This window comes from Haliotis asinina, chromosome 12 (assembly GCF_037392515.1).
Source record: "Haliotis asinina isolate JCU_RB_2024 chromosome 12, JCU_Hal_asi_v2, whole genome shotgun sequence".
NCBI lineage: Eukaryota > Metazoa > Mollusca > Gastropoda > Lepetellida > Haliotidae > Haliotis > Haliotis asinina.
In genome coordinates, this window is record NC_090291.1 from 6383047 (window position 1) to 6527225 (window position 144179).

At 39.7% G+C, this 144179-nt stretch overlaps 6 protein-coding genes across 6 annotated transcripts; 2 read left to right on the plus strand and 4 right to left on the minus strand.

Annotated features, from left to right (window-relative positions):
- Positions 1-848: 848 nt before the first annotated feature.
- Positions 849-10038, minus strand: LOC137257377 (adhesion G-protein coupled receptor V1-like). Its single transcript, XM_067794712.1, has 6 exons — positions 9688-10038; positions 7660-7739; positions 6505-6734; positions 3390-3495; positions 1755-1943; positions 849-1159 (listed from the first exon to the last, which is right to left on the minus strand). Exons 2-6 carry the CDS (start codon positions 7733-7735, stop codon positions 1152-1154), a joined length of 609 nt encoding a protein of 202 aa, XP_067650813.1. The 5' UTR covers positions 7736-7739; positions 9688-10038; the 3' UTR covers positions 849-1151.
- Positions 10039-11163: 1125 nt separating this feature from the next.
- Positions 11164-29230, minus strand: LOC137258700 (uncharacterized). The gene is made up of 8 exons (XM_067796392.1): positions 29149-29230; positions 28192-28403; positions 27318-27395; positions 26427-26585; positions 25768-25877; positions 25093-25174; positions 23913-23975; positions 11164-11277 (listed from the first exon to the last, which is right to left on the minus strand). Exons 1-8 carry the CDS (start codon positions 29228-29230, stop codon positions 11164-11166), a joined length of 900 nt encoding a protein of 299 aa, XP_067652493.1.
- A 2543-nt stretch (positions 29231-31773) lies between these two features.
- On the minus strand, positions 31774-36813 carry LOC137258550 (low-density lipoprotein receptor-related protein 12-like). The gene is made up of 5 exons (XM_067796258.1): positions 36545-36813; positions 34525-34770; positions 33946-34080; positions 32977-33215; positions 31774-32025 (listed from the first exon to the last, which is right to left on the minus strand). Exons 1-5 carry the CDS (start codon positions 36606-36608, stop codon positions 31873-31875), a joined length of 837 nt encoding a protein of 278 aa, XP_067652359.1. The 5' UTR covers positions 36609-36813; the 3' UTR covers positions 31774-31872.
- A 4224-nt stretch (positions 36814-41037) lies between these two features.
- LOC137258702 (b(0,+)-type amino acid transporter 1-like) lies at positions 41038-49017 on the plus strand. Its single transcript, XM_067796393.1, has 13 exons — positions 41038-41053; positions 41684-41812; positions 42737-42838; positions 43335-43574; positions 44232-44357; positions 44787-44886; positions 45359-45403; positions 45890-46013; positions 46387-46490; positions 46810-46906; positions 47597-47746; positions 48084-48252; positions 48611-49017. Exons 1-13 carry the CDS (start codon positions 41038-41040, stop codon positions 48673-48675), a joined length of 1467 nt encoding a protein of 488 aa, XP_067652494.1. The 3' UTR covers positions 48676-49017.
- A 4179-nt stretch (positions 49018-53196) lies between these two features.
- On the plus strand, positions 53197-65077 carry LOC137258462 (uncharacterized). The gene is made up of 6 exons (XM_067796148.1): positions 53197-53285; positions 58429-58674; positions 59102-59233; positions 59855-60075; positions 63776-63793; positions 64400-65077. Exons 1-6 carry the CDS (start codon positions 53207-53209, stop codon positions 65075-65077), a joined length of 1374 nt encoding a protein of 457 aa, XP_067652249.1. The 5' UTR covers positions 53197-53206.
- Positions 65078-69960: 4883 nt separating this feature from the next.
- Positions 69961-106184, minus strand: LOC137258703 (uncharacterized). Its single transcript, XM_067796394.1, has 4 exons — positions 106148-106184; positions 91954-92643; positions 87204-88034; positions 69961-70244 (listed from the first exon to the last, which is right to left on the minus strand). The coding sequence occupies exons 1-4, from the start codon at positions 106182-106184 to the stop codon at positions 69961-69963; spliced, it is 1842 nt and encodes a 613-aa protein (XP_067652495.1).
- Positions 106185-144179: the final 37995 nt, after the last annotated feature.

The window sequence follows — 144179 nt, forward strand, 5'->3', positions numbered from 1 at the left end:
TCTTGGGACGCCTTAAAGAAAACGAAAAACTGTCTTGAAGCTGACACTGTTCATGAACTATATTACATACACATGTTCGTCGAGAAAGGAATGAGAGGTGGGATCTCCATGACCACCAAGTGCTATACGAAGACCATCAACAAGTACGTCAAAAGAGCAAACCCACCATCACATTCTCTACGGTAGTTTACCTCGATGTCAACAATCACTACTGCTGGGCCATGAGTCAGTCTCTACCCACAGGGGGCTACATCCTCGAAGTGGACTATCCCAATGAATTACACGTGGGGCATAACAGTTATCCACACGCTCCCAAATGGTTGACGGTGAAGTCGGACAAGATGTCTGACTATCAGCTACATTTGTTTGGAAAAAAAGAAGCTGGACATGATGGTGAATGCATGCGGTGTGAACTCTTCACTGGTGATACGTGCGGTGTGAACCCCTTACTGTCTGGTGAATACGTGTGGCGTGAACCCCCCACTGTCTTTTGAATACATGCGATGTGAACCCCTCACTGTCTGCTGAATACTTGTGGCGTGAACCCCTGACTGTTCATATACGCAACCATGGTATTGCTGTACCTGTGGAGGAGGCCATGATGAATCACGCAGGTTGCCGTTATGACACGTGGTCGGTTTGACCAGGGTAGGTCACATGTTGACCCCCTCCGTCTGCTAATGGTGCTAGTACCTAGCGCGGTGGTATTAGGGAAAACGTAACATCGCCCAGGTTCCATCCATGCAGTCGGTGGACGATGTTGCCAAGTTGAGATACTATCACATCGTGGTATGTTTCCATGTTTTCACATATTGTACAGTGGAAATGACAGACAAATGAACGCCATCGTCTTCGTAGCATTTAATTTCATGCTTCACGTTAATTTCCAGAATGGTGTGTTTGTCCGCCACGCTCCCATGCGGTTGCGTATTCGCGTTTCCCCTACTTTTTCGGTATTTTCTGGCCATACCATGTTCTACTTACTCAAATCATTTCCGATGCATACAGACATTAGAGTATTTCTAAATGTTGGCCTTTCTCTTATTCAGAGCTTACATTGGATATATACTGGCATCGACATTGTAAACCTGTGTTAACAGTTGGTTGAAAGATGTTTGGATGACTCACCGCACCGTTGCTATGCAGCTTGATTAACAACCTGGAACAACCACAAGAAATGCATTATACAAAGGGCTTCCAGCTCAATTGATATAGCTATGCAATGATTCTTTATCGTGTTCATAATAATAAAATGATTGCTTCGGATACAGGCAGACATGTAGGTATCATGAAAAAGATTCTAATGATTGAATTTTGGAATTGATCAGATTTCAAGTCAGTAGTGCTGATCTACACGTATGGTTTGTTTGGTACGCCTCTCATGTTTTGTTTTGTTTTTGTTTGTTGTTTAAGGCGCAATCACAATATTCCAGCTATCTCGTGGCGATTTGTAAATAACCACATCGGAACCAGACAATCCAGTGATCAACGACATAGAATATACGCATTTGGGATACGATGAGCAGGTGTTAACAAAGTCAGCCAACCTGACCACTCGTTGGTCGCGAAGCATGAGTTGCTATAGACCATTTCCAACCCCCTTCGAGTCATTCGATGTGAGGTGATACGTCTAGTGTTCTGCAGGCGAAGAATATACTGTTACTTAGAACTGTAAGATCGACGCGATCATGTTACCACCAGCATCGTCATTGGAGTGGTCATGATCAAGGTCAGTAGTATTGAAATAATGCTACCTGGTGCCTTGGTTGTAGTAGGAACGCAAGTTATCGGACATGCCACCGTTCGGGTATCAGATGTGATGCAGTTTGTTCGGAAGGGATCACTGAAGTTGTTACATGTTCTTGTCCGTGTGTCTGTTCGGAAACGTCCGTCACAGGGCCCGCCGCACACACCTTCTACCCAGCCATTCCAGTCACCAGGAACTTCAACATGAAAATAAACATACACTGACAGCAAAAGAAACACTGCTTTCGAAAGGAATGAAATCTCGTGAAATTTAGCGTTCATGTTTATGTCTTCTGTTTACATACTTGACTAAAAGACGTTTCTTTTGTTGTCCAGTACAGTAATACAGTGTTCACGTAATTTAATGGTCGGAGTACAGTCATCCCTCGCCATAACGCGGGTCTTGGGGTCCACGGAGAACCACCCCGCATTATTAGATATCCGCGTTATAGTACCTATTACATAATGTGGAACAACGGCCAAGTAAAATCGTATTTTCCAAGGACATAACAAAACTGCTATTTCGTGTATTGTGCCCAGTCAAAACTATATCGTATCGTTGAAGGTGGAAATAAACAAACTTTGAAAATGAAAACATAGATATATGTACGTGAAACTTCATAAGTCAAAAATCACTAGACATGATGATATAATTGTTTTTTCTTGTTATGCTGCCTGTTATTCAACAGATGTTTTGGTCCATTGTACCGGTGATTCAGGTAAAAACGATCGGATAATGCATCAAAGAATTTCTAATCTATTATCAGAATATTTTACATATTAAGCAGTTATTGTAACAGATATATCATATATTGCTATAGAGTTATTATATCATGCTTATTTTCTGCAAACACAATTAACATAACAATGGCCGTTACCTGTCTGGATGCATTTTACGCAGTAGACAGTTTGACAAGCCACCGCTGACTTCCTGCGGTACTTGCAACTTTGATTTTAGAAAACAAAATGTTGGCCATTTAATTGCTAAATATGACTCCAATGAGTCAATAACACAGGTCTCGGAATCCATGGACTACGAGGTTATAACCTGTTCGTGTATATTCACTTTATTCTAGTATTGGATTGTTTGTCAAAGCTGGAGATGGGATGAAGGTGGGACGTTGCCCAGCATTATGTAATTATTATATCTTTATGCCACCGTGTTTGAGGGGGCATTGAAGTTTTCAGGGTCCCGATCCACAAAGCGATCTGTGGCATTTGTGAGCCATTCGTAAACGACAGAATTATGACAGGTCGTAACGGTAAGCACTTTGCGGATCGGTACCAAGAATTGTGGACAGTCATCATCGAGGACAATCTGTACAAGAATAGGAACTAGTGAGGACGATGCATGTGTATTTTGTCCTACAATCCTACACATATATAACTGACCTTTTTGTAACAGTTAAACGAGGTTTTATGATGATTAAGATTCTTAAGAATAAAGAAATACAAATACGTGTAGAGTTACAAAACACGATTCTCCAGTGAGGTCTGGGGCCTATGACGTTGCCATTCTTTGAGTAGAGTGGTAGCCTTTGGGTTTGTCAGAAACCTGTGATACTGAGTTCGAATCCCATTGGCACTGAAGATATTTCTAGGTGTGTCCATCTAAATCTGTCCTCAGGTAATGTTTCACTTACTTTGATCATCGTCTCTGGCGCTGTAGGTGAGAGAAGAGGTCGTGCCAATACTTCCTGAGGAAGCGTTCACAAGAGTAACGACGAATGGTTGGCTTGTCTCCGGGATCTGCAAGTCAGTGGATACAATTTGGTTTTTATGGATCATTGCACGTCATTGAAACATGCCGACTGTAATTACTCCACACTGTCAGTATTTTGATAATTTTTATCAGTAAAATGTCGCTAAAGGAGGAGCTCTGGAAGGAATACCTTGTCCGCTGTAATAGCACAGGATGAGAGTCGTATGTGGGTTACTTCGTACTATCTCCTAGGTGATATCCCCTGACAGTGCTATGACGCCATGAACGTGATGACGTCACAATGCTATGACATCGTTGCACTCCAAATCTAATACCTGTGTTGTGTTCAAAGGTGTGCATTTTTCATTGAAAACTAATGAAGAATGATTTTGAATGATACATAGAATCTCACCATCGTGTCTACTGATATCGATTATATCAACACTTTTTGATAAAGGTGAAAATATCCTCGGCAAGCCTCGGATATTTACTTATTTATCGCCTCGTGTTGATATATTTGATATCAGTAGACACTTGGGTGAGATTCTCTATGTATTTTGGTGGGGGCGGTGGGGTAGCCTAGTGGTTAAAACGTTTGCTCGTCACGCCGAAGACCCGGGTTCGATTCCCCACATGGGTACAATGTGTGAGGCCCATTTTCCGGTGTCCCCCGCCGTGATATGGCTGGAATATTGCTAAAAGCGGCGTGAAACCAAACTCACTCACTCACTCTATGTATTTGACAGCAGGAGCACATACTTTGGCTTCTTGACTTCTATCCGTTGCTCGTACTCTTCAAAGGGCCTAATTCAGTTAAAGCGCTCATATCTTGGACTTGGCCCTACGAACTTTATTTACACACTTTCTGTACGTTAATGCTAGTTATCATATATATACTACCGACAAGAAATAAGGGAACTAATGAAATAATAGCGAATTTGAAACTGATTTAAATATCCACTAAATCAATTTTAGGCGTCAAGTTCAATTTCTGGTGTGTCCACCATGTTGGGTAACACATTCATGGCACCCTGATGGCATGCTGTTAATCAATTTTCGGATGGTTGCCCGTGGTATTGCCCGCCATTCCTCTTGGAGAGCTGCACCAAGCTGGGCCAGGTTGGCGGGTCCTGGGTCCCTGGCGTAGACCCTTCGACCAAGAACGTCCCAGAGATGTTCAATTGGGGACAGGTCTGGGGACTTACAGGGCCAGTCCAATGTCTGGATACCTTCTTGTCGGAGATAAGCAGAGACAATTCGGGCCCGATGTGGTCTGACATTATCATCTTGGAATACAAAATTTCGGCCGATAACTCTAGCCAATGGAGCCACAACAGGACGCAATATTTGGTCAACGTATCGCTGACCAGCCATGGCTCCGTTAATGATGACCAAATCTGATCGTCTGTCATGTGTAATCCCACCCCACACCATGACACTACTACCTCCATATCGATCATGGTCAAGAATTGCTGTTCTGGCATATCGCTCCCCGCTCCGACGCCAACAACATTTTCTGCCATCTGTGAATCGTAGGCAAACCTTGACTCATCAGAGAACATGGTGTAACGCCAGTGGCGCATAGCCCGTCCCTGATGCTGCCTAGCCCATGCCAATCTTTGGCGCTCATGGTGAGCTGAAAGGGTGACATCCTTAAAAGGCCGTCTTGCTTTCAGACGAGCTTGATAGAGTCGGTTGTTAACGGTTGAGGTTGAAATAGGTCTTCCAGTGAGTGTGCGGAATTCTCTATTGATGGAAGGGTCTGATTTAAACCTATCGCGTAGAGCAATTAACGTAATGAGACGATCCTGTCGTGGTGTCGTTGATTTTGGTCTACCACGCCCAGGTCTCGTTGCAACCCCACCCGTTTGACGGTACTTATCCCACAGGCGTGAAATTACACTTTTTGATTTACCCATCTGCCGGGCAACTTCACATAACTTCCCATCTCTATCATCCCCACAATTCTCCATTTTGTTGCTTCACCGAGATACTGCCTCGGAGGCATTTCTGTCAGTAAGTGTCAATCTCTATTGCATTAGTGATTGCGGCTTCTCCAGTACATTTACAGGAATTAACTTCTGTATGCACGTGTAGCACGTGCTGGGCATGCATTATGCGAAATTCCATTGTCATTGGATGTTGCGTTTGGGAGATACGCCACGATAACGGACCCTGTCACAGTCAAAGTCATCTACATTCAATTTCTTGGTTCCCTTATAATCTGTCGGTAGTATATGTACTGTATTGTTTGAATACCACGTTGTGGCCGATACGGAGATAATATCCAATTTTCAATATTCTTATCATCATATTTTCAGAAATATATGATTCATTGCCTACTTGTTTCAAATGTATCTTAATGTCTAATTGCATGACTGTGATATAGGTGAAATTTAAATGACCTTTTTATGTTGTTTCTGGAAAGAGTACAACATGTTTCAGTATTTCATATGTTGTATCTGTGGACATATAAATATGTGTCTTATGTTCTTATACTTGTACTTAAACCTCATATATTTTTACATAATTACGTGCTAATCAGCACCACGATTTTCCTCGTGATAGTGAAGTCTTATCTTATATTATATTTTATACGTACGAAAAACAAAAACCAAAACAAAAAAATACGCAACTGATTACAATGTTTACAATGATTACAGTGACAACTACAAGAAAAATAAAGGTAAAGGCATTATTTAACTGTGTTTAAATTCCTTTCGTTTACTACCCGTGAAGGTCCCGGGGTAGAATAGGCCTTCAGGAACCCATGCTTGCCATAAAAGGCGACAATGCTTATCATAGAAGGCGAGTAACGGGATCGGGCGGTCAGCCTCGCTGACTTGGTTGACACATGTCATCGGTTCCCAATTGTGATGATCGATGCTCATGTTGTTGATCACTGGATAATCTGGTCCAGACTTGATTAGGTACAGACCGCCGCCATATAACTGGACTATTGCTGAGTGCAGCGTAAACCTAAACTCACTCACTCCTTTCATTTTCTAATGTATTCACATTGTCCTAAATCCTCACTTGTTCACACTCATTCTTACCGCATCGTCGACAAGTTGCACCGGGATGACGGCTTGAGTTTGATCTTGCTCAAACATTAAAGTAAGCGTGTCATTGTCCACGACAGGGCTGACGGCAGGCTCGCTTGTTACTGTATATGTTACAGTTGATGGTTCGGTGCCCCCTCCTCTGGTAACGTTGACATTTAAGACCATCTGACCCTCTAGGATTATTGTAGATGTGAAGTCCGGCACCAGGTTAAATACAGAGACTGCAACATGTGTGACATTGTAAGTTGTTCACTGGTCGCGATTGGGTCATGGGCTGATGTACCCTCGAGGTTTGTTTATGTTCCCCGAGCCCGTATTTATCATACCGAGAACCTGAATTTTAATTTTGAACTGTTTGAAGCACTTCTGGTGAATGCGAGGCGAATCTCCATTTTGCACACGTCATCCACCTGACGAAGGGGCAAGAATTAGCCTTGAAACGTCGTGTTAAAAGAATTAAAGAATTTGTCATCCATAATAGTGTCTTGTACTCCCTTCCATCGATTTTCAATCGCAAAACATCGGTAATATCCGTGCTTGACGCGTGATTCAATGTTATTCGAGATAAAAAAAACAAAACAAGTGCTACCATGAAGCACCAGAAGAGTTCGAAATTCCCAACGGTGTACATTGAAAATAATACATCGCATGTAAGCGGGGTACATTGAAAATAATAGAATAGCGCTTAGTCAATCAGAAAGCGACATTCATGGGTGAAGTAAGATAAAATCTGATACACCCTCTTTTATAAATGGATGGATGCTTTAAATTTAATGCAAAGCTGCAAGAGAATAACTAGTTTGGGGAAGGAAAGAAATGTTGCTGCAAGTGACGTTGGTTTTGCGTTAAGAAATAAAACCGAAGTTGTGTCATGTTTGACATTCATTTGAGGCTATTGGCAGGGCGCCTGATTCAGAATTAGAATAATCACACCAGAAATATAAATGCGCTACATGGCTACTGGCATAGACAGCTGGATCCATCGTCAAATTCCACATGAACCACATGAATGCCATATCGAGGAATGCGGCGTAAAACTGAATTCAGTCACTCAATTAAAGGCGAATTTGACCTGTAACACTACTGAGTCAAAGTGTTGATGAGGATCGTCATTCAAAAAAAAATAATAATGTTGATGATACGTACCTTGACTGTGGGCGGTTTGGCACTGTAGTATCACTACAAGAACGACCAGTAGATTCCAAGCTCCTGGTTTTACCATAATTCTGTAAGCAAATACAACCACCGGTTTAACAGATGTAAAAGGCAGTTACCTGTCTTAGAATGAGAGGTGTCACCGATTGAAGAGTACTTGTAAAGTCCACATATTGCCGCACATTTCGTGTACTTTCCTGACATAGTAAGAAGATGTAAATCATTGTCTACAAGAGAAAACAACAACAGTTCTTGCAGTTGTGGCGTTATTGAAACAACAGTAAAGTACACATAAAAACCATCTGGACACATCAACACAAATTAATAAGTGAAGTATTCATTTTGTTCGAGATGGTCGCTGTTTTTCAAATTGACAACAAAACAGAAGAATATTTGACAAAGTTAGGTGAAGTTGTGATTTCTTTTTGTTGAATGAATCAAAAGTAAAAAAATCAAAGAATCAAAATCAGCGAAATTTTCTGAATAGAGCTCCTAAAACGTTTACCTTGTTGGTCAGAGCTTTGATACAAACATACTGGAGACCTTTCTAGGGAAACAGTTTGCTGCAGATTTCAGATAGGTTACCTGTTGACGTCTAATTAGTGGGACATAAGTACGTCGTTTACATTTACTGATATGATGATCCTCGAGTCAGTCCACATGCCATGTTTAATCTGATGCCTTATTTAGATGTATTGGAATATGAAGGGGTTTATTGACAAGTGGGATCAAGGTCGAAATTTTGTCAAAGGTCTGTAATTTATTGGCCGTGTTCATATCATGCAGACTCAACAGCTGCAGCTTGAATGAATCACTATAATGCATTACGTGCGTATCTTATGATGCTTCGCAAAGATATCAGAGGCGGCGGTAAAATGCCCTTTTCACATTATGGTCACAACGCCATTCTAGTCTGCCCCATCGTAATAGCACGTACCATTCGTCAGCGACGTCACGATGTATGACGACATTTTAATGCATTACATACGTATCTAAGATGTTCTGCAAAGAGATCAAAGGCGCCGATAAAGTGTTGTTCTTTTTTACATTACGTCTCGATGTATCAACGTCACAACGCCATTCTAGTCTCCCCCTCGTAATAAAACGTACCCTTCGTATCCGACGTCACGATGGATGTCAGTTGTCATCGACTCGTAAAGTCTCCTATAGTAAACTATTCCGTAGCATCCAGTTTCTTGTGTTCAGTTGCTTCTCTTAGCTAACATCACTGGTTGAGTTATTACGTTTAACTTTTAACACCGACCAGACCATGTTCGCCAACTAGCACATAAAAAAATAAAAAAGAGGGGAGGGGGGATTGTTGGGTGAGGGTATCAATCAATTACAGTTTTCCACGACCACAAAATAATTTGACGCTGTTGTGCCACGAATTGCATTTTGGGTTTTGTGTGAACCATATGTTATCGATTTTGTTCGTTTGATTAGTTTGTCACCGACACCTGTGGTGAGACTTTGATTGCGTTTTCGCAAACATCTGTTTCCATGGCTATTTCACAGCGGTGTTTATCCACAGTCATCTAGAATATCTACAAGAAACATCTGTGATGAGATGGGGTTCTGTCACAGGTAATCTAGTTACACATAGTTTTCATATTTGGCCTTTAACGCTAGCATAATTACTTTGTCATTATATTTATATGCCCTTTTAAACCTCATGGTGAAGTGCAAAATTTGTTTTAGTGAATTTATTAAATGACTTTAATTTCTAGATATGTTGTTGAGTACCTAAAATATAAATGATTCATAACTCACACACATTTGTCCTAAGTGTGACTTAGTTCATGTGGTCTGTCTCGATTAGAAGAACTTCATAGCGAAACAGCTTGAAGGGTTATGATTTGTTTGAATGCTACATCAAACCCCCCCACCAAAAAAAACCCAAAAAAAACAAACAACAAAAACAAAAAAAACAAAAAAACAAAAAAAACAAAACAAAACAAAAACAAAACACAATACAGATAACAAAGTAATGTTAGAACAAAACGTTTAGAATATTACCTTGTTCGATGAATGTAGCCACCAATAGCCGCATAAGGAGACGATACGCCATTTAATTTGCTGATGACACAAAACCTGTACCATGTCACGTAAGTTTTAAAAAATTATTTTCACATTGGTGTATGTTCTCATTGGACTCCTTAGATTACACACCTGGTTGACATTTATGTAATGTCCACGTTTTTGAGCGAAAAGGTGAACGCAATGTTGGTTAATCCTTCAGGAAAGATCGTTGTGTTTACGTTTCAGGGAATGTCTGAAAACAGGGATTTCACGTAATCCATAAACTTTCAAAGGCTTTCGTGAAATTACTGAAACAGTAGTTTCATGAAATCCCTGGCAACCTTTACTGAAATATAGGACACCAAATATATAATGCAAGTACAGAGTATATGCAGATAAAATTCATTGGTTGGGACACGATATGACTCCGACTGTTACATTTCAGTAGCGCTTTGAAACATTTGCAACACATGCTTATTTACATTGGTTAGAACCGCTGATCACCACATTTCTTATCGGAAAGTCCAGAGAAACAGTTGTTTGTTCATTGTCAAATCCTTGGTAGAGAGAATACGCGATGACGAATATGAAATTACCCTTTCCTTTCCAAAGTTATGCGTTTTATTTTTTAGATTTAAGTTGTCAAATCACAATAGAAACAGGAAGCTGGTACAACATCGCAGAGAAAACCGACTTTGTAAACTTGGTGATTCCCTGCCTGTTAGGGACGAGTTCCATTACTGTTTTAAATCTGAAAATCTTCTCCATTGATGCCTGGCGGATGATGTATATTCCATGTTATTTCTATGAGTGGCCTAGACTGCAATAAAGAAAACTAAACATTTAAAAACCTTACCAAAACTTTTTAAATGCCTCGTGAAATGTGCTGAAACTGTGAACTAATTTTGCTATTATAATAACAGGTCATTTAAGTATTCTGGTATTTGCATCTTGATTGTACATTTCTGTTGAATTATACATTCCGCTTATATCTTCATACCACATAAAAGATTATACTTGGTTATAGGTAAACCTAAAACCCTGCTAGCTGAACGTGCTACAGCTTTAACCATGAGACCCTATTCCCTAAGTATAACTGTCAACAACTTCTAAGTGCATATGGCCACAAAGCAATAAGCCAACATTGTTTTACTAAAAGCCCAGCTATCAATACACGTAAGCAACACGTTAAGACCATTCCCACACGAAACCTGTTAAATCAGTATCATCTGTATATGTTAATATACGAACATTGCTACCATTGATATCAACACCCACCAACAAATTATTTAGTGTAACAATAACATGCACAAGCAGGTGTGATGCTGCGATAGAGCATTGGGTTTCTCGGGTCGTCAGCTCCAAACTTAGGGATAAGGCTAATGATCCCTGGACTCATCTGACGTATACACGGCCATGCTGCGATAGGGCATTGGGTCTCTCGGGTCGTCAGCTCCAAACTTAGGGATAAGGCTAATGATCCCTGGACTCATCTGACGTATACACGGCCATGCTGCGATAGGGCATTGGGTCTCTCGGGTCGTCAGCTCCAAACTTAGGGATAGGGCTAATGATCCCTGGACTCAGCTGAAGTATACACGGCAGTCTCATAACACGTAGAGTTACTGAGGATCAGCTATACAGATGTCATTTGTCAAAACATCAACTGGAATATTGTCGAAACTTGATAATATCTTTCTCTTAGCTTGACTTCGTTCCATCAGTAAAGAGAGAAAGTTTTCAACTGCTAAGACCTGAGGGATGAAATCACACTCAACGGCAAAGTTCTAATTTATAAAGTACAAACATAAATTGCACACATTCACTGATATCAGGGAATGTGTGTAATGGAACACCATGAAAATCAGCATTTTCTTGAAATCCCTTGACTTTTTAGGATTTAAATGAAATTCCCGGAGGTCACAGTGATTTCACAAAATTACTGACACTTTTAGGGATAATGTGACATCCCTGGTTTTACACATTCGCTGCACACGACAGAATGTGGGTGTATTCAGTATACGCTAGTAACTCGACAAACACAAGCCCTTCCTTGGGACAGTTTCTGTCATCTTCAATGTGTAAACTGGACCCATGGCTCATATTACTTTTCTGAAATAAACCAACATAGTCAACCTACCTTTCGAATATCTGTTATCAAAGATAAAAGTAATAAATCAGTTTATCAGTTTATATGTTTCCATCTGTGTTTGTTTTTTGTTTCTTAGCTAAGTTGATAATTCGTTTTGCTGCACTTCCACGAATGTATTACAAATCATGAAATGTACCTGACTTTTATCTGAATATTTAGTGCATCTTAGTGATGTTACTACTATTATACCTGTACTGTTATCAGTTCATCAATTCGATCATCAAGTGAATGATGACAAATACTAGTATAACACCTACTTCTTAATAAACACTACATGTGTAAGTAAATCACTGGCCGCAATTGTCTACTCAATGTGAAGGCGCCGTGAACCGTTAGCTGGCTTTTATCAATGTTTTGTTTGATAGGTGTGTGGGTGTGCATGTATACACGTCAGTATATTTTAACATTTAATTATATTACCTGTTGTATTCGATAATATGCTCATGTTCTATCCAGCAATGACTGCAGTATGAACGAACGTATGTATGTATGTATGTATGTATGTATGTATGTATGTATGTATGTATGTATGTATGTATGTATGTATGTTTGTATGTATACTGAACCGCAAAAGAAACGCAAGTTCATTTTATTACAAATATTCAGTTCAATACCTTTCTCACAATAAAGCATATTAAACTATTATCAAACAACGGTCCCCACGATGACTTTAAAGTTGTTTCCGTTTTTTCTTGGTGAAATTGCCCAAACGCGACCTTAGTGATGCAGTTTTGCTTTTTGCATGAAATTTTCGTGATGGTCACAAAACATGTGTGCTTTTCGTGCTGGATGGGCCCTTTATAAGGTACGCCATTCAGAAAAATCGCACATTACCAAATGCAACAGGAGATCGCTGAGAAAAGATGCCACGTCTAACTCAACAGCAAAGAGGGATCGCCATTGGGATGTTGCAGGCCGGATCCACAGCAACTGCCGTCGCCAGGCACTTCCAGTGTCACATTGCGACAATCACAAGGCTCTCGGCAAGGCATCAACAAACGGGAAATGTTCAGGACCGACCAAGATCTGGACGGCCGAGAGTAACAACGCCAGCTCAAGATCGCCACATCTGGGTTACTCACCTTCGTAACCGACAACAAAGAGCGACGCAGACGGCTTCAACTATCCAAGGACCACGTCACCACATCTCTGCAGACACCGTTCGTCGTCGACTGAGGGCAGCAGGGATCAGATGTCGACGTCCTTACGTCGGGCCGATTTTAACGCAACGTCACCGCCAACAACGCTTGCAGTGGGCCAGACAACATTAACGATGGCGACGTCAACAATGGCAGCAAGATATTCTGACGAATCCAGGTTCAACATGTCTCACGCCGACGGTCGAGTACGTGTATGGAGACGACGTAATGAACGTTACGTCAAGTGCTGCGTTGTGGAGGTTGACCGCTTGGGAGGAGGAAGTCTGATGGTCTGGGGAGGCTTCAGCTACCACCACAGAACACTTCTGCATGTGTTGTACCCCTTTTCCAAGCACAGCGTCCGCTCCAAATCCTCCAGCAAGACAATGCTCGTCCTCACACTTCACGGGTCTCCATGGACTTTCTGAGAGCAAACAACATTCCTTTGCTGCCCTGGCCCTCTCTATCCCCCGATATGGCACCGATCGAACACGGGACGAAATTGGAAGAAGAATGCACGCAGCTGGTCCACCTCAAAACCTGAGAGATTTGGACGCACGATTGACAAGGGAATGGAATCAACTTCCACAAGCCTTCTTCCGGAGACATGTTGACTCGATGTGACGTCGCTGTACTGCCTGTGTCGAAAGCAATGGCGGTCACACACGTTACTGATTACGAGACTCTGTTTTGTCATTTTTACTGTTTATGGGTGCTGTGCTCACACTTGAATTTTTTGTTAACAGAGATGAATTTTCCTTCAGAGATCATGAACCATTTTATCAACAATCATATGTCTGTTGTTTTTTCAATTAATTAAGTTTATGAGTACCCAAGATGACAGCGTATGGCTATTTGAAAACCGACTTGCGTTTCTTTTGCGGTTCAGTATATGTATGTATGTATGTATGTATATATGTATGCACGCACGCACGCACGTACGTACCTACCTGTGTGTGTGTTTTTGTGTGCATGTTGTCACGAGAGTATATTTTCTGTAAATTGTATTATTGAATCAGTGATAGTTAATGTGTGTCACATTTTGTGTCATAAGTGTTCAGTGCTATTATTATTTTAGCGGCAGGCCTATAAGGTAGTTCCCTAGAATTATGTCCCTTTGTGTGTTTTGATTGGTGACCTCCGGGAGACTACGAGATGTTAATGGCGATTGTTGTAACATGCTCGAATATTCAAGAATCAGTGACTGTGTGTGTATATAAGGCTGGTTCTCGTGTTAATGACACGGATACACATGGATAACTGCAGTACACCATTACCAATTGGATGACAACTGGCAGTTTAAGGATTCGCAAGTGTCATAAACACGGATATTTTTTGTAGCTACAAAATTGTTTTTGCTTATCGTTTTAGTCAATACTGGGCATTGGTTTGGTTAGACAATAAAGCTGAAACAATGTAACCAAATCTGATGGCGATCTGATTTCGGTTAGGAACTTGTTACATTAAAATACAATGTAGTAATATGTTTGCCTTCGATCTTGGATATTCTTAAATTTGTCACACATTTTATGATGTTGTCAAGTTTCAAAAACACAATCTGAAGGGCTACTGTGCAGTACACTATCTGTTAATAGCGCAAAATATTTGAAAAGTAATATTTTTTATTCAAAGGAACAGTGTAAGCAGATGTTTGACACGCAATATCCAAAATATGGACCCGTGAAGGTCCCGGGGTAGAACAGGCCTTCAGCAACCCATGCTTGCCATAAAAGGCGACTATGCTTGTCGTAAGAGGCGACTAACGGGATCGGGTGGTCAGACTCGCTGACTTGGTTGACACATGTCATCGGTTCCCAGTTGCGCAGATCGATGCTCATGTTGTTGATCACTGGATTGTCTGGTCCAGACTCGATTATTTACAGACCGCCGCCATATAGCTGGAATATTGCTAAGTGCGACGTAAAACTAAACTCACTCACTCACTCCAAAATATGAAAAGCATTTCAAATGAGTGTCTATAAAACCATGCCTTAAATATTTCGGAATTTCCATAAAGAGATGTGGATCGAGACGAAAATTATGCGAGAAGAATAGTCTAGTGACTTTCTGGAATATTGGAGGGAATTAAACCAAATTGTATTTCTTAACTAAGAGAATATTATTTGTTTCTAATTTTTGTTACAATATATTTTTTTTCATGTAGGATTGGTACATTGGTACACTTTGGGAATAATACAGTCAGTAAAACTGTCATTTTAATTACTTCAATGGAAATGATAGCAAGATATCTTTTAAGAATCTTGCATCCTTTAGTAAACGTAGAAAGGTAATAAAGTAAATAGTAAATTTATAGTCAATTATAAGTATACCTAACTGAGTGACATATTCAATTCATGTGGTTTGAAAGCAGAATCAGGGGTACTTAGACAAGACTACAGACATGTCATGGCAGCGCAATAACTTGGCACTAGTTTCTTGGCTCCTTAGTAACTTAGTGTCTGCTTTAAGATGTTTTTTAAAAAATAATATATTTGCTAATAAGATTAGTCTGAAAGTGATTCCTCGCATCGTCACTCATATAAAAGTTACTTCAGCATCCAGAGAGTTTGAAAAAAGAGGCAACAACAAATGCTACGTTTAGGCCACACCCTGGTCAGGCATTATTCAGTCTTGTAACAGAGTAACTTACAAAATCACAGTTGACTATTCATGTATATTGAAACACACATTTAACACAGATTTGATGTGATCCTTCTTAGAAATCACCAGCTTTTGAGGAGGTTACCAATGCTTCATGATGAGCAAAAATGGTGTTTATCAAGATGAACAAATTGTTCAAGGTGTGTTGATGAATGGTTATTTGGAAAATTAGCTTCATTTTAAATTGCACACTGGTTTGCAGGATGTGAATGCTTTCGGGCGTTTCCTAAAGTTTTGTTATGACTTTTTGCACTTTTTCAAACAACTTTCATATGTTTTGTTGACATTACTAAGTATTCCAGAAAAGGAAATTGATCAGATTTCGTGTTATTTCCTCTAGGCATATGGTCTCAGATGTAATAAAACAAACATTACTAGCGTCATTGTTTAAGAAGCAATGATGTACATATGTAACTTCATTATTATTATTTATTTTCATGTACATATGTAATTTCATTTGACAAAATGCATTGAATTTTGGAGATATCCTTTGCACCTTATGCCCATTAGTAATTATCTCTGAAGAAACCTAGTTAACTGTTTTGGTAAATGTGGATCCTCTGTTCAGAGATTTTATTGTTTCTGAAAGATGGGTCAGTGTACAGGTGCAGAGTGTATCTTGGATCTTCAGTGTTATGGGGTGTTATGTAGCTGAACATAAACGCTAGCAGTTCATTGAGTCCAGTATTGTGAAAGTTTGTAAATTAGGATTCCACAACAAAGTACACACAGAAAAATAAATTGAATAGGATGATTAAATAAATATATTTCCATATATTTAGTGCCATTTTAGGATGGTGTACAGATTTGAAGAGGGAAATTTTATTGAGATTTACTGAAGATTAGCTGCTGAATATTTGCTTATGAGTATGTTTACTACTAGTATGGAAATATTTTTCTGGTTTGCTACTCAAAGGTATAAACCCATGATTTCACATAAGTGATTGAACTAAATTTGAACATCGGATAAAAGATCGAACTGAAGGCTCCTCGCGCAGTATTGGGAATCTGTTTATAGATACCGCAACGATCTGCAACTTGAGCACGTGGTTGTGATCCCGGCTATTATAGAATTACGATGGGAGTCTAGAGGTGAAAAAACAAATAACATACTTCAATGTCACTTCCCTGCTAGTATCTTAGACGGACGTGAACTGCCAGACAGATTAATTATTTCGACAAAAAATACGCTTCCAACACGCAGCCGCTGGCCGAGACGGTTTTTCATCGGTCATATAACTCATTTTCACTCGCTAATTACTGTCTGTCAAATAAGATATATTAAAAATAAAATACGTAAAACTTTTCCCCTTTAAATATCATTCACAAACGACGGATACCAAAGTACCACAAAGAGAATTCATCAACACAGTTCTCAAAATTACGTACGTTTCACCGGAGGTAACGCCATTGCCAGAGGTTGTCCCCCCATCGTGAAAAAACGACATGTAACAACGCATGGAACACACCACGATCTATGCTCTAGGCGACAAGACCAAATAGTTCGATGTCTATTAACACAACTACACAGGATATTAACAGTGCCCATTATCCAAATGACTACTCTGTATTGCACACCGAGTGACTACCTGTCACTAGATCTAGAAATTGCTTTGGGAAAACATCAACGGAAGAATGTTGGTAGTGAGTGTGAGTAGCAACAGTTTCAACAGCTGCGAGTGTTCCACACGTAATGATATTGCTCCAACTACTGCCATACCTTGGACCTTGATTTGCAGAGACAGCACTGGTTTGCATGGACAATCTGTTCTCACGGTGATTTCTTACCCGGCACATTTAGCCTATCGTCACTGCTGTGTTCATGGCACAAGCTGTCTTCACTGTTGGCCTTGTTTTCATCACACATGTGTACGAAGCTGTTACTGTTCAAGTTCCATGATAAGTGTTTTCATATGGATGTTTTACCCTGCCGCATGTGATGCAAGAAGCGTTAGAGGTGAGTGTGTTATGCCAGGGTGTGCGTCGTTCTCGAAATCGACGTTCTAAAGTTCAAAAAGAAAACATCCACGAGGGATTGTCATTGAGCGAAATATTAATCCAGTTCTTAAATACTATGTTGATATATTTCGAGAACAAACCCGCATAATTATCTATCCTCTATTAAGAAAATTGTACCATGATTTATAAGTCGTGGCATTTTATTTCAAATTTCTCCGGATGCATTAACGCTATTACCTGTGATTAAACTGATGTGAATAAAGTTTGGTCGTGAAATGTGCTTGTTTCTAGGTTCAGCATTGGTCGAGCCATATTACAACGTGCTGTTGTAATGGAGTAGGGGTCAGGCAAATTGCGTTAGTTGACAAATGCGTTGGTTGGAAATTTGACTCGCAATTGTCTAACGTGACCACAAGATCCAAGGTCCCGACTAAAGGATGGGTGGTATAATCCTGTCTACTATATATCGATCCATGTCCACACGTATGCATATTACATCTTCACGCACGCACGCTCGCACGCATCCGCACACACGTATGTACGTACCTGCCTGCCTGCCTGCACCGACGCATGCAAGCACATACATACATACATACATACATACATACATACATACATACATACATACATACATACATACATACATACATACTGCAGTCATTGCTGGATACAACATGAGCATATTATCGAATACAACAGGTAATATAGTAAATGTTAAAATATGAATGATTCTGCGAATCGTTTTGTTAATTCATCGTTTGTCCTCACTTACACAGCGTTATTGCAGCTATATGGCGGCGCTACCTGTAAATACTCGAGTCTGGATCAGACAGTGATCAGTGATCAACAGCATGAGCATCCGATAACATGTGTCAGCCAAATCAGCGAGCTTGCTCACCCGATACGGAAAGTCGCCTTTTCGCATAAGTTGCCGAAGAACTATCCTACCCCGATCTTCACTGTTCACTGGAATAATATTAATAACAAAATTATACATACACTATTTTGTATGTTGCCTCTAAGCTCGACGCACAGCGTCCCGCTTCATAGAAGAGTGAGCAAAAAAGTATAAACGGATTGGAGTCGTTTTTGTACATTTAAATGCACATCCATCAAACTAAAACTAATATTTTTCAACATTGTAATCAAAACGATATGAACTCTTCACACAGTGACCAAGGTAGTTAGTATTTCACCAGGACATGTCAATCTTATTCTAGTTGAACAATCAAACATAGACGGTTGGGGCTTTTTTTGTAATGCTAGAAGACCAGTTCAACATCACGCCGTTGCATTCGGAGCAAGACAATGCTCGACGTCACGTTGACAGGACTTCCTCCAGCAAAACTGTCGTCATGTGTTACCTTGGCCATGTTAATCGCACGATTTGTCCCCCAGTGAACATATATGGGATACTCTTGATCGCCGCTTCCGCAAGCGTAATCCGCCACCTCAGACATTACAAGAACTGCACACGGCGCTTCAGCAAACATTTGTCAAGACTGCATTCGGTACCTCCTTTGCTCTATGGGTCACCGCTACTGACATTGTATACTGACCTAGTGGCTTTGATAACCTTCTGTGGTTTTACCAATTTCTTTCTGGATAATCACGTTTTGGAAATTTGTGAAGTGATGATTGTACTGTAATTTAACAATGATGTCATGTTTTAATCAGTTATATGCACTCAGAAAGTAGACTCCAAAACAGCATGTCAAGTTTCATTTTTTCAGAATATTTTTTTAAAATGGAAACTTTTCGTTATATACATATATCCATACCTATATGCATAAAAAGTTTTTTCTTCAAAAGGTGACCATTTGTCCTACAAAAGCTTGAAGACCATTGGCATTGCTCATCTGCGTCAAAGAGCTCTCTAGAATCTCCCAAGTATGTGGTGGGAAGATTCGAATTCTGAAGCGTACAGGATGCAGACCTGAAACGAATCGTAATTTCATTTTATGTGATACCTTTGAATTCCATATACATAATCGAGGCAAATCCACACAAAATATGATATACTTCATTTGTCTTTATAAAGTATAGGAAACCAACGTAACAAAGTGCGTAAAGGGATTATTAAGAGGAACAATAGTGTGATTATAATGTGACCTACCTCAAGAAGGTTTCGAACCTGGCAATACTGCATGTCGAAAATCTGAACAGGTTGCCAAACAAAGTGTCGGGAATTTGGTTCGGCATCACAACAAACGCCGACATCACAAAGAAGTCGTTATCGTGACAGCCGATCTCGCCGTCGTGGCTACACCCCATGCTGAAAACGTTGAAACATATATCTGAGTGAGTGAGTGGTTTTACGCCGTTGTTATCAATATTCCAGAGCACACCAGACATGGACTCCATACGGTGTACCCATGCCAGGAATCGAACCCGGGTCTTCGGCCTTACGGGGGAACGCCTTAACTGCTGGGGCTATCTCATTGCCTGTAGATATTTGCTGGGGCAAAAGTCAGATTTAATTTTGAAAATGCTAAAAGGAAACTCATTGGATCGCAAAGTTTGTAACATTAATGAAACCTTCATGTATATAAATTTAGGGCTATGAAACATGAACTGATTTAACTGTAAAACCCGACTGTTTCTCTGGGACAAGCGTTTGTTATGGTCTGCGCATGCACTGGGTGGAGTTCCTGAAGGTAGTCATTGATGACCTGTGATACTCCTCATACAAAGCTGTTGCAAGAGATAGATCCCGATCCATTTGTGACACATCACGATACCCGGTGTCAAGGTCATTAGGTCAATGTAGCACCCGGACGTTACAACACCGCAAACGATACAACTACCCATAATTCCCTCTTGCATTCAAAAGTCGATAGCAGGTGAAAAGAAATCGTGATGCGGTCCTATTCTTTGACCACGTTGTTCTCAATAATGTTTCATTGAATGCTTCAAATATGGGAGTTGATCATTTTCCCGTTATTCGATCCTATATAAGTTCTTGTATACCCAGATGTCCCAGATGCAAATGTATGTCAACACGATGTTGCATAGAACATGTTTCAGTGTCAGTCGTGGCATTGTGTGCATTACGGAACGAACTATTTGGCAGTGCAGCAAACGCGAAGAAGATATTTGATGTCAACATTACATACCTGTGGCCAAGTTCGTGTGCCGCAATTTTCCATTCCCAACTCTTGAACTGATTCTCAATAAGGGAAACATCAAACGATCCACACACTGTACCAATAAAGGCAATACCTGTAAGTTAAAGAACAGGTTTCAGTCTGCATGTCTTCATTGTGTTTGTTTCATTTCCAAATTAAGTTTTTCTGAAGAAATTGTATCAAGAAAATAATGATTGCTAAAAACACTTGTGTCCATGACTTTGTGGCACCAATGACCTTGCGTGTGGTTGATTTTTATGACGATTATGGAAATGTTTATTTGTTGCTTGTAGCCATAAGTAGTAATTTAGGAAGTGGTCAAATGTAATTCGTGTTATATTTGGGATTACACTTCATCAATAACAAAGTTGCTGGATCCAGATTAGATGCTAGATTACCAGACGATAATTCTATTTTCACAGCAGAAGGAAATGCCATATTAATAGCACTTAAATATATTAAATATTATCCTAAATATCATCAATATATCATACTTTCAGACTCTCTTTCTTGCCTTCAGGCTATACAAACAATGTCTTGCAATACATTATTATAATTCAACTATGTAACGAACTTGCTACTGGCCAGTACGACAACGTCCTCTGTTGGTTAACCAGTCACGTTGGAAGTTCTGGGAATGCAATGGCCGCTTCGCTGCTAAGACAGCACTCAACAAATCCGTGACACCAATTTTTATTCCACACTCTGATTACCAATTATATCCGTGATCTGATGCAGAAGAAGTTTGACACCCAGTTAGGTATTAATATATTACATGAAATAAAAGCCTATATTGGTTACGCCAAGTTGGGTTGACAGTCCAGATCTGAAGAGGTCATCATACGATGTCGTATGAGCCACACAAGATACACTCATGAATACCTATTAAAAGGTGAATATCCTCCGTTTTACACCCCTTAACTAGCTTGTGACGAAAGAATCACGGTCAAGCGTGTCTTGCTTGACTGTGTTGAGTATTCAGTCACATTGGATAAATAGTTTCAGTCACGAACTGGGAAGGGTCTTTTTTAATAATATCAGTAACCATTTAATTGCTGTATTTTAAAAAGAATCAGATTTGTTAAATCATTTTAATATATAAATATGTCATGTTTGGAAGTTCGAATAAGTAACTAGGATTGTTAGTGGCTGTCTCCCTAAGTGCATTTAAAGTATTGCCAAATTATTGTCCTCCTGAAAGGGTATTAATGAATCAAAAAACATTCGTTTCTTTAATTGCAGAATGTGTCTCCTTTTAATGTAAGGCTAACTGTGTCTAAACTGCTAACAGCTGAAAGGATGGTGTGAATCAAACTGGGGCCCATGCAGAAAGCGAATGTACCCTATGGTCCCTAGCATGGTGATCTACTTTCAGTTGTTGGCAATCTATAGTCTGGTTTTACATTGTCATGTTATTTCTTGTTAAAATGTTTAGGATTGTGACTTAATTTCAATCGGACATATGTGATACGCTGGTAGCTTTACTGCTCTTCGTCAACAGTGTTTTAATTTCTAATTATCATTATCATTCATCATTCTATTTGAATGCCCAAATATTTTGTTTCTAGTCAAAACCTTACCTAGAACGGATCCGGCAGATGAAGGTGTCCACATGTCGTACCTGCAAGTATAAGCCATACAACATATCGAGACGAAGCATTCTGTGAAAGGCATCTATCGTATTTTAATGTTGGATTAGTTCCATGAGGTTTACGGGGTAAATAACAAGGTTAAATCTGACACTTTCCAGATCTCTGAAGTCGATCAGCATAAATACTGACTTCGATAGAATAAAGAGGGAGACTTGCAAGTAATCACAATTACGTCGAGTTGTTTGGAAACCAAAACCCGGTGTCATGGCACAGGCTCAACGTTCACTTCCACAAACAGCCGGGTCATGTATAAAATTGGTTTCATGACAAGATATATGAATGACATTGTAGTTGGATGGTTTGCTATTTGAAGCCGCCCCAGCATGTATGTGAGTGATCTGCAAATATTCAAGTCTGGACCAGACAGTCCAGTGATCAACAGCATGGGCATCAATCTAAGCAATGGTGATACTATGACATGTGTCAACCAAGTCTGCAATCCTGACCACCTGATCCTGTTAACCGCCTTAGACGGCAAGCATGTGTTGTGGAAGATCAATTCTAACTCGGATCTCCACGGGTCTGAATGAATTGTAACAGAAGTGTCATTCTGTGACCAGCACTGGGGTCATTATTTATACTAATTCACATAGTGTTACACGAGATGAATGGATGTGCGTGTATAGTAAGATCCCAGTTTGTGTCTCACCCAGTGAAAGCCATGGCATGGTCGCCCCGTGGTACAAATAGCTTGTCAACTAGCATTCGACGGTGATTTCTGAAGTCATGAATGGCTGCCTGTGCGTCGATGGATCCATCATCCCGGATATTGTCTCTGGACCACTGGGAGTCACCTGCAGACTATGAGTGAGTAAGCATTCTAAAAGACCTCCAGGTTTTCATGAATGACATACATGGCAGCTAGCTTCTAAAGGAGAGGGGTGGCACATGTGTTAGACGCCTACCACGGGCCGACAAACAATTCAAACCCGAGATCACGCAATTGGTGCGGACCATTATGCCGCCATGGAAACTGTGAAATATTGAGTATTGATACTGACGTATTCATTAAGTGCGCAAACAATTTACAAATACTGATGACACTTCGCACTTTTGCCGTTTCTACATTTTTGATATGTTTTTAATGCTTTAAGCTGTCAACGTTTTTCTATGACGATTGACACCAATAATTATGAGGGGGAAGGGATGTAATTTGGCAGCAGGTATGGACGATATTATAATGTTGGTTACAGCAAAATCAACTCTCGGCAGTTTTCAGTTTTCTCGGCATGGACAAGCAGCAGAATTCAGACTTGTAAGCAAAGGATGTCTTGATCCATACATTTCTTTTAATGACGCTTCACTGAATTGCACTGAGGCCCCTCTCGCGGTCAATACACATCTGAAGATATTGAGCGTAGTATTGTGTCAGCATATGTAATATCTAGTCATGGTAACACTGGCATACTGTAGCAATTTATTTGTTCAAAGGGCACATACACCACTCTCACTTACTCACTCACTCACTCACTCACTCCTCAATCAAACATGAAATAAAGACCCGGCATACCGTTGCTATGACAAGACTTACAGCCTTGACAACGATGTTTATGTTTGGATTATCCCCAACAACTGTCTCGTATGTCAACGTCATCTGTAAGATATAAACACAAAGAGTCACGGTCATTGCTTTCTGTAGTTACAGATCGACAAAACCATGTCTGTGAAATGACTACATTCCGTCATAAAGATAACCGGAAACTTCAATAGCAAACTGTGTACTCAGCGACATGCATGTTTTACAGGAGATAACAAAATAGTCGTTTATAAAATTTATGCTGAAAGCCTCAATGAATTAACATGTACTATTTCGCTTTTCTCTTGTAACCATTCTGTGAATGTGTTACTATTTACCAGCTGGGGTGCTGGTTTCCTTGTGATAACACTGCGTAATTCCTAACTGCGTTTGCCATGGGACTGTGTCTTGTTAAAACACGAATTATGTACCCATGAAACAAGTGATTGATATTGTGATACACTTTACCAAGCCATCGAAGCTGACATCAGATGAGTCGCAATTCAACAACCATGAGTTACTTCGGACCTATCACCTCGAATCCCAGAGAAAGGAATCTTGATGCCTCAGATACTGATTCGATTTCTGAAGTATTACGATGGAGGTACATGTTGTCACGTAGACGGCATCCGACTGACGTTTATCAGTTGATCATCTACTATACATTAAATTTTGTATTCGACAACATTTATACAAGTGAAGACCTGGCAAGTGATTCGGTTTTCATATGTCCACTTTGTTTCATCTTGACAGGTGACAGAAATCTGCTGCTAACTGTATCGTAGCTTGAACGCATCATCAGGCCTATAAAACTCAAAACAAAGCCACATAGATAGCTACAAGAAGTGACTATAGAAGTATAGTCACATTAACGTATTTTGAAAAAAAGAAAATTTGTAATAGAAATCTGTGTGTACCGACCCGAACAGTCAAAGCTGGATTTTACGGGCGCACCAAGTATCTGGAAAATCGTTAAACCAGAACATTCCTTTTTCGTTGTTGAATGTTTAACTGTGAGTTTGAGTCTGAACGATTTTCACTTGATGAATACATGTATGTGGTGTGCTATAGTTGCTATATAGTTGAACACACACACGTACGAATGCGCGAACGCACCCGCGCTTGTCTTGCCTACTATTCGTTCATTTTCTAAACATTATTATGTACTCATATATGTTTTAGGAATATGTCTTACAAGTTCTGCGACCATCGCATACCAAAGAGCCATTGCAGATATTGTGTCTGATGTTGACGTAAAATTAAATCGCTGATGGAAGCTGAAACAGAAGGTAAAGTGAGTTGTTGTAAAGCTCAAACGTTAAAATATAGCCTTATATAAGTCATTCTTTACATCACCTGAGACCGTAAGCTCAGGAGAAAGAACTGCAGTCGCAGTTATATAGAGAATATCTGATTGGAGATAATGCCGGAAAATGTAAATTTTCGCTCGGGAAATATCAACATTTAGGCACTGATGTCGTAAGCTTAGGGAATTGAGACAATAACCCCAAATCCACTGTCAAACCGCCTACCAGCCGTCGCCGAAAGTAGAACACAATGTCATAGCGTTGCTCTTGACGTCACGTATCCATGACAAATTGATGTTTGCCAAAGAGCATCATATGAAATACATAAACCTCAATACTTTCATGATCACCGTTCGGTGTGTCGTACATGTAAGTATCTCCTTGTCTCCTAGTATCTCATTTTAATTTCGGCAGATAAAGCAAGCGTCGATATGCACTGTTAAAGGTGAACTCTACTTCATATTTAGTGAAATAAATTACATATTTTCTATTGATCGTGCAAATGAAAAAGGCAGTCAATTTACCCCTGTTTTGTGTTTATACTGTGTCCATATATTACTTACTTGGTGAAGTCTTTGTAATCTGAGTGCAACACAAGTTCCACCGTGTACATTTGTTTGGTCCTATCAGATGGAGGCAATGTAACAGTCTCCTCGTCTGAAACTGACATCACCTAGATAAACGGGCAATATTAATAATACTGAATTTTATGTAGTACCACCGACTTCATCCAAGGAAGCACGTCCGTTACGCTACACAGCTGTCCCAGCCGCGAATATGGGTTTGAAACCCAGTTTGGTTGATAATGTTGCGTCTGTTGTTAAGTCATCCTCGCTGACGTCAAGTACACGCACTCCCCCCACTCCCACCCCACACACAACCACCAACCCCACCCACGCACATAACATACACCCTCCCTCCAACACACACACACACCAATATCGTGTCGCAATGTAACTGGGATACTACTAAAAGTGATGTCGAACCTAACTCACTCACTCGCTCATTCACTCACAGTCACAGGCCCTCGTGTCATTGCGAGGATTAAAGGATTTTGTTAAAAATATAAACATGTTGAAATGACCCCCCGACTTTAAACGCTTCCCAGTACAGTATATCAAGACATGTACTGTCTAAAATGCAACTCAAACTGTTCATTTTCTTTTTAAATGTTTCATCCTCCCAATGACACGAGCTCCTGTGCTCACAGTATATTAAATACGCTTTTACCACTGAGAATGTTTGAAGTATTTCTGATTACGAAATCCGAAGCGCGCACTGCCGGTTCCTCCACAGGCCTGATGACGTGGATGTGGGCTCTACTGAGTGAAACTACGGGCCACACGCTGTATTGGCGCCCATGGAGGAACATAGTCCCCATCTGAAAGAAGCACTTGATATTGGTATGTGGCAGTGTAAGTCACTGTAAAATAGTGTTGTAATTACATCACACTGTTTCTGTTGAAAAGTTCAGCGGGAGAAAGTGGTGCTCCAGTTACTACGTGTCGACCTGGTTTCAAAAGTAATCTCGAGTAATCTCTAAACTAGTAGAACAGGACAGATTAATCCCGGTTAATAATGAAGACAGTGGATGTTCATGTCATATGTATAACGTGACAGGTTCGTTCCTCTGTCAGCACACGTTACATGAAGACAAGCAGTATTGTGAAGATTACATCCATCTTAGGTCTATTTGGAAACTTGACCCATATTGCGAGGTCATCGTCCCCGTGTTTGTCACCAGGAACCTCTGCTTTAGAAAGATTCCTTTAATGTTTGAGGCTTACATAGTACATTCTATTAAGTGCATATTTTTGGGCCCATTTATTGTTGACATTTGGAAAGTAACACGTCACGACAGCGGAAAACATCTCATAAAATCAACGTATCATCATCGACTTTAGCTTCGATTCTAACCTTAGTTAGAAACACGAGTCTAGTCTATCAGGACGTCAGAAAATGTCAGATTTTATCATTCGTCTGAAACTGTTTCAAGTAACAGGTAACGTCAGCATGTAGAGCATTAGTATGAAAACACTTCCTAGTCAAGAATCTATGTGAGGCTTAAGCCGACGCCATTGTACATTCTTTATGCTGCCTTAGAACTACTTACAATATCAAACTGACCATCTGTCCCACGCCTGCATGCAAAAGCACCTGTATGTTTCAAATCCCGATAGAGTCCACAGTTCTGAAATTTAAAGATCAAGTTATATCCTTTTTCATTCAATTGATTCAATACATAACATGAACTAGACATGTGTGAAGATCGCTACAGTGACTATGATTTGTTTAACAAATACAACACCACAGGAATACATCATGTCTTTGGCTGTCTATCTTACACCAGGAGAGATAGCAGTTAATTCAACTTTCACAGTTTGTTTTCTCAGTAACCTTTAAAAACAATTTACTTTTATTTGTTCCTGATTATTCTTAAGCTCTGAACAAAGTCATGTACATTTGCATATGGTCACCTACAATTACTAAGTAGAACATTTCAAAATATTTTTGAAAAGTAGGAGCTGGTCCTTTAAGGTTTCAATACTCCACGTGGCATTAATTTCACTTGTGTCAAACAATTCTGTGGATATATTTGCTATCCTGTTACGTGGTAGACAGGGATTTGGTACTATATGTGCCGGATGCAGCAATGTACCTATTCGTATGCATCTTGATCAAGCTTCAGAATCCACTACAAATAGATGTCCTCAGGCTAAGGAAACGTTACATGTTGATGTGGTTAATGCATGACTTAGACAGATTTCAACCTAAATTACGTTTTTGGTATTTTATATACCATTCATACCCGAGAGGGTCAAATACTGAAGCATTTGCTGGGTCCAAGGATGAAACGATCTGGTCTGACTTGGCTGACCTCGTATATATATTGTGTCCGGGATTTGCAGGGATACACATCAACTGTGTATGGAGATTGATGAAGATGGCGAGATGAATACCTTTGGTCGAGGGTGACACCGGCTCACCTTGTTTCCCGGCTCACTGCGTGTGGAGGTGTAGTTGCCTCCGGTGTTGTGGATGACGTACACGGGCATGTTGACGGTGTTGACGGGGCTGAGAGTCAGCCTCAGCTGCACGGCTCCCTGCAGTGTGTGGAGCGTCAGGAGGAGATCTACGGGCATGTCTGCTGGTGAACTAATTGCACATGATGCGGTGATCGTTTTCAGCCATGCAAATTCTGAAAGTATTGAAATATACTGCAACACTACAGAGATTGTTCACATCAAATTTACCGTACATTAAAGAGTTACTTAACTTCGGTTAAAAAGTAGGATATTAATTGCAACATTGTAAAATACATTTTACAATACAGTTACATTTAAAGAAGGCCTAGGCAACAGAGATCGAATGGCTTAAGATTGACAATGTAGAAATATCTACAATGTGGATATGTCATTTTAGTAAGGTTTGTACTGACAGATTAAATGCAGCCTTTGTTTATGGATGTTTTCTTTAGAAACATACCGTTTATAGTAGCAATTCGGAGTTGGAATAGGGTTGACATATACACTTGAGCCACATGATTGACATATACACTTGAGCCACATGATTGACATATACACGTGAGCCACATGATTGACATATACACGTGAGCCACATGATTGACATATACATGTGAGCCACATGATTGACATATACACGTGAGCCACATGATTGACATATACACTTGAGCCACATGATTGACATATACACGTGAGCCACATGATTGACATATACACTTGAGCCACATGATTGACATATACACGTGAGCCACATGATTGACATATACACTTGAGCCACATGATTGACATATACACGTGAGCCACATGATTGACATATACACGTGAGCCACATGATTGACACATACACTTGAGTCACATGAAGACGTGTTTGTACGAGCAGACACGTGTTAACAAAACGACCACTAGCGATATTCGACCTACCTTTTATTTCATGGATACTGTCCCCAAAGAACGCATGTCCTGCCCCAACAACGTAGAAGAAAACCAGAACAAACCTCCGCATCACAGATAATGAGTGAAAGGAAGACTTGCCGGGCGAGAAATCAGAAATTACAAATCAGATTTGGATTTCACGCGTAAATTGTTTTTTCACCTGGAGCAATACAGATACAATAAATGTTTATCTGAGTTGTGTGAGTCATTTCTTTGTTTGCACTAGTGTAAATCCGTACTAACTGTCTCATGCTTTGTATAAAATTTTACTTTACAGAACATTTAACTACTTGGAACAACACTGGGATATATAGCTTAAATAAATCATACGAGATAAACTATGACAACATCATTAAATATCTGTAAAGTGTATCAATGATTGTTGGAATAAAATAAACGAAAGTTATGTTAATTTCTGTAACGTGATCAGCACGACTTACTGCAATTTGTTCATTCACCTTGACATCATGTGACGGGATGGTTTGCGTGCACATCTGCGTATCGTGTTTCTTCATAATATGTGGAATCGGGGATGGTTTGCGTGCACATCTGCGTATCGTGTTTCTTCATAATATGTGGAATCGGGGATGGTTTGCGTGCACATCTGCGTATCGTGTTTCTTCATAATATGTGGAATCGGGGATGGTTTGCGTGCACATCTGCGTATCGTGTTTCTTCATAATATGTGGAATCGGGGATGGTTTGCGTGCACATCTGCGTATCGTGTTTCTTCATAATATGTGGAATCGGGGATGGTTTGCGTGCACATCTGAGTATCGTGTTTCTTCATAATATGTGGAATCGGGGATGGTTTGCGTGCACATCTGCGTATCGTGTTTCTTCATAATATGTGGAATCGGGAATCCATAACCAAATGAAAGGATGCACGGTGACCAATGACCACGTCATCATTCCCGTGAACCACCGAAGACATGGTTGCCTGAAGTATAGTGCATCTGTTATTTGTTGGGTTAATACAGACTTCCTTCTAGCGGTATGTAGTGAGCATAACACTTCAACGCCTTAGTTTGAATAGTGCCGATTATCTTCCGAAACGCATTCCACTCATAAAGGGCAAAACCGGTGACCAGTGTATGGATGAATACTTGAAATTCGTGACGAGACCTGTTGCCGTGCGGTGGTAAGAAAGAATAACAATATATAGATGAACACCTTCTTTATTGCATTGAGAACGACGTTTCGGTTTAAGTTCGAACATCATCAGAAAGGGATAAGGTCTTTGTCAAATACTTACCTTCAGACAATAATACTTACCTTCAGACAATCTTGAACTTTCGTTGCAAGTTTTGTACAAGAGATATGTTGAAGTTGCCACGGTGTTAAAACATACACCAAAACAACTAAAGGGTCCTACTATTACAAGAGTGTGTTTTCTGTAAATTGTAATATTGATTAAGTGATAAGTTTTATTGGGTCGCAATATTTAGAGTTTTGCTTGAGATACTTTAGAGGTACCTCCCTTTGCATTGTTTGACTTGTCGATGGCGAAACATGGCGAAGGTCCCATGCTTCGCTGGCATATTCAGGAATCGGTGACTAAATATATACATAAGGCTGGTTATTGTGTTTGTACACGGGACGGACACACACAGATCAACTGGAGTACATAAATTTGCCTGCCTCCGTAAACGATTAACCTACATAACCGCTGTCTGACCGCTCGCTGTCTTACAACTGTTTCTCACTATCACACGAAGACTTCGGTGAGTTGACATTATATTTGTGACCCAGTACTTTAGATTTGACTCAGTTGTATTGTACGTGAAACCTCTCTAGGGATTGTTTTGTGTCTTGGCCTTGTTTGCTGAATACAAATTATTTAAATTTCGAATTTCTTAGTGTTATATTTTGCTGGGTCAGGGGGATATCTTACACCTTTTGTTACGGTACGGTAACAATACGTTGCATTTCTTTCTTATTTGACTTATTTCAGAATTATGAAATTAATGACAAGGAACTGTAACCAGAATAATGGTTTAGTTCTAAACTGGCGAGTGAGTGAGTATGCCGCCGGGTATGGCGATGATAAATCAATAACTTCAACAAATCTGGGATTCGAATTCACTGTCAGTAGCTTCTGGGAGGGGACAGGCATAAATCCATATAATGATAGGGCAAGTCTAACACGCATATATATTTACTTCGAGGTATGTTCAAAGCACTACCCTATACAAAGAGTTCAGAAAGTTGGGAAGACATGAGAAAGGCGAGTGTCTCAAACTGCTTGGTCATAGCGAACCATGAACAAGTTGTAGATATCTGAGACCCGCATCGCTCCGAATTTTAACGTTGGGACTTGGTAGCCTAGTGCGTAAAGCTTTCCACGCTGAAGACCCAGGTTTGATTCCCCACATGGGTACAATATGTGAAGCCAGTTTTCCGTGTCCCTCGCCGTGATGTTGCTGGAATAAACCCATACACAGTCACTCGATCACTCCTCGAACATTGATCCTGATATAACTAGAATTGTCTGAGAAGCTGTTGTAAATTCTGTTGACACGCTCAGTCAGAGTCCCCCAGGGGTATACATTAGGTGTACACATTCCTGTCAGGATCCTTTGTATGCTAGTAAAAAACAAAACAACAGCAAACTCAGCAGTTGCAAATACTTTATAACAAGATATATACATAAAAAAATAGTAATCCCACTGGACAGCCGATCATTACTTCCCAGTGTTTTGACATTGTTCATCAAGACGTTCCTGACGATGTGTAAATGTCCCGATATGGCGGTGGTGACGTCAACGTCTGAATATGGGAAGACGATTGTCTGAATGGAGCCCGTGCGGCACGAGACAGATGTGGCGGTGTAGTATAGCCCCTTTGTGAATATCGGGGCTGATTCTGAAAGTGAAACAGACATTTATATCATATAAAGGCCAGAAGCTACAGCACAATTACAGGACAATGTTTGTCCACTTTTGGGGGGGATCAATTAAAACACTAGAGTTTGTTGTCTAAAGGACGCTTTGAAACAAACAGCTTAAAGAGGTTGGACACCGTGGTTTGTGCGCATACCGTATTTATATGACGCAGTTACTTCCCTTTATCTTCCTTCGAATCATACTTTGTGATATTTTTGGCATTTATCCTGAGGTAAGCCTAGGCAAGGGTTATCTCCCCTTATCAAACATTAATGTGTATCCTGTTATAATTGGAAATAATGTTGATACCCTCTGGTACCTTACTTTGTTTAATATTAATCTGATGTGAGCATACAATATAAAAATCAACAACAAAAAACAAACAATCCAAAAAAAAAACCAAAAAAAAAACCCAACCAAAACAACAACAAAAAAACAGCACCCCCAACAAAGAAACAAAAACAAAAAAACAAACAAACAAAAAACAACAAAACACACAAAAAAACCCAAAACCAAAAAAACCCAAACAAACAATTTAAAAAATCCCCAAAAGAACAAAATGACAATCTTGTTAATTATGAATCAATGATTCTTTTTTAGTTCTGTTTTATAGAAGTTGATTAATGTGTCAAATCCTGCATATTGCTTTCAAAAGTTCTTTCCCTACTTTATTTTATATCATTGCTAAAATATCTTTCTAAAGAACACATATTGAATAAGAATAGTAAATAATGTACTTTCAACTTTCACAGGCACATTACTTTTAGCAGACTGTTCCACAAAGGGACGCCGCTTGTGAAACAAATGTCAAGGTGACTTGCTAATTTTATTACATAGTTAGATATAAATGATAACAACTTTAGCAGTTTCTTGACATTTTGACATTTTTTATCCAACCGCCTTAATGATAGAAACATTCACGGTATCCTACCTGTGTGTATCGAACATCATCCAGGCGGTAATTTCTGAAATACCACAGGATCAGGAAAGCCAGGGCAAACGTGATGAGGATGATGACCCCTCCGACCACAAAGCCGACGATCACTGGGGGCGTCAGCGTGACGTCACACTGCCCGGAACCGTCCTCACAGTTATTTCCCTTGGTGCAGTGGAGAGCGTCGGAGACACATCGTCCATTGAGACACAGAGTCTCTTCATCCGAACAGGGGGCTGACAGAAACATGGACGTATTAGTGAGTTTGGTTGCAGGCACAATGATAAGCCAAAGAATATGGTTAATAAAACATTCCCGAATGTTCCCTGTGTAATTCCAACCATATAGTGAGCATGTGTTCATGAATCTCCATTAAAAATGACATTACAAGCTGCTGGCGTTCGTAAGACTACGGCAAACATAACACACACATGCAAAGGCGTGTCAATGTCTAACCACAAGGGATTACATGGTAAATCAGGCGACAGGTAAACAAGGTAAATTGTTTGCTACAAAAGTATTGTTACAATTGTTTCAAGAATGCTCAGACGAAACAGATTAGATTTTTTTAAAAATCAGAATGAGTTCAATTTTAGGGGCGTTAATACAGGAAACTAATGTACAGTAGAAATATGTGTGAACTGATGCTTCCGGGCCAGTCGTTCTGTCGTTCAGAACACATTTTCAGGAGTTAGCAAAGACTTCTCATTGTGGAAAGATTTACATGTTCTTAATTTTGGACTGGTAAGAAAGGTGCAGATGGGTAGGGTTTTTTTTAACTGATCGCATTCTGGTTTGTTCCAACCTTATTGTGGTGATATTACTCCCTCGTTACAGAATTCACTTCAAATATTTCGGAAGTCTAGTTTGACAAAAGTGCTCATCGATGTGCTGCCATCCCGTGACGTGTTAGTATTCAACCATGTGTGCAGGTGTATAGGTGCAAGGTGTACACATGTTCTTCACCTTCATGGAACGTGGTCAGGTACAGCTGGAAACCCCTTCCGTGGAACTTGGCGCTGCTAATGAAGCGGAGGATGACAACGTTGGATGAGGATGTGTAATCTCTAGGTACCTCTACTCCGCAATACCTCCTGCCCTCTGCAACACACACCCATAGATGCATACACATACATACTCACACATATAGACACATGCAGACATAGCCTCACACACACAGCTGGATGCACTGATACATGCTCTTAAAAATTACACACAAACGTACAGATGCACGCGCGCACGCATCCATCCACACATGGCTGTTTCATAGACATTAGAAGGGTAGGTAAATACATACCCACAAACACACACACACACAAACACGCATGCACACACAGACACACACACAGACAGGCACACACACATATACACACACACACACACACATACATACATACATACATATACAGACACATCCAAAAGCACACAAATACGCCTACAAACACATACTCCTGTTTACATACATACATGCTCTGTCGTTACATACAATGCAGATACTTGTCCGTGGCTCCTGGTGTCCTAGGGTATCCAATAAACAGCACTCACCTGAACAATTGTCTCCAGGGGCACATTCGGATATTGTCAAGAAATCTTCAGGGCACGACACAAAGCTGGCGATGTTGAGGGAGATAAATCTGACGATGACACGATGTTGCGTTCGGGCGATCAGTTTTAAGCTACAGTTGAGTTCTGCTTCGTAAGCATCGGACTTTGTCAGGTTGAGATCCAGTCCACTTGCGTAGTTCTTCAGGTGGAGACTCTTGCCACAGAGGGTGTCCATATACAGGTAATCTATAAACAATGACAGAGTAAGAAATCATGCAAACAGTAAAGAAAAACTGAACAAACTTGACACAGAACATGTGCCCTATGCTTCATAAAGAACAAAGATTTCAAGCTTAAACATGCCGCAAATATTCTGGTTGATTGTAGCACAGTCGTAAATTAAACATCGTTGTTATTTGGTGTTCTTTTGTAATGACATGAGACGCCTTCTTTTATAAGTTTCTTCACAAGTATAATCTTTTCATGCATAGGAGGAACTTATATGATTCTGTCCATGGATGTTTTGTCAGTTCTGACTTTGATGTTTTAGGTCATAAGCTGGTAGTTAATACTACATTTCAACGGACTGAGTTGTGTATGTACCCACACAACGTAAATGCCGTATCTCATTGCTATAATGATATGCATGCAGTATGTGTTCCTGTATGGTGTGACTAATGGAAGACTTTCTCCCTGTGACGTTTGTGTATGTGTGTGCATTGTGTGGGCGTATTGTGTATGTCTGAGTAGTGTGTATTTGTGTGAAGTATGTGTTTGTGGTGAGTATGTGTTCATTGTGTGTGGTGTGTATATATGGGTATTGTGTGTTCTTGATGTATGTGTGCGTGGTGTATGTGTGTGTATTGTGTGTGGTGTGCATGTATGAGAATTGTGTGTTCGTGGTGTGCGTACATTGCGTGTGATGTGAATGCATGTGTATGGTGTGTTCGTAGTGTCTGTACACTGTGTGTGGTGTGTATGTATGTGTATTGTGTGAGTGTGGTGTGTATTTAGGCTGAGTCGGTACGTCATCCAGCAGATATATACTACGTTTAATTAGTTTGTCGTGAAGTCGTACGGCCGCCAGCGTCAGTACAATATACTGCCGTTAGGTGGACCTTGATAGACACGCGTGAGTTCCCCCACAGTTAAAGTTTGTGATAAAACACAAACATGTCCTGCGTTTGGAGGCGTACATCTCCAGGCAACACAAGACGCGCCCAGCGAATGAGGCGTTTCATTCGAGTTAGTTTAGCTCGACATACACATCCCGCAGTGGGTATTGTCAGGACAACACTTCACCTCCATAAAGTCACCGTGTGTTGGTAGGGGTGGGAAGCTCGCACATGTACATATCAAACACTGCGCTCGTCACGGTATGCCGCGTATCCATAGGAATGATATGAAAGCAGAGCGAACACTCAAAAGAATATTCATAAACAATCGTGAATTTATACACCGATTTAAGCTTGCGAGGGAGGTAATAAAGCAATGAATAGGGTGTTGTGTTGTCGCAAGGTGCTGAACAAGTCATACGATCTATTTACGTTAGTGCATTTCATAGTTTTCTGTATACAAAGGTAAACCAAATCTGATTTTATGAAACATTTCACAAAAATGATGTTGTTGATATAAATGTAGTTAATGCTGTAGAGTGTCAGGTAGAGTTGAGAGTTGTGATTACCTGCATGACTTACGTCAACAACCCAGTACTGCTATATCGTCAGCCGACATAACGGACGGTTCTAACGAACACTTATGTAATAGCAGCAATACATTAATCTCCTTTTAGGTGTTGAAGCATCTAAGCCAGTACAAACAAACGGACCTATCAGTAACTTGTTATTCAGGAACATCCACAGGTATTTGGACTTTGATTAGGCCCTGGCAATACATATGATAATATTTGTCTGACTAAGGCGTAATGAGCTATAATAATGATGTATGTTTCAATTACAATTACTGCATGACAAGTGGCGTTGGCTGAAAGTATGGCATAAACGGGTTAAACAATACTCACGTGACGCTGAGTACCCGACCCCGATCACCAATAAAGTGCACAGATGATCCAGCACAGATCTCATGGCGTTGGATATTACAAACGTTCTGCTATTCAAGTCCTGACATCAAGTCCAAGCGGTCTTTGAGCACGGACATTTTCGTCCCAATGGTCAATGATATGTGTATCCTAGTTACGAGACCGTGACGGCTGGGTCAGGCTGGACACAGGACACGTCTGAATTGTGGCAGTGGACGACAGGACTGACAGCCAGCCATGTGTTGGACGAAGCGTCACGGTGGGTGTTGTTGACATATGGAAGTAGGTCAAGACAGGAGACTCGTCAGCATGGGAGGCAATGAGGCAATGCAGATACCGTTACCGTGGGTGGATAGCTAGATTTTAACGTCTGGACGCATCCATTTAACCAGGGATAATCTGCCGCTTCTATTCTCACAGGTTTTCTATAATTCTATAATGTTCAAGACTCCAATGTAATACAACTAGATACTATCAGTGATACTTGAGTGAACATTATCTGTTATGTTCTGAATATTATCTGATATGTGGTGAACATTATGTGATATGTGGAATAAGAGCCGGAAACACTTTTATAGAAATATTGAGATTAGGCTAAATCGAACTGATTGTGTTATCGGCATTCTAGAAGTTGGTAACACGAACATGATACATGCAACTCTATGGATAAGAGCTTCCTATTTAGTGTGTAGAACGACTTACATCGTTATCAAGCAAAAAGGGAATACAACCAGATGTTGAGAGGTATATGTACATAGTAGAACAAGCTGAATGGGTGCTTGCATAAAGTCTGTTTGATCAATTCTTAACAGACTGATGGTATATAGTATCATTCGATGGCTTCCACTACGTTTCCTTTTGTGAAGTGTTGATTCTTGGTTGAGAGAATTTATCAAACTTGATTTGATGTGTAGGGAATTTCTTGTGATGATCGAGACGGCCGATTTGCTGTCTGCTTTGGCTGATTAGGTTTTATGTTCTTTTATGCGGATATCAACAGGACGGGAGGTTTCGTCTGTATAGGAGTCACCACATTCACAATTAATCTTGTAGATCACTCCTTTGAGCTTTGCCTTTTGGAGGGTAGGTTGCAGCCATTGGTTTGAAAGATGGTCCTGGGGGTTGGAGAGCCAGTGAAGATGGTGTCGATGCATGTTTGGTGCTTTAGTAGTCAATGGATTTGATGAGAGATCTTTGATGTAAGGCAGGGTGATTCTGATGGGGGCAGATTCAGATTTGATCAGTCTAGGTTTGTTTTTGTGGGATACTGATTGAGACTCGTGAAGATGTGCTGTAGGTGGTTCAGCTGGTGCTCGTGTTCACGGCTGCTGGAGCAAATATTCTTGGAACGTTTGGACAGGTTAGAGATAACACCAGACTTAGTTTCAGGGAGGGTGGTTTGAGCTGAAGTGAATGTACTGGTCGAAATGGTTGAAATTACTGTACACGACCAAAGCGTGTCTTCAGAAGCGACTAAGAGGATCGGCTAGTAAGGCTCGCTGACTTCTTTGACACATGTCATCGTGTCCCATTTGTGAAGATCGAATCTCTTGCGGGTGATCACCGTATTGTCTGGTCTAGACTCGATTATTTACTGACCGCCGCTATATAGCTGGAGTATTGCTGAATGCGGTGTTAAACAACAAACAAACCAATCAGTCCAATTCTCAACTACAAACGCAACATTAAAAAATAATAGTAAGACAATCCAGGTTTTAAATGGTACCTGTGTCGACGCGGAAGGATGCATGAATACAATGCACTACACATCAACACAACTTTAATACGTGACGCCAGTATCAACAATGCATGGGGTTGTATAACGCCATGACATGACTCTAGAACATCTCTTTACAGTCACAACTGCTAATCATTATTACCATCCATTTTGAAAGCCAGGATATACTCAGCCCAGCAGGACGGTCTGTTTGAAGCGTTCACCACACACGACGGTGTTGGAGGTCGCGCCAGGACGTCATCGCCCACTGTGACCTGCGTCGTCTCTAAACCATAAAACATGAAATCAAACAAAATAATTTAATTATATGTGTAAGTGTTCATCTGTCGTCATGGAAACGTGTATCTAACATGTAATATATATGAACACAGGTGCAGATAGACCGAGGTATTAAAACTAGTAAAACGAAAGATGGAAATAATACATCAGCTGAGTCAAGAACAGGCCATTACTGTCACAGATAATAGATATTAATAAAACAGATAACAGATATTATCAAAAATCAACAATTGTAAAAAGAAGTGGCTTCACATGTAGGGAGCGTAAATATCAAAATCAGTCTCTGTCACTGACGGTTCTCCCCGTGGTTCACGTGAGTAACAGCTACGGGGTTATAGTGACCCTCCTCGTCCGTTGATGTTCCCCGTAGTGATCAACCCTCTTTCCTTGAAAAAAAGTTAAGGGTTTGCTTCAGAGTTTAAACAGGGTCCCTCCAAACATTCGCTTTTGTGGCCTGAATTATATAAGGTTCTGTTACCAACATGACGAGAGAAGTATTGTGTTGTATGTACGGCATTTCTCGCCCCCTTCCCATCACCCCTTTGCAGTATCAATGTTCGTAGCTTACGTAATTTAAAACATTCCAAATATCGATGTTTCTCTTACACATGTTTTCCGCAGAGGCACTGGGATCGTTCGTTTATCTCTGTACCGACATTGCAGCCCGATACATCGCAAGCCAGATACCTACAGGGTAGACAGCATTGTGTGTTTACAATTAGTACGTTTGTCCTCTACACCACAAAGCCTTGTTCAAATTGATTCGATGCAGGAGGTCTCCCCGGGGGCGAAGTAAACACAAGATTTTCTTTAATGGTCAGGAAAAAGGTCGTCCCATTGTCTCTTTGCATTAAGTTTTAACTGATAGGTAGGGTAACTGCAGGTCCATTCTTCGTGTCGTTTGTCTTGCGATGGTCACAATGATTCAAACACCTCTAGCGCTGCCGACACTGAAATAAAAGAAATAAATTTACTTCTGTCTTTTGCAGTCAGTAACTTTCTGACGTTCATTATCTCACGATGTGTACTTGCCGTGTCTGAGGGGACACGTTGTGTCAGTTAATGTCAAAGCTCTAATTTTAAATCTGATATTTGATACACACTGTGTCAGTTGATGTGAAAGGAAGATTGGAGAGAGTGCTAATTATTGTCTTTATGAAAATATAAACGCCCAAACCATTTGCATTATCATAAGGAATCTCTGCCTGGAGTCATGTCCATTTTGGACTCCCAGTATACCAGAATCACTTAGTACGCCATATTTCAAAGTATACCAACATATCTAAAAGTAGTTCAAATAGATTTGACTTTATAGGTTGGATTATGAGCATATTTACCTGATAAGAAAAACAACAACAAAAAAAACATCTGGTATCAGTTTGAACTACAAGTATATCAGGTTAGTAAAACACCATTCACCCAGAACCCCTGCTGTCCGAGACAATGGTTAGGGGCGTTCACATATATAAAAAACCGTTTAATCATAAAAAAGTTCGTCAGTCCAGGTATTCGTTATTACGGCCGAATTTTGTGACCACGGTTACCGATCCTAGATTGCACATTCTCACGTGTACTCGATGAAAGACGAAAAGTGAGTCGCAATGAATATGTAACAAAGTTCAACCCTATACTTTGTCTATTTGTCGCACTGTTGCACTGTGATAATATTTTTCAATGATTATCACTAGGCGACGAGGTGACATCGTACAGGTCAAATTACCTTACATTGTCACCCTTGGTAACAATGAGATTGACTTTTCTGAAACTCCACAATCCACATAATGACAATGAACACGTTGGATTTTTCGTTTAGTCGCTTCTGAATTATGTAATGTTATGTTATAGAGCGTTAGATCACTTGTCAGCAACTAAACGTCAATCCTGATCTAACATGCATGCTTCGGATATCGATAACCTTTCGTAATGATCATTTGAAAATTGATTTGTTCTAAAGCTGTTCATTAGGACATTTGCTGTCCTAAGAGCGAGTAAGCATGGTTTTTGCGACATTCCAGCCATATCACAAAGGGGGGACACCAGAAATAGTCATCACATGTCGTAACCAAGTGTGGAATCGAACCCAGGTTTTGGCCTGAAAAGCGAACTCTTTCACCACTAGACTACTCCGCTACTCAGCTGTCTTATAAGTAAGTACAAATGAATATTTGAAACGAATGTAATAATAATCACATTGAAGATGAAACAACAACCCCAAATTTTAATTTCACTGCAGGTTTGAAAATACAGGTCAATGCGGAGTTAAAAAAACTTGATATTCCTTCGTCATATAAAAAGGTAGTGTTTGCCGGAAGTTAGAGGGCTGCCCACCAAGCACGCAGAGCAGTGACAGCGCACCCCTGATGGGAGAACCCCACAGGGAACAGCAAGCTTCCTACCAGTTGTGATACAAAATTTAATTAATCAGAAATCATTTATCGTCACTTTTACTTCGATCAAGATGGGTGGGCAGAGAGGTAAGGATTTAAATCGGTCATTTTAATATAGAATTCTGATAACTTGTGTATTCTAGAACTTCGAATTTCTACATGGATAGTTAAAAAGCTGCCTATACAATATTGTTTGATTTGATAAGGTTACATGGACAATATACAGTGGTATTAAAGACATGAGGTGGATATCGGCTTCAATGTATGTTCGTACTTGCATGAGTTGTATTCTGTACAATATTTGTCACTGACAAAGCCCGTGTTCACCCATGAATACCTGGTCACTATTTCAAAACCTACTGTAGCGATCGGGTATATGCTGTTCTAAAGCATCAAACACTTGTATAATAATTATCTTAGCCAGTTTTGACACAGAAAGCTACAATCATCATATCAATCACTGGATTGTCTGGTGCAGACAATTTTCAAATAATTTTCAGGCGGTAATCATTCAACTATAATTTATAGCTCAGCGCTTCGTTAAACCATAAACAAACACATTCGAACTACGAATATTTCGACATATCTGGCGTGTACTAGGCCTGTACTGGGCAGTCGCTCAGTACATTTTTACGTCCTATGTCTGTCACACATCTACAACAGTTGTATCCCTACCCCGAGGCTATCTGTGGACATGTATTAACGTTGATTATGCAGTGGTCGAGGAGCGTTCCAGTGGACAGCTGGACACAAGGTCACAACCAGGAGAAGGATCGGAGGAGGTGAAACTCCAGAAACACGTGGGACTTGTTGGCGGTATCTCGTTTGTCGTCGGAACCGTCATTGGTAACCATATTGTCGTAACCGGAGTGAGTGAGTGAATGAGTGAGTGAGGGGCTTTATGCCGCTTTGAACACTATTCCAGTTATATTACTGTGGGAGAAATGTAGGAGAGATCGCAGACTTTGGCGCTTTGGGGTCACCATGGGCCCCTGGGGCTGACATCCTCGAATTCATAAATGGAGTGCAACCCATAGTCACCGCTTTATGGGGATCCCACTTGACGTAACTCTGTACACGGAATATCATTGTGACGTAATCGTCATGAATTCTGTGTCACCGTATGTTTTGGGGTTGTAGGTAAGGAGCCTGCATTATCCCTTGGAAACTGAGCATTGATCCACTCTCGTGTAACGTGTCGCATCACTCAACGAATGTCCAACCATGTTGTCAGACCTGGAAGAGGTCCTTTGAATATAATGTATTCACTTGCACAGCTATGTTTCCATTGTTGTTCCGACAAAAATTGCCCCTCCTTTGTAAGTGTTTGTGACAGATGCCAACAGTGAAGGACAATACATATTTCATGTCGCGATTACCTTGTATTATCACCATATTGTAGTGACTGACCCATCAGATACCTTCGAACTAAAAACTGACTGACGTGTAGCAGAATATGAATATGATAATGGTGAAGGTGAAGTACTTCTTCTTATGAAACCTATTTTACGGTATAGAGGTAATTTCAAAGTTCAGTCACCACTCGACTAGTCTGCGCCCATCAGTGTTTCCTCACCACTATAAACATTGTTCTACTCATTCTAACGTTTATCATAAGTGGTAAGTTTTACATATTCCAGGGAAGCCTTCCATGACATCATTGCTCAAACACAACTGACTATTGAACAGTTCCTTTTCCGCGTTTGTATTGTCTGACAGAATCTGAGACTTCGATACTTAAGAAAGTTGGAACTGTTTGTTTATGTCCAGGATCTGGTATCTTCATCACACCTCAAGGTGTACTCCAGAACACCGGCTCTGTGGGTCTTTGCATGGTGCTGTGGGCCTTGGGAGGAGTTCTGTCAATGCTAGGTAAGAATGGATGCTCTGAGCATGTGTTCGGAATCACATGTATATGCGAGTTAGAGTAAATAATATTATCGAATTATAAATATAAATTGTCATCTGAGAATGGTTATGCTCTCGATTTACCGTTTAAACCCCAATATTAATCAGTTCTCGTAGCTAATACAATTCAATGCAAATGTTCTCGATTTGATTCACTGCAAGCAAAACATGTCAACTTTACGCATATGAAGAGCAGGCACCTGTAAAGCATTCACGTGTTACGCCACACAACGCAATAACTGCGCCTTGATTGCAGCGGGTTCCCTGGTCAAGGACAAGGAGGATCAAAGACAACGAAGGTCAAGAACTGTAATGATCCAAACTGTCGAGAGCAGCCATTGACCAGCTCTTACCACACGCGAATGGTGCAAAACAGCTATTCCATCCGAGAGACAGCGTCATTACATGGAGCTGTAGATAACATAAAAGCATGTATATCCCAACTTTTGTTTTGTTGCAGGTGCCCTGACGTACTCCGAGCTGGCGTCGGTTGTCCGCAAATCAGGAGGACAGTACGCGTACTTGAACGAAGCTCTAGGTCCTATTCCTGCATACTTGGTAGCATGGACGCGGGAGGTTGCCATGAGTCCTTCATCTACAGCAGTTGTCTCCCTTACTTTTGCTGAATATTTTGAGTCAATGTTCGTCGTTTGTGGATCACCAGAGTTACCAAAGAAATTGATTGCGATTCTTCTCATCAGTAAGTACTATTTTTGTGTCGCGATCATGTTTAAACAAACGCAGCGTTTACAATCATCCATTGCCATTAGGTACAGACACTCAACTTGTTTCATTCCCCCAACAAGTTCGTTGTTACCAAACTGAATTTCTATAATCATCCTTGCTAGTTGAAGACAATGCGGTATGAGAGATTACATTACTGTTAATCCTACATGGTAAAAAGGTATTTATGCCGCAAACTTGGAATACTGTTCATTCTAACGATGCCTCAAAATTATTATATGGTCAACAGGAAAGTATAATAAGTGCATTATTTAATCACTAATACAAAAAAAAAACAATTATAGATTGAGAAAGCATAACGGTTCCCCACCACGAATGTCAGCAAACAACTGTCACGTACATCTTGATTCATCGATTTTCTATATTAGCTACAAAAAGCTCATATTTTGTCTGGTGTCCTGTTTATGTCGATAAACCCATACAGTAATAAGGGGAACTGGGGTAGCTAAGTGGTAAGAGCTGCATTGTCGCGCTGAAGTCTGAAATTAATTCCCAACATGTGTGCAATAAATATCACCACGTACTACTAATTCACTGCCCGCAAAGAAATACTAGTAGCAGGAAACGATGACGGCCGCTAACGATGTACATATACTCTTTTTTGTGTTTACAGTGACGTTGTCCATCATCAACTGCTTCAGCCCTAAACTGGCAGCCAGTGTCCAGGTTGTGTTCACTGGAGCCAAGCTACTGGCTCTCTTCGTGATCATTACTGGAGGTGTGGTATGGATGACCAAAGGTAAGTCTGAACTCAAGGCTCTTAAACTGATTAGCACCTTACGTTTAATGGGGACATCTCATGACATACATGTGCTTATGTCTGCATGCTCTTAAGTGGTGAAAATACGAAATACTGAATAAGTTGTTAATACCACCCGTGATTACAACATATAATCAATGACACAACAGCAGGAGTCTGGGTAAAGAGTAAACACTAGCTATCAAACAATATTAATGGGAATTGAATGGCAACTACACACAACTAGGTCTTAGAAAATACATCAAGGTTTTACCTCACGACAGTTAAACGTTGAAATGAGTCTTTCGGTGTCGTTAATGTAATGTGTTTGGAAATGAAAACGGTCTTATAGGAGTATTGTTTCCTGCATTTCAAACCTGATATCTGGATCAGACTAGACTGACACACACCATGGTATCTTTGATGTAGGCGTGACGTCAGACCTGATGACGGGTTTCAAAGGAACCACAGATTCACCTGCGTCTGTGGCCCTTGCTCTCTACTTCGTCATGTTTTCATACGGCGGCTGGTAAGTGCAAACGAGAGGGCACTGGCTCATACAACTGATCTCTGTTCGCTTTTGCAAGGAATAAACATTTTGAAAATCGTATTTGATGCACTCCCCTATTCTACCTTTCACCAATGTAAATTGGAATGTACCAATACGCTCCCTTCTCGGTGAACACCTGGTGTCATAATAATTCGATAGTAATTTATAAACACAAAGTGTCATGCTCCGGACGAAATCGGAAACGTATAGTGCTTTTCGCACAGCCCCCTGCGATTGTGGAAAGCATTTTGCTTTCATTCGACAAAAGTATAAAGAATATGGTTTTATTATTATATTATAGCATCAATTAATGTGTTTTACATATACGATTTGATAAAATATCAGCAGCAGGCATAATTTAACACATTTTAAAGTAAATATTGACCGGATGTTGACAGTGAAATAACTGGCCATTGTAACTTCTTTTCCCGTCATCTCGTTTGTGTTCCAGGAACAACGCGAACAATCTACTTGAGGAGGTTGAGAATCCGAGGAGGTAAGGACATAAAAAGTGGATTTTGTCAGTACAGTTTGTAATTATACGTACATTGGAATATAAATCGTATGTAAGTTGCTTGAGGTTATTAGGTCAGTTCAAAAGAGTGAACTGTTGCAAAGTATGTGCTAAACTAAATAAAGATGAGTGAGCGAGTATCAATTTATGGCTTCACGGGAAAAATATGATACAAAGTATTGATGACTCTTTGTAAACACTCACTGAACCGTTGATCGATTTTATAAAAGCATTGACGTCATTGGCCATGCATGACCGGAACATAAATCGACCCTCAAAGCAACAGTTAGTAACGTACAAACAAGTAAAAGATTCAGGAGTGCGCTTTATCATATTCTTAGGAAATGTGGTTTCATTCAAAATTTGCCATATCACGAAAGATAAGTCTGGTTAGGAACTGATAGCTCATTGTCCTGGATGTGAGGATTGTTGGAGCAGCTGGCAGTATATGCAACTGATGTGTTACAGGAATGTGCCACTGTCCAGCGTCATCGGCGTTCTGGTGACAGCGTTTGTGTACATCCTGACTAACATATCGTACATCCTGGTCCTGTCCAAGAAGGAACTCTTCTACTCCACCGCAGTAGCAGTAGTAAGACGTGTAGTATAATATACATCACATTGCACAGCTAGTACCTGTTCTTCGTATGATCCCAAACATATAAAGCATCGGTGCCAGAGAATAATCAATCTCTATTATAAGCTGAACAATAATTCATTTGGGCGTAAGAGGCAATACTAATTCTCTTGACCATTATATCATTTTTAATTGTAAAGCAGCAATGACACCAGACGTTCGCAACAGGGTAAGCATGTCTTGCTCTAAAGCCATGCTTTTGCCAGCTATCAATTAAACATTTTCATCACTCAAGAAGAACGCTGTACATGCAGTGTCAATAGTAGCAAGTGCCATGGGGATAACAAATGGGACAACAAGGTACATGTACATATTTCACTGCTTCTAGAGTTGGGGAGACCGGGTGATGGGCGTGGCAGGGCTGATTATTCCGGTCTCGGTTATGTGCTCAACGTTCGGCGCTCTGAATGGAGGTCTGTTCAGCTCGTCAAGGTAAACACTAACCGCCAAACGTCTCAAAAACAAGGTATAACTCGACAAATAAGAATTGAATGATACAGCCGCTTTTATGGTGTTAAATGATGTAATATACGTCATAGGAGGAAATAATCAGACTCGATTATTGTTTCATTTGAACATGGAAGGCAAATTGTGATGACCATCTTATGAATCACTACACGTCTTTCGGGCTCTGAATCAGGAATCAAACTCAGTGATTGTTGCTTTTTTGTCATGCCAGAGAACGCCTTTGGTGGTGTTTGTTTGGTATTATCAGAGGAACCTTTCCTGATGAATCTTTCTGTTTGTCCAGGATCACCTTTGCTGCTGCACGTGACGGGAACTTCCCGGAATTCCTCTCCTACATCCACGTGAAGCACTTCTCTCCCATTCCGTCTATCCTTTTTCATGTAGGTGCTGGGATGTATTTCCTTCGAGATCTCCAACTGTCAAGTCTGTTGTTCTTTATCTCAGTGTTTAGTGCTAGATCACAGAGGGGAGCGTTGGAGTGAACTAAGCACCTTAACATGTCCCATGAAAGGATGTTGCATATGGTGCAACAATAGTGCAAATGAAATGGAAAAAAATGCGGATAATTTGTACTATGTTTGTTCGGTGTGTTAGTGTCTCTGAGACCCTGCAAATATTGCAACACATTATTCCTTAAACAATGTCGTAGTCGTGGGGCAATACTGGCACACAATACTTCAGAAAAACTTTTGCATGCTGGTTCCCCCGGAAAAGAACTTACAGATGGATATATATGTCTGTTAGCAATATGGGTGACAGGGATCCGGTGCCCCATACTCAAACATGGAATCGAATGTCTACAGTCGGTGTAGTAAAATAGAAACTACATGCAACCTACGAATACAATCGCTTGGTGAGAACATATGAGGTCAGGGAGAACACTCCCGTGAATGATTTGTTTAAGTGACATTCTACAAGTGGGTGGTATGGAGATGACAAAACGTTATGGAAGATCAAATTCTTTGACAACGGCGACGGTTCAGTTTTGGCTCATACCGTTTTCAAGCACGATGTCATTATCCTTAAGCTTGTTCCATCTCCACTCCCTTATCACATTCTGTGTATCCCAGATATTCTTTGCCGTCATCATGGTTCTCGGATCCAGCATCATGTCTCTGCTGAGGTTCCTGTCTTTCCTTGCGTGGTTCTTCTACGCCCTCAGTGCTGTCTCAGTCATCGTCCTCAGGTTCACGAGGGAGAAAGACCCACACAGAATCAAGGTAATATTCGATATATCTGGCCATCCAAACAGTAAGACTATATTTTAGTCAAATACTGCAAGTTCCTATACACATTCACCATCCTGTATACGAGTGTCAGTGTGACTCAATTCTTTGTGATTAGCCATGAAGGATTTTTTAAGTCTCGACATTTGCCGAAAATGTCTTCAGGATTGCTCATACGACGATATGCAACAATCTCTCACTTCGTCACAACTTGTTAGTGGGTTTAGCCAATGCATTAAGTCTGTCCTACCTGGGATGGTTCGTTCTTATAGCTGACGCACCGTCATATAAAAGAAATACTGTTCATACCAGCCTTCTTGACTATCCCCAGATTCCTATGGTAAACCACGTGCTGTTCCTGCTTGTGTCGGTGTTCCTCGTGATGACGCCCATCATTGACTATCCCCGGATTGAGTTCCTGTATGCTGTGGTGTTCTGTGTAGGGGGACTTGTCTTCTACATACCCTTCGTACACTACAAGCTCAAGCCGCGTTTCCTAGGTAACACGCATCTGTAGTACATACTAGTGGGCGTTTGTAAGACGTGTAACTCCTTACGCATTGGTCTGCATATCGTCGCTCAGTATTCTCCACAAACGAACATGAAACGAAATGGTTCTTAAACATATTTGCCATAAAAGGCGAATATGCTTGTCGTAAGAGGGTTCGGGTGGTCAGGCTCGCTAATTTAACTGACACAGTTGTGCAGATCGATGCTCATGTTGTTGATCACTCGATTGTCTGGCTCAATTATTTACAGACCGCCGCCACATAGCTGAAATATTGCTGAGTGCGGTGTAAAACTAAATTTACTCACTCACTATATTACAACTGTTATTGTGGCATGGGTTCGTTTCAGATACATTCGAGATGTATATGCAGATGTTCTTGGAGGTTGTACCAAGTCCTCCGGAGGAGAGTTAAACTGAAAAGGCTGAAGTGATACAGCTTGTTGGTCCGAGTGTCACTTGCCCAGGCTGATGTTGGAGTTCAGTGCTAACACTATGACAGCATGCTGATCGACATGGACACTGCCTCTCTGACACATTAGACTGACTACGAGCAAATAAGTCCTTTCATGCCTCGAATGTCGGGCGGCCATGTTGCCTGTACACAGGATAGTGCCAAATGAATAGTACTGTTATAACGTCCTTGCATAATTCCCATTTGTTGCATAGACATCATATTAAAAGAGTAACATGTATTTGTGGTGCCTGATGTTGAAATATTATATTGATACTTCTACGAATATATCATTTTGTTTGTCGTCCGGTTTATTTATTCTTTTATAGTATCATTTAAATTACGTAAACAACTGCCTTCCCTTTGAACCAGTTGCAGTTTACGTCACACAACATGACGGCAATGATGGATAATGTGATTGTATGACGCTTCAGTCTATCGCATATTTACCTCCCCTTCACGATATTTTCTACGTTCAAACCGAGCTGAGACAGTAGAACTCCACCTGTTCACACAGTATTCGTAGTTGCTTACATGCTACTGACCACAATACATCTTAACAATATTTAAGGACGATTGTTCGGGAAAGGGTGTTGAGGGTTCAAAACTGTTCATTTTTCATCTGAAAACAAAATGTTTAAATTCCCTCACAGGATCAACAATTGAAATGTTCGCGTGTTTACTCTGGAAAAATAAACATATAACTAAAAAGTGTATGGACAACCATTTGACTTAAAATCAGTCAACTTTACACACGTGAAATCTCAGATACAGCTTTAAAAACAGTCTGATTAAATACTTGATAAAAGAATTTATATTACACTTTTTGACTTTTACTTCTCATGAATTCAGGAAATTCTGCTTTTCAATTTGAGGGGTTCTCCTGAAAGGTGCTTATACAAAATAGGAAAACTTGATTACTTGTACACTGACTAAACGTTTCTGATTCAAGTGAAATGTGCATGATATACATATAAATTTATATCACTTCAATTATTGACAGCTTGACATATAGGCATGGTAATCGGCTCGAGCCATGCGCCTCCAGGGTGTTCATATACATTCTCGAGATGTCGATTACATGCGCCGCTTTGTGCACGTCGCCTGTAGGAGTACTCGGCTAATTTACACATAGCGGAGACAAGACGCACTGTAAATCAACACAACTTAAATTCTAATTTAAGAATCAATGAAATCCAATTGTATGATAGTTATGACCATTCGTGTGGAGTTGTCCTATAATGGATAAAAACAAGATTAGTAGATTTATGACATGGTTGGTTACTTGTATTGAACAACAGTCGTTAAAACATGAAAACGAAAAAATACATCATTACATGTATCTCTCGCTCTCGGAAATCCTCATTTTGAGCAGAAGAAAAGGAGGAATGGCATGCTCATATTATATATTACACGCACACACATACGCGTATATCGGATGGCACTTACTCCGCTACATATTGACTTAATAGATACATGTACATTATATATCAAATCAAGTCTCATGTAGCGCCAGTAACATGACGAAGGAACCGGTATAAATCTGTAACTGTGTGGTAAATGAATTATGCCATGTATCGTACCATTCAAAAGTACGGAGGTGCGAAAAATACCCCCACGCAAAACCCTCAATCCATTTAGTGACCACTGTCATTCTGAACCAAGCCCTTTTTTATTGTCAGAGCGAACTGTGAGTACTGCTAGCAGAACATGCCATCTCCCACTACACACTACAGTAACTGTCCTGGCAACTGTTTCTGGACAGAGAAGCATGCAGACCTTCAGGTTGTACAAGGTTTAAAACACTGCACACCTGCGTCTTGACCCTGATATATCTACAGCGGACAGCAAGTGACCACTCTCTGTAAACATACTGGTTAGTAACCAGGTTCCTTTTCGCACATCTCGAGAGTCGCCTTCTTCGTTAATATAAGGAGAAGCCAACTCATGCAGTAAGGATTGATTGCTGACCATTAAGAAATATAAAATTAGTGACCGTTGATGCAGAAATAATAAAAGGACGTTTAGATACAGTATTGTTGCATCCTTTCAACGGCCCGTGTCACGATCCACCGATCACTTGTGTTCACTAATACAGAAGAAAGAAGAAGAAGAAAAATAGTGTATCAAAGTGTCACATGCTATATATATCGGTATATCGTGACAATAAAAACAATAATAGACAGTATCCGACCGTTCAGCCTACGAGACGCACAAAGCAATTGCACTCTTGACATAAATAGATAAAATATATATTACATCCAAGTTTCTCGAAAACCGTGTACGCATGCACACCCACCCACGCATTCTACCCTACCACATACATACGTACATATATACAGGCATGTACTTGCACCCATCACCCTAGGAGTTACACAAACTCCTCCGATACATACGGTAAAGTTCTGCGGCCAGAGGTTTTACCATATCAGTTTGTTGTAAAATACAAACGGCTTGCTGAGCGACGGGCAACAGAGAAAGAACAGGATAAAGCTCATTCATATCTCTGAGGAAATTGTACCGTAGATCCTCATATAAAGGACAGCCAAGCAAAATATGAATTTTATCTTCCATTGCCTGATGTTGACACAGCTTACAGAGGCGATGTTCTAGAAGTGTTTTCGGTCGAGTGAATCTTCCACGTTCTATTTCTAAGGGGAAAGAACCACAACGCAACTTAGCCAAAGTATTGCGATGGGATCTAGGGATCAAATCTGTTACCTAGGACTCGGTCACCAAGGAACACTTGAAAAGCGTATATGTTATAAGTTTATTGCCATTTGACTGACCACGATCGTTCCACAAATCTCTCAACCACTGTTGTTCATCAAGAGATTGGATCCACTCACAGGACGTTTTAGTCATATTATACAGGACCTGAACTGGGAGCTTCCGAGACCACCTTGTGACAACACTTGATAATCTAAAATATGGCATATGATCCAATTTATTCCAAAATCTCGATATTTCTATCTTTTGTTTACAGAAAGGACTTGTCCAATCCATCTCTTCCCTGACTGCCAAATTTGGAGTTTTACAACCGACTCTGAGAAAAAATCTACAAGCCCGGTTTTGAACTGCATTCATACAACTAAACTCCTTTGTACTGAAGATAGTAGCGCCACAGGACAAGATAGGCTGAACTAAGTTATTGTAAAAGTTGTTATAAGACATTATAAGCCATACCACCTAGAGTCCTGAATTTGCAGAAAATCACGCCCAGAGCACGATTGGCCGATTTAACAATCTCTTTGGCTGTATACTTTAAGTCGAGGTTTACTTGCAACCAAATTTCAGGATACTTATATGCGGAGTTATAATCAAATACATTACCACCAATATTAAAAATGAAACTAAACTTGATCTGGAAACAGAACACTGACGATCGTGAACGGCTTTAGTTTCCTAAATATTTACCAATATACGCCACTTAGAGCACCACTCACATACGACGTACAGCATCCAGTGCAGCGACAATTCATCCGGTGCTATCAGGGCTATGTCATCTGCATAAAGGAGAGGATTCAGCGTAACTCCATCGATGTCGACACCACACCCAAGCTTATAAACTCCAGAGTTTATACTAAAAATAAAATGTAAGTACATCATTAACCCTTCCAGAAGTATTTTCATACTTTGACTGAACTGCCTGGAGAGGTTTAACATTAATTCCCAGTTGAAGCAATTTATACCATAAGCACTGCACTTATACATTGACTAATGTACTGAAACACTATTGTTATTAGGTCAGGGCTTGAGAGGAACGCTGGAAGCAATGCAGTGGTTAGACGTTTGTCAAAACAAAATCACAGATACGGCGCTCACAAGTCTATAAACATAATAACTCCGTGGTTTCTGGCGTCGGTGCTATGAACGCTTGCGATTGCATAATTTCCACTCACATTATGTCGAAAAGGGTGTTACCAATCTAATGAAAATGAATTAATATCACATATATTTTATCTTTACATACTAATAATGCATTCACGGAGATGTTAAATGGTTCATATTTCCATTTTCATTAAACCCCCGCCCCCTGTATTGCATAAGGTTATTTGTGACGGGAAAGAGAACACCAATCACCCATGGTCCAACTGCATAGTTAGACGTTGAACTGGCAGATTCTATGCAATAATTTAACTCTGGAATCGTCGTTAAATTAATGATTCACGTTAACTCGATGAAACCGAGTTAACCAAAGTTCACCCATCAACATATTCATAATCACTGCATATTCATAATCATCGAAGAATATCGCAACTACTAATTAACACAATCTGTGTAACCGTCTAGATATTTCCCGGTGGCTTCAACTGACAGGCAATAAAGAAGAGTCATCTAATTACGCCGGCGTTTGACAGCCGTGATTATTTGCTGACTCGGTCACATGGTCATTAGGCGTGACGCCTAAGACCAGGAAAATATGTCTATAAAAGTAACTTGTTGGGAGCGGTGGTAGTTACTTGGGACTTGCATATCACAGTGTGACAGCATGGCACTCACAATGTGGTTGTTGTGCTGCTTCATAAGCGGAAGTTTCGTTCAGACATTCGCGGGGGATACTGAAACATGTAAGTAGATATTATTGATATATATGCATTATGAAAATGCATATGGTGTACACAGGGGAATATTACGGGATCACACAAAAGCACAAGTGTTCCTTTATTTTGTCCAGGTTTCTTCACAAGATGCGTGATACAAAACTTGTGAAGAAACATTGAACAAATAAATGAACACTTGTGCTTTCATGTGATCCCTTATTTGTTTCTCTCGCTGTATTAAAACAGAATTCAGACCAAACCGAAACTGACATTAGCACTAGAGCTGATTGTTCATATTGTAAGAAGTAAAATATTAATGACGACAAATGATGTACTTTTGACTATTCCATAATCAAAAGAAATCATAAGTGAAATACACGAAGATATTGGAAAAGTGGGTCAAGGGATCACTTCGAAATATGCCAGGTGTTCGCAAAATATGGTCGCATCCTGCATCAAGTATATATATCACCTGTCATCGTTCACATGCCCATAAAAGGAAGCATGAAGCATTTTCACTTCATTTGAATGATTTCTTGAGACGTTTCGTGTCAACTTCTATATTGTGTTTGGTGCATCAGTGACAGTGACCTCAGATGGAAATCTCGACTTTCACTTGTCCTATGTTTAACGTTTTTACTTGCTTTCGCACATGTGTGTGGCTATACAGCTAACACTATGCTCACTCATGGAAACAACAGTAAACAAAAGGTTTGAATGTATAATTTTACAACCCAAAACGTTACATACATTTTACATCTTGTGAAGTTTCATACGTCAGGCCGTTCGATCGATTCCCAATAGACACGAATTGTACTTTTATGTGTTCTTATAATGATATATTGCTGTGGCTTAAAACCCATCACTCTCGCTCAGATGCCATTATCTAAAGATGCCTAACAACAATGACTTTCAAAGCATTTTCTGGTAATGTTAACTGCGATCGTCTAATCGCCCATTTCAGTTACTATTTCTAAATCTCTGACAGGCTCAGTAGCATCAGGCAATGCCCATGTTTGCAGCTAATTAGTCATCTGATATGACCTATCATACAATACTTATATCAATAAAAGGCATGGGTCTATAATTCACAACCTTAAATAAGTCATTCTTACAAAGAAATTCCCTTCCTCATGGCGGAACGTCGTCGTCATTCCGATACCCAAACCTGGTCGGGAGCATAGCGATGCTGCTAATAATAGGCCTACATGTCTTACTAGCTGTTTGTAAGACTGTGGAAAGGATGGTCAACTAGCGACTTGTATGGTACTTTGAAACAATCCTGTCATATATGTCCAATGCAGTTACGGGAAAACTGAAGTGCTGTGGAGCATTCGATAAGATTGGAGAGATTTATGAAAAACGCTATAGCTAATAAACAACATGCATTTTCGACTTTTTTGCTACCACCTGGAAATATAGAATTTTAAACGACCTCCATGAAATGGGATTGAAAGACCATATGCCTAATTTCATATCACAGTTTTGAACAAATTGTCATTTCCAGGCACGTGTGGGATGCATTTTGTCTGTCATTAATGAACAAGATCAGGGTGTTCCACAAGCAAATAAACATTCGCTTAGCGGAAGTCTTAACTGATTCTGTTCATGGGTCTGTGTTTGTGACAAAGATTGGTGCAACTCTGTTTCAGTAAGATAGATGCTTGGTCGATGAATACTGGTTTTAAAATCTCAAAGTCGAAAACTAAATGCATTGATTTCTGCCGGAGATACAAAACACGTAGTCAGCCCCCACTTATGTATAGCTGGTACTCCCATTAAGGTAGTTTAAGAAACCAAGTTCTTGGGTGTTACATTTATCATCACCTTAACTTCTGGCCACACATTAATTACTTTAAAGATAAGTATCTGAAGCCTTGGATTTATTAAAAGTCAAGTGAGGAAGGGATCAGTCTACTCTCCTTCACGTGTACAGGTCTCTCATTCGCTCGAAACTGGCCATGGATGATGACTACTTCATATCGTGGAGCCTGTAGAAGTAATTTGGAAATAGTAGATCCAGTACATTACCAAGGCCTGAGACTGTATAGGAGCTTTCGGGACCTCACCAAGTGCCAGTCTGTACTTGAAAGCTGACAAATCTTCTCTCCAACAGCGCCCACCAAATTATCAGTATGTTTCTAAATTACGCTCGAATCCATCAAACAGTGCTTTGAGGCACTAAAAAGAAATGTTAAACCTGTTCCTCCACCCACTGTACTTACTGTTCATACCACACATTTCAGTTGCCAGTCTTGAAGGTGATGTTATTGCGCCATTGTAGCTGTTATTTACTCCACCTTGGCAGTATAACGTGACCTTACTATTACTCAATTCAAAAGATCAGACACAAAACAATTTCTTTATAGAGACAAATATCAACAATTGAGAATAAAATATGATTCTCATCGTCTGTATTTACGAATTGATGGTGGAAAGGTTTCAAGTGCTGCTGTGATTGGACCCACAACAATGTTTTTAAGAATACCTGACAATAGGTCCTTTTTCACTGCAGAAGCTACAGCTATTAAGGCAGCCGTGGAACATATTGAACATCAATTAAATAGTAAACAATTTGATATCTTTTCTAATTCGTTGCCATGCCTCCAGACACTGAAAACTGTATCGAGTAGTCATTTCCATCTATATAGACATGCTCTTAGTATTTTCGGTTTATATAACGATCTTTCAACTGCGCAGTTCGACATAATTGGTCTCATTTAATCCTACGGGTTAATTTTAAAGAAATAGGATTAGACAACGGCTTTTGAATGAATGCATTTTAAGTATTGTTGACGCAATTGATAACTAATGTTATTATAGCAGAATTATTTAATGGGGTTGAAGTATTGGTAAAAAAGCCTGTCCTTTGATGATAGCACGTTAGTCTAAATAATATTGTGGTGCTTTGCAGATAACCAGTAGTTTACGTTCAAATAATTTTGGCATGTATTAATTAATAGCTAGCTTGCCTACGACTGCCAGTGGTCAAAGTCATATGGCTTAAATCCTGGTGGGGTTCAAAGCCAAAGTACTAAGTCCTAAGTCCTAAGTCCTAAGTCCTAATGCTTTCCAGAAAACATTTTGGTGGCTGATTTTTTTTATCATACATGTAATCTTGATTTCTGTGTTGAATAAAGTTTCTTATTTGTAGAAATGGTTAGTTTTTAGATTCAAATTGTGATAACTTGTTGATGTTTTTCTGTCCTTCGCGACAGCTATTTCGGACTGTTAAGCCAAATATTTCTCGTCACTATATGGCCGAAAGTTGTCGATGTGTCGTAAAAGTTGAACTCGCTCACTCACATGCATAAGAAACTTGAGAATATTTGATTCCATGTGAGAAAATAATTGGAGTATACACATGATCCAAAACAGTCACTCCAGTTACACCCTGTGCTGTAATGTGCCAAATATGATGATCACATCCATGACGGATGCCTGCCGTCCAAGTTAATGCAGACTGCAATCTATCACGGCCATGTCTGAAATCAATTAGTGAAGCTGTCATCATGATGGGTATTCAGAGATAGGAATCTGCAGAATGCTGCAGGAGACTGATTGATATAGACCACATGTATATTTGTATAACGTGACTGGAAGGCAAAAGGTGTCGCTAAATACCTTCCACGTCATCCAGGCCAAAGGTCATTTTTACGAGACAGACAAAGCAACAATTTATTATCCTTGACAAATCATAACGGTTTTAGCGGTTCGCTATGGTTTGGATTCAATAAAAAGCACAATAATGTTAATTCCTTAACTCACGATGAACTGGTACTGATATGTTTGTAAACAAAAACATATACACACGTGTATACGTAATATTGTTTCACCACATCTGTGTAGACTATGTGATTTAGAAAGAATTCACATGTAACACATACTGACTCCTGAACAACCGGGTTAGAATTGATCTTCAGTAACCCATGCTTGTCAGGTTCACTGACTTAGCTGAACCATGCAATTTGTTAGCAATTGTGCAGATCGATTCTCATCCTATTGATCACTGGATTGTCCGGTCATGGCTCGATTATTTGCAGACAGCCGCCATATAGCTGGAATATTGCTGAATGCGGCATAAGATTAAACTCATCCACTGTTACACATAAGTAATTAGAGATTACACTTCCGGAATAAAGTACACAATAGAGAACTTTCATTCGAAAGTCATTATCTATTAAACGCGTAAGATATCCCTACATTTAAACTTAATAAAATATTATTTTGCGAGATATGATGTTTATGAAACTATTTGTAGATCGCTTGTTTTATTTTGTTTGTTTGATTCTCTCAACAATGATCAGGTGTATGGCGACAGTCTATAAATTCCCCAGCCTGGACCAGACAATCCACTGATTGATAATAGCAATCCAGCATTGATTAAAACAGCTGGAAATTTGCCTCAGTCACGTCACATAGCCAGATTATCCAATTCTGTTAATCGCCTGTTAAAGAAAACATAGAAAGAACACGCAACGGAAATACTAAGTCTTGTAAATCACATTATTCGATGTCATGTACCGAAAATAAGGGGCTTCAGATAATACGATGCATATTTTGGGAATTTCGCGACATCTGATTTCAGATAAGATTTGATTTCCAAGATATCCATTGTGGTTTCATGTCTTATTTGTGAATACTCTTCAATTGTGATGCAGGTGTGTTGTTACAAGTTGCACAAACAACTGTGCACGTCGTAAAGTTTATGTAAAATCGCCACACGTATTGAATACGTAATTACTCAATGGGAAAATAATCTTCACAGGAAAGTTTTATGCAATACAGAAGTGTAGTTTAAACGTCAGGGTGAAAGGCATATGTCAAGCTATGTCAATACTTTTCATACAGTTGTTAACCATGCATTTATGATAGGAAGCTGACCAGGTGCAGAGAAATATTACTCTTTTGAAAAATTCGTGATCATATGGCCATCCCAGGCAGCACAGTTTCGAAGAGGAAAGTTTAGTTTACTGTTCCAGATTGCCGCCACCAAGGTATTCTAACTCCCATGCTTTCAACACAGACTCATGACTGTCGAAGCGCTACGATCGCGTTAAGGGTCGGAGCCCTGAAAGGTTCGGTGGAGGAATATTTATTTTCCATATATAGTATTCATGATCACACAAGTAATGATGGTGTGTTTGTGTGAAACATTTTATATTATCAGATTACCTGGACGAGATATGCGGTAATACAATTGACATGCAAGCCCTGGGCATCCAGTCCGGCAGGCTGATGCTCAGACGCCCGGAAATTGGACTCATAAATTTCAACTGCGTTGTGTTCATCCGCGCACCAGAACCACGGCGGTTGATCATTAAAGTGACGGGACTGGACATCGTGGCGCCGTTTGGATGCGCGAGGGACTACATCCAGTTTTTCGACGGGATGACCTCAGCCAGTCCTCTAAGCAGTGAGTTTCTCCGTCAAAGCGTAACTGTGCATACTAATAATATATTCTAAAGCATCAAGAGACATGATTCGGAATGCAGACATATAAAATGTCCATGCCCAAGTTTGATGGGAAAATCTTGCACCAAAGCTAGTTTCTGGATAGTAATACTTTATTTTGAATCTTTGATTGTGCCTCTGCAGCTGTATAACCTTATAAAGTTTTGATTACGTTTTTAATTATTTGACCAGATTGTAATGTGTGTACTTTTCTTGTTATGTAATGTTTACACCTATAGGGGAACTTCGTCAATGCTGAGAGCAAGGTTTTGACTAATAGTATAATCCAAATTATTATCAATATCAGCATTTACATATTAAGGTTTTAGAGTAATGTCCCTTGTGTACGTCTAAAGTCATGGACTGTAATGTGTGAATGTATTCTATAGATGCCATATGTGGCTACACCCCTCCCGACGTCGCCTTCATTACAACACAGACGTCAGCAACCATGGTGTTCGCCAAGAAACTGGACTACATGAATGACCAGTTTGAGGTCGTCTTCACAGCCTACAAGAAAGGTATTCGGAGAGGATGGGGACAATTATTTCCCCTCTTTCTTCAGAAAAAAATGATGTTTGATTACGATTGGATATATTGTCCCAGTGCATAATGATTTAACGGATACTGATAACAAAACAACGTTTATCAGTAAACCGAGTTCTTCCGCTGTGCTTATTGCTACACAAATTACACATTGATAAACAAGATGATACGATACAAGTAAAGGTGATTAACAACAGCCCTTCTGTTATTTTGCCTAAGGTTATAATTATCACCGTGTCATAATCAAACAAATCGATCTCTTAGCCTCATCACTGAATTTTTGTTATACATTCACATGATTTTTACTGCAGTTTTGACCTTTACACAGAGTCTGTGGTTCGTCATTACCTGACATTAGTTGATCACTCCAAATAATAAATGCTTCCAGAGGCTCTCTTTCGTTGCAAAAGTATTTCACTCCGAATATCTGTGTCTTTAGTTCAGTCATATAGTCTGTTACTTAACATAGCATTCATCAGAACTCCAGGTACATAGCTGCGGTCCGTAAACAGTCGAGTCTAGAACAGATAACCCAGTGGTCAACATCATGAGCATTATCTACTAATTCGTAACACGAACTACTGTTGTTTTCCAAGGTCCATGTGACAGCGATGAGTACACCTGCCATAACGGCCTCTGTATCGCCAACCACCTTTACTGCGACGGCTACGACAACTGCGGGGACGCCTCCGACGTGTGCCTCATCAGCATCGGAGGCATCGTCGGTATAGCCATCGCCGTTGCTATCATCCTCATCGTCGTAGCTCTCGTCGTCGCCCTGGTCGTGCAACGTAGACGTAGACAGAAGCTTGAAAAGGTACACGGTCGTGGAATCTGAAGTAACAGAATCCTGCCTCAAATGAAAGCATGGTGCTAAGCTACTTCAAAGCATGATGAATGGCACATATGCATGTCTTGCTTCCAGTTGAGATGGTATACGAAGAACTGATATTTTGGTTGCACATATTGGTTGTCGTAATATCAACTACGTTCCCCATCATGACTGACCAAGTCACCACAATGTCCAGCATGTATATCTAGTCTTTATGCACGCGCATGCAACATGGCTGTTAAACCATATATCTTGTATATATGTCAAAATAATCTTTATCTGTGAACCGTCAATGCTTTTAAACTACGCTTTGTGTTCATAGCTTTACACGCTGTCCTTAACCTTGTTTTTCGTCAAAGGCAGATAACTCTGGCTGAAGGATGTAGACAAACTGACACTCATATTGATAATTTCGCTGACGGCCACGCTGACGAGTTATATCCATCGGTTTCAGAGATTCGCTCGTCGTCGGCTTATTTACTACCTTCTAGAGAGGTGTACGAGTTCAAGCCTTGCTCGATCTAACAGTCCTAATGGATGAATCTCTGTAAAGTCTCTGATCGTTTATGTAATTTGTGTTAAAAAAACAGTGCTGAGAGTTACGGCCAGCGACTGGATTCTGAAAGTGTACATATTTCGTCCATTTATGCTAGAATAACAAAACCGGTGGAATGAAATTGCGATATCGTATGACTTCTTATGAATTCGGTTTTCAATATTATATGTACGTTATGCGTTTATATTATATAAGTTTCCACCTGTATGTGTTTCTAATTCGCTACTTTTCGACGGGTAGTTCAAGGATTAATCAAATCCATCACTGTATATAGACATTTCACCATAACCTATGCTCCATAGAGTGGCGCTAGATCTTTTCACATTGATTCCCTTGTTCATCTTCATCCAAGATTCTTTTAACGATGGGCACATCTTCAAACCCAAGAGCCTCTCTTTTAGCTAGTTTCTTAATGCCAAATTACCATTCTCCATTTTCGAGGTACCACAGGAACAGTATACAGGACTATACCTCACGGAACATAGTGTCACAAGATATTTATGGCGAACCGTTCGTCATAATAGCATCATCATAATAGCAACATCTGATATTCATTTATGTCTTTGTCGGTATGTTGCATGTTATTAAGACTGTGTATATGTACACCAGTGTATTCGTGCATGTAATAAATTGTTACTTGAGTGCTTGTGTAATCATATTGCATGTATATAACATATCAGCATGTCTCTTCTTGCTCTGTGAAGTATGTAGTTGCAAAGTCCCTGATGTATATATCGTTTTTGTACTTTTATACTCTTGCATGTGTACATATCAGATTAATAAAGACATGCCTCTCATAGATCGTATTACTTCATAGTGTTTCTGAGGTTATGTTCATAACATGCATGTACTTAATGATGCTAGGCGATGCCAAATGTCCTTGGCGAAATCAAGGCTGCAAGTATACTATTTATGGTATTTGCACCCGGTGATAGTTTATAGCCTTATTGATATGACATGTTCACTTAAACAGCAGTTTGTATGTACAATGGAAACTGTCTAAACCGGCACTCATTTTGACTAAAGAAATAATCCGGTCTAGACAACGTGCTGGATTGTAAAGCCGATGATAAATGTACATGCCACGGACGGGACTTAGATTTTGTGTCGGTGTTGACAACTTGCTGGATTGTACAGATACCAGTTTTGACAGTTTCCACTGTGTTGTGTATAATGGAGGAAATGCTGTACATACAACACGGAGCAAACTTACTATATCTATCAAACCCTGTCTCAATGTGATAAGTGGGTTTGGCGTTACGGAACCATAAGCCTAACGCAGTTGCTTGATTAGCCCAACCAGCTGCCATAGAATCAGTTGTATGTTACGCATTTTGGAGGGAGTCGTATAGATGAGAGTCCAGGGTCCCAATTTGTTCTCTCCATTTCACTGTTCCCAGTCAAGATATATAGTTATATTACACTGTTCACCAACATGTGAAAACATGGCTATTCATGTCAATCACCAGCTGAAGCTGACGAAATCACATATTTCGTAGAGTGATAATTATTGTCATAAGGGAGTCATTTAGGGTTTTTATCGTACTTTTAGCCATAATTTGCAATATAAAGGCGACAGACAGCAGAAATGGGCTTCACACATCATTGTACCCATGTGGAGAATTGAACCCAGGTCTCCTGTGACGAGCGTGACAAGCGATCGCTTTGCCCACTTGGTCACCTTACAACTCCAAGTACTTAAGAAGCGATACCATTACGATCTAACAAAAAACACTGTTCAATCACCTATCACAACACATTTAAAGCTAGTAAATACTAGTATGTAGCGTATTTAGTATTACATCCGTAAAAGGAGATATACTCCTCGTTATTATTCATAACTCGTGATAGGGTTATCCACTGACATGTTGTCAGTAATGTATGACCATTAATTCAGTTTGTGTTATGAATATAGCAACCAGGTCATGGATTATCACAATGGCTATTTCACAAATAAATATTCTCAAGTAGTATGAAAATGTGAACGGTTTACAACTGGACAACATCACTGTTATGATTTCGACTCTAATAATTGCCTTAAATTTGTATTTTGAGCAATTGACTGTAACGAATACATTTCTTTAATTGGTCATTGGCTGGTGAGGTAACAAATATTCTAGGTTTGCCGAGGACACTTTTTTACCCTTATCTGCGTGTGTTGATAAATTGATATTAGAAGACATACTGTTCACCATCCCAAATCATTCTTCTTCAGTTTTCAGTGAAAAATGTACATCTCTGAACACAGTACTGCCATCAGATTTGCAGTGCAGCGATTTCGTAACATTGTGACGTCATCATCTTCATAATAACATTGTCAGGGCATTGTAGAAAATCTATTGTCAAAACGATATCTCCTGGGAGCTATTGTCTGATCTCACACAAGCGACATCTCCTGTATAACACAGTTTTAGATGATAAGTCCTCTTTCCCATTCCTCTTTTGTAATTTTCACACAATGAATTGTAATTCTCTAACACATATCGATAAAAAACATTGACTCTTTGACAATACGTGGATGTTCAAGACAAAGGGACCATAATATACAACAGGCCCCAAAGCTTACATGAAGCAAACAAATATGTTGACAATGAAAAATCATTTTAGAGGGTTTCACTGTATTTCAGTGTGTGTGTGTATCAGTCTCTCTCTCTCTGTCTCTCTCTCTCTCTCTCCCTCTCCCTCTCTCTCTCTATGATTGCATATACTATTACGATGTTCGGTATATAGCGTCATCTAAATGATACACCATGTTCACAACACTACACACAATCACACATTATTTACTTATTTACTTCTTGCCGGGCTTGTTGCTAACTTGGTGAAGGATTCGAGTCTGAGCGTCCCGACTACAGGGTCCTTATTATCGAAACGTTCGTAGCCCTTGGAATTCTTAACATTGATCCTAAGCAATTTATTAAGAATGGGCTTAAGAAGGGCTACGGACGTTTCGAGAATCTTGGCGCTGGCAGCACCTATTCAAGAGGACCAACTGCAAACAGGACAGGGACACTGCAAACGTTTGAAACCCATTCACATGGTATTGCCATCCTATGACATACTCATATTTTGCCAAGTATTCCATGTGCATTGTTATGTTCCTTTAACATGCGTCTGTTTATATTTCAGTGGCATCGGCTACACAATGTAAGTACCGTTACATTTTAGAAGCAGCAAAGCATGAAATATGCCATGAGAGTGATGGCAAAAGGATTTCAAATAAACCTGTATACAGTAAACGATGTAGTGTAACACCAGGAGGGTAAATGCTAAAGGCTAAAATATCGTCTTCATTTTACAACTTTAGTAACTAGTCCAACTTTTTGCCATTGATTAGTCTATTGCTGTGTCTCTGGATCATAATTTCTCAAAGGCGACATAACGTCACCTGGAGTAACTCCTTTCGGATATATTTGTTGACAGTTGCGTGTTTTGTAGAGTTTTATGCATAAGGTAATATCCGAATGGAGAATTACGAGGATATTACCCTATTCAAATTACATTCAAAGTTATAGTTATCAAAAGTAAATGTCTAAATGACAAAATGTAGTCTTTATATTGAAACCGTTACATATCGCGCCATTCCTGTATAGAGCCAGAAGACAATGGAAAGACGTCACAAATGGATTTTAACAACAGAGATATCGAACCCCTTTGATGTCTGCACACACCTTTTGGCTCTTGCATAACATGGAGCCTGTAAGGGTTGAAATTGATGCTCGTTATTCAAAGAAATATTTGCTTTCGATCTAGACCTACTCCTTCAACGGATCCAGTACAATGTCCCTTCCCCGGAGCAGGGTTGATTACAGCTTGCCTAGAAGTATCAAGAGCTTCCGCGAGGTAAGTCTGTCTAGCAGCAGCAAGGACTACGCTGTTCCAGACAGCCAGGAGGACCTCTATGCCACTATCATGAAGGACAAGGACCACCACAAGTTGCATACACTCAATGTTTCATCTTTACCCAGAGACACTCACTCTCCAGCAAATGGTTCCCTTGGTCATGTAGTCAGTTTCCGGTGTTACCCTGCTCCAGTGCCAAGACTGGACGACGAGTTATACCGTACCTCATCCCAGCCAAATTTGTTACCTCATGGTTTCTTTTTCGGCAATTCCGGAGACAATGATTCGACAGGCTTGAAGGCAGTGGGTGAGGAAAGAGCTGTTCGTCGACATCACTCCTCAAGGTCAGCCCACTCTAATATTTCAAAGAACCTTGCAAGGAACCACCGAGTGACAGACGAGGTCAGTGCTCACAACGAGAAGTCTGGCGATGGACGTAAAGCTGGAGAGACAGAAGAACAGATGGTGGAACTGGACATGAGGAAGGATGGACTGAGGGATGGATATGATATCTACTTCCACAATGATACTACTGCCTTAAAGACAGACAGAGGTGGTCGCGGAAGCTTTGATCTTGTCAGACTGTAGGTTTATGCAGTGTGTACGATGCACTTATGAGACTCATATCCAACGCATCAACAACAGAACACATGAGAAAAATAAATGACCTCACATTTACAAAGGTTATTGAAATATAGATAACGGTATAACATGGTTAAAAGCGCAGAATCACTAGAAAAATAAGGCCGTGTCTCGTTTGTGTCAGTGTTAGCCACCCATATAGTCCCTCTGACCGATGAATTGCAATCTAGCTTGAACACTAATCAACATAAAATACTCAGTGAAACATCATAGCGAGTTTTTGCAGAATATCTGTCTTTCAAATAAAAAAAAGCTGTTTAACAAACTATCATTAAAATATTGACACAGTTCACTATTTGTTACGAGGGAGGGGTGCAGAGAAAAGGACAGCCAGGTGGGCGAGAAAGCATGGAGGCGGCACAGCACGGGTAAATGAATGAAATAACTTTCTCGGCTCTTGTGCAGGTGCTTCTGGAACACCTGGCTGAGCCTTTCTCTACACCCCTCCCTCATAATAAACACTTAACGGTCAATCTTTTAATGATAGTTTGTTAAACAACTTTTTATTATGAGGACAAAATTCTGCAGAAACCTCACACAGTTGGTGTGATGTTTTGATTATGATCAGCATTTCATTGAAAATGTTAGGCGTGTTCGTTTTCAAGCGACATGGGTCCGCTTTTGAGCCAAACGGACTATAGGAATGGGTTTTGTTTGTGTGTTTTGGTAGCCTTTGCACTATAATATAGTTCAATATATAAAGTCCCGAATAGCAGGTTGACAGCCCGTGATTAATGTGAGTGACAGTTATGTACTGATTTACCGAAGTATAACAGTCATTCGGGGTTTTACATTTCAAGTCGAAGGTAAAAGATAGTTCCTGACAGATCTTGGTGTGAAAGCAATAATAACTTTCATACTATTAGAATATTACTTTTATGATTTCCGATAATTGGATCTTCTTTACAGGCTCTTCCAGTACTAGTATGGCGAGCGTAAAGATCGCCGTGCCGTATCTGTTTGTGTGTTAATTGTTCAGCCAAATGTAACCTGTTTGGTATTATCATTTAGAGCAAATTTCAGTGTTGCGTAATATATTCCTTCGGGAAAAACATATTTTCACGTCTAAAGGGACACATTGAAATAATAGTTACATCACGGTACTCCTCGAGTGCAGATACAAACTCGACATCATATGACGATTTTAACAGTGCAGTACAATACCGTACATGTGATGTCAATTCTAACTATTTCGCTGTATATGATATTACACCCAAACATCCATGTGAGCTATATTCTATGCAGAATTGCTGTTCATGTAACGTTTTCTATGCTTGTATGCACACTGACTAATAATAAAACGCAAACTTAAACATGCGATGTTTGTTGATTTAAGTTCATTTCGAAACACATCAATGATATTAAAAACCAGAACAACATAGTTTGACAACTTGTGCCCACCAGAAAATGGGTATGGGGTGGGTTATTTCAAGCGACTATTAACCTTCTAGCGCCACACAAGCAGGTTGATATATTCTACAAGAACGGGTACAAGCCGAAACCTGCTTCTAGTGTTTACGTCTACGTGTCATATATATACACGTAGACGTAAACACTAGAAGCAGGTTTCTTATATATATATATATATATATATATATATATATATATATATATATATATATATATATATATATATATATATATATATATATATATATATATATGTGTGTGTGTGTGTGTGTGTGTGTGTGTGTGTATAGAAAGCGTATATATGTATATATATATATATATATATATATATATATATATATATATATATATATATATATATATATATATATATATATATATATATATATACACACACACGTATATATATATATACGTGTGTGTGTATATATATATATTATACACACACACGCACACTCATATATATATATATATGTGTGTGTGTATGTGTGTGTATATATGTATATGTGTGTATATATATGTACATGTATCTGTGTGTGTCTGTGTCTGTGTCTATCTATCTATCTATCTATCTATCTATCTATCTATCTATCTATCTACATTTCAGGGATGGCAGAATAATTTAGATACCATTGCAACTGTCTTTCGGGATATCCAGCTTGAGCTGAAGCCACAGAAGAGAATAGAGACAGAAACTTCTAAACACGCATACGTCTACGACATCGTACATCATCGTGGATGTTATTGGATAGGATGCACTGGTTGAACTCCTGTACATGTCATGATAACACGTTCTAATTCTAATGGCAATTTAAACGCACTAATGAAATAATCTGTCATTTTAAACTCACCGCATGCTAATGATACATCGTTATATCGAACATTTAAGAAATTGCAGAATTATATTTTACTGACTCCACACGCTTTTTATGAATTAAAGAAAACATATTTAATTATTATTCACTGCAGCAGAAAAAACCCTTAAACATTTGACACTAGTGGAATTCTGTGTGATGAAATGCGTCGTCAGAAACAGCACAAGCCGTATCATGTGTGGATGGCAGTTGCAAATGTATTTAGGAGAAACCAATGTTGAGAAAATTACGCACATATGCACACTGAGAGGCAATGAAGAGATCAAGAAAATAGATTTTGTACATCTAGAGAAAACATTGACTCAAAGTTCGATGTGACAGGCAAAAGCTTTACCTCCACTGCCCTATCAGTTGAAGGATGCTTGCTCATGGGTGTAGCGTCAGAACGTGACAATTAAGACATATCATCTCTTGTTGGAACCATCGTTAAAAACTAAGGCTGAATTTCTGGAAGTGTCGTTCCTGCTCCAAGATGAATCACTTCTGCTGTATAAAAAAATAGCTGAGGATATTCATCGTTTACGTCACTGTTACATTAGAGCTGATTTTCAGTAACCCATGCTCTTGGGAAGAGGCGACTAACGGTACCGGGTGGTCAGGTTCGCTGACTTGCCTGACGCATGTCATCTTATCCCAACTGCGTAGATCGATGTTCATGCTGTTGATCACTGTATTTACTGGTCCAGACTCGACTATTTGCAAACCGTCGCCATACAGATGCAGTGCAAGGTTAAACAACAAACTAACCAACCATAATATGAAATTTTGAAAACTGTGAAAAAGTTTGCTAAACAACTGTATTTTGTTTCCACAACACTAGTCTTGCATCAATAGTCTTGTACATGCTACATTGCAGACATTAAAACTATTCGCATAGTCGTTATTCATACCTGTCAGTATCGCTTGTTGCATGATTGTATTTAACCGAATCAAAATATTGTTTATTCCAACCAGAACGATGTGTAATTGACAGTAACTTAGTGCACCCAACATGTCCCAGCGGCTCCAGAGAAATAACGTGCATATAATTTATGCAGTGAAACTGGCGCAGTTACAGTAATGTGAAATCATGGGGGAGTTTGAGCTACATTCTGCGCTTTGCACTATCAGAACTTGGGACACAAGAAATGGCCTTCATATTCTGTAACATTTTATGCAATCGAACTCTGCGCGAATTCTATAACCTCTTGACAGTTTCAAGGAAAAAAAAATTATTCACGCAACATACTTTTGGTGATGTTGAGCTCATGTAGCTGCGGCACAACAATAGAAATATAATATTTATTTTGAAAACGTCACTTTGTGTGATTGAGAAGTGCTTCAGCGCTAACAACGCAGCATTTTTAACGCTAGTTCTTGTTTCAGAAGCGTTTAAAGAAATATTCGCCAAAGCATCACCACGAAAACGCGCAGAGTGCAAATACACGGTAAATCATTCGTGTTTAATTTTGTCATACGTTATCGCTTGGAAAACAGGAAGTCGTCACGACGCATATCCAGACACGCTGTCTGTTCATGGCGCCACGTACATTGCTATCCCCGGTCAAACATTAACGTACTTTCCGATAAGTTTTCAACTCCCTCAGGAGTATACAGTCATGCTGACTGTTTAGGCGCACTGAACTAAACCCTCACACCGCGTCAGGGGTACCCATTTTACAGGCGGGACATCCGATACAAAAATGTGGATCTGAGTATTTTGACCAAGAGTACTGAGCATGATAGGCAGCGTGTTTCCACAACATACCACTGCATTAATGCGCTCCACATATGAAGATTTCTTCTTCTCTAGCAAAACGGACGACACATTCGATAGGTCGACAGATTCTGTGAAGGCAGTACGATGGTGAAGGGTGAGATTTCCAGATATCCACAAAGATCTGAGTTAGGGTGAGGGTGGGGATTTGATAGCAAATAGGTACATCAACGAAGTTCTTGCACGTCACCTGTTCGGATGATGGAGGGAGTTGTTCCAGCATGATAGCGCTACTTTCGGTACAGCACGTGTCACAGCCCGCTACCTGGACAATCATAACGTCAGTGTCTTCTGTTATCTTCCCGATTCCTGATCTTAACTAGATAGAGCACCTATGGATAGGGATGACATCGATCGACAAAACACTCCTCAGACATTTCCACCACGGGCCATCGTATTGCTGTAACAGTGGGGAAGACTTCCCATGACCTTTCCCCAAGAAAAGGCACCGAGCAGCAATTGCTACCAATTGCCAATACTGATTTTGACGCCATCACGTAATCAGAAGCGACAGATGTGTAAATTTTCACCTTTTAACCATTGAAATTACACGAAATAATTGCTCTTAAACTCACAAAATGCATTCTTCTAAGGTGGCTTGTGTTTTTCTCTTTTGAAGAGTGTGCATGTTTTTTTAGCCTAAGCCTTAACCCTGAAAACAAACATATATCAGAGTAGTTCGAGGAAACGTTCCTTTATGTCCCGTATCGATACTCGATATACTATCTGTAGTCTCAATCTATGGTTGTCACTTGTTTGCTATGAAAGTCTGTGTTTCCTTTATGGTGTTAGTCTATATGTGTAATAACATAATACTTTGAGTTAGTTTTGGTGCGAAGCCCGTCGTGCCTTGTTACATAATCATACAGTTTGCACTCTCTCTGACTTGAAACACCGGTGATAGTAAAAGAGAGACAGTATCGTGTTTTTATACAAAGACTGCAGCACTGCCGTATACTGGTAGTTGATGACGTCATAATGGCCGGCACTCCTACATCCGGTTCAGCATTTTCTTGCTCCAGAGAGAAATATTGATTCCGCATGGTGGGTGTCTGTAAGCACACTTCATTATCTGTAAATAAGTAAAATATTAATAATATTTAATAGGCATTTATCTATGGTGATTACATTTCTATGGTGATTACGTCATGGTGGACTTGAGGTGATTGCTGCTTCAATGTGATGATTCTGATCAACATCATCCTGCACTCGATAGGCGCAGCGACACAAATATGAAAACATATTGCAACACCTGGTATCACCTGGTATTTTTACTGAGTGAGGTTAGTTTTACGTCGCACCCAGCAATATTACAGCTATATGATGGCGGTCTGTAAATAATCGAGTCTGGATCAGGCAATCCACTGATCATCGTTCTGCGCAACTGGCAACAGATGGCGGCGAGCCTGACCACCCGATCCCGTTAGTCGCCTATTACGACAAGCATGGTAACTCAAGACCAATATTCTAATCTGGACCTTTACGGGCTCCTAGTACTTAAAACGCCAATATAGACTGTATATTAAGATCAACATTATATTTCCTCATATACGTATTTTGACCTTTCGGGTGATAACCTCAAAAAGGATGCATTATGCGTGTTTGCATGGTAAATATCATTGATTGCTTGCATGTATAAACAATACATTGATTTCAGAAACACACATGCTACCATCAAAGGCGAATATCATCTGTCATACGTGTACCATCATTAAGCAAATATTATGTTTCGGTAAACAGGTCCTACAGCTCAGTAACTTGGACAATGAGTTGATTGCGTTGGAAAGTAGTAAATATTTGGCAAATTGTGACAATTGCTAAAATGGTGAGCTATTGCAATATGGAAGGTTGGCGTGTAACTGAGGGCTGTTGCAAGATATGTTGGTCAAGCGAATGGCCAAGAAATATCAGCGTTGAGGTCCTTCATGTCGACCACAAGTGGAAACTCCTGGGGGAGGATACAGCCCTTCAACGGTCCGAATTGCCCTTAGTCTGCCGGGCCTTGACCCATGCCAGTTGACCTATCACACCATAGGTCACTCAGTAGGTAAGTGAGTGTGTTTAGGTTTACGTTGCACTCAGCAATTTTCCATCCATATGGTGGCGGTCTGTAAATAATCGAGTCTGGACCAGACAATCCAGTGATCATCAGCATGAGCATCGATCTGTAAAGCTTTCGAACCAATGACATGTGTCAATCAAGACATCGGGCCGGACCTTCCAACACCGTTAGTCACCTCTGACGACAAGCATAGTCGCCTTCCATGGCAAGCATGGTTTTCTGAAGGCCTATTCTTATCACGATCAGAGCACAAAGAAGGACTACTGACTGGGTGTCAGGCTCGACGTCACTGGAATCTGAAGTCATGGAAAAGTATCAACCGCTTCGACGGAAGTCGATTTCTTCTATTCATGAATTTGGCGCCATAGATTCACTGCATATGCACAATAGAGTTGTTCGTTGATGACGCTGAATCGCAGAATACGTCAAGAGGATCCTAAAGTGCAAAGTCTTGATGCACTGTAGCAAGCCCCGCTTCAAGTATGTAACGAAACACCTCAGCGTCAATTTCTGATGAAGTCAGTGAGGAAGATGGTCAAGGATGTTTTTGTAGTTGACGGGGGTGATTCAAGATATTGATAAAGTCTGTTAGTGATATTTATATGATTGTAAGCCAGAATCATTATAGCTCTCGTAACGCCAGCATAGTTACAAGCAGGAGAAAATCAGTCACACTTTTCATTTAATAAAATAGATCTGTGACGGAACCGATCTGCGATGGAACCGATGACAGGTGTCAACCTTGTCAGCAAGCCTGACCACCTGACCCCGTTAGTCGCCTCTTACGACAAGCATATGTTACTGAAAGTCAACATCCTAACCCGGACTTCATGGTTTTTGTCCAGTGGAGAAGTTACTACCGGTGTCACGCGGTCAAAATGCCGCTGAAAAAATAAATACATGTGACAGTTATCAATAAGCAGGAACTTGTTGGTTAAACGATGAATCTAAACAATGAGTTCGTGATTATTGATTGACTGACTGAATCCTCAACAATAATCCGGCTACGACACAGAACTGCGAAAACAAGGTTAACCTGTGAAAGGTTGGTGTTGGTGTAAATTCAATGCGAATGGGAGATGAGGTGAAAATGACTTCGAGGTAATCGACCGCACATAGTGACGTTCATACACGCGTAGTTCGCTGCCTTTACTAGCCGAACTAAAGCCGGTATAGTAATGTTATCCCACTGAGACACTTTGACGCAGTATGCATGGACACCCAAGCCTAACACATTATAATGATTCCTGTTCTTCATTTATCCCAATTAGGTTAGGTTCGAGGGAGCATAGCTGGAAATGATATTGGTTATCCTTGACGGGTTTGGCGTGCCCCCTTGTTCAGTGAGTGGATCTATAGACTTTCCTTTCAGACCCTCTATATGGATGTGTACTGCCTTAAATCACGTCCTATATTTTGGCAACGATTTACAATACAGGCACCTGGCGTGAACTATAGCCATATGTTAAACACATAAAATCATTTAAAAAATCGAAACGATTAACAAACGTTGGGAATTAAGTGAGTTCAGTTTATAAAAGCATTAGCAATAAATCATTAAAGTGGATGTAACTTCTTTCTTGTGGATTTTCCAAATGAGATAGCCGATGGATTTTGGGAGACAAACCAGTTACAGTGACATCGCAGGGTAATGTGCTTAGCCTATTTATCTTCGCTTTGGTAACGATATTTGATTTGTATCCACCAATCGATTGGTATTTTGGGTTTAACATCTGACCAACAGGTAATAATGAGAGTTTCCGTATAGTTTACAAAACTGAAACTAACAAGTCTTAGTTTCCATCATATTTCTGCGACTGAAACTGCTTCAAGGAGTTTCCACTTGGTTTCAGTCAGTTGAAACATTCATTCTAAGAAGAACTTGGTTTCCACTGTTGCGGAAACCTAGTGGATACTGGGTTATGTAGGTTTCCGTTAGGTTTCGTACTGTTACAGTTGCAAAATAGTTTCGAAAGACAATAACAAAGCAAAAATAATACGATTTCCGAAAACCTACATGAAAAATGTCAGATACGTATGTCAAATCATGGAAACTATTGTTGTTGGTTTACGGCAGTTTCCAGTGGCTGAAAGTATCAAGATTGGGTTTGAATTATTTTTATGAAATATGTGCTGCGTGACATATGACATATGTATTGTCACATCACAACATAACTGTAATAAAATAACTTTTCTTATCTCAAGTCTTTACCCATCATCGTAATGTGTCATTATCTACTTAGAGCAAGCACCGCTTCCTAGAATATATAATGACCATAACTTATGCACTAGCTGTATTTTTTCCAGAAACTCCAGCAGCGCATGAAGAATCTACTATTACCTGGACTGAGAAAGAAAACAGAAGGTGGCTGTTGTGGAGTTTGACACAGAGGACTGTAACCTTGTCTCCTCTGATGGAGTTTCATGGGAAAGCGAGGAGCTGCTCTCCGTAAGACTTTACTAGAAAATGAACGAATGGCCCCAGCGTGTTCCAGAGCCAGGGCAAAAATGAAGACCTTGCAACGCCACCCAACAACATGCATTCAGTCCCTACCACTTAACGATCTTAAAACCTAGTCATTGAGAATATGATTCAGGATAGTCAAGGATAGGACAGAGTGTCTAAATGTACATTTGATTATTTCTGCGTTCACTATATGTTCAGGAAAGCAACAACTAAAGATTCTGTTTCTGAGTCACCATTCCGCCACACTTTCCAAACATGTAGGTTTTGAAAACACTTAACCCTGTTCCTAGAAAAATGATAAATAATAACTATAAATATGCATGTGTGTAAGTGGTTTATGTGCTTGTGAGTGGGCAAGTCATTCCTCTCTGAATAAAGAGAAATCTACTCACAAGATTTTGTGATTTGTGACAGTGTATATTTGCAACATTGAAACACAGACACACTATGAGGACAATGTGATGCAAATATAGGTGGTGGTGTTTTTGTTATGTGTATGTATTCCTACATGCTAATGCCATTAAGCAAAGTTTGATGATAGTTTCTAAATCAATATTTATGACGAATAAAGAGAAATCAACTGACTGACTGATTTTTGTTTTATGTCCAGGTGGTGTTGAGATAACTGAAGTGAACATGTATTTGAATGTACTATGTCATATAATTTACACACTTATCGATCATGTGGACATATGGTAATCACTGCATGCCTATAACCAATTATAAACCAAATATAGCCACACAAATTCTGATTTACTGAAACCTACGGAATATGGTTAATGTATTTATTAGATACGGACATCAGTGGGAAACCTAATTGAATTAGTGAGTTAAGTGAGTTAATATTTAACGTCACATCGGCAATATTTCAGCCATACCGTGACGGGAAGGTAACATTAAAACGGAATATATGAGTATTATAAAAATCTGTCGACAAAGGACAGTAAAACAACTAGAACATCACAGAAAAGAATGTAAAACTCGTAATAATGCTTAAAACAATTTATCTATAGAGGACAATACAATATAAAACTGGGCTATAGATTGCCAACAACTGAAGGTAGATCACCATACTAGGGACCATGGGGACTTACAGTACCTTTGCTACCTGCATGGACCCTAGCTGGATTTACATCATCCCCTCAGCCGTCAGCAATTTCGGAAATCTAGCCATACAATAAAAAAACACTTATACTACGATTAAAAACCTGGAAATTTAGAATTTACTTTTGAATGTTTGTGGACTTACGTACCCTCTCAGGAGGACAATAATTTTACGGTACTTCAACCCCCTTTGAGGGTACAGCCACTAACAATGCAAGTCACGAATCTAAATTACCAATTATTAAAATACATCTATTTATAGATCATATTATTCAAAATTCAATCAAGAAATCAATATCCTTTAAAAAACCAATGAGCATTAACATTGTTAAAAAGATCCTTGACAATATTGACATTGAAATATTTATCCTTTGCGATGGAGAATTCAACACAGTCAAGCAAAATATGCTTGATCGTGACTCTCTCATCACAAGGGATACAAGACGGAGGATCCTCACCTTTCAATAGGTATGCATGAGTATATCTAGTATGGCCAATACGACATCGTCTTAAAATAACCTCTTCAAATCTGGACTGACAGGCCATGTAGGTGTAACCAATATACGGTTTTATTTCATGTAATTTATTCATACCTACTTGGGTGTCCCACTTCTTCTGCATCAGATCACGGACGTAGGTTCTAATGCTTGCTTTGTAATCAGAGTGTGGAAGAAGAAGTGGTGTCATAGATTTGTTGAGTGCTGCTTTTGCAGCAAGATCGGCCATCACATTCCCAGAAATACCTACGTGACTGGGTAACCAACAAAAGACGATGTCGTATTGGCCAGTGGCAAGATCATTATACAGTTCAATAATTTCAATTAAAAGTGGATGGTTACAAGAAATATTTTTAATAGCCTGAAGGCAAGAAAGAGAGTCGGAATATATTATATACTGTTTACGTTTCGGGTGTTTTTGAATATATTTAAGAGCCGTTAATATGGCGTTCGCTTCCGCTGTAAAAATAGAACTATTGTCTGGTAATCTAGAAGATATTGTTCTGGATCCAATGACAGTGGCACAAGCAACTGAGCCACCGTCCTTGGATCCATCTGTAAATAAGGTTTTGTAATTGTTATATGTATGTTTCAATTGATTATATTCTTGTTTATACTGTAACTCACTTGTTTCTGATTTTTTAAATGTAGTTAATGTTAGGTCAACATGTGGTCTAACCAAATGCCAACTGGAGAGGAAAGTGAGTGAGTGAGTGAGTTAAATTTTTACATCGCATCGGCAATATTACAGCCATATAGCGATGAAAACAAGGTAATCAATCTAAAATATCCGTCGACAAAGGACAGTAAAACTAACTAGATTATCACAGATATATTGATGTTAAAACTAATCATGAAATCTAAAACATTTAAACTAGAGAGGGCAATACAGAAAATAAAAACAGGCTACAGGTCGCCAACAACTGAAGGTAGGTCACCATACTAGGGACCATGGGGACTTACAGTACTTTTGCTACCTACATGGACCCTAGCTGGATTTATATCATCCCTTCAACTGCAGGCGATCAAGTGAATTTTAGCCAAAATTAAAATGACAGGGATACTACAATTAAAATAGACGGTCAATTTAAATTACCTTTGAATGCCTTGGGACTTACGTACCTTCTCAGGAGGACAATAATTTTACTCTACTTCACCCCCCCTTGAAGGTACAGCCACTAACAATCCCAGTTACTAATCCAAATGACCACTTATAAAATATTTATCTATTCACAAATCGGATAACAAATGTAATTCTTTTAAATATGCAATAATTAAATGATGATTTACATTACTAAAAAGATCCTTCATGGTTCGTGTTTTAAAATACTTATCCCTTGTGATGGAATATTCAACACAATCAAGCAAGACATGCTTGACTGTGATTCTTTCATCACAAGGGATGCAGAACGGAGGATCCTCACCTTTCAATAGATATTCATGGGTATATCTAGTGTGGCCAATACGACATCGCCTTATGATGACCTCTTCAAATCTAGACTGACAACCCAAGTAGGTATAACCAATGAGGGGTTTAATTTCATGTAACTTATTGATACCTACCTGGGTGTCCCAATTCTTCTGCATAAGATCCCGGATATAAGATCGGATGACATCTTTATAATCAGAGTATGGAATAAGAAGTGGTGTCATAGATTTGGTGAGTGCTGCTTTGGCAGCCAGATCGGCAAGTGTGTTCCCAGAAATGCCAACGTGACTGGGTAACCAACAAAAGACGACGTCGTATTGGCCAGTAGCAAGATCATTGTACAATTCAATAATCTCAAGTGGATGTTTGGTAGAAAGACCCTTAATAGCTTGAAGGCACGAAAGAGAGTCTGAAAAGATTATATACTGCTTATATTTGGAATGTTTATTGATATATTTTAAGGCTGTTAATATAGCGTTTGCTTCAGCTGTGAAAATTGAGGTATGATCCGGCAGTCGAGAAGATACTGTTTTGGATCCAACGACAGTGGCACAAGCCACTGCCCCACCATCCTTGGACCCATCTGTAAATATGGATTTATATGTACTATATTTAGTTTTTAATTGATTATATTCTTGTTTATATTGTAATTCATTCGTTTCTGATTTCTTAAATATAGTCAAGGTTAGGTCTACTTGTGGCCTAACCAACTGCCAAGGAGGAGAAGACAGCAGACGAGAAGGAGAAATATTTTCTAGGTCAATGCCAGCAGCAGAAAGGAAAGGTTTAATCCTTATCCCTAGAGGTGGAACGAGAGAAGATTTTTTGTTGTACAGATCCTCATTGAGGGGATGGAATACACAGTTATATGCAGGGTTCGTCTGATTCGAATATAGTTTAGTAATGTACTGCAAAGATAATTTAATACGTCTTTGGGTCAAAGAAGGCTCATCAGCTTCAACATAAATGCTGTCAATAGGAGAAGTGCTGAAAGATCCAAGACAAAGTCTTAAACCTTGGTGATGGATAGAATCAAGCAGTTTCAAGTTGCTTCGACAGGCCCCGCCATACACGATGGAACCATAATCAAGCTTTGATCGGATGAGTGATCTGTACAAATGAAGGAGGGTAGTTTGATCCCCTCCCCACTTTAAATTGGACACCACTTTTAGGAGATCTAATGCTTTCAGGCATTTGGTCTTCAAATACTTAATATGTGGTAAAAAGGTCAAATGTTTGTCGAAAATCAGTCCCAGAAACTTGGCTTCCTTTACAACGGTAACTGGAGAGCCATCTAAAAACAGTTCAGGATCTTTATGAGGCTTATATTTCCGACAGAAATGTATACATTTGGTTTTTATCTGTGAAAACTTAAATCCATTCTCAAGTGACCATTTATGAATTTTATTTAAACACATCTGTAATTGTCTCTCAATGGTATGCATATTTCTACCACGACATGAAACATTAAAATCATCCACGAACAATGACCCATCTATGGAATCATGTAATACTTTCGATAGACTATTGATTTTTATGCTAAACAAAGTAACAGACAAAATACTGCCTTGTGGAACCCCCTGATCCTGATTATAATGGTCAGACAGGGATGATCCGACACGAACTTGAAATTGTCTGCCTGCTAAAAATTGTGATATAAAATGAGGCAAACGGCCTCTCAAACCAAAATCATGTAAATCCCTTAAGATACCATATTTCCATGTTGTATCATAAGCTTTGTCAAGGTCGAAAAAGATTGATACAGCATGCTGGTTATGGACAATGGAATTTTTAACAAATGATTCTAGTCGAACCAAATGGTCAATAGTGCTTCTATTTTTGCGAAAACCACATTGGATGTTAGTAATAAGATTATTGGATTCTAAAAACCACACTAATCTATTATTGACCATGCGTTCCATGGTCTTGCAAACGCAGCTAGTTAGTGAAATAGGTCTGTAGTTTGATGGATCTGTATGATCCCGACCAAGCTTAGGTATTGGTACAACAATGGCTTGACGCCACGACGGAGGAAATTGGCCTGTTGTCCAAATATGATCAAAAATGTTCAGAAGAATTTCAAGACATGTATTGGGTAAATGTTTCAGGAGCTGATAGTGGATATTATCAGCACCTGTTGCCGTATCGTGAGCTTGCGCTAGGGCAGTATTCAGTTCATGTAGTGAAAAGAGTTCATTATAATCTTCACCATTATCAGAATGAAAGTTAATATTACGTTTTTCTTGTTGATCTTTATATTTCTGAAACTTTGTATTATAGTTTGAGGAAGAAGAATGCCTAGCTAAAGTTTCACCCAACTTGTTTGCAATGTCAATTTTATCAGTTAAAACCTCGGGTCCATCTTTTAGATGATGAACACTGGAATTTCTACCTTTACCCTTGATTCTCTGTATCATGTTCCACACCTTTGTCATTGGTGTACGTGAATTAATATTTGATACAAAGGTCTTCCATGACTGGCGTTTACTTTGTTTAAACGTACGTCGAGCCTTGGCATTGTTTATTTTAAAAGTATTTAAATTATGAACTGTAGGGTGGTGGCGAAAATATTTTTCTGCCTTCTTTCTACACTTCCTAGCTTGTTTGCAACTGTCAGTAAACCATGGTCTACGAACATGTGGTTTAGCAGAGGCCTTAGGAATAGTTTCATCGGCAATACTTTTCAGTTTGTCGGAGAACAACTGAATCGGATCTGGAACATTAACAAAAACGGCAGAGTTCAAGTTGTCAGCACACATTGTCTGAAATAATGGCCAGTTTGCTTTATTAAAATTCCACCTTGTGGCAGATGAGTCATCACTCTGATTTATAGCTGAAAGTATTGTTGGAAAATGGTCACTTCCACACAGGTCATCGTGAACTGACCATTCAAATTCGTTATAAACAGTTGGGTCTGCGAGGGACAGATCGAGTTCAGAATAAGTTCCCGAACCAGGATGTAAATATGTGACAGATCCATCATTAAAGATGCATAAGTTATTGTTTGAAATGAAATCCTCGAGGAGTTTTCCTTTATTGTTGGTGTCGGTACTTCCCCACAAAGGATTATGTCCATTAAGATCACCCATGATTATACATGGTCGAGGAAGTTGGTCAAAGAGATCCTGAAGATCGGACTGTCGAAGAGCTGTAGAAGGAGAAATATACAAAGAGCAAAGCGTAAAGGTGATCTGTAAAGTGAGACGGACAGCAATAGCCTGCAGACTGCTTTTGAGAGGAACCGGGCTGTGGATAACATCCTGTCTCACGATAATAGAAGCGCCACCGGTGGCTCTGTCACCTGGAGGTGAGAAGGAATGGAATGAATTGTACCGACGCAATTCAAAGTTATCAGTACTTTTCAAGTGTGTCTCTTGTAAACTAAAAACCGACGGATTAAAATCTTGAGCTAATAATTGTAGATCATTAAAATTATTCCGAAGGCCTCTACAATTCCATTGAATTAAATTAATAGTGCTGTGAACGCGAGGAACGTCTACTCCCTCGTTCTGGCTGTGAAGGAGTGACCTCCATATCAAGAGGTCCAAACGGATTATGAACCGTCACTGATGTTGGTGACGTTGATGGTACCTCTAAATGCTGAAGAGCCTTTGCCCTTCGCAGCTGTTTCTTTTCTTTATTGGACAACTGACTAACCTTTCCTGGATTACTTTGTCTCTCTGGTTCTTGTTCAGTCTGTGAGGCAGATGTCGACGACCTTTGCTCATTTTGAGAGGACTGAGTGAATTCATTGACAGTAATTTGTTTGTCGTTTACCCAAGATATGTCTGTCTGGCATGAAGTTGAAACTTTGGTTACAGGAGGATGAACGAGGGAAGAAACAGTGGCTGAATATGTTCTGAGTGGAGTAATTTGAGACTCTGCGGATATCAACTTTTTGGCGTCTTGGTAGGAGAGGTTATTAGTGATTTTGACTTTAAGAATCCTTGATTCGAGTTCAAAATTAGGACATGATTTTGACGATGCCATGTGCTCACCGTTACAGTTAGAGCATCTGATGTCTCTTGTGCAGTCAGTGTTGTCATGAGACCCACCGCAACGGGAGCATACTGTTTTACGAGTGCACGACTTGGCACCGTGTCCAAATTTTTGGCACTTAAAACATCGCAGCGGATTTGGGATGTATACATCCACTGGGATGTTAAAGTAACCAGCTTTAATGGCTTTTGGTAGAGAAGACAGTCCAAACGTAAACATGTAAGTATTAGTTTTAATGATATCTGCATCCTGCTTCCGGGTAAACCGTTTAACAGCAGTTACTCCTTGGAGTTTTAATGCATCAACAATTTCTTCTTCTGTCATGTACGCCAGACAACGAGATCGGTCACGAACAATACCTCTGCAAGAGTTCAATGTCCTGTGCACAGAGACAACAACCCGCGTATCAACGAAATTTTGTAATCCTAGCAAGTTTACAGATTGCTGTCTCCGGGCACATTCAACAAGAAGTGAGCCAGAACGAAGGCGTGTAACGTTGGCTACCTCTCCGCATATGCCTTTGATACCCATAGATATAGCAAAGGGATTTAATTTCAATGGACCTCCATCTGCTGTTTCAACGACCAAGAATCTTGGCCATGAATCCACTACTGCTGAAGAGACTTCATCATCAGAAGATGTTGAAAGATGTCTCCGTTTATTCTTTTTTGAACCAGGGGGAATGTGTTTAGCCATGTTAATAAAAGGATGTTCAGCAACCCTGATCTCCACCCGCCATCGAGTGTCAACAAGGACGATCCTGCAGTGGAAACCAAACCGCAAGATCAGAGCTACAGAGATGCTATACTCCAGAAATACAGACATAAATAGCTAAGAAATCAAAAAGAAGAAATATCAGGCTGGTCCGGCCCATGACAATCTTCCTAAGAAACTTAGAATTCAGAGGTCTATATCACCAGATTGGCCCATGAGCCACCGCCTTCTGGCACAAGACTCTAGGCAAAATATAAGATCAATTAAATAAAGTTGTCACAATCTGTAATCAAAATTTCCATGCTGTGATGATTCCAAATAAACGTTGTCCATGCACAGGGCATGACGTGACCAGCCGATTGATAGAATCGGGCCAATTCTACCTCCCGTCTAGGTGAAGTCAGGGCCAAAGTGGTGTGTTGAGCAACAGGAACACGGTTGCAGGTTCCTATTGCCCTCAAGCACCAGGATCCCCTCCTCCACCGACACGGGCCGCAACCCACGGCCAACAGGTTGGTGGACCAAATATGCCCCCGGGTCCACTACGGGGGTGTCTGCGAGCTCTTGGCGTTACCCAGCACCCACCACGAGGAGGTGGCTCGCCACGGGTGCCTGGAGAGGAAAGAAGACGGAAGGGAGCTATGTTGTCCAGCTCAATACCAGCAGCAACAATAAACGGCTTTATTCTGAGCCCAAGAGGTGGAACAAGAGAAGACTTTTTGCTATATAAATCCTCATACAGAGGATTGAAGACACAGTTATATGCAGGGTTAGATTCGTTAGAGTATAGTTTTGTGATATATTGTAAAGATAATTTGATACGGCGTTGTGCAAGAGATGGTTCATCGGCCTCAACGTAAAGACTGTCAGTAGGTGAAGTTCTGAAGGACCCAAGACAAAGTCTTAGACCTTGATGGTGAACAGAATCTAAAAGTTTTAGGTTGCTTTTTACAGGCTCCACCATAGACAATGGAGCCATAATCAAGTTTTGACCGGATCAGTGATCGATAAAGCTGCAGGAGGGTAGCTTGATCCCCTCCCCACTTAGAATTTGAAACCACTTTCAACAAGTCAAGAGCTTTCAGACATTTAGTTTTAAGTGATTTAATATGTGGTAAAAACGTTAAATGTGAATCAAAGATTAGACCCAAGAATTTGGCTTCCTTCACAACTTTAATGGGCGTCCCATCTAGAGACAGTTCAGGGTCTTTATGTGGTTTGTATTTACGACAAACATGTATGCAGTTAGTTTTCGATTTAGAAAATTTAAAGCCGTTTTCAAGACACCATTTATTAATCTTGTTTAAACACAACTGCAATTGCCGTTCAATGGTATGCATATTTTTACCACGACAAGAAATATTAAAATCATCCACAAATAACGATCCATCAATTGAAGCGTTTAAAACTTCAGATAAACTGTTGATCTTGATGCTAAAAAGAGTGACAGACAAAATACTGCCTTGTGGAACACCCTGATCCTGACTGTAATGATCAGACAGGGTAGAACCCACACGGACCTGGAATTGTCTGTTATTGAAAAACTTGGCAATACATTCAGGCAAACGACCTCGTAAACCGAAGTCATGTAAATCTCGTAAAATACCGTATTTCCAAGTAGTGTCATATGCTTTTTCAAGATCAAAAAAGATAGACACAGCGTGTTGTTTGTTTGATTCTAAACGCACTAAGTGATCGACAGTACTTCTGTTTTTCCGGAAACCACATTGTATATCTGTGATAAGGTTATTAGTTTCCAAATACCAAACAAGTCGATTATTTATCATGCGTTCCATTTTCTTGCAAACACAGCTTGTTAATGAAATCGGACGATAATTGGACGGATCCGTATGATCACGACCAGGTTTAGGTATTGGTACTACTATGGCATCACGCCATGAAGAAGGAAATTTCCCGGAAGTCCAAATATCATCAAATATATACAAGAGCGTCTCTAAACAGGATTCTGGTAAACGCTTCAGGAGTTGATAATGTATGTTATCAGCTCCTGTAGCAGTATCATGAGCTTGATCAAGAGCAGTATGGAGTTCATGAATCGAAAAAGTTTCATTATAATCTTCCCCATTATCTGAGTTGAAATTAATAGTTTTCTTTTCTTGTTGTTTTTGATACTGCTGGAATTTAGGTAAATAATTAGAAGAGGAAGAGTGTTTAGCGAGGGTTTCGCCCAGTTTATTTGCGATATCTGATTTATCAGTAAGTAACTGATCTCCATGTTTAAGATGATGGACAGTAGATTTAGTACCTTTGCCTTTAATTTTTTGGACCATGTTCCATACCTTGGACATGGGTGTCCGAGAATTTATTTTGGATACATAATTTTGCCAAGATTGGCGTTTGTTCTGTTTAAAAGTACGCCGTGCTTTAGCATATAAAATTTTAAATTTATTTAAATTATGCACCATAGGATGGCGACGGAAATAATGTTCTGCTTTTTTCCTTGCCTTCCTAGCTTGTTTGCAGTCATCGTTGAACCATGGTTTTCTTATGTGTGGAACTGCAGAGGACTTTGGTATACACTCATCAGCTATGTAATTCAGTTCATCAGAAAAACATTTAATAGCATCGGGAACATCAATAAAAGCTTCAGGTTTACGTTTTTCAGCACACAGTGTTTCATATAAAGCCCAGTTAGCTTTTGTTAAAATTTCGTCTTGATGATGGAGGAACATCGGATGGAGTTACAGAATTTAGTATAGTAGGAAAATGGTCACTTCCACAGAGGTCATTGTGGACTGACCATTCGAATTCATTAAGTAGTTCTGAATTTGTCAATGACAAGTCAAGAGCAGAATAGGTCCCTGTCCCAGGGTGTAAATATGTGTTGGAACCATCATTATAAATACATAAATCATTGTCAGAACAAAAGTCCTCCAACAACTTACCTTTAGTGTTTGTAGTTACACTACCCCAGAATGGGTTATGCCCACTTAAATCTCCCATTATAATACAGAGCTTCGGGAGTTGGTCATACAGGGCTTGAAGATCAGATTTGGCAAACGTCGAAGACGGCGAAATATAAAGTGAGCATAGCGTAAATGCTACATGTAAGGTAATTCTCACTGCAACAGCCGGCATATTAGTATTAAGTGAAACAGGGCCTTGAATAACGTCTTGACTGACTAGAACGGATGACCCGCCAGTGGCCCTATCACCCGGAGGTGAAAAAGAATGATATGCATTATAATGACGAATGTCAAATGTATCTGTTTGTTTTAAATATGTCTCCTGGAGACATATCACTGAAGGTGCAAAATCTTGGACTAATAGCTGTAATTCATGTAAGTTAGTCCTCAATCCTCTGCAGTTCCACTGTATAATATTATTGGAATAAACTATCTTTTGGGGGGATTTATTAGGGATCTACCCCGCACTCTTTTGGAGGGCGACAAGCTATGTGCCCTTGTTTGGTTGTTTTTGGAAACATCCATATCTTCTAATGATCCGAACTTATTAAAAAGTTGGATTTTGTTACTAGACCCCTTTGAGGCTCTTCCACTTTGACCCTTTTGTGAAGATTCACATCTAGATTTAAGCTTGCTTTTTTTCAGTTTCTTTCACATTGGATTGAGACGTCCGTTTTGCATTTGTCTGGGATAATTTCTCCTGTGTACAAGGTACATCCTGAACACCCATGGGCTCAGGAAGTACGTCAGCAGTTTGAGTGGATGATTCGGGTAGCAACGTCTGAGGAGTGTCAGTATTAATCCATGTTAAGTTGGTTTGACAGCAAACAGAAGACTTGATTAGATGCACGGTTGGCGAAGGCGATGTTCTGGTAACAGAAGCATAAGTTTCTGTTAAGTCTGATCTTTGGACAAGTAGTTTTTTTGCATCTGCAAAGCTAATGTTTTGAGTATATTTGATTTTGTTGATTTCCATGTTCCGTTTCCAAACTGGACAATCTTTTGAGAAAGACGAGTGACTTCCGGCGCAGTAAACACATTTCTTAAAGTTGTTGGTACAATCTTCTGTTGTATGTGTCTGCTCACCACAGTGAGCACACGTTACAGACAATGTACAACTATTCACTCAATGTCCAAATTTTTGGCACTTAAAACACCTTAATGGGTTAGGAACATAGGTATCAACAGCGATGTTACAGTATCCAGCTTTCACAGATTTTTGAGCAGTTGGCGAGGAAAAAGAGAACAAATATGTGTTTGTTGGAACAGTTTCTTTATTTTTCCGGGTTGTAAACCTTTTGACATGCATGACACCTTGATCTTTCAACTCTGTCCCAATATGTAATTCCGTCATGTCTGCAAACAACTGATCACGATCTCGAATTATGCCTTTGCTAGTGTTGAGCGTCCTGTGAGTTGAGACTGATACGGGAATTCCTACCAACATTTCAGTTGTCATCAGTTTTGTAGCTTGCTGGCGTTTACTACATTCAATGAGAAGAGCTCCTGAACGCAAGCGTCTAACATTTTTGACATCACCCGCAATGCCTTAAATAGCCTTCGATACTGCAAACGGGTTCAACTTTAGTGGTGTCTTATCATGAGTCTCGATCACTACGGGGGTGTCTGCGAGCTCTTGGCGTTACCCAGCACCCACCACGAGGAGGTGGCTCGCCACGGGTGCCCCTATTTGAATTAAGTAACTGAAACTAACTGAAAGTAGAGAATAGTGGAATGGAACCTGTGTGGAATGTAGGTACCTAAAACCCAGTGGAAACTTACCGGAATCTGGGTAACGGAAACTCACTGGATCCCTACTGGAATATGGGAAATGGAAACTCACTGGATCACTCCTGGAATATGGGTAACGGAAACTCACTGGATCCCTACTGGAATATGGGCAACGGAAACTCACTGGAGCCCTACTGTAATGTGGGTAACGGAAACTCACTGGAGCCCTACCGGATTGTGGGTAATTGTGAGTTTCTATTCACCGGAAACTTGATGGAAACGTAAAGAAACGATCTGGAAACCTACCTGAAACTTAAGTTTCCATTTTGTTTCAGTTAGGTTTCCGGTGTCCAGAAACGAAGATATTTTTGCTGTGCAGTGTGTGCATCCTGGCACCGCCCGATCATTTTACCGATCAAGGTATAATAGTTCTAGGCGGCGATTGTTTTCGAAACGATCTTTGCTACGATTAATTTACGTTGGATGATATGATGCCCAACGTGTACGACAAGCCACATTTCGACAACTAGCCAGGAATTCATTTACGTCTTGTGAAGTCAGCCTGACTAACTTTCCTGGAACGTATTTCTTAAGTGATGTCTTCAGTATTCTCTTCAGGTGCTAGAAGGGTCGATGTAAATCTCCACGTTGATCAATATTGATGAAGGATTTTCAGCCTAAAGCGAGTGAACGAGTTTAGTTTTACGCCGCACTCAGCAATATTCCAGCTATATGGTGGTCAGCCTAAAGCATTTAATAACAGTTACATGCCTCCACCCTGAATAATAGTAAACTTATGACAGGTGTTGAACTAACGTACACACTCTTAGCTTATAAAATATGCTAAGAGAGTGTAACTGTTTCTTCCGATACATTTATATTTTAATATTTAAGGGGTAAGGCTGTTCACACTAAGGGTGTAGTAGATTTAGTTTAGTCAATCTATTCTTATTGATATTGTTAGTCATTATCCCTTTCTCTTTTAGATCCATGTTTTTGAATCAATAATCAATGATAATGTGTCAGTACTTTCATACATTCCGTGTTTTATACAAACCGTTCAAACCTAAACCTATCATTTGAGGAAGACCATATACGTACCAAACAAAGGCAGGGGTGAAACAGGATCTTGACAGAATGAAAGATGGTTTAACTTCCTTTGTGTTCCGGGGGATACGTAGTCGTACACTGCCATGCAGGTAATGCTGCAACGGAGGCTGTCCTGCGCATCCAGTGATTGGCCAACACGAAGGCGTACTGTATCTGTTATGCTTACGGATCCACTGACACACGTCGAAACTTGTGTTGAATACAAATCATCAATCGTCAGTCCAATTTTACTATTACCACGCTCAATGACGACCAAGTGCCATACGTCTGATGTGAGGACCACTGCTTGGTCCAGAGAGTCACAACACAAAGACGACTCGCATATGGACAGGGTCACGTTAGATGATCTGGTTGTCAGCTTAACATCTCGAATGCCATGCTGAGCACCAGCATATTGTAAGTGTAGTATTGTTCCTGTTGAAGGGATTCCCGGTTTAACGAAGAGAACGATCTGAAAAGCATCCTGTAGGACTCCAAACGTCACGTTCACGTCTATGTACGACGAAGAAGCGCCGTCAAGCATCAGAGACTGTCTGGATGGCATGTCGGGGCATCCATTTGCTAGTCTAGCACACTCGGACTGAGGGGGGTGCTGTGGTGCTACCCCACTTGTGCTGTAACCATATGTTGTGTTGTCAAGTCGCCACAGAGCTATTGGCTGGGGAACCACTGGAATACTACTTGTCGTAGTTGTAGTTGATGGCGGTGTAGTAGTAGGCGTAGTCGTAGTTGTGGTTGTAGGAGTTGTGGTTGTAGTAGCGGTTGTTGTGGTGATCGTAGTCGTAGTTGTAATAGTGTCGACATCCGTGATCTGGCTGGGTCCTGGAACAGATTAAAAGAAAAAAAAATCTTGTACGGTTATTTAGATGTGATCTATGTAAAACATGTATCTAAGAACACCATTTTCTGTTTATATTTGACAATGATATTGATATAACAAACCAGCAACTCGTGTTACGTCGTGTTTAAGAAAAGGACCGATCCATAAAATATTGTTGTACAATCATATGTTCGAGCCCAGTTCACGGAAAGAAAAACCTTGTTGATTTGTGAAATTCAATGGTTTTACATCCTAAACTTTGAGTAACCAAGCTATGTGCAACTGGAAGCTGGAACTGCAAGTCGTGTGGCATGGGCACAGCACTGAAGTAGGGAACTTAGTGGGCGATCATAATGTAGTGATGTTTGACCACGTGGCTATTGGTTTGTCTTCTGTTTGTCGGACGATGTATTTTCCCATGTCATGTCATGTTTAACACATAACGGTTATTGAAACCATTCTTCACGCTCTTTATTGTCGCTTGTGCCACTTTGAATCTTATTCTCCGGGGACGTCATGTGCCTACGTCCTAAGGTCTTATTGCGTTATCATTCGTGGACCTTGTGGACTCATTAATTCATGTACAATATTCAAAATTATGACAGGATGGCTCTTAAGACGGAATCTGTTTAATTCTGCTTCTGAGCGGTTAGCAATATCTTTTAGCATAGTGTCAGTCTTATTTATGCCATCCTTCAAGCAGAAATGTCATTGCTCTGTTACTTGCTGGCAACCGTCGTTGCTCATTGCTGCTGCTGGCAATAGTAGATGTTCACAGGGGCGACCCACAGAACAGCATCACTTCCAACCTTGAACCTAATCTCTCTTGTACTCATTGTAATGCCTCTTTCTTGGGGCATACGTCTTCTTTCCAAATGATATGTTTCAATAAGCCGTCATTTATTTATGTCATTGTGGGCTATGTTGTGAAAACAATGCATATTCTGCAGAAACAGCGTAGAGAGATACCTACCACTTTCCAGGGAAATGTCCGTGTGAAAACAACGCTCGAAGAACTATATTTTACTGTTATCTCCGACAGAATGCTGACACACCAAGGGTTTATTTGAATTTCTCTTTAACTCACTCACTGATGTTATGACGCAAACTTCAGCAGTGCACAAACTGTGACTGCGGATTATCTCTCAAGTTGTTAAGTGTAAAACGAGATACGAAATCGTGTAGCATGTCAAGTGCTCTTACAGTCCTTACAAGCGCTATATGTAATATACAATGGAGTCATATTATAATGTTTATATGTTGTCGATGTGGCTTTGTATTTGGAACTGATTGATCACAGGGAGTATATTTGACAAACAGTCCCTTTTTGACATTGGCACAACTGCTTTCTGTGAGAAAATATTTTGATGCTTGATGCTTAACGTCCAAGCAAACCGAGTTTAGATCTGACTGATGTCACACAAGTCAATGTCTCTTCGTACTCCAATCAAAGGGCGGGATCCAGGTTACGATAGGTTCTCATCAACCTCTACTGGCCATAAGTATCTATGGTCAGTGAACCAGTGCCATAGTACTGTAACGGAGAGTTGTTATCACATTACCAGTCACTTGATTGTTTGGCCCAGACGCGATCATTTCACAGGTCGCCGTTATATGGATCGTTTCCCGCCACATTAATCACATGACTGGTCCACATTCGACCACAGGTCTAATAGATCATTTCTCACGATATCAGTCACTCGATTGCCTAGCCCAGACTCGATCAAGTCACAGGCTGACTGCATATAGCTGGAATATTGATGACCATGTTAGAAAACACACGGCCTAAGCCAAAGAACTCGCCGAGTGATATGCAAATGTCGAATGCACCTTCTTTAATAACACACGATGACATCAGGTTGCGCAGATTATTGATGGCACAATTGTCCTCTAACGTTGCACTTTATGACACGAACAGGTATCAGTAGTACAACTCCATCTCCCGAGCGGGTTCTTTATCGAACGACTTTGACAATCCTGGCACAAGCACGTAATTCTGAATGAAAATGACACGACAGAAGGCAGTTTCCTTCGATAAACCTTTCCTCTTCAAGTCGTTCAATCGATAATTAGAATCATTCGTCGTCGGTTCAGCTATTGTCGAAAGCGAATCGATTGAAAACAGACAAACACTATGATGAATAGCAATCGTGGTTTTGACAGTTACGCAGTGGTTAGCGATTAAAGCATAAACAAGGACATGAGGCAGTCGATGTGTTGGTTAAACACGTTGAAGTAAACCAGCTTCAGGGCAACATTTTTCAGTAAGTTTCTAAGGCCATCCGTGACCATTTGCTTGCACCCATTTTCATGGGTATTGCGCTAAAACTCTTTGATTGGTATCAGGGACATGAACTGGGAAATTAAGGTAAAGCTCTATACTTTCATTCGGAATGGGAGGGGAGTTCTAGAGATAGGGAACAGACAATACGCAGACAGTTAAACCGTTAATTGCTTTCAGTTAGTCTGTCTGGTAGTTGTTTGGGTGCAATGCCTCTATTTCCGACCCTGCTGGAGGAAACCATAGATAACGCGATGCCTGACTAAAATTCTGATATACTGGAATGGGAGATTTAGAAAATATATCATGTTGAATCATGGATTCTCGGAAAGTGAGCAAAAGGGGGACAAAAGGGAGACAACTTCGTCAAGTATGCCCAGTGTTGTAATATTCAAATTTCCTCCGAATAGATATGTTTTGAATTCTTTTTTTCTGGAACAGTGATTGCGTTTGCTATTGCTTAACGTCAATATCTCAACCATCGCGTGACAAAGGATAAACACTTTTTGAAGAGTAAAACCTGTTGACAATTGACACTAAAAGTACTAGAGGATCATAGATATGAATATAAAACTAACACGCAAAGCTAAAACATTTTCAATAAAGAAGACAATAAAATATAAAACACTGGCTATGCATATAAATCGCCAACTGCTTTCTAGAACACACAGGGTGGGTACCTTGGCGTGCTGAATATAATAGGACGACGTCATGTTAAAGGTACATTAAACGTATTGGGATACTTTAAATGTCATTCCCACTGCAAGATGTAAAGACCGATTACTTGTGACATATAAGTAGAAAAACACCACTGCTATCTCAACCGCATGAGCAATATAACAGGAAAGTGTTTTTTTCCCGTCACAAAAATAATTTGTATATTGTAATTATTTTTGGAATATTTAACAAGACACTTTCGCTATGCAAGACAGCTTCACTATGCAAGCCAGTTTCCCTATGCAAGACAGTTTCACTATGCAAGGCAGTTTCACTATGCAAGACAGTTTCAGTATGGACAGTTTCACTATGCAAGACAGTTTCACTAAGTATGCAAGACAGCTTCACTATGCAAGACAGTTTGACTATGCAAGACAGTTTCACCGGATCCAAGGCAGCAGAACAGATCAAGATCTGAATCTTTATGCGGTCAGAACATTACAAGATGTCCGTTGGTTGGGACATTGGTTGGGATGTTGGTTGGGACTTTGGTTGGTACATTGGTTGATATTTGTTTATGTATGAGTCCGAACATCTCAGATGCTAATTTTGAACTGTTTGAAGCACGGGTACAAATCTTTTTGTAGTCATCGTTACATAGAAATGTTACACGACTGTACGCGGGTACATTGAAACCGAAACAGTGTTTAACAGGTCAGGAAACGAAAATTGTGTCGCAAGACAAAGGAAATTGTCGCAATGCTGATGTTCAGCGACAAACAAATACTCTCTAAGATGTACACCTCGCACTAGTTAATGCCAGTACAGTATGTTGCCGAAGCCACATTAACATATCCTAATTTACATATTCTGGATCTTTCACAAAGTTCATGTAAGATATCACGACCAATATTTAAATTAACAACCAAAATATACATATGAGTTGAAGAAAATTGAAGAATTCTGTAAGATAGTTAGCTTACCTGAGGATAATGATATTGCATTACATTCAGTGTACGTATCTTGGTAGTTAGTGTCCGGAAAAATGTCGTCATAGAACACCACACACGTTATTTTCCCTTTGAAGAAGTTACCACTGTCAATATTCTGCCCTAGCCACAATTCTCCTGGGGTGCCAAGATATTCAACTATGTCTTTATGAGCTCCATTGTGGGTACTGGAGCTACCGTCAAGGTCAAGACGAATCTTTCCATTGTCCATATCCCTGTTGTATACAACACTGTGCCATGCATCCAAAGTTATGTCTGTAGGATGAGTGAAGGTCCACACGTTACTGTCATAAATCGTATTAAATCTAATCTTACCACCATCGATGCTGATGACAACCTCGTCAATCCCATTCGTTCCTCCTGATGTGTATTTGTAATGGGCAAGTGTTCCTGACGCTGAAGTCGGATACACAAGCATGAATATAGAGAATTTTTGGAACTGGTCGTTATTGTTCATCAAGACCTTAACATAGTCATCAGTTCCATCAAAACTGAAAGCCTTGTAGGTGAGCGATGGGGGACCGGATCCCACCGTTATGGGATCATTGAGTTTAGGGTACTCAGCATCTACGTTTGACTGCTTCTCATAGGCTCCGGCCTTATCTCCGAGCTGCCAGGCCCGCTTTGGACTAGTAAAGCACAGGGTGTTGTGGCACTGAATCACTGCAACAGACAGAAATGTGAGATTATTGGACTAATTATTCGTATATCACTCAAGTTCACTTATTCCTTCGTCGTAAGATAGTGACAATCCGTTAGACTACTGCGTAACATGTTGTAAAAACGATTAATAAGTTTGAAATAACGTAAAGGAACTTGTAGCGTTGTTTTATGTCAACACTGTATATAAAACTAATACCTTAGGTCTACATATCGACGTATTGCTATCGCTAAGACAGTATTATTATTTATTGATTTCAACCTTTGATTTCTGGAAAACTTTATTTGGTCTCAACATGCTAATAGCAAATACCTAATGAATATTAGGTATTGAGCGTGACATTTGAAAGTATTTCTATGCATCGTTGAAAGATCATGTGACTTTCTTCAGCCAATTAGTACACAGGCCGATATATACTGACAACAAAGGAAACGCCGCTTTACAAAACCACATGCAAAATTTTGTTCTTGGAAGGTGGTGGTTTTAGTTAGTTAGTTAATATTTAACGTCACATCAGCAATATATCGGCCATATCGTGACGAGGACTTTTAATACTCAAAAGAAATATATATCTACTATAAAAACCTGTCAACGAAGGACAGTAAAACAACTAGAATATCACAAATGGAATTAGAACTAGCGTGGAAAGTTAAAACTAATATCACTATTCAATATAAAAACAGGCTTTAGATTGCCAACAACTGAAGGTAGATCCCCCATACTAGGGACCATGGGGACTTACAGTAGCTTTGCTTCCAGCATGGACCCCTGTTGGATTTACACCATCCCTTCAGCTATTAGCAATTCAGTCACATCTAGTCACAAATTACACACATAATACACATACACTGCTATTAAAAACAGTGGAAAGTCTAAACGTACTTGGAACGTTTTGGGACTTGCGTACCCTCTCAGGAGGACAATAATTTTACAACACTTCAACCCACTTTGAGGGTACAGCCACTAACAATTCAAGTTACTAATCCAAACTACCAATCATTAAAATACATCTATTTACAGAACATATTATTAAAAATTCAACCAAAAAAATCAATTTCTTTTTAAAAAACCAACAATTAAATGAGTACTTACGCTGGTAAAAAGATAGTTATTTGTTATGAGTGTAAAATACTTATCCCTTGTGATGGAGAATTCAACACAGTCAAGCAAAATAGGCTTGACAGTGACTCTCTCATCACAAGGGATACAAGACGGAGGATCCTCACCTTTCAATAGGTATGCTTGAGTATATCGTGTACGGACAATACGACATCGTCGTACAATAACCTCTTCAAATCTGGACTGACAACCCAAGTAGGTGTAACCAATATACGGTTTTATTTCATGTGATTTATTTATACCTACTTGGGTGTCCCACTTCTGCATCAGATCACGGATGCAAGTTCTAATGCTAGCTCTGTAATCAGTGTATGGAATACGAAGTGGTGTCACAGATTTGTGGAGTGCTGCCTTAGCAGCAAGATCGTCCATTGTGTTAAATCCCAGTGTGCCAATGTGGCTGGGTAACCAACGGAAGACGATGTCGTATTGGCCAGTAGCAAGATCATTATACAATTCAATAATTTCAATTAAAAGTGGATGTTTACAAGAAATATTTTTAATAGCCTGAAGGCAAGAAAGAGAGTCGGAATAGATTATATACTGTTTATGTTTAGGGTGTCTATGAATATATTTAAGAGCCGTTAGTATGGCGTTAGCTTCAGCTGTAAAAATAGAACTGTTATCTGGCAATCTAGACGATATTGTTCTGGATCCAATGACAGTGGCACGATCTACTGCACCACCGTCCTTGGAACCATCTGTAAATAAAGGTTTGTAATTGCTATATGTAGTTTTTAATTGATTATAGTTTTGTTTATATTGTAATTCATTAGTTTCTGATTTTTTTAAAGAAGTTAATGTTAGGTCGACTTGTGGTCTTACAAACTGCCAAGGAGGAGAAGAAAGAAGACGGGAGGGAGCTATGTTTTCCAGCTCAATGCCGGCCGAAGAAAGAAAGGGTTTAATTCTGTGCCCTAGAGGTGGATCAAGGGAAAACGTCTTGTCGTAGAAATCCTCATAAAGTGGATTGAACAAACAGTTATATGCAGGTTTAGATTCATTAGAGTATAATTTAGTAATATATTGTAAAGGCAATTTTATACGGCGTTGTGTAAGAGATGGTTCATCAGCCTCAAGGTAGAGACTGTCAGCAGGTGAGGTTCTGGAGGACCCAAGACAAAGTCTTAGACCTTGGTGGTGGTCTTAGTCCTTTTACAGGCTCCACCATATACGATGGAACCGTAATCAAGTTTAGATCGTACTAATGATCTGTATAAGTGAAGGAGGGTAGTTTGATCCCCTCCCCACTTTGAATTTGAAACAACTTTTAACAAATCTAGGGACTTCAGGCATTTAGCTTTAAGGGATTTAATATGTGGTAAGAATGTTAAATGGGAGTCGCAAATTAAACCCAAGAACTTTGCCTCCTTGACAACTTTGATATGGGTGCCATTCTGGGTCCTTATGAGGTATATATTTTCTACAAAATGGATACAATTCGTTTTGGATTTAGAAAATTTAAAGCCGTTTAAAGACACCATTTATTTATTTTGTATTTTACCTTCAGTATTGGTGTTAGTACTGCCCCATAATCAGATGTGACCGTTTAGGTCACCCATAATAACACATGGCTTCGGGAGTTGGTCATAGAGTGATTGAAGATCAGTCTGTTGTAGTTTTGAAGGAGGCGGAATATACAGAGAGCATAGTGTAAATGCTACTCCCAGAGTCAGTCGTACAGCAACAGCTTGTAGATTAGTTTTAAGTGTATCAGGGCTGTGAATAACATTCCGTCGTGTACGGATAGTAGAACCTCCAGAGGCCCTATCGCCAGGAGGGGAAAAATAATGGTACGCTTCAAACTGACGTAAACTAAAATGATCTGTCTGTTTCAGATATGTCTCTTGCAGACAGAACGCTGATGGTGCTAAATCTTGGATTAACAACCGTATTTCATTAAAATTTGTTCGTAGTCCTCGATATGTTGAGATGGACCTATTATTTAGGTGGATTAATAATTATTAAGGGGATTTACCCCGTACCTTTTCCGAGGGCGACAAGCTATGTGCCCTAGAATGGACGTTTTCAGACATGTCCATGTCATCAAGTGATCCGTACGTGTTAAATAATCTGATCTTATCATCTGACCCCTTTTGGGCCCTGCCACTTTGCTTTTAGAAAGAATCTGGTTTCGATTTGGTTTTGCTTTTGACAACGGGTTGAACGTTTCTGTTAGACTGAGAAGATGTATCACAAGCAGAGGATGATTCTGATTGGGTTTGGGGCGTGTCAGGAAGTGATTCCACAGTTTGTGTAGATATTACAGGCGGTAACATCGTATGAGACTCGGTTTTAAGCCAAGTCAAGTTCGTTTGACAGCTTGCAGATGACGTGGTTACAGTAGGGGTTTTATCTGACGGTGTTTTTGCAATGGAAGCATACGTTTCCTTAATCTCAGAACTTAAGACACTCTTTTTTTTGCAACAGAGACACTAATGTTTTGAGTAATTTTGATCTTGTTGATCTCCATGTGCTGTTTCCAAACCGGACAATCTTTGGAAAAAGATGAGCGAGCACCCGAGCAGTTGGTACAATTCTTTAAAAACGTACTCTCGCAATCTTCTGTTGTATGTGTCTTCTCAGCACAGTGAGTACATGCAACGGACAATGTACAAGTACTAACACCATGACCAAATTTCTGGCATTTAAAACACCTCAAAGGATTTGGTATGTAGGTGTCAACGGTCATGTTACAATATCCTGCTTTTATTGATCTGGGAGCATTAGGAGAAGAAAATGAGAACAGGTAAGTGTTCGTCTGAACGGTTTCGTGGTTTTTGCGTGTTGTAAAACGCTTGACGTAAATGACTACTTGGTCTTTCATTTCTGAAACAGTATCAAACTCGGACATGCCAGCGAACAATCGATCTCGATCTCTAACAACTCCTTTGCTGGTGCTAAGTGATCTTTGAGGAGAGACTGATACCGGAATACCGACAACGTTTCAGTAGGTATCAAATTAGTTGCTTGTTGCCTTTTGCTGCATTCAACGAGCAATGACCCTGAACGCAAAAGTCTAATGTTTCTCACATCACCAGCTATGCCTTGTGTGCCTTTTTGCACTGCAAAAGGATTCAACTTCAGTCGTGTGTTATCTTTAGTCTCCATTACTAAGAAACGTGGCCAGTAGTCAATTGATTTGGCTGTCTATGGTCATCATGATGAGGATCAGTGTCGAGAGGACGTTTTGTTTTCTTAGGGGAGTTTCGTAAGCCATGGATACTGTTTTAAGATTCATCATCCGAGCTCCCCACCCACCACGGAGTACCATGAAGACAATGCTAAATACAAGTGGGTCTCCAACTTGCAGCAACAAGGATACTCGGATGATATACTCCAGCAGAAAAACCAAAAGATTAATTCCTCCACCAGATTGGCCCATGAGCCACCGCCTTCTGGGCATAAGACTCTAGGCAAAGTTCATGTTAACAAAATTCAAGTTAAACAATATTCTAGAATCCAAGGGCGCCAAAACCAAAATATAAATAATTTCAAATTACATTTTTTGCAATTACATAGAATCCACGCACAGGGCTTGGCATGACCAGCCAATTGGTTGAACCGAGCCCCTTCAACCACCCGCAATAGAACACCGGTCCTGCTCCCATGCCCTCAACCACCAGGATCCCCTGGGGGGAGGCAAATGATTTTAATGTTCATGCCAGGACAATCTACCGACTGCTAGAGTGGTTAATGTCACTTCCAAGAATGTCCACACAGGGGGTTGCCTTCAGCAATATCACAAAGTCAAAAACGACCGATTGTGTGCAACCATCTGCACGATCGACTCCCCACAGCACACAAGACGACTGTGTCTCACAGCAGAACCATGCCGATACAATGCGTGTTTACGCGGAAGAAACCTCTTCTGTCACGGTCCATATCGTGGCCCTGTCCTCACCTCTTGTCACCGCCAACATCGACTGCCATGGGTAAGTCAGCATCGAAACTGGGGTTGTTGACAATAGGGAACTGTGTTTTCTTTTCTTATAAAAGGTTATATTGTGTTTCGACAGCTGATGGCTCAGTGAGGATATGCGGGGCGCAAAGGGGCGGGGCACTGTTTTCCAGTGGGTATATTATGGAATTAGATCCTTAGGGCGGTCCAGCCACCATGGTATAGGGTGCAATCAGCCTGATCCAGAGAGGAGGCAACGCGGTGTTCCAGGATCTCGGTCCAGGATGATAACATGACGTGACAGCTGCTTGCTATTCATCAGCTCATAAGACCTCACATTGTAAACATTTTGAACGTCACAGCCTTTCACATCACAAGGTTCGTGCCCACATTGTCATAGCAACGTTGACAACACGGCATCCAAGCACTACAATGGTCTGCACTCAGACTAGATTTACGTCCAAAAAATGACCTCTGGGACAGCAACATGAAGTTAAACACTGATTTGGGATTGGGGACTGGGGACTGGGGACTCGAATCCCGAATCTGAATATTATTTTCGTGACATTCTGGACTCAAATTCTGCATTTTTTTATCACTCTATGTACCTACGTACGTATCTACCTACCTACCTACGTATCTATCTACCTACGTACATATCTACGTATTCAATGCACGTACTATGTACGTACGTACCTACGTATTTATGTACGTATGAATTTATGTATGTATCCATGTAACTGTATATATCTATGTACGTGCGTACCTATGTATGTATGTATGTATGTATGTATGTATGTATGTATGTATGTATGTATGTATGTATGTATGTATGTATGTATGTATGTATGTATGTATGTATGTATGTATGTATGTATGTATGTATGTATGTATGTATGTATGTATGTATGTATGTATGTTTAGCTGCGTTCCATGACCTAACTCATAATACAATCAGAGTCGAAGCCTATATCGCAGCTTGCTGACTGAGATGGTCGGGCCTCTCGTGGCTTGGCTGTCCAAGTCATATTCAAATGTATCAGTGATAAAACGTTTACTCCTGAATCTCCTCTATAGGAACAGTAAGGCTCTTTAACCCTGGGTATTGGTAGTCTCCGTAGAATATACCTTTGGATTAAGCATTAGGAAAATTAAAGTGTCACTTAGAAACCAAAAACTGGTTTTATATACACCATAATGCCATGTAACAAAGTGATTACGATAACACCCAGCACAATATAAGGTCAGTTTCCTGATACTGTGAAATGTATCCATGAGAAGTATCAGAAATGTATCAGAATCGATATTGCCGCACATTCACCAAGACTTCCTGTGCGTCTATACCACATTATCGTTATCCGCAGCGAGATTCGACAAAAAACAGTAACAGTAATATTGATGAAACAACTGCGTTCGCACTCGTCTTGAAGGAAATTTCGTTTGAATGAAGTTCAGGATAAGGAATCATAACTACATGTCCTATGCTACAATTACTTCATGTGTTTTGGCGGCTTCAGCGTAAAGCCCAACTGACATACAGGCAACATTCGTGGGGCAAAGTGTCGACTGATCAGATTTGCTTCTGGATAATTACGTAACAATCATCACTGTAATTCTAGCTGTTATTAATAGTTTAAAGGTCATATGCAATGCAAAACTCAACTTTGCAGATTCTGATAACTTGTTTTCGTAAATGTATAGTGTTACTGAAAGGGATCAAAAAAGCAAATCCAGCTTACAAAGTTGAAAAATAACGCTATGAAAACAAAACAAAACAAGAGAAATAGGTGCATTAAGTTGGCGTCTTGCCCTAATGTGATGATCCCTCAAACAGGGAATGACACGAGGACGTCGGGCAGTCGATTCCTGATGGTCTAGGCACTCAGTAGCAAACCAGTATCTCTTTGAAGTTGACACCTTATCTGATTTGCTGTTACCAGACGATTTCTCAGGGCGATAGTGCGGATAAATCTGTCCTGAGTCTGAGTTCTTGCCGTTGGTCGACCAGATCGTGGTCTATAGTTAACAGAACCTGTATCACGATGTCTGGACTACAACGACCTGTGTTGTGCCAACCTGAAGCACGCCAAGGGCACGTAACCTCTCATTCTGTGCTAGACCGGTTGGCTGACAACGGTATATGCATCCATACCGAGAAGTCGGATCATATACAATAAAAGAAGTAATTATTATCCATAAAGAATCTTTCTCTTATTACTCACCATACTTCTATATGTCTCAGAGTATCGGCAAATAAACCGGTCAATGAAAGACTTCGTTACACTGGAGTGCACACCCACCCCCTCCGACCGGGTTCTTCTTTCAAAGCGAAGTACAAAATACTGCACTTTTGATTCGCGACTGTACGCCTATAATTTTGTTTATTTTGTATTTCACAATCGGCAATGTATGTTATATGTCATGAATGATTGATGATTGTCTTCAGTATCTGCTTCAGAATTGCCATTGGACTTCTGCCTTTTGACCGAAGGGGAACATTGATTCTATTGTTTTTATTACTTTCCATTCGTAATGAAAACTGTATTTTAAAAAATTACCATAACAGGAAATATATAAAGCTATTGATCTATTCACATATGAAAAACGATAACGGTATCGAATCCGCTTTAGGCGTGCAGCGTCTTTGTAAGGAATGTACCATTGACGGTATTAGGATTCTAAAGGCATTGTTATTGAGGATTGCCTTTGAGTGTGAACAAACAGAGGATGGTATTGAACAGGCCGTTCTAGGTCTTCATTCGGTATTGTGATCGTACGTGTACAGATAAGTAGTTAATAGTACATTTACGTGATGATGAGGTGTTAAAAGTGTACTGTCTGTTTGAGACTTATGACAGGACTTTCTTCAGTCTCCAGTCTGGAGGACCTTTGATACAAGCCCTTAGTGTTGACATGCTATGCTGCACATGCTTTCCGCCCCCTAGGCTGTTCCTCCAACAGTGACCCGTGAAGGTCCCGGGGTAGAATAGGCCTTCAGCAACCCATGCTTGCCATAAAAGGTGACTATGCTTGTCGTAAGAGGCGACTAACGGGACCGGGTGGTCAGACTAGCTGACTTGGTTGACACATGTCATCGGTTCCCCATTGAGCAGATCGATGCTCATGTTGTTGATCACTGGATTGTCTGGTCCAGACTCGACTATTTACAGACCGTCGCCATTTAGCTGGAATATTGCTAGGTGCGACGTAAAACTAAACTCACTCACTCACTCACTCACTCACTCCTCCAACAGTTACTGTTTCCTTAACATGACAAATCAAAACAAAATGGTGACTGTTTGTTAAATAACATTTTTCATTGGAGACAAACGTTATGAAACTTTATTCAGAGTTGGGCTGATGTTTTCATTACATTCTTTGTTAAAAAAATGTTTGACCATGAAACGATTTCGAGGTAGGTTGTGATTCATCGGTATCATTTGGCAGGATGGATAGTCGCATCGCTCTGGTTTGTCTCGAGATCAAAGCAGCAAATCTACACATTGTGAAAAAGGCCAAACCAGACTGTACGTTTCTAACAATATGTCACCATTAAGTAAATGCACTATTCACTACTTATCGATATCTGTAGACGTATATGATCATCAAGTAACAAATCGTACGACATATCACACTTGTAACATTTTCCTTATGTGTGGAATTCAGAATTATTTATTTTCTCTGTAGAGTTGCGATGGACATAAGCAGGAACCATCCAAGCATCTCCGACCTTCTGTGTGTGGGAGCCTCACTTTATAGATCAAAAGCCAAGGAACTCCCTCTGTTGTCCCGGCACAGGGCAGACATGGTCCTTCCCGCTTCTACACCCGAAACAAGAGCAGCGACAACTTCACCAAACACCATGATGACCACATGATCGTCTTCGACACCGAGAACAACCTGCGATATCTTGATTCTGTATAAGCACATCCAGCCCTGATGAAGGTTTTGAATGATGGAAGAGAATCAGTTTTTTTAAAGACTCACATGGAAAGTTCTGTCTCCAAATGCTTTCAGCTGAAATAAGGAAATGTCAATGCTTTGACCTGGCCCCGCGACATCTAGCTGACTGACATTGTGTCGGGAGTTCGCATAGATAATCACACTGGTAGGCTAGGCACAGGAATTTAAAACAGAAACAACACACGCACGGATGAGCAGCCAGTGCAGCGATTTTAAGGTGCTGTTTATGCCGATGGACTGGGGGTAACCTGGAAACCATACGAGCAGTTTTATTTGGGATTCTCAGGAGGCGGTTACTGTTTGACTTTGTAGATCCAGCTAGAGTTGGTGTAGGGTCTTGAGTGAAGAGATGGCGTATACTGCCTGTTCCGCAGATGGCAGTTGAAGACTCTATATGGCTCTATATATCTGTCTATCGAAAGATCCGACCGAAGACATACTCCCAGAGTCTTCACGGATCTGAAATGTGGGACTGTGATGTCATATATTGGGATGTCAGCAACATCTAGTTTCTGGAGTTTCTGTCTTGGTCCACTGAACATGACTTCCGTTTTGCTCATCTTCAACTTCAACATAATGGCTGTCATCCATTTTTTGACATATGGTTGTTCAAGTGACCATTTTTCAAGAGATGAATGTTCGACACCAGGAGAAATACTGTGTGGAAATGGTGTAGCAGTTCATATATATTGAGATGCTCTCCTGGTGGTGCAGTGCATAATGTTAACAGTACTAGTCCCAACACAGAACCCTGGGGCACGCCAAAACACTGATCAATCCTTGATTATTATGTGTTTTTGATGATAACACCCTGGCACTGATCTGACAGGTAGGAAGAAAACCAATCATATACATGTCTTGACAGGTCATACTGCATCTCGACTGCATTTACACTCATGCTTGATTGTATCGAAAGCTGCGGATTAATGTAACAGCACAACCATCCCGAGGTTCACACAGACAGCCACTGGATGCAAATCGTTCACAGCACACACCAAAGCTCTCTCGGTGCTGTGATCTTTTGTACGCTGATTGAAATTTGCAAACAATTCGTTGGTATCCTGATGTTGAGTTAGCTGTTTTGCTACAGCTTTACTTGTACTTCAGAGGTGAAGATTAGATTCCTGTCGGGAATTGTTTTGTTTTGTCCTTTTTTTAGGAGAGGCTTCACAATAGCTTCTTTGGGAAGGCGTCCTGTCTGTGTTGACGATGTGTGTGATGACAGGAATCATCATAAACCTTCATCAGCTGACTCATGAGGATGTGATCTAGTTCAAAGGGCGTCTGCTTGGATTCCTTGACGAGTGTTAGCACTCATTGCCCTGGGATGTTGAAGATCGTAAATCTGTTGTGATATTGTCAATTTTAGTTTTGAAGTGGGAATTGAATTTCTCAGAGAAAATCTCCGTATTTTGTTCATCAGGAAGATGATTTTAATCACCCTTTTCGGGGAGTTTTGACAAAGAACTTTGGGGTTGTTTGAGTTTTAGAGAATCACCTAACGGTAGCACGTCAGCTTAGCATTCCAGATGAGCTCCCTCAAACCGGTTCATACTTGTTTTTATGTACACGTGAGCATTAATTAAGCACCACCCATTTTCATGCTATAAGACTGTGTTTAACACAACACATTGGTCATTCATGATATGGAAACACATTTTTATAATTTTGTTAACTGAACCATCTAAAGTGTCAATCCATCAACTACCAACACTACTGCTACTTTCGGCTGTATTGTATGGACAGTCATATGGGGACACTAAAAACGTTATTAGTAATCATGTCCAAAACTATGGTCACGCAGACAGTGTCTGTGCTCCAACGTACACAAAAACGTTCACTGCTCAATACTAAGCCAACAGTAATGGTGACAATTCAACCGTGGTGGCGTGGTGGGGTGGTTATCAAAATGCGGGACAACAGCAGCTTCCTGTTGGTATCTCTGACTATTGAGTGTCCCTTGAATGGTGACAAGATTAAGCTTAGGAGATACACCACCACACCATTACAGAGGCACCGTCAAATGGTTCAACTGCATGGATCATCCGCTGTTGATAAGCCTCATTACTCCTTCTCCAAAGTTGCCAACGGCCATCAGTAACACGTAGAAGAAAACGGCTTTCATCGGACCAGTGGATCCTGCCCCATGTCCTCAGATTGTGGTTTTGCCGTGGAGCCTTGTGTCTATCAGTGAGTAAGGGACGTCTGATTGGACGACGTGCACGGAGTCCAGCGGACCTCAGCTTTCTTCTGATAGCGCTGGTTGAGAGACGAACACCCACTCTCCATTGTTCTCTGAGATCTTTGGCATTGGTCATGGGCCTGCGTCTCACTAGGCTAACTAGGGCACGGTCATCACGGGAGTGGTCTTCCTCGGCCTTCCTGATCGTGGACGATCCTTCACATAACCAGTGGCCGCATCTGTGATTGATATTCGATCTGGACCCAATGCTGCGACACGACAAACCAGCTTCATGCATGCCAAAATTCTGCCATCTGGTATTTTCAGAAAGCCTACGCCTCGGCATGTCCCCAAAAGTTCAATTTCAGCACCGTTCACTTATTGATGCGTCGATAAGAAAGCATTGAGAATACTTCATTTCACCTTTTATACCCTTCAGTCGCTTGTACCATGACAGTACTTGAGCATGAAAAGCATGCCTGTCAGGCAGCACGTGAATTTCATACTAACTGCATGTGTATGTAGATATAACTGAATGCCTTCTCTGTTTTCTATGGAATACTGTAAGGGACATTCTCGCGATCTCGCATTCTCGCGATCTCGACCTTTGGAAACAAGCTCAAAATGTTAAAAGTGCGAGAATGCGACTTTTAAACCTGCTGTCAAATCTCGCAATCTCGCAATCTCGACTTGTCAAATAAGGCCACAAAAACACGAAATCGCGAGAACACGAGAATGCGACATTTCCTTTTCTAGCGTTCTCGCGATCTCGCGATCTCGCGTTTTAGACGTTGGCGTTGCGCATGCTTATTATCACAAGGTCAAGATCGCGAGAATGTCCCTTACAGTATTCCATAGTTTTCATCCCTTTTTGTTACAATGGACAATCATTTTTGGTGGTGCTTAATTAATGCTCATGTGTATATTTGCCTGTGAACTTTCTGAACCGGATTCGCTCCACATCCGTTCTTATATACGCCAAAGCACACACAAAACTATCCAAGGGAAGTCAACTACATTAGGTGAAACAGTCTACAGCAAGAAATTCACTGACCTGTAGTCCCTAATCCTTTAAAACAACATGGATGTGAAAATCTATGACCAAACAGTACAAACACACAAATGAAAACCTATTATTTTTTTATAACACAGAAAATCACGTTCGTTCCAAGCTGGCGTTTTGGGCTCTGACGTGGTTCGGTTTTAGCATATCCCTGACTTTTTAAATATTTCTGGGCCCTACTTCATTCTGCTCTCACAAATGCATTATACACATCTGATGCTCATTCTGTATTACTTAAACGTACAGTGTGAATAATTTTGAGGGGTGACTAACAGAGGTGACTTTGTTTAGCGCATGAAACCACAAGGAATACATCAGCAAAAAAACATTATCTGTTTCATGTGTGTGTGTGTGTGTGTGTGTGCGTGTGCGTACGTGTGTGCGTGTCCCGGCTGCCCGACCGTTGTCTCGAAAATACTCTTCTTGGCAGCAAATGGAATCATGACAAGTTGTCATTGACAATCCGAAATAACTCATGCTCATGATAACCCATTTACAAAGGCCATTGGCCCGAACTGTGGAACACTATTTCTTACGGTTGTGTTGGCTTTATATGTATCTGGTGTTGATTTTTTTCTGTAATAAACAAGAAAAAAATATTTTGTACGAACACATTATAATTCCGTGAAGGATAATTACCCACACCTTCCCAGAACATTCCAGGAAAACAGAAGCCTGTGATACAACGTGACGTAAGTTCACTTCGGTGTATAAAGTGTATCACATAATTCCCCATTTGTGACGGATATCTTTTTTCGAGTTTCTGTCAGTTAAAGGAAGTAGAAACGGTATGTACCAGAAGGGAAAACACTGAATGTGTGTTTGTGGCATTTCAATTCTCTAGCACGCAATCCACAACAAACCTTTGTTTTTGTCGCACATTCCTTTAGAGCGAAAACCATAGGACAGTTTTTGGATTTAGCTGGACACCTGTTTTCAAAAGGAATTGTATTTTATTGTTTCAATCACCAGAAAGAAATAATAAGTGTATCAATCTCTGTATTTTTCTGGTACAGTAAACTGTTCAGATAATCAACAATGATTGTGTCAGTGAGCCAACATATCTGGAAATAATCATGTATATATATACTTATTCGTAGATTTTCACAAGCGATGAATTCTGATATGAATAAAACACAAACCTAGAGAACTTTAGAAGAAAATCAGATGATCACAGTTGCTGGTGTAAGATAGTGGTACAATCTTTAAAAGAGTTTCTGTGTTAACTTCATTATTACCTCTCAGTGATAACAAGATGATAGCATGAATCTAACCTACCTGACAGCAGGATATATGCCACAGCTTTTGACGACATTCTGAAACGACGTGTGCTGAGGCGGTTTGTGTCGCTCACTACACAACTGTTACAATCAATATACCATGTGACGAGGGATTCAGATTTAGAGCTGTATTGATGGACCGGTGCCGTTCACGTGTTGTCCGTACTGGACATGTGGACGCCTATCCGGGGTATTATCAATATTGTCTCAACACGTAACTTACGTTCCTATGTTCTATAGCAAAGTCATACATTATAAATTGTCAGTCTAAACTTTGATGATGCAAATGTAAATGTGCACGGCCGAGTCTTATCCTTGCAATATAATGAAATCGATAGTTCCAAGTTTCCAAGGTCGACTTTGATGTCAAGGCTGCCAGAGATGTCAACCACCTTTCTGTCCGATTAAGGGTGACGTTCCCCTACCCCACCCCCATCTCCCCACAGTCCATCATCAGTATAGCGATAAACTAGGTGACGATGTTTTATGTTTGGTATATCTACGGACCTGTAGTAAACGTTCAAAGTGATGAAATTGCGTAGGGATAGGTCCAGTGAATGTTCATCTAGCCCCGATACCTGTGGTGCACAATAGATTTTGGGGGGCTTTGCTGGCGCTCTTCCTGTGAACGAGAGCTTCTTAGTGAGTGTTACAGTTACAACTGTTTGCTGAGATGACGTTGTCTGATTTGAGCGTCATTTTCGCCCAAGGTCATGGGTGATCAGAAAAAGGTCCATCTACAGATGGTTCCGGACATCTTAGGGCCTAACTACTACAGCCCAGGGTTGGCGACCTGCTGCAACCGACGGTTCAGCATTAATCCTACCCATGCCTGCTGGGCTCTGGGTCTCGGCATATTCCCACCAACACGCAGTGATTACTAATAACGTTGGTGTCAGGTTTCTAATTTTGTTGCGTACATACTTTAGACTGTTATGTAGTGTATGGTAGGGTTACCTCAGTAAATAAGCAATGTAGCACACGATGTACATCTGCCGAACATGTACTCATTGCTTATTTGTCCTAAGGCGAGGTCCATGATCAGGTAAAAGGCGGTGAGTGATTACTTGTATCGATTGACGTTGAACCGTCAAAGACATTCCATCTATCCAAACAACACAATACCCGAACAGGACATAACAAATCGTCGATGTTTGTATCTCACGAGTACTCAGGAAAATTAAATTGCATTGGTATCAGAAAGAGCTGTAGAGATTTGATAGAGATTAGTGCGGAAGACTAATCAAGGTCAACGTATAAAAACACACTCAATCAAATAACCACACTGCAAGTACTGTGGCAAATGGCAAGCTCAACATGTCAGATCATATATGCTTAGTCAAATGTTGATTTGTAGTTATTGCTGAGTGAGTGAGTAGAGTTTCACGCCATTTTAGTAATATCCCAGCAATACCATGGCGGGGGAGACCAGAAATAGTCTTCACACATCGTGCCCTTTTGTGGAATTGAACAACGTCTTCGGAGTGACAAGCGGACGCTTTATCCACTCGGCAACATAACCGCCTCTGGGCATCCGTGGCGAGCCACCCCCTCGTTGTGGGTGCTGGGTAACGTTAAAAGCTCGTGAACGTAACCGTTATACCTGATTCCGATTCATTATTGCAGAATCTAGTGAGAAAACATTGACGTCTTGTTCTCCTTTAAATAACGCGATCCAAGGTATTGCTGTAACCGTAAAGAAATTGTGACCAAAACTAGATCTGGCTCAGCTGTAACAGAATGCGTGTAGAGAAGCAAGCAGCTGATCTCATGGAAGCCAAATCCTTTGCAAATGTTCCTGTTAAATGTTATCCCCACAAAACACTGAACTTTAGCAAATGTATTATTCGTAACAGAGACAGAAGTGTTGCTAATCTCTCCACTGATGACATTGTCAGTCAGTTACGAATGCAGGGAGTAGTTGAGGCTAGGCGTTTCTCCTTTTAAGAAAGATGGTACCTCTTTACCTTCCAACACCTATTTACCGATTACTGATATCCTAAACTTGCTCCAGTCTATTAAGGTCGGATGTTTTTCAATGAAGATTGGCCCATATGTACCTAATCCTCTCAGGTGTTTTAACTGCCTGAGTTTTGGGCATGGACAGATGACCTGTAAAAACAATGCTGTTTGTTATCGCTATGGTGACGACGATCATGACTCTACTACATGCTCATCTGAATCAAACTCTGTGAATAGTTCTGGTCCGCACAAGGCAACCTCAAAAGAATATCCAGCTTAGTAGTTTGAAACGTCTGTTCAGCGTATCAAAACGGAGGAGAATATCAGTTTTTCAGAAGCAAAGAAACAGATGGTCTAAACGCAAAGTAAAAAGCAAAGTACAAGTGATCACATACCTAAAGGACAAAGACACACTGAGTCCACCATTCTAAATAGGTTTGATATTTTAGATGACATAGACGTGTCATCCCAGGTGAGCACCTACTCCAAGATTCATTCTCCAAAGAAGAAAGGTCGGGAGCTTTCTCCAATAGTTCATCTTAAATGACTGCTACTCTAATATATTGGTACTGAACTTATCCAGATCTCTTACTGAACCGCCATGCGTTCTCAGAATATAATTCAATGGAACTGCAGAGAACTGCGTAATAATTTTAATGATTTACAGCTTTTAGTTCACGATCTGAAGCCATCAGCTTTATGTTTACAAGAGACATATCAGTAAGCCACTGATACATTCGACTTGCGGCGGTATAGCCCATATCATCGTGTCTCCCCTTCAGGTGACAATGACACTGAAGGATCTTCAAGTACTGTGAAGCAGGGTATAATCAATAGTCCTATCTCTCATACTACTCATCTTCAAGCAGCTGCAGTTCGGCTTACAATGCATTTTGTGTTCACTTTATGTTCTCCTGATATTCCTCCTTCTTCCCCTCTTCAGCAATCACATCTTCAAGAGTTGTATAGTCAACTTCCTAAACCCTTTATTATCGCAGGTGACTTGAACGGCCACAGCCCACTTTGTGGTGGTACATTTATAAATACAAAAGGATAAATGCTCCTGATCCTTTTCAAACCTTTTTTGATGAATTAAATATAATAGCTGATGAATGAATTCCAAAATCCTCTACAGTTCCACACATTCGTAAACCATGGTTTAAGATGAATGCAAACAAACTAGAAGGGAGAGAAAAAAGGCAGAAAGATATTTCCGTCGCGATCCCACTGTCCATAATTTGAATCAATTAAACATTTCTAATGCCAAGGCTCGTCGCAAATTTAAGCAAAATAAACGATAGTCATGGTGAAACTTTTGCTAAACATTCTTCTTCGTCTAATTATTTAACAGCCTTTAAGAGATTTAAAGACAAATAAATAAATAAATAAATAAATAAATAAATAAATAAATAAATAAATAAATAAATTTAATTCAGACATTGGGCAGGACTAAAATGAAGTTTTTCCACCCATGAGCTCCATACTGCCCTTGAGCAAGCTCATGACACAGCGACAGGGCCTGATAACATACATTATCAGCTCCTTAAACATTTATCCTGAATCGTCTTTAGAAACATTTTTGAATATCTTTGATAACATATGGACGTTTGATCATTTCGCTCATCATGGCAAAATGCTATTATCATTGCTGGTTCTGTATCTGGTCAGGATCGTACTGATCCTTCTAACCACCGACCAATATCACTTACTAGCTGTGTTTGTAAGACTATGGAACGTATGGTAAATAATCGTTCAGTTTGGTACCGGGAAACCAACAACCTCATCACTAAGATTCAATGTGGTTTCCGCAAAAACCGAAGTACCATCGCTCACTTGCTACGTTTAGAATCTGTTATTGAAAAATCCATGTTAAATAAACAACACGGTGTATTATATTTTTTTACCTTAAAAATACATTTGATATGACATGGAGGTATGAAATTCTCAAAGATATCCATAGTTTTAGAAGACAGACAATTTTAAGTCCGAGTGGGTTCTACCCTGTCTGACCATCAGGATCGGGATCAGGGTGTCCCTCAAGGCAGTATTTTGTCTGTCATTTTATTTAGCATCAAGATCAAGAGTTTGATTTTCGACTCCCATTTAACTTTTCTTCCGCATATGAAATCCCTAAAAAGTAAATGCCTGAAAGCATACAGTGGAGCTTGTTAAAGTAACCTAAAACTGTTACATTCTGTCCTTCACCAAGGTCTAAGACTTTGTCGTGGGTCCTTTGGAACTTCTCTAGTTGACTGTCTCTACTTTGAGGCAGATGAACCATCTCTTACATAATGGCGTATAAGTTTCTTTACAATATATCACATAGCTATACTTCAACGAATCTACCTCTGTACATAACTGTGTCTTCAATCCTCTCTATGAGCATTTGTATAGCAAAAACTATTCTCTTGTTCTGCCTCTTGGGCTTAGAACAAGGCCATGTATTGCTGCTGCTGACACTGACCTGGAAAATACAGCTTTTTCCCGATTTCTTTCTTCTCCTCCCTGGCAACATTGTTCAGCCCACAGGTTGACCTACAATGAACTACATTTAAAAAATCTGAAACTATTACTAGACACATATTAGATGATTCTGCGCACCAAAAGCATTTCTGACAAGAGAGGCGGTACAACGAATTGGGCGAGTACACTTGGCTGCTACAGGTAGCTTGACGATTATGCATGTGCAATAAATGCTAACCGTGACATGAAATCAACACCGCATTTTCCTTCGATTGATAAGACTGCAATTTCAGGCATAAGATACTGACATTCCACGCTAACCTTTAGTTAAGACGAAGACAAATAGATGATTGGGGCATTGACAAGCATTTTAGATACTCAACAATTTTGTTAAAAAATACCCCAGGAAAATGTCATTTGCTTCGTGAAATGGATCGGTTTGTCCTAAACATATTTGCTCAGTATATTGTGTTGACTGAATTCGTTGGGATTGTACCTGTTCCCAAATCGAGTGTGCTATAACAATTCATGCGTGAAACGCACGGGGAAAATGAACTTCTCGATATTTATCAGACAACCTGTCTCCCTCTTGTACACGTAGGCATTTCTGGTAACACAATGGCCGATCTCACTGCCAAGGCTGAACTCAACAAATCTGCGACACCACTTCGTATCCCATACTCTGATTACAAAGCTAGCATTAAAACTTACATCCGTGATCTTATGCAAAAGAAATGGACACCCAAGTTGGTATCAATAAATTACATGAAATTAAACTCTATATTGGTTACACCTACTTGGGTTGTCAGTCCAGATTTGAAGAGGTCATTTTGCGATGGTGTCGTATTGGCCATACTAGACATACCCATGCATACCAAAAAAAGTGAGAATCCTTCACTTTGTATCTTTGTGATGACAGAGTCACGGTCAACCTTACCTGCTTGTCTATGTTCATTTTTCTCCATCATAAGGGATAAATATTTTACTGTAAAACAGTTAATGATTTTTTAATCACAGTTTCTCATTTACTTATAATTTTTAAAGGAAATTGATCTCATCGTTGAATTTTGAGTGGTATGTTCTGTAGATGAATTATATTAATATTATTGTCCTCCTGAGCGGGCTACTTACCATAAAGGGCGACTATGTTTGTCGTAAGCGGCGACCAACGGGATCGGGTGGTCAGACTCGCTGACTTGGTTAACACATGTCATTGGTTCCCAATTGCGCAGATCGATGCTCATGTTGTTGGTCACTGGATTGTCTGGTCCAGACTCCATTACTTAGAGACCGCCGCCATATAACTGGAATGTGGCGTAAAACTAAACTCACTCACTCCTGAGAGGGCACGTAAGTCCTAAACCAGTCGATGTAAATTTAAGTCTACCGGATTTTTAATCGTAATATCCTTGTATTTTTAATTTTGGTTAGCGTTTCATACACTCGTCAGCGGCTGAAGAGATGGCATAAATCCTTTAGCGTCCATACAGGTAGCAAAGGTACTGTAAGTACCCATGGACCCTAGTGTGGTGATCTGCGTCCAGTTGTTGCAGTCTATAGCCCGTGTTTTGTATCGTACTATCCTCTTTAATTACAATGTTTAAGCTCTCAAAGCTAGTTGTTCTTTATATCTGTAGTAGTTTAGTGTTTACTGACCTTCGATGACAAGTTTTTACGTTTTAAGTTTATTGCTTTTAATGTTGATATAAATTAAACTATTCTTGTCACGAAATGGCTGCAATATTGCCGGCGTTAAATATTAACTCACTCACTCACTAATCGTCCCTATACTTAGTCAAATCTTATATAGTGCAGACACACAGGCAGATTTTTCAGCAAAACACCATGAGCCCATAATACCGACAACGTTTGTGTGTATGAACCACGTAGTCAAATGAAGAAAGTTTCAAGTTTCTTTTAATTATTAGAATTTTTATAAATGTAGGCATTAGTTATTGACAGCATCAGGTTTTCAGATGAAAGAATTTCGATAGATGACGTTACATAGTGGGTCTTAAATAAGCTACATGATAATGTACCGTTGGGCTGAGTAACGCTTACTCACAAAAACAATGAAAGTCCTTTCGTTATACTGTGGAGCTCTTGTGCCGCGATGTAATCGGGTTTAAACTCACATAGTCAATACTCCATCCATATCGTGACTAGAATAGGTCATATGTTACGAATTGGTAAATATATATTATGATAAAGTCTGTCGTCACAGGACAGTAAACCTACTAGAAAAGACCAGTTCAAGTTTAAAAACGAGCACGTACCTTAAAAGGGTTACAACTATATAGCACAATACCACGTAAACATGGGTTATAGGTGACTAACAACTGAAAGAAGATCACCATGCTAGGGACCATGGGAATTACTTACAGTACATTTGCTTCCTGCATGGTCCCTAGCTGTGTTTTTGTCGCAATTGAAGTCACCCATAAATTAAAAGTAGAAAAAAATCTTCGAGTAAAACTCTGGCAATAACACACCCTCTTCGAAGGAAAATTATTGTGAGTTGTTTCAACCCCCTTCGATTTTACAGCCAATAATAATCAAGGTATTTATTCATCCGATTCAAACCGAAACGATAACGATATAATGATCAAAATATATTAATGAAATAAATTTCCTTAAAGAAAAACACAATTTAAATGAGAACGTAAATAAAAGATCCGTGAAAGATGAATAATAGAACAAAATCAATAAAGTTGATGAAAACATACCTGATCGATTATTTCATCACAAAGGATACAAAATGGAGGACCTTCACCTTTTAACGATTACTCATGAGTGTATCGGTTGTGGCCAATACGACATCGTCACAGGATGACGGTGTCGAATCTAGAAATACAATCCATGTAGGAGTAACCGATGGTTGGGTTCACGTTGTTTATTTACACAAACCTGGCTGTCCCACTTCTACTGCATTTGATCGATGTTTTTGATCCCCTAACCACTTTGAATCAGAAACAATATTTAGCAAATCGTGTGCCTTCAGGCATTTTGCTGTAAGGGATTTAATTTGTGGCAAAAAGGTCATTTGTGAATTAAACATAAATTCCAAGAACCTGCTCTCCTTGACAACTTCGACTGGGTTGCCGTTTCGGAAATTTAAAACCGTTTTCAAGGCCCCCACTTAGTTTGTTTAAACACAACTGCATTTGAAGTTGAATATTTTTCCACAAATAAGGATTCACTGATTGAGTCATTTAAAACCGTCGACAAACTATTGAACTTGATGCTAAGAAATGTAACAGACAAATCACTGCCTTGTGGGACACCCTGATCTTGAATCTACAGGGCAGAACCCACGCCGACTTGAAATTGTCTGTCATTTGAAAGGTTGGCTATAAATTGAGGCAAACGGCTTCGCAATCCAAAGCTATGTAAATCTCTTAAGATGCTATATTTTCACGCAGTGCCATGTGCCTTTTCATGATCAAAATGATAGACATAGTGTGTTGTTAATTAGAGCGTTCTTTTCACGTATGATTCCAAACGCACCAAGTGGTCGACAGTGCTTCTGTTTTTACGAAATCCGCATTGCATGTCTGTGATAAGGTTATTTGTTTCCAAGTACCAAATAAGTCGATTATTTATCATGCGTTCCATGGTTTTCCAAACACCGCTAGTTAGTGAAATTGGTCGATAATTTGATGGATCTGTATGATCACGTCCTGGTTTAGGTATTGGCACTACGACAGTGTCACGCCATGAGGGAGGAAACTAAGGTGATGTCCATATATCATCCAAAATATTTAAAACCGTTTCTAGACATTATTCTGGGAAATGCTTCAGGAGTTGGTAATGTATCTTATCAGCTCCTGTAGCACTATTGTGAGATTGATCAAGAGCAGTGTGGAGTTCATGAATAGAAAGTAGTTCAATATTGTCTTCCCCATTACCTGAATTGAAATCAATATATTGATATTTTTTCTTGCTGTTTTTGATATTTTCGAAATACAGGCACACAAGTAGATCAGGAAGAATGTCTGGCCAACGTCTAACCACGCTTATTAAAAATATCAGATTTGTTAGTCAATAACTGGGTTCCATCTTTAAGATGGTGAACACTAGATCTAGACCCCTTACCCTTGACCAACAGGATCATATTCCATACCTTAGAAATTGGTGCTCGGGAATTGATATTAGATACATAGTTTCGCATAAGTACCAACCCGGAGAGGATTGTGCCCTTTCAAATCTCCCACGATTAAACATGGTTTAGGTAACTGATCATAAAGATCTTGTAGATCAGTCAACTGAAGAGATGGCGAATGTGTAAAGAGCACAAAGTAAATGCAATGCGCAAGTCCTGGTTGCTCTTGCGCCACAACAATTTTCTTGGCTTACATACAGTGAGTGAGTTCATATTTATCGTCATATCGGCAATATTGCAGCCATATCGTGATGAGAACAAGTAATGACGACATTGTAAAATGAATGAATGTAAGAAACTAAAACCCCGTTGACAAAGAACAGTAAAACCACTAGTAAATATCACTGATGTCCATTTAAGATTAGTAATTAAATCTAAAACAGTTTAATTATAGGTGACAATACAATATAAAAATAGGCTATAGAATGCCAACAACTGAAGGTAGATCACCAAACTAGGGACCATGGGGACTTACATTACTTTTGCTATCTGGATGGACCCTAGCTGGATTTACACCATCCCCTCAGTCGCTAGCAATTTAGGCACATTTAGCCATGTAGTTGAAAGGACACCTATGCTACGATTAAAAAGACGAAGAGTTTGAATTTACTTTGAATGTTTGTGGGCTTACGTATCGTCTTAGGAGGACAATAATTTTACAGTACATTAACACCCCTCGAGGATACAGCCACTAACACTCTTAGTTATCAATTTAAACCTCCAAACGTAAAATATGTATCTATTTACAAGTCTGATATCAAACCTAATTCTTTTTAAAATGCAAGAATTAAACGAGAACTTATGTTACTAAAAGGTCCTTCATAGTTGGTGATTTGAAATAATTATCCCTTGTGATGGAATATTCGACACAGTCAAGCAAGATATGCTTGACCAGAATTATTTCATCACAAGGGATGCAGAATGGAGAATCCTCACCTTTCAATAAATATTCATGAGTATATCTCGTACGACATCGCCGCATGATGAACTCTTCAAATCTGGACTGACAACCCAAGTACGTATAACCAATATAAGGTTTTATTGCATGTAATGTATTAATACCCACTTGGGTGTCCCACTTCTTCTGCATCAGATCACGGATATAAGATGGCTTACATAAAACCTATATTACGGTGCTGTTTGACTTCAGAGATGTTAGGTTGCAATTTCCATGAGGGACATTCCTTGGACGAGAAGGGATGGTTACCAGAGCAGTTAACACAAGAAGGAGATTTGTCACACAGTGTACTATCCTCGCAAGTTCCATCACATGTCAATCAGCAAGACTACGACAGGACCATATTTCGGACATCTGTAACATCTTAAGGGGTTAGAAATGAAAGCATCCAGACTCAGGTTACAATAGTCAGGTTTAAGTGAGTCTGGACTGGCTGGGACACCAAATGTGAATAAATAGGCATAGTGATTGAAAATGTCATTGTTTCTTTCAATTGTGAAGCGTTTAACATCAGTGACGCCTTGTGATGTCAATTCTAACAGACTGCCTCTTGGATATGACTGAAACAAATTATTGCGTCACGGACAGTGCCTTTACTAGACTGCAATGTGCTTTGAGGAGAAACCTGGACAGTAACACTAGCCAGTGTTTCAGTCGAAAGGAGAATTCTTGATTGTGTTTGTTTCTTACATTCAATCAAAAGGCAGCCAGGATGAGCTTTTTAAATTTCTTCATTTCTCCAACTACATCTTCAATACTCTTTGCCATGACAAAAGGATTCAGTTTGAGAGGATTTCCATCCGTAGCAGACCTGACAAGAAATCTAGAACAATTCTCTGGATTCATTTGAGATGTGGAAGCATCTTCATCCTCCGATGAGAGTGAATCTTCAGGTTCATGCGGACGGTTTTTGTAAGGGGGGGCCATGGTTCTAGTAGGTATGATTCATCCCCACCCACAACGGAGTGTCAACAAGGATGAAGCCTCCGATCTCTGGATTTCCAACAGATGCCACCAAGGATACCAGGAGTATATACTCAAGTAGAAACATATCTGGGAAAAATACATCCTACCAGATTTGCCCAAGAGCCACCGCCTTCTGAGCATTAAGACTCTGGGCAAAATCATTAATCCATTTTGAACTGTTTGCAAAAGTGTAATTCTAAGTACAAGTAATGCCAAGAGTTCCTTTGAAAAGTAAATCAAGCAGCTGAAGATATAATTAAAACAATTTCTTGCTTGGCATGACCAGCCGATTGATTGAACTGGACCCATTCAACCACCCGTCTAGGTGAAGTTACGGCCCAAGCGGTGTGTTGCCCTCAGCCCGCAAGGTCTCCGTCCTCCACCGACACAGGGGCACAACCCACGGCAAACAGGCTGCCAAATTCGGTCGCCAGTGCACCCGATCAGGAGTCGGGTGCTCTGGACACATTCTGTCCGGCTCCACACCGGAGTAGAGCGCTTAGTGTTACATGGCACCCACCAAGAGGAGGTGGCTCTTCACGAGTGCCAGATACAAAAGAATATAGTCTTGCAATATACTGTAAGTTTCATTTTATACGGCGTTGTTTTAGAGATGGCTCATCTCATCAGTGGGAGAAGTTTGGAAAGATCGAAGACAGCGTCTTAGACCGTGATGGGTGTACAAAATCCAATAATTCAAGACTGTTCTTGCTGGCTGAACCACAGATGATGGAAGAGAACAAGTGATCTGTAAGGGTGAAAGAGGGTGAATAGGTTGCCTCAGCCAGTAAAATATTATTTAGGTATATTTTAAGCCAATCTTATTTATTTAAATAAGTCAGCTTTGTCTATCCAGCACTGCAACATTCATTTTTCATGAGCGAGTGAGTGAGTGATTTTACATTTTACATCGCATGGGCAGTAGTACAGCCACATAGAATTGAGCAGTGTCAAGGCGGGGACCACAGAAATGAGCTTTACACATTGTACCCATATGGGGAACGGGACACTGTATTCTGCCACCCTGGAAAATGGGCGGCCAAATCATATATCTAGTTTGTTAGTTAATACGTATGACATGTCCTTAGATTACAAGAGAATCACAGAAGACGAGTGCTGAAAAAGTGTTTTAGGCCAGATGTTTATGACAAAACAGCAAGATATTTTTATACGTGGCACTGTCTTGTAATTTAGTCCTTTTCTGGTACAATTATTTTTTTTTCAAAGTCCAATTTCCAATGTTTGGTCTCTAAACAGTGATAAAAAGAAATACACAGAAAACCTCTGGCAATCCCGTTTAGTGTTTCCGTTTTCGATCACTGTACAAGAGTGCAAATATTTCTTTTACTGTTCGGCTGTTCTTCCCTTTATGTATATCAATATTAATATTTCAAACCTTGACAACTTACCACACTTTCCGTAGACACCGCCATCCGTAAACATCAATGGAGTACTATTGACAATATCTGATGTATAAGAAAAAAAACCGTTGTAACGAGGCGAATTCGACAAATCTGATTGCAGCCATGTAGAATATCCAATCCTTCTTACGTGCGCAGTGGTTATACAATAAGAAAATCTATGAAATCTATTACGAGGCGGATCCGACAAAGCTGATGATTTGTGACTATAGCAGATACTACTTACATGAGCTGTGACTTCCTCTTCATATAGTATCTGCCTGAATTTACGTTGATAGGAATTATGGATTATCATTTGCGTTTATATGTTCCAATACGACTGGAAACAAAGTTGCACTTAGTTACGTGTGTGTTAATAACATCAAGTCACAAAAGCAATATGATTTTGTGGCGGTACAATCCGTATGTTTTCTCCAATTGTGAAACTAATGTAGATTACTTAAACAGTGAATTGTACTCTCAAACAAATATATCCTTCAGTTCAAACTTAAACCACATTCTGGCGACAGTGGGTGTAAATATGTGTTCGTTACAAGTTGAGGAACGCAATCGCATGCTGGAAGCGGAGTTTTGCAACCAAACAAACACGAACAAGATTACAAGAGATGCTTACTTTCATCTTATTGCCTTTAAATAGATGTAGACCGCTTTGGGGATCTGAATATCGTTTAAATAGTGCTCAATATGCATCAAGTCGTGAGACTCAATCTATGTTCCACATATATACGACATCCAAATTGTTCAGAAGGGTGTTTAATGTAGCTCACCCTTTCGCTCACTCACTCAAGCATTGATCATTTGATCGTACAATGTTCCTGGTTTCATTTGAGACGTGATGTTGAGTGCATGAATGTAGCCAATGCTTTTATACACTCGTATAAAACATTTCCATCGCATGTTAATGTGTAATTATTGTTGAGTGAGCGAGTGGTTTTTATGACGCTTTTAGCATATTCCAGCAACATCATGACGAGGGATAACATGAATGCCTTGAATGCAATAACCACATTGAAGCGCTTTTGACTACATGGTCCACTGTCGAAAGGCGTACAGCACTCGTGAGGACCTGTTGCATGTCTCGATACGATAACACGTATAACACAATACCACGATTTTAAGCAGAACACAAGAACACCCTAGCTGCACTCTTTGCGATCTTCATGGACGTTTTACTGATAACTGATAAAGCTATCTTCCTCCTTATGGTGGCACCCGTGAACGGCCCTCTTGGTGGGTGCTGGGTAACGCTAAGAGCCGTTCACCCCGGATGGGACTCACCAAAAAAGTACTAGAATTTGTACTTTACTGAGAAAGTGAACTCCCAAATATGACATATGTTGCATTTGACTACTTTCTAAAGGGCATCGTGTAATCATAGCTTTCGGCCGTGGGAACCGTGAAAATTCACACTTATCAGAGGGGTACACAAAGTACGCAGTGTAGACTACCAGTTGTCCGACGTTCGTTATGTGGAAGTCGCGGTGGCTGAGTGGGGTAGGCGCCTGACTTTGTGTGCTGGCGATTAGGTGCCTGACTCTGAGAGTGCGGGTTCGAATCCCTGATGGGACTCAACCACAACAGTACTAGAATGTGTACTTTACTAAGAAACTGAAGTCCCAAATATGGCATATGTTCTGTTGTGGACCCGCTTGGATATTTGGTCCACCAACCCGTTTGCCGGGGGTTGTAGCCCAGTGTCGGTGGAGGAAGGGATGCTGGTGGTTGGGGGGCTGGAACCGTGCGCCTATTGCCCAACACACTACTTTGGCCATGACTTCAGCTAGACGGGTGGTTGAATGGGCCCGGTTCAACCAATCGGTTGGTCATGCCAAGCCCATGTGCATTGTATTTCATATTGCACACATTTGATTTACATAAATGATCCTGATATGCTAAAGATCAAATACTTCAATGAATTTCTATTGATTTAGAACTTCAACAAATATATATTTGCATAGAGTCTTAATGCTCAGAAGGCGGTGGCTCATGGGCCAATCTGGTGGACCAATTATAATTCCTCTTCTGGAGTATCCTTGGTGCTGCAAGTCGGAGGCCAACTTGTTTGTACCATTGTCCTTGTGATACTCCGTGGTGGGTGGGGAGCTCAGGTGATAAACCATATTAAACTATCTATTGCTTATGTAACGGGAATGGCTCGAACACAGAAAACCAAGCTCCGTTGAGGCTGTAGTTCGGATTTATTTCTTGCATTGACTAATAATACAAGTCTGAAACAATGTGTACAAATATATTAATCTCCGTCAAAATTACCCTTTATCACATCCAAGACATTGCACATTGTTCAGATAACAATTGTTCTACCACTGAACATATAAAAATAACTCAAATAAATGGACATCACAAAGGTAAAGGTTCAGTTACACAAGACTCTTAGAAGTGCAGTTATGAAAAACTTTTGGCATCTTCCAAACACAGTAACAAATCAGCTTGTCTTACCATCTATGTGACAACTTGCATCAACTGACCACATGTTGTGAGGCACCAAAATACACCCTCCAAGGACCTAAAATATGTATGCCGCAATTAGCATGAAAATGCTAATTCTCACCAGAACAGTAAACGTACAATCTGTTTGGACTCAAACATTAATCTGAATCAATTGGAAGTGAAATTATCAACACCAACAACTTTAACCCTGAGTCAAAATATACCTCCACCAAAAGCATAAATTCAGTTACAATAAATACTCAATGAACCTTTCAACAATTGAACATATTTTTGTAGTTTATTCCTTTTCTGCAAAATCAAATATAACTAACCTGAAATCCACCAAAGTCTATATCCTCTTCCCATGGCTGTTGTCAAACCACCTTGCCCAAATGGGAGAAAGATAGCAAGTGAACAAACTTCACACTTTCCAAATGCAACTAAATTCAACATCCAATCAAGATGTTGCACATCTTCAGCCAATAGAAACCAAGGACAAGACAGCAGGCCTGACCTCATTAAAACTTGGCTAATTTGCATAGGGTTTTACATTTTAAATTCGTACATTACCTATAATTTCAATCAATTTAGCAGTAATGATCAAAGATTAGCCTTTCTTACGAGAGAGATTACTTTCTGTGTTAATCAGAAGAACTATTAATGTGTTTTGATAACAATTGCTTGCAATGTCGGGGGCTTATACAGGCAAATGAACACATGTCTGCGAGAAAAGGGATTATCAGATGTTGTTACAGGGGGTACGTGTTTGTTACTCGTCATTGGGAGTGAATACTAAGATACTATGTTGTGCACATTGATTGAATTAACGGTGACAAGGTTACGAAACCTTCTTCTAAATTAAATCATTCATTCATTGTAATAGTTCATATAATGAATCGTAGACATGAATAGCAATACTGTATTACACTCATGTTCGTGTTGATTTGAAATAAACCAAGTCACTAATTTAGACCTAATTCATTTGCGACTATTGATTTTTAAAGTTGACAATAATACACAATCGAATATGAAGTGATAACTCTTGCATCTACTCATAATATACATAAATAGTACACATAAACCACACAAAGGTAACTGTGGTATTTTGTTCAAGCTGTTTCATGCTTATTTGAAATGTGATTTTTCAATGCAATTTACATAAGCATTGTGTAAGAAAAGTTTGTATTTGATCTCTGTAATTATCTTATCCTGTGTAATGATCACGTGTATCAGATCCATCGTCAATAAAAGGGGGAGAATATATCAGTTACGGAATTGATGCGTATAATCATTCAATCAGACAACACTAAATATATGAACACCTCTTTCAACCTCAAAATAACAGCCTCTGGTCGAATGCATGTCCAGGTAAACTTTTGTCCTGTGACAAGTGTAAAACAAACATGCGCTGTTACATCATTGGACAACCTGTTTTGTGGAGTCACGCCCATTGCCAATCTTCTGAATCTCGTTTGCTTTCAAAACAAATATAAGTATGCCCATCTTCATAAATATTTGGGGAGATTCTACTTCAAGTGTATACGTCACAATAAATCAGTATCGTGTTACTTTTTTTAATTCTATAATACATGTACTTGAATTATGATATTTATTAATAACAATGTACAGATTATATTGAAATGTTCAGCAAGCCATTATGTTTGATGTACAAGTAGTGTGCGCAAAACGTATACGCAAATAAATACTATCTCTACTCAATGATTGGATTGGGTTATCCGGGGTAAAAATAATCGGACTGTAGCGCTTTGAGCGCTTAGAAAAAAAATAAACTCGTCAAGTGCTTGTTAGTCCTACGTGTACATTTCAGGCATCCTTACGATTATGTATGTTCACGATACACAAAGTTTTTCATGATAGTTAGAGTTGATAAAGCCGAAATCTAGCATATCGATTGGTCAACGATCTAACCAATAGTCAATCTGTATCCAAGCTGTCTAGTGACCGAACGTACTCTTCAGAAATTTAGCCCATGCTCCATCACCTGTCATTTCCAATGTGACAGGTATCTCATGATACGATTGGTCATAGATAACAAATCAGGGACTATATTGAACAGTTAAGATACAAAACGTCCTATTCGGGAACTTTGATGACGCCCATCCCATGACCCTTTGTGTTATGTATGTGCAAGGAATAGCATTATACAACATGTATGCATGTATGTTCGTATATTTTCTGCGTTAAATCTAGATGAACCAAAGCGACAAACTGAATCTGTTATATGTAAGTCACAGACTAGCTTATGAGTACTTTCCTTAAAATATTCAGTATACGATAGCAATGTATCAGCAAAAACGCCTCTTTCATAGATTATTATGCATGTGCGTAAATTCGTCTTTACTGCCATTGACATAGATGTTTATATATTCAATAACAATATATTCTCTCACAATGATATGAGAGGGACATCATTTGATTTAAGTATGTCTTACATACAATGAAACGGACTGGCAAACGTCGAGACATCAAATGCAGATGTTCAAGCTGTGATGTGTTTTTGTGCGTTGACTGTTTTGAGGCCTACCATAAAGACTTGTTCCAAGGACAATAACGCTTTATGCACTAGTTGTGTTGTACAAATGGTACGGTATACCATTCTTGTGAGTTGTTGGGCACAATGTGTGAAGCCCGCGCGATACTGCTGGAATATAGCTAAAATCGCTGCAAACTAAATTCACCCATTCTCTTCAATTGTTGCATTTCAGTCGTTATTCTTTTACATGTCCAAAATGCTAAGACATGTGTGTTCACCATCTGAGAACGAATACACTCATCATAGTGTCAGTCTACTCCCATATGTCTTATGTGTTTCTTTCATACATCATTACAGTAACTGATGTTATGTTTACAATACACAAATTGTTGCATGATAGTTGATACAGCCGTAACACAACATAGCCATAGATCAACGATAAAGCCAATAATCAATCTCTACCCTATCACTTTGAGTGTCCAAACGTGCTCTTCAGCAATTTAGGCCACGCCCCATCACCTTGCCCTTCCTATGTGACAGGTTCTCACGATACGATTGGTCAAAGTTTCAGCCAATATAATGAGTAACTGAGACAAACTGCGTTACATTCGGGATATTTTATCCCTTCACATGACGGGAAGCTTTGTTTAGCATCGAGTAATGATAAATGTATCATGCAGTATGTATGTGTATGAATGGTGATATATGTTTGCAGCGTTAAGTTAAGACGAACAAAGTAAAGTGACAAACTATAAATCTCTATATGTTCCATGTTATTTACACACCTATTGATACTTTCCTTGAAATAGTCTGTAAGCACGAGCAATGTATTGGCAAAAAATCTAGACGATTATCATGCAAGCCCCTCCCCCACCCCTTTTAAAACTACTCTATTATAAATAATATATTATAATTCAGTCCATACGATGAGAGAGACAGGAGGAATTTGTATATTTGTTCATCTCGTACGTACAGAGACCGCGTAGGTGTTGATAAAAATACAGCACACACTGGCAAAGGGGTATGAGAGACAAAGGTAATAAATTACATGAAATGCTGTAATATATGTATTCACATCGGCCTCTTTCCCATTTACATCTTTACGACACAATTAAATAATCAGTACTTGTTTGTGAGACGAGACAGTTTCCTGTCATATCCGAGACCTGCCAGGGAAATCAGGCATGATTAGCACTAATTAGCCTCGTCGCAGCAATCAGGCAGTCAGCGAGGGGTGCCAGGTGTTGGGTAGTGGAGCGGCTCCAGGGCTTAATGAGTTAAGGTGTTCTAAATTGATCCCAAACAGATAAACAAGACAAGACATGTTAAAATAGTTTATATTTCCAGAACACTTTTACAAAATGTAGTTTGTACTTGTTATGTATTTTAACCTTGTTTTGTATTTTGTACTTATTATGTTTTTTGTACTTGTTACACTGACACAACCCCCATTAAAAGAAACAAACGTCAACTCGACAATGTTGATGATGAACTACGACCGTCTAATCCGACCTTTGAATACTGGCCACGATTTCTCGTGATCGAGACTCTTGACAAGTCACCTATCAAATTGAAACCGCTTGCAGTATCAAAAGGTATACATGGTACCGCAGGTGAGGTACGCAATATCAGACGATTGCGTGCCGGTTCCCTGCTTGTACAATGTTGCAGGAAACAGCAATCAACCAACCTGTTGTAAACTGAGTTGTTTATTGGAGTTCAGGTTTCAGTTACTCCACACAGGACTCTGAACATGAGCAAAGGGATTGTCAGAGATCGAGACCAACTGTGCGCTGATATTACTGAACTTGACATCGTATCAGAAATGAAAGATCGAGGGGTGACTATCTTTAAAAGATTTGCAACTCCGATAAACTTAGAAACAAAACCTACAAACACATAACTCTCCCACTTCTCTTCTCCGTGTATTCCAAAATCAGTAAGAGCACGATATTGTAATATCAGTGTTGATAGTTATATTCCCAATCCATTGAGATGCTTCAAATGCCAAACGTACGGGCACGGTGTCACTACCTGTACTAACTCGGTAACATGCGCTCATTGTAGTGAGAAAACTCATGTTACAGAGGACTGCAATAATACTATTAAAATGCGTCAACTGCTCTGGGACACATTCTTCTTTTTCTAAACAATGTCCAATCTGGAAGCAACACTTGGAGATTAAGAAAATTAAATTTATACAGAATATCAGTGTAACGGGTTGGGGGTGGAGCAACGGGGTTGTCAGGATGTTCTGCTCCACCTCAACCGTCAGTTTCTCAAATTATTTATAACAAAACGGATAAAAAGAAAATTCTAACAAATAATAAAGCCAATGAAAGTTTTACTCTGTTGTTTGTTATTTTTTACATAAATTACAATTCAGTTTAAAGATAGACAGCTGCAAGGCAACCTCAAGTTTTTCTGGTTTAACGGTATGTCCGTTACTGCATTCCAGAAAAAATATTATTTCTGCAATTTCTATTATTTTTTATCCCCAAAGGATGACTAAGGTGCGCAAAGCCAATGCCCAGATTGCAGCACTGTAGTTATTTTGATTCAACTGTAAGACTCTTTACACATACCTATGTAACTATAAACTTTACGAAATAATATCCCTGCTAAAAAAACTTCGACTTACGCTGAGTCTGTTATGTCTCCAACTGTTTTAGAACGAGAGTATGCAATGTGACGTCAATCTACTTCCGGTGACACACAAAGTAGAAGACGACGAACGTTAGAGCAAGAACAATGCGATTTAATATACAAACAAGACGTGACATTAATTTAAACGAATATAGTGTAGTTAATATCACTTCCGGGAACACGTCTAAGTAAGTAGTTCTTAATATTACTTTGCAATTCGGTAGATATAATGTCTAAAACAATCTCCGAATCAACAACACATGTTTTGATGACGTAATCGCCTGGCGATCGCGGGACAATACGAGTCAATCTCTCGAACTACTCATTAGTCATTACTGTTAGTTCTTGCGAAGCTATATACATATATTAATTGAACTTGCAACTACAATATACATACAAGACGTATGTGTAACGGGTAATAATCTTGGCTAAGGAACATATTAAACATGAATACGATCTCGGAACTGTGGTACCATTACTCTGTCGTAGACGATGACGACCTGACTATTACAATCAGTTTTGCTAAAGCTAAGAAACTTCTTGTTTCCACACCAGACACAGTTACATCTTAAGACTCAATTACGAGAGCCCCGTCTGCTATAAGCCACAAAACAACTGTGTCCACTCCATCAACACTGTGCCAAACCGATCTGACACATATAAACCTGAAGTATACTCACCCAATCAGTCCACTCAGACTGCTGAATCTCTTCCAACAACACTAGTTCAAGTTCAATGTCGTTCACCTCAGGAACAGTAGTCATCGTCATCACAATCAATCGCAAAACATCTATCTCAAAATAGTGGGAAACTATTAGTAGTATAAACTAGTAAAAACTAAAATCAAAACCAGAAATGACTTGCAAAAATGTCAAAGTAGCAGAGCCTCAAAGGGTTCGAATGACAAAATCCAGCATTGTAATAAGTTCGGATCTTTGGAGGACAACGATGTGTCCGAAAACACCCTCAAAGAAAGCAAGGGGTAGATCCCCTAAAAACCCTGCAAAGAAATAGTTTCTTCACATATTATTCAATGGAACTGCAGAGGCCTGAAGACAAATATGAATGAACTACACCTGTTAGTCCAAGACTTTAAACCTGCAGCAGTCTGCTTGCAAGAAGCGTATTTAGAACAGATAGATACTTTCAATCTTCGTCACTCTAATGCATCTCATTATTTTGCTCCATCAGGTGATAAGAGCCACAAGAGGGTCGTCAATACTTTCAAGGCATGATGTTATCCATAGCCCTGTGACACTGGTACAAAATACATATTTACATCCTGGCACAGGAACATATACAGCTCTTGACTTGTCAGTAAATCACTCCAACTTACTAAATGAATTTGAATCGTCAGTCCACAATGCCCTCTGTGAAACTCCCATTTTCCTACTATACTCAAATCTGTAGCCCCATCTGATGTACCTCTGTCATCAAGATGGTAATTCTGAAAAGACTAACTGGCCTTTATATGCAACGCTGTGTGCTTCCAAGCTTCAACCTGAATATTTTATTGATGTACCTAACGCTATCAAATACCTTTTTCTGATGAACTGAAATCTGTAGCGGATGAATGTATACCAAAGTGCTCTGCAGTTCCACATATCCGAAAACCGTGGTTCAACGATGAGTGCAAACAAGCTAGGAAGGCAAGGAAAAAACCAGAACACTATTTCCGTCACCATCCCATGATGCATAATTTAAATACATTAAAAATTTTAAATACTAAGGCGCTGCGTACGTTTAAACAGAATATACGCCAATCTTGGCAAAATTATGTCTCCAAAATTCCAGGACACCCATGTCCAAGGTTTGAAACATGGTCCAGAAAATTAAAGGTAAAGGTACTAAATCTAGTGTCCATCATCTTAAACATGGAGATCACTTGCCGATGAATCAGATATTGCAAACAAACTGACTGAAACTCTCGCTACACACTTTCTCTTCTAATTATGTGCCTAAATTCCAACAATATCAAAAACAAGAAAAGAAACCTATTAATTTCAACTCAGATACTGAAGAAGATTATAATGAAACATTTTCTATTCATGAACTCCATACTGCCCTTGATCAAGCTCACGATACTGCTACAGGAGTTGATGACGTACATTATCAACTTCAACCGCGCGGGTTCTATCCTGTCTGATCATTACAATCAGGATCAAGGTGTTCTACGAGGCAGTATTTTGTCTGTCACGCGTTTTAGCATAAAAATAAACAGTTTTTCAAAAGTTTTAAACGATTCAATTGATGAATCGTTATTTGTGGATGATTTTAATATTTCTTGTCGTGGGAAAAATATGCATACTATTGAACGGCAACTGCAGTTGTGTTTAAACAAAATAAATAAATGGTGTCTTGAAAACGATTTTAAATTGTGTAAATCCAAAACTAATTGTATACATTTGAAAATGATTGAAATAAATGAAAATATAAGCCGCATAAGGACCAGAACTATCTCTAGATGGCACTCCCATCAAAGTTGTAATGGAGACCCGCTTATATGGCCTAATCTATGATTCACACTTAACGTTTCTGCCTCATATTCAATCCCTTAAAACTAAATGCTTGAATGCTCTTGACTTGATGAAAGTTGTTTCCAACTCAAAGTGGAGGGGATCAGGCGACCCTCTTACACCTATATCGATCATTGATCCGTTCAAAACTCTATTATGGCTCCATCGTATACGGTGAAGCCTGCAAAAGCAGCCATAAACTTCTTGATTCTGTCCACCAGCGAGTTTGAGACAGTCTCTACGTTGAGGCCGATGAACCATCTCTTATACAACATCGTACAACATTGACTTTACAATACATCATTAAATCATACTCTAATGAATCTAACCCTGCATATAACTGTGTCTTCAATCCCTAGTATGATGATTTATATAACAAGGAACCTTCTCTGATCCCGCCTCTTGGGCACACGATTAAACCATTCGTTTCTTCTGCTGCCATTGCCCTAAATATTATATCTCCTTCCCGTCTTCTTTCTTCTCCTCCTTGGCACCTGGTTAGGCCGATCTAACATTAACGTCATTTAAAAAATCAGAAACCAATGAATTACAATATAAACAAGAATATAATCAATTAAAAACTAGGTATAGCAATTACAAACCCTTTTTTACCGATGGATATCCAGGACAATATCTTCTCGATTACCAGATAGCAAGTCTATTTTCATTGCAGAAGCAAACGCCATATTAACGGCATTACAATATATTCAAAGACACCCTAAACGTAAGCAATATAAAATCTCCTCAGACTCGATTTGAAAATACGTCATGCAAACATCCATTTTTACGTATGTAAAAAGACTTGAGATCAAATTTAATCTTCCTTTTTAAGCCATAGTATTTCTGTCATTTTAATTTGTGTCTAATCTTGCATACATTCGCCGGCAACTGAGGGGATGGTGTATATCCAGTTGTTGGTGATCTTTAGTCTGTTTTTACATCGTATTGTCTGAATAGTGATCTTAGTTTTAACTTTTGACGCTAGTTTTGATTCTTATTGTGAAATTCTAGTTGTTTTACTGTCCTTCGTTTCTTACCATATACATAAATTCCTTTTTGGAAGAATGTTCTCGTCACGATATGGCTGCAACATTGTCGATGTGTCGTTAAATATTAAGTCACTCACTCCTTATGGTAATGGACTCGCATTCCTGAGTGATTTCCACATGATGTAATACTTACATAGTCCTGTTTCTTCGAACATATTATCATACAGACACTCTGTTGTGTCCTTAAGCGTTATCTTAAGAAGTATATTACTACAGGTTATCAATCAAGATTTCCGAGCTCTAATGTATGTGCCATCTTCTTCATTGACAAAAGTGTACTTAATGACTATGAGTAACTTTTGGGGGTAAATGATTCAAATGTGCTGCGTTAGAATTTATGCTCAGGTTGGCAAATCAAAACGGCATAATCAGGACTTAAACCAAATGTTCATGTATATCGATCTTCTCGTGGATCAAAAAGCCAATTTACTTGCAGTGATTTACTCGCTTGAACTTGAAACACAATTTGTGCTTGTTTCATATTTAAAACTATGCGTAAACATTCAGGGTGACAAATATATCCCCAATGGTCTGTGTTAAAAAGGGGTGACTTCACCTTTCTTTCATCATCGGAAATATTCTAACCGTTCAAAGCTTACAAGTATATTAGTGTAATGAACTAATAAAATTTGAATGATTGTTATATGGCCCTTCACCTCTGGACCTGTTCAATCAGGGCTTCAACATTCAAAATGCCGGCAAAGCTTTCTAACACTTTAATGATAGACATGTGGAGGACATGTTTGATCTAATTCCTTATTCTAACTTGTACCAAACGCAACTGTGATATATCAAGGGAATACCTCGACTAACCTGGTATCATCGCTGTTTGACAATGATTAACCCTCATCCCACCAACTGTGGTCTAACATGCCTAGGATATGCTCTTAGAACATCCATCACTTTTCCTCTATATATTATTTCGGGGAATTTTAGGTATTCCTCGGACAACGTCTCAGCTACCTGTACATTTTCATTTTAACAACTGTACAAAAAGGTTTTGAGCATTGTTTGAAATCTCTAGAATATTACTGAACTTGCGCCTTAGACCCAGTCACCCCTTCGTCTTCCGGGTTTTGCCATACAAATGATCGAACTGGGCACTGAAAGCTCAGCAACTGAACATTAACCATGTGTCATCCAGGTATGAAGATCGTTGAAGACATTTAAAGAAGATGGTGATGGTGAATACATGTGAGAGGAATCTGACGGCAGCTCGGACAATGACTATGTTGCGGGTTCCAGATCGGAAGCCAGATTTGTCAGATGAAATGAATGGTGTTAATAATGATGATGATGAAGTACCTGAAAGCTGGAAGAATGGACACAAGCATTTTTGATTTTCTGTGATACCAGAAGTATGACAGAGCGACAGTGCCAAAGTCGAGAGGTCAAAACCTGATGTCAGCATTGCGCATTGACGATCGAGCAGATCGAGGGCTTTGTAAAGTAAAGACCAAACATCCAGCAATTCCAGAAGTTTGGAAGGTCTTTCAGTCTCACCTTGGTCACTACTACATACCAGGACCAACTATCACCTTTGATGAGCTGCTGATACCGTTTTGTGGATTCATCCAGTATAGACCAGTGAAGGTCCGGGGTAGAATAGGCCTTCAGCAACCCATGCTTGACACTAAAAGGGACTCGGCTTGTCGTAAGAGGCGACTAACGGGATCTGGTGGTCAGGCTCGCTGACTTGGTTGACACATGCCATCGGTTCCCAATTGCGCAGATCGATACTCATTTTCTTGGTCACTGGATTGCCTGGTCCAGACTCGATTAGTTACAGACCGCCGCTATATAGCTGGAATATTGCTGAGAGCGGCGTAAAACACAACTCACTCACTCACTCATACAGTATATGCCAAAGGAAAACAGTTCTTGTGCTGATGACATTTCATAGGTGAAGCTCTTCACTGTTACTCCATCTGGCCTAGAGTAAGGTTAATCGTTGACTAATAGAAAAAGGACATTTGATTTGATGTGTTCAGAATATGCCTATTTAATTTGAATGTTATATTTCAATAGAGATGATATTCAGCATTTACTTAGCACCTGGCGGGTCCACATACTGGGCGTAATAAGCTCCAGTTCCTTCTTCTTGGACGGGCTCTCCTGCCACCATGTGTTTGACAGTCCGACGTGAACATACCGTGTCGGACGATTTCAGGATAAACAAGTGTTGTTCCTGAAGCAGCAACTTTTTCGTGAAAGTGAAATTGAAAAACATGATTATTGCTTTCGTTGTCATTTTAAAATTCACAATATAAAAGGAAATATCATGATAATGTTTTCATGAATCGGTATCAATGTGTGGTGTTTGCAAATCAGCATTCTGCACCACTGACGGCGCCGTCAGAAAAGGCACGCCTCAAACATATAGCTGTCACATTTTCTGTCACTATGACATATGATGAGAAATACTTCGTTAACAAGAGACAAGAAATGGCTTCAACAATAGGAGATTCAACGGTTAATATGTATCTCATATTTAACCATCCTTCCCTACATCACTTTATTGTTCGTGTTGTATGATTTCCTCTGTCATGCTACTGCCTGCGATTCCTATCTGACTGAACTGTGCTAATTAATGTTTATCAGTATAGGATCTACCTGACTGACCCAGGCAGATCTATGTTAATCAGTTCACTAGGACCCCATTACTAAAGATTCATGTTAACCAGTAGATGCTATCTGGCTGAACTTTGAGCTTTTATGTTAATCAGTATTCCAACCTGAATGAACTTTATAGATCCACGTTAATCAGTAATTCGTACTTGGCAGATTCATGTCAAGCAGTCTTTCCTACCTGACTGAACTTTGCAGATTTATGTTCATCGATAGATCCTATCTCACTGAACTTTGCAGATTCATGTTAATCAGTAGGTCCTATCCGACTGAACTTTATCGATCCATGTTAATCAGTTCAATAGAACCCTCAAGACTGAACTTTGCAGATTCATGGGAATCAGTAGGTCCTATCCGACTGAACTTTATCGATCCATGTTAATCAGTTCAATAGAACCCTCAAGACTGAACTTTGCAGATTCATGGGAATCAGTAGGTCCTATCCGACTGAACTTTATCGATCCATGTTAATCAGTTCAATAGAACCCTCAAGACTGAACTTTGCAGATTCATGGGAATCAGTAGGTCCTATCCGACTGAACTTTATCGATCCATGTTAATCAGTTCAATAGAACCCTCAAGACTGAACTTTGCAGATTCATGGTAATCAGTAGGTCCTACCTTACTGAGCTATGGCTACACATATTAAGCAATACATTAGTTGCAGATAGCTGGTTTGACATCCTGCTGTACATCAGCGGATTACCAGTAGCAGCAAGCGGATGTGGTAAATAGGCACAAACAATTCATTTCCACACTGCATCTCATACAAAGGTTTCAGAATTGTGCAAAGCAGTCTATTAATGTGTCACAGGAACTTCAAAGTCAACACTGGCTAAAGGTAGTTATTGTGTGAACAAAACCTGTGGATCACAACAACATGGTAACAGATCAATTATAAGGTGCTCAAAATATATTCTATTAAATTAATAGCATTTTCAAACAATAAAATTATCACTGGTGGTTTCTCCCTAATATTATTTTACAGCATGTTGAATATGCTGGTGACACCATTCTCTGTGCACAGAAATTATTTTTGCACACTTATTAATATTTTTACACATGATTGGATGTTGGTCATTTTGACATCTATCGTACAAATTATAGATTCCTTTACTTGCCAAAAGTCCTATGACAGAATACGGTGGCTCACGAGCCAGTCTGGATATACAGAGCTCTGAATTCCGTGTTCTTTAGAACAGTGTCATGGGCCGAACCAGCCTGGCACTTATTCTTTCAGGTATCGTGGTTTTCAAATCTGTATTTTCTTGATCATCCTTGTAACTCTGGTGTTGCAGCCAGGTTTCCACCGCAATATCGCGATTGTTGACACTCGAGGATAGGGAGTAGTGTTGTTGAATTATATTATTTATTACGCTATGGCTAACATCCCTCAGTCTGGTTCATCTAAAACGAGCAAACGTCTTCATATGTCCTCTTCAACTGATGAAGAAATATTGTTACGTTTAGCAATTTGCCGCAACAAAAGGTATAAGAAATCCTCTCAGAACCAGCAAAATATAACACTGACAAGTCTAAAATTTTCAGTAATATGTATTGAGCAAACAAGAGCAAGATACAAAGATTCACAATAGAGGTTTCTTGACGATGCAACTGGGTCAAATCTAAAGTAATGAGTCACAAATATAATAACTCAGCAAGATTCTGGTTTGAGAGTGAGAAAGCGTAATACTGAGTGTAGCTTGGCAAGCGGTCAGGCAGCGGTTATGTAAGTCAAGCGCTGATGAAGAGGCAGGCAGACTGATGTACTCTAGTTATTGCGTGTGTGACCGAGTCGTCAACACGATAACCAACCTTATATATACACAGTCACTGATTCTTGAGTATTCGACCATTGCCATTAACTTAGAACCTTAGTCTCCCGGAAGTCAACAATTAATCAAAACACATACTCGAAGGGGGATAATGCTAAAGCGCTACCTATTAGCACTGAACTTTTATGATATAGAAATGATACAGACACAAAATAACTATCACTCGAAACTCTAAACAGTGTGAACCAATACTAATTGTCACTTCAATACTAAAATTTACAGAAAATACACTCTCGTAACAATATCTACTTCCACAAATAATTCCTGGCCCAGGTTTATGGTCATTGAAAGTGCTGATGGAAATCCTTTAAAGGTCAATCCTTTAAAGGTCAACCCTATAAGGATATCAAAGATGCGGGGGAGGTTAAAATATCACTAAAATGGTTCTATTTTAATTGAATGCTTACGCAGGCATCAGTCTGTCAGTCTGCTGATGATAAATCAGTTTGTCAACCACGAGGTTGTTGTTTCAGTTCACAAAACTCTAAACACGTGTAGATGTATCATTAGAGAGAGGGCCCACTGCCTCTCAGATATTACAGAAGAGACTGCCACGGAGCTGAAGGACCGGGGAGTTACTTCAGTTAAATGGTTTAGCAGGAAACAGTCAACATCTATCTAAACATATACTTACCTCTTTAGGTTTAGACTGACTACTCCTCTCAAAATTTATAAAGACTGGATATTGTAATATCGGTGTGGAGGTATATGTACCAAATCCACTCCTGTGTTACAAATGTCAGAAGTTTGGATATGGTGCATATCTTGTACTGGCACGTCAGTGTCCTGCAGTGGAGCTCATGAGAGTACTTAATGTACTAACAGTCTTGGATCTTTCTGAACTTCTCCTATTGATAGTCTTAATGTTGAGGCTGAGGAGCCATCTTTTACACAAAGCCATATAAAACTATCATTACAGTGCACTTTTACGAGAATGTATTTTCTGTAAATTGTATTATTAATTCAGTAATAGTTGTTGTTGGGTGACAAAGTTAAATGTTATGAATGATAAATTATTATGGGTCACATTCCGTATTATAAATGTTGGTACTTTTCGTATTTTGGCAGCAAGCTTTAAGGAAGTGCTTTACCGTTGCCTCCCTTGATTAAATGTTTACTTTCGGGAGGCTGTTCTAGAGCATTCCACGTTAGTGGCGATGGTCGTATGTGCACGAACTTTCAGGAAACGACTGAATATATATATATAGGCTAGCTGCGACACGGAAATACACACAGCTAACTGGAGTATATCTTCCTGCCTACGTCAACGCTTGATCTTCATAAGCGCTGCCTGACTGCACGCTGTGATACATTCTGCATAACTGTTTCTCACTCTCACACCACGACTTCGGCGAGTTGACATTATATTTGTGACCCATTAGGCATTATTTTAGAATCGACGCATTTGTATCGTACATGAATACTTTCTTGTGAATCTGTATATTTTTGCCTTTGTTTGCTGAACACAATATTGAAAATATCAGACTTCTCAGTGTTGTATTTTGCTGATTCTGAGGGAACTTCTTACATCTTTTGTCACGGCATTTTTTACTTTTTAACTGTAACAGTATTACAAAACTGCATTCAGAATAATTCTAACCCTTCAAGTAACTGTGTCTTCAAGACATCTCCTATTGTTACACCTGTTGGTTTAAAACAAGAGCCTATTATTTCTGCTGCCGGCTCCATGGCAACTGGTGACAGCCCACTTTGACCAAACATTGACCATATTTAAAAAATCAGAAAGTAATAAATTACAGTATAAACACGAATATAAACAAATACAAGGCAATTTTAGTACACAACAGTGTGTTCTCGATTGCTCAATAATAACTCTATTTTCACAGCAGAAGTTAACGCCATACTAACAGCTGTTAGATATATGGATAAACACCGAAAATGTCAACAATACATAATGCCATGAAAATCCTTCTTGTAAACATCGACTTTTAATTGAAATTATTGAATTGTATAACGTTCTTGGTACTGGCCAGTGCGACATCATCGTCTGTTGGTTACCCAGCAACGTTGGCATTTCTGGGAATACAATGGCCGATCTTGAAGCCAAGGCGACACTCAACAAATCATTGACACTACTTCATATTCGATACTCACATTATAAACCGACCATTAGGTCTTATATCAGGGATCTGATGCAGAAGAAGCTGGCCACTCAAGTAGGTATCAATAAATGTTTATACAACATAACCTTATATTGGTTACACCTACTTGAGTTGTCAGTGCAGATTTGAAGAGGTCATTATTCGACGGTCTCGAAAATGTATACTCACAAATACAATTTAAAAGGTGAGGATCCTCCGTTTTGTATCCTTGTGATGAGAGAGTCAAGGTCAAGCATATCCTGCCTGACTAAGTTGAAGTCTCCATCACAAGGAGTAAATATTTTAATGTTAACACAGTTAAGGGTCTTTTTACTACTGTGAATTCTCATTTAATTGGTGTTTCTTAAAGAAATTGATTTCCTGAATGAATTTGTTTAAAATGGTTTGTAGATAGATATATTTTAGTGACAGTTTAGATTAGTAACTTAGATTCTTAGTGGCTGTGCCCTTAAAGGAGGTTGACGTATTGTAAAATTATTGTCCTCCTGAGAGGGTACGTATGTCCCATAGCATTCAAGGTCATTTTAAACCACATATTATTCGTAATCGTAGTATGTATGGTCTTTTAATTGTGGCTTAATTTTCCTACAATCGCCAGGGACTGAGGGAATGGTGTAAATCTAAACAGGATTCGTTGAGGTAGAGAAGGTACTGTAAGTCCTTATGGTTCTGGTATGGTGATCTATCTTCAGATGTCGACGATCTATAGCCCGTTTTTACATGGAATCGTCCTAGTTGAAACGTTTTAGCTTTAAGTGCTAGTTTTACCTACCTGTTGTTTTACCTAGTTGTTTTACTGTCCTTCGTTGACAAGTTTTTACCATTTATCATTCACTGTTGTGTATATTAATTGGTCTCGTCACTATATGGCGGAAATACTGCCCTTGTAACGATAAATTTTAACTCACTCACACACTCACTCATACCTGAGAAATATACATCTTTTGCATATTTAAATACAACAATCATTCCAAGTTCACAACCTACGTGAGGATCACAACTACATGGTGAAGTCTGACACGGTGTGTACTGAACCCAAGACACATTTAGTTCGTTTTTACAAAGAGTAGTCATATGACCTGCCACCTTTGCACTTGCATCTGCTAAGGCCCAGGGTGTACCTGTCAGACTACACGTAAAGTGGGCTGTTTACGTCAACATCAATGAGAGTGCTGGAAAGTATAGTCCAGTATTAGTGAAAAATAAATTTTAGTTGGTGGCAAATGTGTCGAATTACACGCGGCTGCCTGTATTCCCATGTTTAGGTACATGTTTGGCTAATCGTAGGTTATGATTGTCAGAAATTAGATTCCAGCACAATCATACGCATCACCTACAGTTGGCCACTTGCAGTGAATTCAGTTTTTGATTACTCGGAGCGTTAAGTGGGTAAATATTTCTATTTCTTGCTACAACGGTACTGACTCATCACATACCTCGAGTATGATCGTTTAATGCACGGCTGTGAGATAACAAGATGATGATTGAAGAAAGAGATAAGACAAGGATGAAATGTTTGGTCGATATTTGTCACTGATATACGTCGATATTCCCTTGACAATAATCATAATATGTAATTATTTCAAATGTATATGAGTTTGGAAAAGGAGAGCATTATTGGGAAATAACATTTATCCACAATAAGAACTCGTTAACTAGCTACTTTGTTTCATCTCGTAATTTTAGCTGGGGCAATTGCTATTGGATTTCCGGACAGTTATTGACCTACTAAAGCGTACAACTACACGCCGTCGTTAAGAAAATAGACGACTTGTACAATGTGACGATGATGTCGTTTTGCGTGTTCAGAGAAATTCTTGTATGCAAATCAACATGAATCAAGATTGATAGCTTCTCTGTACAATTATTGTCCAGTTAGGCTACAAGATCAGTCTTTCAGTTCGCTATTAGTATTAAATACCACGAGTTCAATTATACTTACACAGTCAGATGACCGTGGAAAATCTGTCATTAATTATGGTGATAAATACTTGAATCTATTAACCCGTTACTTTATATTTTGTGTTGTCAAATATTATTATTATGACTATTTGTCACGCTTTCCTATCCCTGATTATTTTGAAAATGTGTGGTCCCACGTGAACAAAACAGTGTACGAACAGATTTAGTGGTCATTGGCAAATTCGAGAACCCCTGATTCATAATGACACAGATTAAAGCATAGGGATATTGTGTCCCTTTCGTCCCTGTGTAATGAAATTACATCGCGATTTTCGATATTTCAGATAAGTTACTTTTCATATGAAAATAACGTTATCCATGAGTTAACAATATCCTATGGGTGTATGTGTAAGTGGTTTAAATGTTAGGCAGTAGTGTGTGCATTAAACTTTCGAATTCATTTTTCCAATTTCAAAATCTCAAATAACATCTGTAAAATGTCTTATTTTCCACATCTACATATTATTCTGGCATCTAGGAGAGTTTTCCCGTACACAGGTCTCAGAAGGAATCATAACAAGTCATCTTATACGGGTCCTTTCTATAAACAATGATTACACGTTGTCCAGACATTGGTACGCAGCCTGTGAGAACAATAGAATGAGAATATGACTAAATATCACAATATAGACTTGACTAAAGAAGATGTATTTGCTAGGAAATGTAATGCTTGAAGTCCTTGTTTTACTATGTTGTAAGATCAAGCACTGTAATTGGAGATTTGATGTTAGAAGTATGAAATTCAGACGAAGTTGCTATAACATTCTACAGAAACAAATGTCCATACATGCCGTCCCACAGAGCAGAATATAGGTTTGGCTTAGGAAGTATCCCATTTTCTGATATATCCCTAGGACCAGTGTGTCTTATTTGCTTGAAAACCTCGAAAAGGTACTGTAGAACGTCATAGCCGAATTGGCGCACAGATCAACACAAGACTACTAACCTCTAGGAGTTAAATTCTATCATACACAAGAGATATATACATGTATTCTGTTAAGGTAAGTTCTGCACCGCAAGTAGACATTATACGTGTGTTGAGAGTTTACATCTTCTACTTGATGACTGGCTCTTCACAACCGACGATTCATCGAAAACATTGGTTGGCATCATTTTGAAAGCTTCAAGGGTGCTATTGCATATTAAAAACCCCATCAACATATAATTCAGTTTGTAAGGATAGTATCATCATTAGTCATCACAATAAGACACGTTCTGCAGTGTTTAGTGTTACAAGAACTAGGACTGCAACCGCATCCCCATTTTACGAACACAGCACGGTCTTCTGTACGGTCTGTGAATCCTTGGGATATATCCAATGAGTCACATATATGATCATGACCCTTTATGAAATTGCGTGACACATCATTTTGTTTTCACAAGTGTTTCTTCATTGATTAAGGCACGTGATACCTGTAAGAAATGATAAAATGATGACACTGTATATATATATATGTGTGTGTGTGTATATATATATATATATATATATACGTATATGTGTGTATATATATATATGTATATATATGTATATGTATATGTGTGTGTATATATACATATATATATGTGTGTGTGTGTGTATATATATGTATATGTATATATATGTATGTATATATGTATAAAGTATTTCGTCCTGTAAGTGTTTCCAACAAGTGCTGTCTTCAGTTTCTTCAGAGTTTCAGGTTGATCAAGTTTGGACCATACACAGTACCCTGTGACCAGTGAAGCTCCTGGGATAGAATAGGCCTTCAAAGAAACCTGTGCTTGCCATAAACGGCCATTATGCTTCTCGTAAAAGACGACTAACGGGATCGGGTGGTAAGACTCGCTGACTTGGTTGACACATGTAATCGATTCCCAAATTGCGCAGATCGATGCTGTGTACATTAGGACAATGTTGGTCATCAAACATTTTCGTGCCACTGAGTGATGGCGACAGGTGCTCCATTACGTTGGAATCATTACGCATTACATCAGACATCTCTCACAGTGTTTGTGATCAGACTTCTCGCACAGTGTTTATGATCAGACTTCTCTCATGGTGTTTGCGAACAGAACAAATGACTATGAAGTTATACAAATAACCCATGTGATGACAATTACAAGAAAGAATGTTTCCATTTGCTACCAAAAGAAGGAAATAGTATACATTCCACAACCTAATTACATGTCCTGGATAGTCGCACCTGTGTACTGTGATATATTCACAAATTATCCAAATCAGATAAATATGTTTTAAGGAAATGCTGCTCTTTGAAGACAAGAGTTTTATATCTGCGTTAGGTCCTTCATCGATTTTCTCGCTTCGTTTGATGCCTTCATACAAATAGTTCCATTGTGATATCTGTAAGCTGGCAGGATCTACTGTCGACGGCTCATAACTCAGAGACATAGGAATGCATCTACATCAAAGGTGATACTATTAATAGATATGCACCTGATGTGAAACTGATTTAGGAAAATAACTGAAGGTGGAAGGCCTAAAAGTGGAGACTGAACAGAGTAAAGCGTTTGACGTCATATCTGGTCACGACTCTTTTGTTTACATATCGCTTTCGTGTGGCAGGAACACGACATCAAACAACCAATCCATATTTCTCGACAGGGTCTATTGTGATGTTACCTATTTTGTTGACACCTAGGGTCGTCACTAAGTATCACTAAATGGTCCACATATTTTTCACCACTCGTTTAGGCTTACACTAAGCTGCATCTGTATCGGCAGATGATGGAGACTGGTCTACTGACGTTGTATAATTTCATTAAATTCGTTTCGGTTCCTCTGGCCCTGGTCATGACCTGGACATGACCTGGGGTTTATACTCCTGCAGGGTATATTTCATATATCACCTCTGATACATTTGACATTATAAGTACGAACAGAAGTTGATGAAGGAAATTACATACATACTATCATCTTTAATATATACAAGGATAGAGTCTGGGCATTAAACGTGAAACAAGAACAAGAAAACACCATCTATCGCTAGTATGACGAACTGTTTCGAATTTCATGACATGTCTATTGGTGATACTGCATCACTCATATGTCCTGAAGCAGCTATATATATCCTCGTGACTGAATGATGATCGGCAGATCCGGTCTAGAATTAATCTTCAACCAGCCTTGTTTACTCGCCCCACGGGACGAGTTCAAGTATCCCAGGGGTCGCTGACTTCATGGCCAAATGGCATCGTATTTTTTCGTAGACTGATGCTCAAGCAGTTGATCATTGGCTTATCTTGTCCCGGTTTGAGTATTTACAATCCACTGCCATATAGCTGGAATGTTGCTTAGTGCAACGTTCAACAACAAACAAATATACATACAACAAGGGCCAAACAGTATGTTTATCACGAGATAATTTTCATTGAATGACGTATGTCTGCCTCTCACCCTGTATACCCTCTGTCCCCGTCAACTCTCACCACAGTGAACGTAAAGTGTTTTTAACATAGGATTCTATATTACTGATTAAGTAACTGATTAATATTCACAGACAAAACATTATCTGTGCGCCGACTCAAATCAGAGTTGCATAAACTGTCTTCCTCCATAGCGCTATTTTTTTTAAACTTTCGATATCTCTTTGGTAACAAAACCAGTGTCAAATCTTGAGATATCTGAAACATTCACAAAGTACAATAATAACGATTCAGCCATGGCAACGCATGTTTGAGTCACTTACCTCTTCGTTGTGTTCAAAGGGATATTTACATAAAATACATATTATGAAGATCAATAGGAAATGGAGGGATTCTTCACTGACGATATCGCTGTCAGTAGTCTTCTTCACAGCTTCACTAAAGATTTCTTTTACATTTCTAACTCTGAAACGTAATTTCGCCTTTTGAGAACACAAACCCATCAACGATAAACCCGCTAACGGAAAAAATGATAATTACTTACGAAAGTATTGTGTATCTCTGTTCAAACTTAATGACCAAATATCTCTGCTGAACGGCATTGTCTACTATTTTCTAGAATCAACACGACAATTGTTTTGAGTTTGTGAGAAGCATCAAACATATTTACACATTAAACATCCCCCGGATGTGCTATGATTTCCTCTCTACTGAGACATGCGCTTAAGCATGGTATTGCACGACTACTGTGCCAGAGAGATTCAGACAGTCATGCTGAGGGGGCGTAATTTACATCAGTGCTTTTACCTTATGGATCGTACTTTCCTATATGTTTTTGTTTTAGAGTTGTTTTTACAAAAACGAATGGATTGATTGAAATTTCAGTTGTCCAATGAGACGGATTATTAATGTACAATGGAGTTTTTTCTGCTTTTTTCGGATAGCGTTACAATGCGAAACTTGTTACAGGCCATTGCAAACATAAAATTGTTTTTACCTTAAGTGCTAGCTGATTGTAAGTGATTCTTGGTGTGGATAATCTGCTATTGCTTGGTTCCAGCTTGTACTTCATAGGACCACGTTTGGTTAAGAAATACATAAGATCCTAGTAACTATCAGAGCAGTTACATCTGTCTGAAGGAAAGGCACCAACACAATTTTTCAGGAGCTATCTTCGTACTGATTAGCGTGGTAATGAAATGTTGAGACGGACTCTGTTCTTATGCTTCTGCCAAACAGTTGGGGTTTAAGACAGCACCTGTTGAAAGTATGAGTGAGTGATTGAGTGAGTTTGGTTTTAAGCCTCTTTTACCAATATTCCAGCGATATCACGGCGGGACACCAGAAAATGGGCCTCACACATTGTACCCATGTGGGGAATCGAACCCGGGTCTTCGATTCGGTGTGACGAGCGAACGCTTTAACCACTACTCTACCCCACCGCCCGTTGTAAATAAGAGACAATATAAACATAAGATATATTTGTTGAATGAAAGAGGTGTGGCGGTGCATCGGTGAATTATGTCATCACTGGTGATGAGGGCAGTGAGTGGGGAGGTCGGAAGTATAGGGGATTTTATTTGCTATTACCTCGTCTTTAGCAATATTCCTGCTGTATACACAACGCAGGACACGCTGCAAATGAGTTTGACAGTCATTGAGAACCTAGGCGTGACTGAAGAACACTTTAATCTTTAGGTCACCATGCCGTCCCTACAGAAATATGAAAGTATGGAAGCTTTACACAGTCCTATATTGAATTGTCTCGTCAGTGGTGCCATGTTGAAATGTCATGATTTTGACGATGATGAGTACTAAGCCTATTTCACGGATAAACATTTATGGTTGTACATGTATGCTGTACAGATCAACGGGGGTGAGCAGTTACAGGTTAAACATGCCACCACTTACTCATAGGATATTGATCGCTACCACACATGCACTTCAGTTTTGATTAAATACACTACCGCTGAATTGGAAGTCGCACCAAATTCACGCACAATGTTTTTAAACGTCGTATTGTTGTTATTACTGAGTTCAAGTATCCCAGGGGTCGCTGACTTCATGGCCAAATGACATCGTATTTTTCGTAGACTCATGCTCAAGCAGTTGATCATTGGCTTATCGTGATATTGATCGCTACCACACATGCACTTCAGTTTTGATTAAATACACTACCGCTGAAATGGAAGTCGCACCAAATTCACGCGACTCAAATGTTTTAAAACGTCGTATTGTTGTTATTTCAAATTTATATTAAATTTTCCTGAAATCACCACCGATTGAAGGGATGGTGCCCCGGAGAGGCTCTGAGCACGTTTAACTGGACGCCCAGTATCCATAACAATAAAAACTTCTTTCCGCTCCCATATCGTAATTCCGGTGGTTGTCATGGCAAAATTGGTTGTAGTATAATGTTGTCTTATTAGGATTCATATCTTTGCAATACATTTTGATTTATGCATCTATCATACATGTTTTCACACCAAATGAGGGGCGATGGGTTAGTCTAGTGGCTAAAGCGTTCGCTAGTTACGCCGAAGACCTAGGTTCCAATCCCCTCATGGGTACAACGTGTGAAGCCCATTTCTGGTTCCTGGTGTCGTGACATTGCAGGAATATTTCTAAAAGCGGCAAATGGTCAACTCACCCATTTCAAACTAAACCAATTTAACCCTGTGGTGCAGTTTATTCTGACCGTCAGTTTATGCGTATCAGTATCGAGCACCAAAGTCTGAAATCACTGAGATCGTTCAAGTCAAGAATGTGAAACTTATCAGACAAATAGTCTTTTATTCATGTGTTATTTTTCTCACAGTTTGTGTATGAAATTAAAATCAGCTGTGATGTTTTGCTATAAATATATTCATGTATTTTTCTAAATCGATACGGAACAACTACCTCTGTGAACTCCTTTATTATTATATTTAATATTTATTGCGTGCAGTTACCTGAGTGCTAACGGTAATTATAAAATAATAATATAGCTTCGTAAAGAGGAGGCACCCGTGTCGAGCCACCTCCTCGTGGTGGG

What these genes read in the sequence shown, in the direction of transcription:
- LOC137257377 (XM_067794712.1), bottom strand. Translation starts at nt 7,735, where the DNA reads ATGGTAAAACCAGGAGCTTGGAATCTACTGGTCGTTCTTGTAGTGATA. An exon ending in CCAAACCGCCCACAGTCAAG is followed by an intron (nt 6,735 to 7,659) that starts GTACGTATCATC and finishes CACATGTTGCAG; the next exon opens with TCTCTGTATTTAACCTGGTG. An exon ending in CGCCAGAGACGATGATCAAA is followed by an intron (nt 1,944 to 3,389) that starts GTAAGTGAAACA and finishes TTCATGTTGAAG; the next exon opens with TTCCTGGTGACTGGAATGGC.
- LOC137258700 (XM_067796392.1), bottom strand. Translation starts at nt 29,230, where the DNA reads ATGCGGAGGTTTGTTCTGGTTTTCTTCTACGTTGTTGGGGCAGGACAT. An exon ending in GCAGTGAGCCGGGAAACAAG is followed by an intron (nt 27,396 to 28,191) that starts GTGAGCCGGTGT and finishes TTTAAATTTCAG; the next exon opens with AACTGTGGACTCTATCGGGA. An exon ending in GATTACAAAGACTTCACCAA is followed by an intron (nt 25,175 to 25,767) that starts GTAAGTAATATA and finishes CTTCTGTTTCAG; the next exon opens with CTTCCATCAGCGATTTAATT.
- LOC137258550 (XM_067796258.1), bottom strand. Translation starts at nt 36,608, where the DNA reads ATGAGATCTGTGCTGGATCATCTGTGCACTTTATTGGTGATCGGGGTC. An exon ending in CCCTGGAGACAATTGTTCAG is followed by an intron (nt 34,081 to 34,524) that starts GTGAGTGCTGTT and finishes TGTGTGTTGCAG; the next exon opens with AGGGCAGGAGGTATTGCGGA. An exon ending in ATGATGTTCGATACACACAG is followed by an intron (nt 32,026 to 32,976) that starts GTAGGATACCGT and finishes TTTCACTTTCAG; the next exon opens with AATCAGCCCCGATATTCACA.
- LOC137258702 (XM_067796393.1), top strand. An exon ending in TGTGGTATGGATGACCAAAG is followed by an intron (nt 44,358 to 44,786) that starts GTAAGTCTGAAC and finishes TCTTTGATGTAG; the next exon opens with GCGTGACGTCAGACCTGATG. An exon ending in GCTCAAGCCGCGTTTCCTAG is followed by an intron (nt 48,253 to 48,610) that starts GTAACACGCATC and finishes GGTTCGTTTCAG; the next exon opens with ATACATTCGAGATGTATATG.
- LOC137258462 (XM_067796148.1), top strand. Translation starts at nt 53,207, where the DNA reads ATGGCACTCACAATGTGGTTGTTGTGCTGCTTCATAAGCGGAAGTTTC. An exon ending in CGCGGGGGATACTGAAACAT is followed by an intron (nt 53,286 to 58,428) that starts GTAAGTAGATAT and finishes TTATATTATCAG; the next exon opens with ATTACCTGGACGAGATATGC. An exon ending in CTTCACAGCCTACAAGAAAG is followed by an intron (nt 59,234 to 59,854) that starts GTATTCGGAGAG and finishes TTGTTTTCCAAG; the next exon opens with GTCCATGTGACAGCGATGAG.
- LOC137258703 (XM_067796394.1), bottom strand. Translation starts at nt 106,184, where the DNA reads ATGTCGTCAAAAGCTGTGGCATATATCCTGCTGTCAG. An exon ending in TGCAATATCATTATCCTCAG is followed by an intron (nt 88,035 to 91,953) that starts GTAAGCTAACTA and finishes AATCTGTTCCAG; the next exon opens with GACCCAGCCAGATCACGGAT. An exon ending in TTCACCCCTGCCTTTGTTTG is followed by an intron (nt 70,245 to 87,203) that starts GTACGTATATGG and finishes ACTTATTTACAG; the next exon opens with ATAATGAAGTGTGCTTACAG.